Source organism: Panicum virgatum, chromosome 9K (genome assembly GCF_016808335.1).
Source record: "Panicum virgatum strain AP13 chromosome 9K, P.virgatum_v5, whole genome shotgun sequence".
NCBI classification, from domain to species: Eukaryota; Viridiplantae; Streptophyta; class Magnoliopsida; order Poales; family Poaceae; genus Panicum; species Panicum virgatum.
The window spans coordinates 14,410,825-14,521,320 of record NC_053144.1 but is presented as its reverse complement, the minus strand read 5'-3'; the positions used below and the strand labels follow the sequence as shown (position 1 = coordinate 14,521,320).

Below are 110,496 nucleotides of genomic sequence, written 5' to 3'. Positions count from 1 at the left end.
CCAGGACGGCGGAAGTAAGCCACAGGCTCGCATTCGCGGAGCAGTGCGAAGACAGGCCTGCTGGTGCACGGGTAGCCACAGCCTCTGGGCTGTAAGGCTCCCAGACAACGTCCTCGGGCGTCAGCATGTCGAGCTCTGAAACAAACTCAGGATATGCGCGTCTAACCTGCGCATGCGCCCAGGACCTCTGCATTCGGAATAAGTAACATTAAAAGTGCGCTAATGCATCATGTAACAATGAATAACAAAATTAGATGTATAAGAACGCACCTGACGCCAGATCCAGATAGTTCCCATAGTGGGCCTCTCGTCCTCCTCTTCGCCGTACATGCCCCCGTGGTAAGGCTCGTGGCTGACCAGGGGCCGACCAACGGCTAGCCTCTCGTACGACCAAAGCTGTAGCAGTAATGGGCACCCTGCCAAGATAGCATTCCCATGTGTCTTCATGCAGCCATCGCAGAGTCCACGGTAAGTGGCTGTAAGTACCGCCTCACCCCAGCTGTAGGGCGGTACGTCCTCGTCCCCATCCGCAATCTCCCGTGCATACGGAAGGAGAATCCTATCGACCGAGTTGCCATGAGTGTTGTTGAACATGATGTAACCAAACAACCAAAGTAAGTACGCCTCCAGCGATCTGGTCACACTGTACTCGTCTGCATCCGCAGCCAACAGGGCAGGCTGCATAAACAATTAAGATTAATGGTTTCAACTGTCAATGGAACATTTGAATTGTAACAATTAAATTTATATATGGAATGAATACGTACTGTAAACTGTAGGAACCAGGTCTTCGAAGGACCTGCTGCTCGCGGGTGTGGGTTGATCGGACATGCTTCCTCCACGCGGTCAACCAGGGCAAAACGGGCCTCCAGCTCATCCTTCCACGAGGCCGCCACCACACGCGGACCTACAGCCTCCCCGACGATAGGGAGGCCGAGGAGGTAGGCCACGTCCTGCAGCGTAGGAGTCATCTCCCCACACGGGAGGTGGAACGTGTGTCTCCGGCCTCCATCTGTCAACGAGCGCCGTCATGAGGGATCGGTCGAGCTGAATAGGCCCAACCTCGACAAGACTGCTCAGAGTCAGTAGACCGGCCTCACGTAACCTGAAAATAAACAAAATTATCGAAACAAAGGAATACCGACGAATACATAAGTGATAAACAATAATATTTCATTACATACCGGTCACACCAATCGTGGTGTATAGAGATCGCCTCCCCGGGTGGACGAGGACGTAGCACCTCTAGGGCTCGGTGCTCAACAGCTGCAAAGTAAGACCTGTGGCTCGAGTCGATCACTGGGTCTAGCAAGGAGTCCATCTCCATACCTGCATTCAAAAATATATGAGAACACATAGGTAAATATATATTTCATACAAACTGGACACATACGTACAATAATAGTTCATTACATACCTGTAATATTTCATTACTACAAATTAGAAATAATGAAATAAAATTGTGGATCATGACACCGAATGCCTTCCACGAGCAATTCTCGCCGATGCTCGTCTGAACGTAGGAGGTGCTCCATCTCTGGGATTTCCGGAAGGACCGACGTCAGCAGCATCGTGAAGTGCATTCTGAGGACACTTCTTGTAGTTGTGACCCAATGCTCCACATTGGCTACAACGCTTTTGTGCCTTGCTCGCTTCCGACTCGTCCATACCATTCCGAATACGACATGTCTGACGGCGGCCTTTGCCTTTCTTAGTGGCTGGATCAGGAATAAACATCTTATTCTCATTATCCTGAGTGAAAGGCCCCACAATTCCAATCCCGTATACCTCATGTCCCCAGGTGGATACAGCTGCTTCCTTGCTGAAGTACGGTGAAACAAATACTCCCGGCTGCAACGCAGACTCAGCACATGCCGCAATGAGATGGGAGCATGGCAAATGCAATAACTTAGGCTTCATGCAGGAGCAGAAGGGTTGGCCATCAACTGTAATCAAACTCTCCTGTACCACCCTATCTCTACGGATACCACGACCAGTTCTATCCTTGCATAGAACCTCAAATCTATGTTCCATTGTACCTGTCGATATGACGCGGTGCAGTTTGGCCTTTTCAATCTTCTCTTGCATATATTGTGTCACTCTTTTGCAAAACTGAATTTGGGGGTTGCTGATGTTTATGCTTGCAGCCGTGTAACGCTCTCTGAAATACTTCATGCACCCATACATGATGAACTCAACAATTCCCACAAGAGGAAAGGCACGACAAGAACACATAATCATATTGAAACACTCTGCATGGTTCGTTGTCTGAATACCATACCGTGTTCCGTTGGTATCATAAAGGAATGACCATTTCTCCTTAGGTGCACCTCGAATCCAGTGTGAAAATGGCTTCTCAATTGAATCCCTAGTCTCTGCAGCCTGACTCGTGCCTGCTCCTGATGCCCTTGCCTTCACTAGCTCTGCAGTCAACTGATCAAGCATCTGCCATAATGCATTGAATTTTCTCTGTTGGTTTTGGGTGCACAACCTCTTAAACAGGTTCTTAAGATCCTTGTTCTTGAAGTGCTCATAGAAGTTTGCACCCATATGCCTAATGCACCACCTGTTTTGGACATCGGGCCACAATGGAGGCGTTGTCGCAGTTCCACGTTGCAATTTCAGTATTGATTGCAGCATACCTGCATGCCTATCACTAATAAGTCACACATCTGGGCGTGCAGCAACAACATGAATCTTCACTCGTTCAAGGAACCAATACCAACTGTCTATGTTCTCATTCTCAACAAATACAAATGCGAGCGGAACTATTTAGTTGTTGCAATCTACACCGATTGCGGTGAGTATCTGACCTTTATACCTTCCAGTCAAAAATGTGCCATCAATGCAGATCACCGGAAGACAAAACTGAAATGCTCTAACACAAGCACCTATGCAAAAGAAGGCTCGTTGCATAATTCTTTGTCCCCTAGTCACGGCTGGTACGAGGTATGTGTCATAAAAGCTTCCAGGATTTTTAGCAGCAACCTGGGATAACATACGAGGTAGGTTATCATATGAAGCCTCGTATGTGCCGAACCGCATCTCCAACACCCTTTGTTTAGCCCTCCATGCCTTCAAATAACTGATGGTGTACTGGTAAGTCTGCTCAATGTGTCGAACAATCATTTTTGGCTCATAATTAAGGTTGTCCATAATAAACCCATACATTTGCTTTGCAACAAAGTCGCATGATATATTCCGATGCGAGGGAAGAACTTCTGACAGCAAACAAGTGTGCTCTGTGACAATGGAACATTTCCAGTTGGACTTCCATTTTCCCTTGAATGCATGTACTCGCCATGGACATCCATCATTCACACACTTCACCTCATATTCTTTACTGCCAGACTTTACGACTCTGAATTCTCGTTTCAATGATATTGCCCATAGTCTCACAGCATCTTTTACGGCTTCAATGTTTGGATATGTTGCACCTTGCACTACCTCATTCCCTCTGTACTCCCACTCCTGATTTCGTACATCTTCTGCGACATGACTGCCAAAACCATGCTCCTTCCACTCTTTTGGCAATGAGTACTGCTCGTCAGCAGATGAGCCCTCATATTCTTCCATCTCTATTGCGGTTTGATCTTCTGCCTCCATCTCGTCCACAATGCTATGTATCCTCTCTCCCTCATCAGCAAGGCCCTGTGGTCCCATGTTTTGGTTCTCTGACTCATTTTGCTCAACATAATTGGTCTCTCTTCGAATACTCGGAGTTCCTTGATCTGCACAATGTTGGATTTCATTTTCTGTCTTCTCCCGGATTTGAACAAGAATGGCCAGAGGCCACCCACGCTCTAGAGCTGCTTGCATGTACTTCTGTCAGTCATCAGTGCTGTGTATCATCATCAATTCCCATAATTCACTTTCTACCTCTCAATTAACAAGAGACTGGACAGTGATCACATGTGTCAACGGATCAACATGGAACCCACGCTGCAGCCACTTACATATGGAACCAAAACTCCTTTCCAGAGGTTTATCTATGCCGCTAGATGTGCGCTTAAAGACAGAAAGATCTACTCCATTTGGCCCATACATAACATTGTATTCACCATAAAATACTTGAAACTGCATCTTGCTCGACATATCTGTATATCACATAATACTTATCGAGTTATACTCTTTACTTCACTAACTTATTCAATAATCCGTAAAAACTAAGTATGAAATTCAACTACAACGTATAAGTATTCATAACTACGTGATGACACTCAAATTCTATACTGCATATGCCAAATTCTATTCTAAATCATAATTAATTTATAAACACGTCTCTAATAGTACTGCAATTGTAATAATAAATGCGTAGAACTAATTTTCTAAACTAATTTACTACTACGTAACTACAAACTAAAGTATCATTGAACTCCTACTTAAATGGTTCTACTATAGCGCTAATTAAATTAAATTACTCACCCCTACTTAAATTACTCACCCCTACTTAAATTACTCATATTTAAATACGTAGTACTTAAATATAACAATATCTAAACTAAATGTACTAACCTGCAGATCACAAGTGCTGAATCCGGCAGGGCTTCGCCGCTTTCCTTCTCCTCACTCCTCTCTTTTTTTTCTGGATTTTTGGTGGAATTTTCGGACTCAAATGAGGAGGGAAGGGGAGGGTTGGAGCTTTTATAGGGGATACCCCGGTCGCCCGAGGGGGGGCGACAGGCCCCCCTGTCGCCCGCAGGGGGGGGCGACTGGCCCCCCTGCCGCGCCCGTGGGCCGGGGCGCGCGCTGGGCCCAGCGGTCGCCAGCGGTCGCCCGAGGCGGGGGCGACAAGCCCCTGTCGCCTGTTGGGGGGGCGACAGGGCATTTTTTTTTCTTCTAGGGACATCATTGCGAATTTGAAAAAAAAATTACACTTAAGGCTTGTCGCCCTATGAGGGGGCGACCGGGGGGTATTTTTGAAATATTTCGAAACGGACATATATATTTTTGAAATTTTTATTTTTAAAAAATATAAAAAAGAAAAAACCGCTTTGTTTCTCACCTGACTTGAGGCCGGAGCCTGACTGGCCCATAACAATTGGCCCACGAAGCTCTCTTAAAGCCCAATCAAGATTAGCACGTAGTACTCCCTTCTATTGGGCCATTTTATGGACCGGCATGTTAAATTCGAGCTCACAAAGATATATATATGGTTCCAATATGATTTTAGTGAAATTCGTTTTTTAAACGATTTTAGCGAAGTTTGATTTTCTTTTTGATCAATGAATAGCTGCTGGATTAGTTTTTTGTATGTAAGAGAGGGTGAGTAATTTGCTGAAGATATTCTTATAATAGCTTTTTATCTTTTTATGTTGCAATCGGAGCTAATGAGCGCATAAAAGCTACTCCCTTCATTCCTAATTATAGATCATTTTAACTTTTATCTAGGTACATAGCCAAGCTATTTAACATAAAAAGACCAAAATAGCCTGTAGTAACCAACTACTAATTTGCTGGAGTCTATTCACGTCTAGCAATACGCATGCAATAAATAAAACCCCTCTCATGCATCTCCAATAATACTCGGATCATCATGATTGAAGTATTGAACAGCAGAAACCCAAGTCTAACCCAGATCTTACGGAACTTGACATGCTCTTAGTGCAAATCAGTGAACAAACTTGCCAAATGCAGCATCAGCCAATCAGTCCAGAGAACAGAAGAATGGAGCATATGCTGAAGCGGTGAAGCCAGAGGAATTGTGTCACAGATCCAATTCAGACCCCTGTAAGGTTTTTCTACCCTCTTGTTTTGAGGTTAACATCAATACAGTTCTTCGAAACGAGCATAGCGCGTGTATACCAGCAAAAAATTATGAACAAGACAGCACAAACTAACAAACAAAGTGTGTACATATGCATGTATAATGAAACTATACTATCAGTCACCTCTACTATCTGATCACACACTGAAGTCTAAAAGAGCTCTTATACACACAAAAGAATCAATAGATTCAAAACACAGCTTTTGACCTTCATGGTTTCCTTGCAAGATACAAGAAACATTTGGTGCATCTTTGGTCAAGGGCGACCATGCAACCAGCCACTCGATAGCACTGTGACCCATAATATTTCCTAGCTTCTGATATAGAACACACAACAATGATGTAGATAGCACATCAGTTTTTCCCAGTTGTGACTCCAACTACAACGTTGCTCACCTGTGTAAAGTGATAAAACGAAGTAAATCAGACCAAAGTTCGACCAGAATGGGAGAAGATGCAACTCAGTAAATCGAGGTAAAAAGGAGCTTACTAGTTTTCCCTTATCATCTACTGTCATAGGGTTCTCAACAACAACAGTTACATTCTGGGGCTGAGATTTAGGCTGCAAGATGAAAACTCGTAAATCACTCACACATCAAGAACGATTTGTTGAACCATTAAATTTTATTGATGTGGGCTTACAGCAGAAGTAGATGAGGTACTATATGAAGATCCATTTGATGCTGGCCTTGCAGACGGTGTGGGTGCCACCGTATTTACCTGAGGTTCAGAACAATGTTATTCAAAATCAGAAAATAGATAACAATCAATTGCACTTGCATTGTAAGAATGCACGGAATGATATCATACTCCAGTGGTAGTGATATGATTGCATATGGCACATTTTACTGAATGTGCTCCATATGGATACATCAAAGTTGTCTGGCAGTGGCCGCAGTTAACATGAGCTATATTATTCACTGCACAACATAGAAAAGGGATAATTTCACAAATGGATGAATATTAAAAAGTAGCTAAGCACAAAGCTTAGAGTGAGAAGAAGAATAGAAAAGGAATCAGCAGTACCTGGTCTAACAAGATTGACTGTATTGCAACATGAACACCTTACGGTGTCTGCACTTCGAGTATACATCAGCAAAGTTCGACAACCACCACATATAAGCTGAGCCATCTCTAGTCCTGCATTACAAATTTAAATTTCTATAAGCACATCAAAAGTGTATCAAGCACTATAAAATGTTTTATGAACCTTGGGCACGCTTCATGCAAAAAAGGCGAAGGGAGGGAGGGAACACAGAAGGTAAAACATTGACAGTGTGGATTTGCCTCATTTAAAAAATGAATAGTGAGCAGAGGCAAGCGCAGATGCAATTTTCCAACAAAAGGAGACAGAAGGGGAGGGTACAGAATTGTAACTTGCTAAGATAGAGCATTTCACAAAAACTGCAACGGATTAGCTTCTAATGTTCAAAATGCAGGTGCTGTAGCTTTTCAATTACCACATTCTACAAAAAACATGTGTAGAAATATGCTGATGAAAGCAATCAAAGCTGGCAGAACAAGTGACCGACTGTGATTATTTTTCCGATGAATGGACATATTGACTCAACAAATTGATTCAGTGATGGTATTGGGGAAAATAAAGGAAGACGGCAAAAGAGGTGTGACAGGCGGAACACTATGGATGGAACATGCTCGTAAGAATGACAGAGACCCACAAAGCAAGTTTAGTGAGAACCTCTGAAGGTGAATAAGAGGAAAATTCTGAGTTCTGTTTGTGCTTCTATGCTAAGAAACAATCATCATTCATGAATAAAAATATATTAAACTAAATGACCACATATAGAGTTATACCAAATGAGTTGTACCAGCATCCTAGAAATATGGGGCATCATGCAGTGCCCACGAGTTATACAGGGCAGACAGATATGGGAGAAGCGTCATTACCCTAAAAAATGGATTTATCCCCTTTTTTATTTAAGATACACCTTCCCTGTTTTTCATCCAGAAGGCCAAAGCCAAAGATAACAAAGCGCAAACTAACAAGATTAGCATGAATAACACTGGAATGCTCCCGATTCAAGCACGAGAAGCATACAGCAAAACTTGGTATGAGCAAGCTTTAAGTAACAATCGATTCTCCCAGCCATAATAAAGTTGACTGTGACATGTAAATTATTGTCCAATCCGTTCATGTGTGTTGCTAAACAGATTCTCTCACAGCATCTACCAGACACCGTGAAACCCCGCATGGCTGCATCTCACTTTGAAAACATTACCGCGCTATAATGTGGGAGTTCAGCACTAGGTTCTCCTCCACCGCCTAGCTGTTTCACGCTGCCAGAGCACGATTGCCTGTAGAGGCGACGGCCGCCGCCGCCGCCGCCTCCCAAGCTCAGACGAGAAAGGAAAGCAAGCACCCAGCACGTACCTGGTGGCGGCACGGTGGTGACGGCCTGGCACACCGCGCAGCAGACGCTGGGCGCCCCCCGCGGGTAGAGCAGAACGGTCCGGCACGCGTGGCACACGATCTGGCTCTGCATACCTGCTGGAACAGGAGAGGAATGCCCGAGTGAGCAGCCGGTTCCGGGAGAGATCGAAACCGCGAAACAAGCAACCCGACCACCGTACGACCCGAGCTACGGCCGCCCGCCCGCCCGGGACCCCCCGCGCTGAATTCGAACGGGGGCGACAGCGAGATCGGTCAGCCGATGGATCGATCAGCCAACCAACCAACGCGTACCCACCGCCAATCCAAACGATCCCACCATTAACCGGGGAACCACCGCGGACGGATCCGAGCCTCCGAGGTCGATCGAGACCGGGCCCAGCATGAGCGGACGAGGAGGTCGGCGAGGCGACTCACCGGCGTTTTTGACCGCCCGCCCGTCTCCGCCTCGGGGAAGTGGTCGGCGCGGGAGGGGCAGACGGACGCGGACGCGGGCGCGGCGTCGCTCGTCCCTCCTCTCCCCGGCGAAGCGAGGGGGGAGTCGGTTCCGGATTGGATTTGTCTGGGGCAGGGACGATGGCGCCGTGCCCGTGCGTTTCAGACTTTTTTTTGGCGCAGAAGACAGGGGAGCGCGGATTTCTTTTTACCCCCTTTTGCCGGCTTTTTAATTACCACGAGCCGCGACGCGGCGTTGTAGTTGTACACACGCGGTCACGCGGGCGTCGGGTCGGGGCGCCTCTTCGTTTCCTTTTCCTCCGGGGCGGGGCGGGGGTTGCTAGATTTAGCAAGGAAAGTCAATAAACAATCACCCACTGACCCACACGCGCCTCTTTGAATTCTCAGCTCGTGTTTTTTTTTTTACTTTACCCACCTGTTTCCAGACGGTCGGACCCAAAGTTTCCAGCGTCGATTCCGCGGGGCCAAACCTTCCGCGTGTTTTAAATTTTAAAATCCGATTATCTTAACATTATTTGATTTTTTTTATTTCGAGGGAAAAAATAAGATGATATACACCGAATTATGCGATATAAACGATTAAACTTTTTTTTAACGAGGAATATAAACGATTAAACTAACACGATCTTTCATACAAAGTCCTCTAGAATTTACTCGCAAAAAGAGTCTCTCTAGTATTCTACGTAATCACTGACGGTGGTTCTAGAATAAGATGGACAAAACGTCTAAGACCTCTTCTCTTGTCTAATCCGTCTGTATAGCTGACGCATAGTATCATCGTTGACATTTTTAGTTTACTCAGTCCTAGCCTTAAGAAGCAAGTAAGGGAAATTGCCAGACTGGCCTTTCCCTTTTATTATTCAACGAAAAATACGTTAGCGCCCCCCCAGAAGAAAAAATGGAAACGCCGAGAGAAAAAAGAGGCTCCTGCTGACACCAAACGGTATAGTAGAAGCAACCAAGATATCAACAGTAAAAAAATCGTAATAATGTGCGCCTGCAAATTTATGGCATTAAATCCCTTCAACACGTTTGAACAAAAAAAACTCTGTTAGGATGTTGTTCAAATCTGAATTATTTTCTACGGCTTATATCCCCAAACCATCCTATAAAAAGTGCCGAAAACCTGCAAGTTAGTTACCCAACTTCTTGTGTGCAGTTTACAGGAGCATACCAGAGCATGTCTTTTGCAGTGCCGAGTGCACTATAATTCTTAAACATATTGGGGATCTCAATTGAGGATTAGAGTTGGAGGATATTCAAGCGGACAAGTAAACACACTGTTTTCAAAGATGAAAGACTATAGCTATTTTTCCGATGCATGTATAAAGGCAGCCGGATAATAATGTAAGTATCAGATTAATGGGTATCTGATGGATCGAAACATAATTATCTTTTACCCTTTTACCTTTCAAATCATAATCTCTTCCAACCTCATTACTTGTTCTTCTTTCATCTCGAAGGCGATTGAAACTCATTCTAGGTGTCCCGACGATTATAGAACAACCTAAGATGCACACTTGTCTTGACGGAGTCCGTCCCAAAAGATTGTTCGTTAGGTTTTCGCCAACCAGAGGACGGTAAAAGGAGCTCCTTCCATGTGTTGTGCGTTCAATGCTCTAAGTATATTACGCGACATGTTTTTGTGCCTACACCTTCTATGTTGCCTAGATATCCAAGGGCTTGTTGACTTTTTTCGAACCATGGGTTCCTAATCATAGCTGTCTATTCATTTTGTTTGTATAATATAATAAATTTAAGAAAAACTAGTTAAAGTATACAATTATGCAGGTAGTATCTATCAATGGATGAAGCTGGGCCGGCCCAGCGCTTAGGGCCTCTTCACAGGCTGATTGGACTTGCTCAGCTGGGCCTCTTTGCTACAGTATTATACAGTGTAGAGAAAATGGGCTACGGCCCTAGGCCTTCCTCCGCCCCTGGTAATATGTATATATGCAAAAATTCGGTGCACTAACTATAGTTATAGTTTATGAACAAATCATTCGTTTTACTGACTGCACATGAAAAAAAATGTAATAAGTAATAAAAGTGTGTTCCCAATAGATCATCATGACCCTGCAAATGGAGAGGGGTTATGGATGTAGTATCGCTCGTTCTATTGTGAAAATTTTTCACCATATAATATATGTAGTAATGTTATATGGAAGATCGAATTATTCCCGAAGCATGACAGATTCGAGTTTTTGAGCGTGGATGGAAACAATAGCGAATTAGCGACAGCAGGTGACCTAGGTAGTCACGTCCATGAAATAACATCCACGATCGCATATCGATCCCATCATCCGACCGTCGCACGAATCTCGAGGCTCGGCGTTCGGCGTTCGGCCACCACTATCTTCGCTTCCCCTTGTGAAACGTTGCTTCTTCGGTCGGCTGTTCATTTCTTTCCACTCTTCCCGCTGACACACCAGGGCGCTCGCCGCCGCCCCGCGCCGCGCATGCCAATGGCCGCCGCCGCCGCCGCTTTCTCCTCATCCCGTATCTCTCCCTCTATCTCAACCCGTATCCGCCGGAGACGCCCCGCGCCGCGCGCCTCCGCAGGCGGCGTCACGGCGCGCGCCCGGCGGCTGCGCTGCGACTTCGTCGCCGGCGGAGGGAACGGAGCTCTCTCCGGAGAGGACGACCCTCGCCTCATCGACCGAGTAAGAGTCTCTCTCTCTCTCTCTCCGCCTACTCCGCTGCTGCTCCACTTGCCCTTCGTCTCTTCCTCTTTCCTCTCGGTGGCATTTGGTCGAACATGTGAGGCGCGGCCCGCGAGAACGCTCCGTGTCGTGTTCCGCGCTGACGCGTCTCGGAGCGCGGTGCTGCTGCGGGGGGAAGAAAGTAAAGGCTGGCGACAATGTTCGCTGCGGTGGATTGGTTTGCCGTTGTGTCGAGCATATCGTGTACGAAGTGGCACTGCGCTTACTGAACTTCTGTTGCTGGTTCTTGTGTCGTGTGCTGTCATTACGAACAAGAGGCATCGGATAAACCATGCGTCTGACGATTATATCAAATGAAATGCATCCGATGGATTAACAAGCTTGACCCTGTATATGTATGAGCTCACCGTACATGGGGAATAGAGGCATAGAGCAGCATGTCTAGGTTTGGGTAAGATAGAGATATAGACTGGGTTATATTTGATTTTATTATGGGACGAGTCCCTCAATGGATACACCACATTGGAGTAGAAGAAGCTAAGTTATATTTGATTTTATTATGGGACGAGTCCCTCAATGGATACACCACATTGGAGTAGAAGAAGCTAAGCTAAGTCCACATCAACACTGTGAACCAGTTTTTTGAGTTTGTTCTGCCACTGTATACTCAAAGTAGATAAAATCATTTACTGTAATATTGCCACTCAGCAGTCAGGACCCATAGACCTGCTGGAGCTGTGATGACATAATGTGAATCAAGTGAGACGCTGCAACCCATAGGTTTTGGTTTGATTTGGAACTATAGTATTTTCATCATTGATGAGGCAACTCTATGCTGCAATCCACATTTAGTTAAAAAAAAGTTCAAACAGTACTTGCAGTCAGATATACTGTGTTCTCCATTGATGTCCTATGGTTTGGATGTTTGTCCTGCTTTCCTTGAGTACAGATGTTTTAGAGAGCATCATTTATTTTATCTATCTTGAATCGTGAAGGCATTTAGGCATCTCATTCAACTTGACCTTTTTTTTAACGGATGACTTTTTTGCGTGAAATACTATTCTACCTTTTGAATGTGATGCATTACTCTTTTGCCTTGGTTTCTCATTAACATTGATTCATGATTTCATCTGCAGCAAAAAGCTCTTGATGCAGCCATGAGTGACATAAACAACTCTTTTGGAAAAGGAAGCGTTACAAGATTAGGCAGTGCCGGTGGTGCTTTTGTGTACGTCTCCAATTTCTTGAATCCTTCACTTAAAAGTTCTTTTTATATCTATACTGATTAATACTGTCACCATCCCAGTGAGACGTTTCCAAGTGGTTGTCTAACACTAGATTTTGCTCTGGGTGGTGGCCTTCCAAAAGGAAGAGTAGTGGAGGTATTTTTCTCATCCTATACTTTCTCCAATCTCAACTAACACCCACATGGTGTAGTTCATTCTTGCTTTGATCTAGGCATATCTGGGTCGCACCTGTGCGGATTTCTGCAAAAAGTTGTGATGTTACCTGTGTTTAGGGTTCCAACCTCCTGTCTTTAAATGATTTGATTTGTAAAAGTTTGCAGGTATATGGTCCAGAAAGCAGTGGAAAAACAACCCTAGCTCTGCATGCAATTGCTGAAGTACAGGTTTGTGTTTTGTGATATTACATTAATGAAAAATGTTTTATGATATATCATTAAACAATTATGACAATAAAAGATATTCAATATTCAATATGCAGAAGCTAGGAGGAAATGCCATGCTTGTCGATGCAGAGCATGCTTTTGACCCTGCTTATTCAAAAGCTCTTGGGGTAGATATTGAAAATCTGATTGTCTGCCAACCTGACAATGGAGAGATGGCACTAGAAAGTAATCATTTTGCACATATGGAGTTCAATACTTCTTTTTATCTAATATCCATCCTTCTACTTTAATATTACACTACAATTCTTACTCTTATTCATCCTCTGAGTCTTCTTCTCATATATACTCTTCATCTCGGTCCGATATTATTTCCTTAGGGTCCTATATCTACATTTTAACATGTGAGAATCTTGATGATATGGTTTGATAGTGAAATAATTTGTTGTTGCTAACTTTTTAAAAAATAAGCCCATGTTTAGTTGAGGTCTGTATGAACTTTTACCAGATCTCTGCAATGGGACTTTGTTTTGTCATTCTGAGATGAAACAGAACTGTAAGTTAGATTTGAAAACTACCAAAAAAAATACTGTACTCTGATATGCGCATATATCAGTAGAATATGTTCAGTGTTTCGGTCACCTGGTAGGCTGAGAGATTTATATGTTGGTATGTAGCTCTAAGAAATATGTGTGCAGCACATGCTTTTATATTCACAAATAATTTATTATTTCGTATCCCTGTTTGGATACAAAGTCTTTTTGGAGTTTTCGAAAAATAGTATGGTTTTGCAGAATACTCTGGTTTTGGAAAGCTAAGAGGTGTTTGGATGCAACAAATTCTGTAATTTTGAAAACTATGGTATTGCTAAAATTGTAGTCTTTTTGGAGTTTTACCAACTCCACTCGGGACTTCTTTCTTTTTTTTTCTCTAAACCTTGGATTTGTGCATCTCTGTTATATAAGACCACAGTTTTTGATACGATGAGTTTTCAGAACTACAACATCCAAATAGTATGTGTTGAAATTTTCAGGAATATCTATTTCTTCTCGAATGAAAAGGCAGTGCGTATTGGATTTTGAGAATTATAGGCCTCTATATGTTGTGTTCCTTTGTTTTGTTTGTGGATTTTTATGTCACTATGACTTTGTTGCTTCATTTGTTAACCTTGAAGGTCACTGTGGATCTGGATGTTTGTTTACATAAAAAATTGCTAATATATTCTTACTCTATGTCAGTTGCGGACCGTATGTGCAGATCTGGAGCAATAGATCTCATCTGTATTGATTCAGTGTCAGCGCTCACTCCACGGGCAGAAATTGAAGTATCCCTCCCTCCCTCTCCCATGTTTCTTTGTCTGGTTCTATATGAAATGTTGCATCAGTAATGTAATAAATATATTTTTTAGGGTGAGATAGGAATGCAGCAGATGGGTCTACAAGCTCGTCTGATGAGTCAAGCGTTGCGAAAGATGTCAGGCAATGCCTCAAAGGCTGGCTGTACTCTTATATTCTTGAATCAAATAAGATACAAGGTGTGATACTGATACAGTTGCATTGATTTTCGGCTAATCGCTTAATTCCGTTTTATTCTTTCATTTGATGAATTTGGTATTCAATAGATTGGAGTATTCTATGGCAATCCTGAAGTCACTAGTGGAGGGATAGCTTTGAAATTTTTTGCATCTGTTCGCCTTGAGATACGGCCCATTGGGAAGATAAAATCTGTGAGATCAATAATGTATATTTAATCTTTCCTGAAAGTTAATGTGGGAATGGTTCTTATGCTTGTTTTTCTTTTTAACAAGGCCAAGGGAGATGAAGACATTGGTGTGAAGGTTCGTGTCAGAGTGCAGAAAAGCAAAGTATGTGAAAACTATGTCCAGTTCTTGCTGTGTATTATCATTGACGCTAAGTAGGCATGATATTAACTTTTTTCCCTTTCTTTGCAAGGTCTCTAGGCCCTACAAGCAAGCTGAATTCGAAATCATTTTTGGGGAGGGTGTTAGTAAATTGGTAAGTTTGTAACTTTTGAGCTTTTTATCACTGTACCTTATGCTAAACGAAAGTGTTGGACAGGGGTGTGTTCTTGATTGTGCTGAGCTGATGGAAGTAGTTGCAAAGAAAGGTTCATGGTACAGCTACAAAGATGTAAGGTATGCCGGGAGCTTTAGAAAAGTTGAATCCTTGGATACATAAGATAGGGATAAAAAATATAGTTCTGATCGGAGCAATCTTTTTATGTCATTTGGTTTTGAAGGAAAAATTACTTAGATTTTCCTCCGTCCCATTTCAATGTGATTTCACATATTTAGTCTGCTATATGAGACCCTCGGAAAGACCTCCATGTCCTTTAGTAGTCCTTGTTTTCTTGCGACTTGTAATATAATAAGATAACATAAGATCTGAGTTTTCACATGGTACCTCACTGTGTGTAAATGTGTGTGGTGAACAGTGGCCAATGAGGATACTTTGTGGTGTGCTGCTTTAAGTTATATTCTACTGTGAAATTATCATCATTTATTTTGGTCAAAAGCAAATTATCTCACTGTATAGTTGTAGCTTTGATATGTGATGTCTTTGCTTAAAAATTATTCAGACTGGGCCAAGGCAGGGAAAAGGCACTACAGTATCTCCGAGAGAACCCAACCATCAGTGATGAGATAGAAAAGGTTTGCTGGATTATACCTGTTTTTTTTTTGCATGAATCTGCTACAATTGAAAAAAAAAAATTAATCCACAGTTTTCACTGATTTAGAATTTCGAACTGAAGGCTTCAACTATTGTTGGTCTGATGATATAGTAACTTCCAATCATATATATGTTATCTGTATGATTGCACTAAATGAAATTAATGTCTTGATAGGGCATGTATTTTGAATAGGACTTCTTAGCTCCAAAACTAGAACCAAACCCACTTTTATTGTTTCCTTGATGTCACTATAATTAGGTAATAGGGCAAATTAGTTAGTACATGGATAAATTACCTGATGAACAAGTAGTTTTCTTTCTAGAGTAATAGGGCGTGGGTCTTTGTCCAAATCCTATTCCTTAGACATGCTTGATGAACATGCAGGTGGTTAGAGCTATGATACCAGAAGGAACCAGACATATGAGCCTACTAGCTTTTGGGCAGTCATCATCAAGTGAAGACGAACAAGTGTATGATGAGCAATAGCCAATAGCAGTGCATGAGGTTCTGAAGATGAACAACCGTGAAGCCATCGGGCACCACAATTCTGGGCTTTTGTCCCTATGCGATGGCGGAAAAGACCAGAGGTGATCAAACAGCGTGCGGTGGTGCATGCACTGTTGTAGGGGAGTTTGGCTGATGAGTTGTGCCATCACTGAGAATGATATAACTCGTGGGGGCATTTAGTGTATGACGAAGGAACTGATATTTCAAATTAATGAAGCTAATTTCTATTTGCACATTGTCGCGGGCTTTCTTGGGTACCCACAGCCGGGTGGCGGAACGCACCCGTCTATTCCCAGAGAGGGAGTGCTCGGGAAGGTACTAGGCGATTGGCTGATCTTGTTCTGAGATAGGCACACAAGAACACACGATCTAGAGTGGTTCGGGCCGCCGGAGCGTAATACCCTACGTCCACTGGAAGAGGTTTTGATCTTTGTTGTGTATGAATCTATCCTCTGCCGGGTCTTAGCTCTCACCCAGCCTGAGTTTTTCTTCTAGCGGGCGCCCCCTTTTATAGACCAAGGGGGTGCGGATACATAGGACGTTGGGGCCCCGACAAGTGGGCCCAACGTGACTGTGCAGCATACTGCGCAGAGTAGTCAAATGGCTACAGTGGTTACGAATCTTTCCTCTGATACGCTTCCATGCCCTGCTAGCCCTCTGACGAAGGGTGGTCTTCTCTTGTCCTGTCAGCAAGGTGCCCGTTGGGGAACGTAGCTTGCGGTGTGACCTATTGAGGCTATTATGTAGGCGTCATAATGGGTGAAGCCGAGCCGTCGTATCCACCTGTTATAGCAGACTGACAGGCGCGGCGTGGGCGGCGCCAGCGGCGTGGGCGGCACCAGTAGCCCCACTATGCATCTTGGTAATACGCGATCAATAGTGTCCCCTGGTCAAAGAATCGCCTCAGCTTCTGCTACATCAATGTGGACGTCCTCCTACCGCAATGAATACAGCGGTAGGTGAACTTTAATATGGAGACCAAGCAGCTTTATATACGAGTTCTGCGCTTGCAGACACGTGGCGGCCCCGGACCACCCCGAGGCGGGGTGCCGATTCCTTCCCTTGGCGAGGGGTCCGGTTACTATACCGGGGGTCCGAGACCCCAAAGGGGGTCCGGGATTCCGCGGGGACCCGGACCTCCACGGGAGGTCCGGGGCCTCCGGCTGTTCGGGCTGAGCGTCTGCTTCTTCCGGAACACGTGGTGCTCCCGGACCTTTCCCAACCAGAGGACGGGTCCGGGGCCGTTGACGGATGAACAGGGCTTCCGGACAGCAGGGGTTCGGCTGCTGGACATAGTTAATGATAACTACAAAGCTCTTCTTGCCTAGACACAGCAAGAGGGGATACCCCAGTCCTGGGGTACCGACAGTGGCCCCCGGGCCCACCTCGGGAGAGGTACGAACCCGCGGGTGGGGCCTACTATCGTGATGTGTTTCCACGCAAACTTGATTGCGTCGGTGTGCTTATGTCAAGAACGGGTGCTCCGGACCCCTTGGAGGCCGGAACACCGGTTGCCAGGTCCAGGTACTAGAGTGCTCTCCACAGGGTGTCGAAGGTGTAGGCTTAGGGTGCGGAACCAAGCTAAGCAGCTACACAGACTTCGGATCGCTCAGGGAGCGAGCACCATCCTCCGGACCCGGCTCTTGGCGACCGTGGCGAGCGGTCTCCGCCGGAGCGGGCCACCGGAGTGGACTTGAGTCGACCGTGGCGAGCGGTCTCCGCCGGAGCGGGCCACCGGAGTGGACTTGAGTCGACCGTGGCGAGCGGTCTCCGCCGGAGCGGGCCACCGGAGTGGACTTGAGTCGACCGTGGCGAGCGGTCTCCGCCGGAGCGGGCCACCGGAGTGGACTTGAGTCGTTGCTGACGATCCGACGAAATATATCACCGGATCTGAGAGTAAGGTGCGAGAAACCAAGCCTTATACTAGAAGGGAGCTCGGGACCTCTAAAGACAGCAATTCTCGGATACTAGAGTACTTGTAACAGGGTAGTGAAGTACGTAAACTTAGGGTACATTACCAGGCTAAGCTACGCGGAGCTTCTCTACCCTAGGATACGAGTACTAATTCTCCGGACCAGGTCCTTAGGGGTCCGAACTGCCTTCCAGCTTGAAGGGGTGTCCCTACCTGGCCACAAGCCAGCAACTTATCTTGGATTGTTAGCAATAATAGGAAGATTCCGTTTCAGAGGAAAGAATAGCTAAACCAAGGCGAATAAACGTAATTAAGGTGGAGCCTAGATAAAACTGAGAAAGAAAATCTCCTTTATTATTGTGGTAGTCACGGTATACATCAGAGGTCGGGATTACGAGGTCGGACCTCTACCGCTCCGGACCGTAGCTTGCCTGTTTGTGCGATAGGGCCAGAGGTCGGGTTTACAAGGTCGGGCCTTGACCGCTCTGGACTCACACGTAGGCGCCACGTTATCACAAAGGAGGAATTTTCTCGGTCCTATTTTAAGAGTAACCTTCGGCTGCATTCTATACAGCATGTCCTTCTCTGATTGGAAGTGGCACCACTACTCCTGGGTTCTTCATGGTCGTCGGAGGTGAAGGCGCCCTGGATGTGCCTGAACTGCATCATCCAGCATCACCTCGGGAGCTCGGGGGGCTACTCCTTGCCTAAGAGCTGTTATATGCTTAGGTAGCATGAGACAAATTCTCTGGCTTTGAATGGGAGAGGCCCCCCTGCCGTCGTCGTCTGCCGATGGAAGCCAGACGCCCTTGCGCAGCAGAAGGACCGGTGCGAAGCGCGGAGAGGTGCGGTCGTTCGCCGGCTTGTCCTTGGTGCTAGCGCCAGGGGCCCCCGCGCCTGGCGGCGGGGCCCTGTCTGCAGCAGCACCAAGCTCCTCGGGCGGTGCTGGCGACGGCAGGACGACACGGCCAACTTCCTCCGGGATGGCCGTCGGCTCCAGGCTCCATGTTGAGAGAAAGCCTTGAGCCGACGTCATGCCGCCGGAGAGGAAGCATGGCCGTTGCTTGAGAGAAAACCTTGGGATGACGTAGGGGCGGCAGCGCCCAGCGGCGCCTCCGCTGTGTGTTGCCGCGCCGGCTCTGAGGCGTCGTAGTGGCGACGCACAACAAACGCCGCTGCCGTGCGCCGCCACACCGTGGGCGTTGACGCCCCAGTGCCACGGTATGTGGCGTGGGTGACGCCCTGCGTTCCTTCATCTTCTCGTTCGCCGTTGCAGAGGATGAACACAGCCCTAGAAGTCTGAAGATCCAGCCAGCGCCTGACTCTCCCCACGGACGGCGCCAAATGTCGCGGGCTTTCTTGGGTACCCACAGCCGGGTGGCGGAACGCACCCGTCTATTCCCAGAGAGGGAGTGCTCGGGAAGGTACTAGGCGATTGGCTGATCTTGTTCTGAGATAGGCACACAAGAACACACGATCTAGAGTGGTTCGGGCCGCCGGAGCGTAATACCCTACGTCCACTGGAAGAGGTTTTGATCTCTGTTGTGTATGAATCTATCCTCTGCCGGGTCTTAGCTCTCACCCAGCCTGAGTTTTTCTTCTAGCGGGCGCCCCCTTTTATAGACCAAGGGGGTGCGGATACATAGGACGTTGGGGCCCCGACAAGTGGGCCCAACGTGACTGTGCAGCATACTGCGCAGAGTAGTCAAATGGCTACAGTGGTTACGAATCTTTCCTCTGATACGCTTCCATGCCCTGCTAGCCCTCTGACGAAGGGTGGTCTTCTCTTGTCCTGTCAGCAAGGTGCCCGTTGGGGGAACGTAGCTTGCGGCGTGACCTGTTGAGGCTATTATGTAGGCGTCATAATGGGTGAAGCCGAGCCGTCGTATCCACCTGTTATAGCAGACTGACAGGCGCGGCGTGGGCGGCGCCAGCGGCGTGGGCGGCACCAGCAGCCCCACTATGCATCTTGGTAATACGCGATCAATAGTGCCCCCTGGTCAAAGAATCGTCTCAGCTTCTGCTACATCAATGTGGACGTCCTCCTACCGCAATGAATACAGCGGTAGGTGAACTTTAATATGGAGACCAAGCAGCTTTATATACGAGTTCTGCGCTTGCAGACACGTGGCGGCCCCGGACCACCCCGAGGCGGGGTGTCGATTCCTTCCCTTGGCGAGGGGTCCGGTTACTATACCGGGGGTCCGAGACCCCAAAGGGGGTCCGGGATTCCGCGGGGACCCGGACCTCCACGGGAGGTCCGGGGCCTCCGGCTGTTCGGGCTAAGCGTCTGCTTCTTCCGGAACACGTGGTGCTCCCGGACCTTTCCCAACCAGAGGACGGGTCCGGGGCCGTTGACGGATGAACAGGGCTTCCGGACCGCAGGGGTTCGGCTGCTGGACATAGTTAATGATAACTACAAAGCTATTCTTGCCTAGACACAGCAAGAGGGGGTACCCCAGTCTTGGGGTACCGACACACATCTATCAACTGTTCAGCAATTTGGGGCGAGCTACGAAACTTAAGTTTTGATGTCATTCTTACTTGGTAATTGTACTATGATTCTGGCAGGAGCTCTGTGGAGGGCAGGGGTCATTTGGTTTTTGCCTTGTAGCTCATCCTCTTTTTAGCAGATTTCCAATGACCAATTGACCCGTACCTTATTATGCAGTCATGGTTCATTTCTTGGGAGAAAAGAGAATGCATCTGATTGTTACATACTGTTATATATGAAGTTGAAAACTATGTTAGTGCTGCGAAAACCATCTCAATATTCCCATGCAATCCAGCCTTTTGTTACGCAGCACCTAGTTTTGGTTATTTGTATTTTTTTCCGAAAGATTGGTTATTTGAATTTCTATTTCTAATTTAGGTGTAACAGGGTCTGTCAGGTCAGCTAGTCAGAGCTTTTCGGCTGGTGATGAGAGGGCATGAAGTTTTTTCCCCCTGCGAACACGAACACTGCATCCCCCAACACTTGCAAAACCGAGCATAAGCAACGACGTGGAGCCGCCGAGCACCTTGCACTCATGTGTGCCTTGCTCAGTTGCTCTGCAATCCTTGTCAAATGTCAACCATGGTAGTTGGCAGTTGCCCCGGTGCTTAGCTCTGGTGCTTATAACAACAAAAACTGTCGCTGCTGTTGACTACAGTCCTATGTTTCCCTAACGGAAACTGATCTATGCTATGATCTCTTCTTCATTTTTTTTTTTGATAAAATGCTATGCTATGCAGTTTGCACTCTGCCAAATAATCGACTTGACCCAAATAATCGACTACAGCTGCAGTCCGGTGGTCGGAACACCTAGGTATGTTCAATGCGCAGACTCATAAAGACAGAAAAGACTAGGTAGGTTCAATTCATGTGCAGTTTGATATTTCCCTACAACATAGCAGGCAATCATGTCATCGCTAAACAACTTCACATATATAGATGAACGGCTACTATTACAAGTTCTTCCTTCAGCAGCTCCGGGCTCAGATGCGGCGGAGAGACGCCAATCGCCGCTCCAGATCGTCAACTTCATCGGAGGATTCTGGCGGTGCTGCCACATTTCTTGCAGGAGCCGCAGCATTTCTGCAGTACAACAATTAGTTTAGGAAGGTTAAAAGGTAAAGGTTAGCACGCAAGACCAGAATTTGAACGGTATGGTGTTGTCAGTTGTAACATCATTTGCATACCGTGCTTGGCTGTTGTCAACTTTCTTGTTAGTTGCTCCGATGCGACCTTTAGGAGCTGAAGAAAGCTGCATTTTCACGAACGAATTGGAAACAGTAGGGTCAGAATTAAGACTCAGTATCTGCAACCCATGTGTTGAAAGAAAGCATACCTGAGAAGCCACATCGACACCGATCTCGTCAAGGACCTGCATACCCGACAGAGGGTGGATGATAAGATAAGTCGGTATACAGCTGATGAATTTTCATGGTCAAGTGGAAATCAAAGCAGAATTCCTCACAAGCTGGTGTCTGAAAACTTTGGGTTACCTGGTTTGTAAGCTCTTCTGTTTCCTCTTCCGCCTCATCTTTGTCGAGTGTTTCATCAATGGCATCGGACATCATTTCAAGCTGCATGGAAACAGACATTTCAATGCGAGACAGCTATAAGCCTACAAACATTCTTTAAACATGCCAGACCAAACATCTGATATTGCGTATTCAGAACTCAGTTAGCTCTGAGAAAAGCTTAACCACTTGCTATCATATTTTATATTAATTTAGCACACTAGCAAGTTCCAATATTGTAAATGACATGAAGGAAATGTTTTTAGGATGCTAAGAGGTTCTGCTAGCTTGTGAACAGCTAACTGTTTTACATCAGGGATCACGAGCTTGCAAACGTGCTGAGACATATCAGTCAGGATGCAGGACCAAAACCCCATTACATAGAATTGGATATGTTTTACAATGCTTTTGCAGTGCTCTAGTTCATCCATATACGTATAGCAAATAAGTAGGCTGAGCATGAATTATATGACATAAGACTTCCAGCTTTGAACTTTGAAGTAAAACAAACAATCCAGCATAGTGTCAATGTTAATACCGTCATGTCCAACTGAGTTGATTGCTTCTGGAATTCTTTCATGACCTTTATCTGTTTCACCGGCTCCATTTGCTGAAATGTGCAGTGAAATACAGAAGTTCACTTAGAAGATAGTCTAACAATTGTTCACAAGCAGAATTTCTTAAGAGGATGATAATGAACAACAGCTAACATGGCTGTCTTTCATCATACCTTATTCATTGCTGCCATCGCTTTGCTTGCACCTTTCATTCCAGCAGAGATTGAGGTACCTGCATACATTGCCTGGAATGGATGTGTTAATCTCAAGTTAGTCTTGTCCACAAGCAGAACAACTTTTTCTAAAGAAAAAAAAAACATAAGGTAGCCATGCCTGTGTGTGAGTAGCTACTCCACGAATCTGTGCCCGTGTGCCTTGCAAATTGAGGATTTGTTGCCTCAGCCTGACAAGTTGCCGAGCTAATATTTTGGTTGCCGCCTTCAGAAATCCAGGTCATCAATTGTCAGAACATAGGACGGAGAAAATAGGGGTTCAAAGATTTCCCACAACTTCAGACTCACCTCATTTCCGGTCTTGGCAGTCTTTTTTATCTCTGCAACCAGCTTCTTCTCCTGCATGATTACCATTATGACATCAACAAACCGGACAATATGATTTGCACATAGATAGTTGGTATGGCCTTCTGCTGGGCCTGAATTGACAATAAACAAATATCCTACCATTGTATCATCCAAACTGATAAACAAATTTCCTATATTAGGGGAAGTTGAAATGAACTAATAACAAACAGATGCCCAAGACAGCTACATTGTATAACACATTCACACTCCTCTAGACCAGAGAGATTTGTTTTGCACTCTCAGCTCATGAGGAGGCTAGCATAATGGCACAAGGAAGTCGGGCTTCTGCTTCTAGATTGTGGCTAGAGCTTGGTAGGCATGGGCCATTATATTGTGTCAAATAATCGGACCTACCAGCAAGACTCATTCAAAGAACACAGCACTGAGTAGTAAAAATTTCATCTTGAAGTAACAGACAACGGCAGATTTAATACAACAATACTCCTGCCTCTGCTCATATTGTACTAGTTATATTTATATGTTTCAGAACAGCGTACTGCATACCTCCATTTGCAGGGAGCCAATCTCTCGCTCAACTCCTAAAATATGTAAATAGAGAATCGATGTCAGAAAAATTGGCACATTGCCAACAGTATTCTGGATTCTGTAACCTAATTTGAAAAATGAAACTTAAAACAAGAGAAACTATCAAAATATCCACCAATGTCCCAAATTCATGAACTTGTACCGGTCTGATCCAATATAACACAGGACCAATAGCCAATGTGGCAACAACTGCTGATCTTTTAGCATCAGTGGAGAGCAATACGAACTAAATAGCTGCTGCCTAAGCTCCACTCTATTTGAAACTGAATGACAGGACAGCTGTATCAAATTTGTGCTGTAAGAAGTAGTTATGAAATGCCCACCTATGTCCCAAATTCGTGTAATTGTGGAAATGTGTCTGATTCAGTAAAACACAGGTCGTGTGGCAAATGTGTCATAACAATTCACAAAAAGCTTTCAACCCCTTGATTCGAAAGTACACAGAGAGGGAAAATTGTTCTCACCCCTTGTGGCGACCGCCATTTCACGTTTGCTGGTCCTGAGAGCCTCTGCAAGTGACAAACAAACATCACATCAGCAGCAGTTAAATTCAGCGCACCGAGCTTGTGATCCGCATTCCCCGCCACGAATTTTGGGAGAAGAACCTCCACAACGCCCCCCAAACGAAACCTTGGTTCCTCCCTCCCCAGCAAAAATGCACAAGCTACCCGCCCACCCTAAAACCCTAACCCCCACGAGGCTACCCAAATCACCAACAAAAACCCTCCCCTCCCTCCTTCCGCCGGAAATCCGTCGAGGACCTCGCCTCCGAACTGCAGGAACGGCCACTTGCAGCCCGAATCACCGAAGCTCAACCGCAGATCGCGCCAAATCGACGGGTAAACATTCCCCAAATTCGCCGAGTATCAAGCTAGAACCCCCACCCGCCCCCTTCAACACCCGCGAGGCCGCGACAAGGAATCAAGCGCACCTTTGGGGTCGACCTTCTTCTTGAAGATGTTCATGGCTGCGGGATCGCCGGGGAGACCACCGAGCGCTCGCAGACGGGTACCCGAGCAGGAGGAGGGCCGCCCTCAGTCCCTCCCTCGCGGCCGCAGATTTGGTCGCAGGGGAGGGGTGGGGAAGTCGGCGCCGCGCGAGCCCAACGGGTAGTGTCAGTCGCCTGCCGACCCAACCCATCTTTTAGGTCACTCCAGCCTCCAGGCAGGCTTTTAGTAGCCGTTGCGAACGGGATAACGACGCGCCGCGCTAGGCGCACGCGGACCCGTTCTCGCCCCGGACATGTCGTGTGGGGTCCAAGGAAAGGTGGGACCCTTGTGTCATGTGAGTGACCATGGAGGAGTAGTGTAAGGGTTTTCTGGAGCGGGAGACCCGTGCGCAGCGCCTTGGCCCTTGGGATTGGACGAACTACCCCCCACTTAGGGATGCAAGCGGGGCGGTTTGCTGCTGCCCGCCCCGCGTCCCCACGAGCCGCAAGCTCCATCGCGGGTGTATGCGGCGGCCCGCATACCGCCGCATGCTTTTTGCGGCGTTTGCGGCAGCCCGCATTGCCATCTTCCCCGTGCTCTCCTCCGTCCCGTCCAGACAAGAACAACAGCAGCAGCCTCCACCCCACCGAGGCTCGCGTCGCTACTTCGTCTTCCTGCACCCGCTGGAGCCCAGCCAGCTTGCCGTCGCCCACGCAGTGCTCCTCGGCCTCCTGTGTCCTATATGCTGCATTCTGTTGGTTTCCAGGCAGCATCAACTGCGGAGCAACATCCGCTGGCGGAATTCTTCTTCACCGTTGTTGATGTCAAGCGAGACTACGCCTACAGCTCCTTTTATACCCATCGAACTCCGCGAGCTAGTGGAATCTAAACGATTGAACAGAAGAACCAGCTCATTAGTAACTGAATAGATCCTCAAAGGACCATCTCGCCAGCCCGCACGCGCGGTGCGTGAAGAAATTTCAGATCAAAAGAACAGATTCCTGAAGTAAGCTACGGCCTACGGCGCCGGTCAGATCCGCGAGGCAGTGATCCACAGGTACCTCGCGCCTCCGTGCGCAGCAGTCCGCCGGACCCTCCTCTGAGAGGCCAAGACAAATTGTGCTCTATATCACTGGAGTAAGATGGCGACGCCATGTGCGCGACCTGCGACGCACGCGAGGCCGCTCGCGCACGGGCGCCCCTCTTCTGGATCTCAGCTTGAATGGCCGATGGCGACTGCTGTGGCGCCGGTGCATGCGAGCTCGAATGGCAACTGCCGTGGCGGGGCGGCACACGCGAGGTTGATTGGCGACTGCGGCGGGGTCGCATGCGAGCAGCGCAGGGAGCCAAAGCTTTTTGCGGGCTGTGCGGCGCCGCTGGCCCCGCCGGCAGGCCGCATAACTCCGCTTCACTCACGCGGGCTAAATCGCGGCGATATGCGGGCTTGCGGCGCGGGTGAGTCCAGCGGGTTTGCGGCAAAGCCCGCCCCGCTTGCATCCCTACCCCCACTCCTCCCTGTTTTCTCTCTTTTTTTCTATATTTTTTATTAGGAATTGTTTTTTCTTCGAAATTATTATACAAATTGATTTTCTTCCTTGTATGCTGGGGGAGGTAATTTAGCTGACCAGTGAGGCAGTGGCCCATACCATCAATATTTTTTTAGGGAAACCATACCATCAATTTGTTCCCTTAATTTTGTGGGTAGAAGAAAGTAGAATATCATTACCTTTTGTTAGTTACCTATTTCGGTTTCCTCAACTATTGCAGCTTGGTCATAAAACTCACAATATCATCTCATCATGGAATAACGATCCATAAAAAAATGTCGTATTTTTAAAAAAAATTACACTATGCACCTCGTAATGCCCGCACACTCATTTTTATGAACATGTACGTAAACTCTAAATTTATAACCATCTTCGAACTCAGATCTGAGATGCTACAAAGGCTACTGTTATCACTAGCCTACGGCCCTTTTGCTGATGAGTACGTAAATGAAAAAAAAAATCATACCATGGCCAGAAAGTCCTTGGACGGAAAGGATGGCCTACTTGTTCTGTTCCAAAGGCCCATGAAAAATAAATGGGCTGCCATGAATGGGAAACTACATGGCCCAAATTTAGTATTTTGCATACTGAACATGGTCGACATACATCGGTATGGCATATAGTAATCAGATTTTGCAGTTATAAAAAACTAAGCACTGATTGGAACGAAACAAGCGGTGCTCTGTTCGCCCAAGGGCAGCAGCAATCAACGCGGGTGATCATTGGATTGGGTCAGGTTCTGCCGTGCAGTTCCGGATGGGGATGTGGGATCGCGTTGTTGGTAGCATATCCTGCTGTGCAGGGCCGCTTTTTTGCTTTTTGGCCCTTTGCGCGAAAGAAATTCACAAATAAACCTCGGCGAAACGTTTCCCTTTTTTGACCCTAGATGTCGGCGCCAGAGCTCGTGGCGCCGAGCTTTAACGTCTCGGCGCCGTGACCCATGGCGCCGAGCTGGGCGGTCTAATGCCACGCAAGCGATGCCGTGGCTGCCGACGTGGACAGGGTTGGAGCCAAAGATCATGGCGCCGAGCTCAGCGCCACAGATCTGGGCGCCGACCTCGGCGCCACAGATCTCGACGCCGAGCTCGGCCACACATATCGCCGCTAGCAGCCGCTCCCGCCTCATTCTTCCCCGCGTCGTACTCCCGCCGCCGTGTGCCCCGCCCGGCGCCGCCCGCCCCCGCCCTCCGGCCCGGGTCACTGCGCCGCCTGGGGCCACGCCTGGCGTGGTCCTCCCCCAGGGTCTAGACCGGATCGGCGCAGCGGCCGGCCCAGCTCCGCCCCGTCGCATCCCGACCGCCGCCATCGGCCCGCCCCCGCCGTCGACTCCCGCTCCCGGCGCCGCCCGCCCCCGTCCTCCGGACCGGCTAGCTGCGCCGCCTGGGGCACCCGGCGTGGTCCTCCCCCGGGTTCGGTCCCGGCTCGGCGCGGCGGCCGGCCCAAGTCCGCCTCGTCGCGTCCCTGCCAGGCTCGGTGTTGGCGGTCATTTTCAGTGATTTGTACCGCCAACATTCATTCGGATTTCAGGCTCTCAAGATCAAATTGCATCAAATTTCACTAACATTAATGAGTTCCACGAGTTTTGGTGCACTTGTGATTTCAGGAACACGATGTACAAAATCGAGCCAAAACGGGAGAAATCCCAGGCCGGCCTATCACTGTGCCATTTCATTGTGCGACTCCTCAGAGATGGTCCTGAGCAAGATACCAAGCAAAGATCAAGTATTCAACACGATCACAGTCAATCAAGATCAAAAGGCATGAACCAAGCCTATTCGGGTCCACAATCAGTGACAAACTATTCAACCAAAGCCGAACCGATTTGAGAACAAATATGCAACACGTGACCAACATGACAGAGCAACGGACGGCCGAGGCGAGCCAGAGCCAGGCCGGCCGGCCTAGATGAGGCCGGGCGGCCCTTAACTGTCATCGTTGGCGCCACGCAACCTTTGCCGACTTCAGGAGGGAATCAGAAGCGTCCACGAGAAGGCGGTGCAGGATCAGAACCACTCCTAGGCCGGCCGGCCTAGGGGAGGCCGGCCGGCCCTACTTGTCATCCTCTGAAGCTCCCCCTTGGCGTGGAAGTTAAGCACAATCTTCTTACCGGCTTACAACCAACGCCACCCGCTGAACCGACCTCGGAGCACTATAAATAGAGCTCACTCCCCCACTTGTAACACACACCATCCACTTGAGAGAAGTGTTCACTCTTGAATCCTCTTTGTATTAGAATAGGGAGAGAGAGTGAGGTGAGAAGCTTTGGTGCAAACAGCTTAAAGGAGCGGGCTCGAGTTCTCTCGGGTCTTACTCTATCTTTTGTATTCACCTCAGAGGAAAATATCTTTGAGTAAGTTCCTCGTCTCAACTTCAATTTCTCGCTAGCTTTACTTTCTGCATTAGTTACTTGTTTAATTACTTTCTTTGATCCGCGAGATCCTGAGTCTGCGTAAGTAGCAAGTTCTACTTATCTGAGGTTGCTTTCTTTCTAAGTACACGGTAGGAGCAAGTAGCTCGATAGTTGTGGGCGTGGTGCCCAGACTTGATTAGCTATCTCAGGTTATGTTCCACCCCCATGGTACCATTGTGGTAGGCGGCTGGTGGTGACAGCCATGTCCGTCCCTCGTAGTCCACCACGTTCGGGTGTTTTCATAGCAGTTGTGCCGACTGCCGTTGGACTCCCTTCTCACCCCAATCTGAGTCTTTCCCTGAGGCCGCCGAAGCAGATCGAGTTAGTAGTTAGCTTGTCGCTAGGTAGAATAGTAAGTTATCTGGAGTTAGACCCTCTTCCCTCTTACCTTTTCTCTTTTGGTGTGTCCGGTTGAGTAGTTCTAGATTTGGTCGAAGCTTTACCTTTCCTTGGATTCGATATCCCAGGTATACTCCCTGGTGAAGGCTACATCGGTCTCTGTACGCTTGCGGAGTAATTTGTTTAGTCTAAGGAGTGCCAACACTCGGCGCGTCTGCCGCCGAAGGCTCGGCGCGGCACCCGGCGGAGGGTAGGCGCTGCAGCCGTCGAGGCTTGGCGCGGCGCCCGTCGAGCCTCTGCGCCCCCTGCTGGCGCAGCGGCGATGCTTGGCTTGGCCTAGCGTGGCCGCGGTGCCCCACCGCACAGGCCGGCCGTGTAAGCCCGCCTCGGCTCCCCTTGCGTCAAGGTATAATTTTGTTTCTAAATTTCCATTTGCTCTTTTAGCTAGTGATTACAAGTTAGTTACAAAATAGTAAGCAAAATTCGATATTGCAGTTTAGTTCGCAATTTAGATAGTAGTGTACCAAAACTTGCAATTGTTACCAATTTAGTTGGCAATGTGTTTGTTACATTTATATTCAGTTTAGTACATATTACTAGGTTTGTGCATACAATGAATTTAGTTAGACAATAGTGAAACAATAAATTTAGCTTGAAATTAAATAGAAATTAGATAGGAACTCTTCATACATGAACAATTCAAGTTTCGGTCATTGAACCCGTAATTATTACCGTCTTGTGCATACAATTAGATGGACAATGTAGTGACCGTTTATCATGCGGAAAGTGTGGAGGAAGATGATTTTAGAAATATTAGATTTGTTGGAATGCAAAGGCCCCTATGTTGTTTGTTGGGAGACCGTTGTTTGCTGAGGTGGTTGCAAGGGCTCGTGATCAGATTTATTGCAATTCAAATGAGGATGAACTCAAATTTGAAGGGGTACTTCACTACGATAAATCGGGCTTAACTTATCCTAGACGGTTGCTCCCAATAGCATACCTGGATGATTGGGAGAATTACGTAAATGATGTCATGAAGAATGAAATTCCATTAATTGATTTGCTTGTGAGCAAGTTGTCACATAATTCAAGCCCTCATATGCATTCTCCTCACTCCGGGTATCAGACATTTGTACACTTATAAATACTCCCTAGTTGGTGAACTCCCAGCAGCACTCAAACACCGAAGCTCATTGTATACCCAATGTCTGCAGGAGGGTCTAGCGGGAAGGGTGTTGACGCTCTTTAGCGCCCCCGATTTATATACCGCAAGCGCACGGTTTCGTGTAGCTTTTCCCTCAGAGTATTCCCCCAAGGTTTATCAATCCACGGAACCAAAGAGATAAGAAACAATCTACTAGCATAGAGATTCCTTTATGTGAGATGGTGAAAACGAATCTAATCTACTAAAAACACGACAAACACCGAAGGTAGCAAGAGAAAGTTAGAGATAACCAATCTAGATCACCTAGATCATGCATATGTTGTAGTTCCAGCTAGATAAAGTGAAGTAAGATAGATGTGAATCTCAATGAAAAGCCTCTTTAAACCCAAAATCTCCAATCCGATCCCTCGATACCCAACCTACTTTGTGGAGATGGCCTGTCACGACGCCCCCCTTTTCAACGGGATATCCTGAAGCAAGTCGAACTCACTTTGGTAGTTCCGCCATGAACCTCTAGCCACCATGACTACAAGATCATGCTAAGTGATCTATCTCGATAATAGATCTAAGATGAAGCGAACCCAAAGAAAAGAACGAAATCGAAAGAGGAGAACATGGTCGCTAAACATTCGGAAACACAAATAACTTCACCATGAATGATAGTACATCACAAGATCACAACCGGGGCCCTACCTTGATCTTGATGATCCTAGCTCCAGAACTCCGACGTGGTCTTCCTTTCAAGGTTCCCACGTCGGCTACGGCAAACCCTAGACAACTAGCACAACCCTCGGCTCTCCGAGAGGTGTCCCTCTATCTTCTCTGCTCCTTGGCGTCGTCTCCCGAATTGCTCTCCACGTGAACCTTGGGAAGGGGACTTTAAATAGCCTCAGGGAACCCTCGGTCAAAGAGGAGGTCGAACCGACCTAAAAAGGGCCTGGGCCGGCCGGCCCAATGAGCCTAGGCCGGCCGGCCTGGCACTTTCTTTCGCCGGCTCGTGCTCAACTTTGTCCCCAAGCCTCCTGGAATCTTCTAGAGTTTATGTCTTTCACGATTGCACCCCTTTAGACGTCGTTATCTTCGAGATTTCTTCGAGGAGAAGGATAGGATGGAAAATCCTTCCTTAAATATCTCTTTGCTTTGCTTAGCCCCGAAGTATCTCGATCTTATCTTGTGGGCTTTGTCTTTTGGGCTTCATTGGAGGGTGGATGTGCATGAATGGGCCTCTAACCATCATGGCCTTCGATCCTTTGTTCGGGCTTTGGCCTTCGTCATTCTTCGTGTCATCGCGTGATCGTGGGCCTCGCCATTTCATGCTCCAAAATTGGTCAAAAACCTGCAAAAACGAAGTACCTCCAAAATATATGTGCAAACGTGAAAACGACCAATAATTGGGCCGAGGTTAGGATGGTTAGTGATTTTGATATTAAATTCATGCCATTATCAAAGTTAAACAGGGGATAAAATGGATACTTAAGGAGCGCAAACAAAGGGTTACTACGGTTTTGGGAAAGAAAAAGAGGGAAGAAAGGAAGATTCCATAATTTGGGACGGTCCTCTTGGACCTGATTCTTTTCCGGAACCGGTGTTTGAGTTTCCACCACAACACAAGAGTGAATTCAGCAACGAAACTCCTCTTAGATGATACGATGACCGTAGAGAACCGTGGCCAAAATGCAGACATGGTGAGAACTGCTTAGTGCAGATGTGCACCGACGGGATGGATGGCGGTCGGCGTTTCTTCAAATGCCCCCACGCATGGGTAATACTCGATTGTTTTATTTCTTTATCTTCATTGAGACACCTTACATGAAATTTATTTTGCAGTCTTCTGATGCTCCAGAAAACTGTGGTTTTACTAGGTGGGTCGATTCTGCACCAATTGATTCAGTTCAGGAGTTCATCGAGTACCTCCAGATAAAGATTTTTGATCTGGAATGCAAGGTGAACCATTATGAGGAAGTGAGCGAGGGTAACAAAGACGACGAAGATGATGATACCAGCAATGCTACCGTTTCATATGATGAACCATGTACTATTTTTTACTGCAACTGTCCTTGTCACAAGAAGAAGGGTCCTACGCCTCCGCCACCACCGCCGGCACCACTTGCAATGGGTGGATACTGCGGAGAAGACTCAACGCAGTTTGCTATGTGGGGGTACGGCTACTAGGACTACCCTAGTACTAGTGACATGCTGTATCGTTGTGTTTGTTGTGTTTTCTTAAATTACCTAAGACATATTAGGTTAGTTCAGAATCTGTTTATCGTAGTTTGCAATGGGTTCTGCCATGCCACTACATGTGTGATATGTGTTCCATTATCGTTGTATTATGATGTAATCCTGATGGTTCACATTATGTAATGCAGTTCTTAGTTCTTAATTCTTACCGTTATATTTAATATGTGGTTCACAATATTCTAGTGACCTAAAAAGGTCCGAAAAATTAAAAACAATTTCAAAGGTTTCATAGATTCCCGGCTAGCACTGCAAATTAATAGTACAAGTTACAACAGACAGAGTCAAACTCTCAACTGAAAACATAAACAACTAACTGCAGTGGCATGTGCATGCGACAATGTAATTCCTTGTTGCATCTAAAACTAACATGCCTTAGGGAATGTAAAATACCGGAATTATATGGTACTACTCTACTGAGTGCACCGAGGATATTTGCTCTTCCTAATTGCTTCGGACCCGGCTTCCTTCGCACGGCGTGCCCTCTCTCGCTTTCTCTCCCTGTCAGCTTCACGTTCCGCCACCGCCTTACGATCCACCTCCTCCATCCTCTTGCGGATCTCTTCTTGCTCTTTCTTGCGCTTCTCCTCTTGCTGTTCCTCGTGCTTCATTCGGTGCCAACGTTCCGCAGCCCACCTTGCTTGTTGCTCCACAAAGTCCTTTGCTTGCTACGACTTCTCGGTGTCGAACCACTGCACAAAATCACAAAGAGGCGGAGGAGACTTTGACCAACAAAAATTAGAATCAGAACACAATGTTAGGTCACAAAGAAAAAGAGCGACTGTTGTCCTGCTACCTTAGCCCGGTCTTTGCCGTATCGTTTAGGTGGATCATATTCGTAATTCTCACACATAAAGAACCTCATGCTGTAGTCATCTTCTAAAACATCTGATTGCATGAACTTGCACAACGAACCGCAGAAGCACATTGACACATCAATTCCTTCGGGTACGGTGGCTTTACACTTGTTCCATGGAATGTAGATTGCTTCTGACGAAGACATTGGTGCTATAGTGTGGTGCGCCAAATGACGAACAATGATTTCAATAATGCACCTACCGTATACCAAATCGATGCGTGAAAATATAGGAGGGGATAGAGGATACCTTGCTCTTGCAAATATGCGGTTCCAATCAGAGTTTCCAAGGTCCAATTTCTCGATTTTGATGGTTTCGCGAGTGGGAGTTGAGAAAAAAACCGAGAAGATGGTGAAATAATGGATGGAAGCTCGAGGAAGAAAGGTGAGGGCTATATAAATATTTACCCTCGGCGCCAAGATCTATGGCGCCGAGATCTATGGCACCAAGATCGGCGTCGTGGTCTTTGGCGCCGAGGTATTGGGCCACGTCGGCAGCCACGTCGAAGCTGCCGACACGCTGGCAGCAACCTCGGCGCCGAGACGTTAAAGCTCGGCGCCATGGTATGTAGCACCGACCCTCGGGTCCAGAAACGGAAAACGTTTCGCCGGGGATTTATTTGTGAATTTCTTTCGCGAGAAAGGCCAAAAAGCAACAAAAAAAAAACGGCTGTGCAAGGCGGTAGCAACCTTAATTCCATCAGCTTTTTTTCTCGCGCGGACACACGCAAGGCCACAAAAACTGCGCTGCCTAAGCGGCATGGACAACCGCGCTCGTTGACGAATCTGTGTGTACACGACTTGCCATCTTGTGTGTTGACAATGTCGGACGAAAGTTCATGTCGGGCACATACTAGTAGAACCGACGACAATGGCTTCATTTCAGACGGGCAAGATGCCTGCTGCCGTCTGCTGCCTTGACATGTCCAACAACAGCATCAGGCTGTTTAACTATACATAGATCAATTGCTAACAATTTTCTGGTAGTTAAGACTTCTCTGCAACACTTGTCCTCCCTTGCTATCTACAAATATTCTAACGGCTGGGCACATTATTCAGCAAATATCCCAACTAACACGAACGACTGGCATATGCATACGTGCACCACGATGCTAACTGATTCTAATCATAAGCAAATGACAATATAGTGCCGGCCGGTTCCAATTAGTTCGCACAGCACCGACTTTTTCAGGGAGGTAGAGCTCCCAACTCGGAGCTGAGAGTCCAGAACTGCAAACAGGGGCTCAAGCCAGCCCCGTACCAGCTCCCAAGATCAATGGATACCTCTAAATCCCCTCTCCATTTTTGGAAGAAAGAACGAAGAAGGGGAGGAGGAAGAAGAGAAGGGGGATGAGGTCCTTTCGTTCTGCTGGCTGCGGCTGGTGGCTGGTGCTTGTTTGTTGTGAGAGAATATTACTATTGGCTGGCTGGTGGTTTGATGTCAGAGAAAAATACTATTAGTTAGCTGGAGAAGCAGCCAGCGGAACAGAGAATATGGTCGCTGGGTTCGCCACTCAGTGCCAACCATGCTGTCCAAAAGGTAATTAAGCAATCGTCCACAAAGACACATGTAGCATGTCACTGATGCGATTAGAGCACGTGTAAACAGTGCCGACAAGAGTATTGTAGTAATTAAGCAATCGTACTATCATGTCGGGGACAGGATAAGCTATTTTGTGAGTTTAGGATAATCTCAGTGGAAGTGTTATAAGAGTGTTATCATATTAAATTTGCTAACATGTACTAATAGTATGAGGAGAGAGAAAAGAGGAGTATCATGAAATGTGAGAGGAGTGTCATGGTGATGACCCTCTACTGGCGTAGTTTTTAAAATTTCAGTCTAGATAACTATGTCGATGACACTCCCACTAAGACTGGTCTTAGTGAAACGTGCAGCTAGCTTGCTAGTTGGGCGTAACCTTTACGCTGACAGCTCAAGAACACTTTTAATTCCTTTTTAGCGCCTTTGCGATGGAACACGAACTCGCCTACTAGCTACCCGACCTGCAGGAAATTTGAAATTGATGTGAACTTGAGAAGCACCCGTTGATGTAGAAAACACGGATGTATAATTTCATACGGTTGTGCTTGCACGCGTGCGCGCCATTATCTGCTTTTCGTGTTGACGAAAGCCGCCCGTGGCAACTGGCAAGAGCCGACGACAACCGAACCATGCAGGAGAGACGACGCGACACGGAAGAGATCCGGGCAAGACCTAGCAGCTGGCTTCAACCGCTGCAGTACGTAGTTCTTGGGTTCAACTCATATCCGGGCAAGAGCCACATATGCGGTTTTTTTCCATTCCATCGTAGAGACTGTTTATCTTCTTCCTCCCCCCGTGTCCTCCGCCCCACCCACTCGTCCTCCACCCTGGCCGGCGGCTCCCACCGCCGCGCCGCGCCGCCCACCCACCACCCACTGCCGCGTTACCCGCCCGTCCACCACGCACCGCCGCGCCGACGCCCTTCTCGCCCCCGCCGCCGGCCACTGCCCACCGGGAGTCCGTCCTTGCCCGGCCAGCGGCCAACCCGCCTCCACCGCCGCCACCCCCACCCCCTCCTCTAGATTCGGTGGATCTTGGTATCCCAGCAACCCGGAACCTAAAGGCCGCCGCCCGCCACCACCCCGGCCGCCGGCCGCTCCTCCTCGTCCTCCCCTAGCTCGCCGGCGGGCGGGGTCGAGTGGAGGAAGATCCTCCCGGCCCTGTGCGACGCAATGCGTCGGCGCCGCATATGCGGCGAATAGATTTTCGGAACACGCGTGAGAATGAGAATCTACCGACTTGCCTCCCGCTTCCACTTGGTAATGCTTACCACCGCTATGGCGACGACAAGAGCCTGATGTTTCCTCACGTGCGGAAAACCGCACGAGCATCGCGCGCCAGATCCGGCGCCGACGCAGCCGGCCCCAAATGCATTCACCAACGGCGCATTTACCGGCAAGCGCCAGCAAGAAGGTGCGGCGGCGACGCCGATGCATGCGCGGGGGCCGGCCGTGATCAGCCACAGCCCACAGGCCATCATCACATCATCAGGCCCTCACGCGATCGCCTCAGGTCCGCCGCTGTCTCGCCATCCGGGGACACCACCCTGATCCCGATCCCGGCGGCGATCCGCCCGGCCCCACGGCGAGCGACGTGCCAATACAGACCGGCCCGATCTCAGGCAGTATCTCACGCTGACTGGTGGAGCCCGCGCCGCAGCGGCGCCTCCCGGCTTGCGGGGAAGCTTCCCCGGCACCGTCGATCGGGTGCGGCGACCCACCCAGCGGGGCAGGGCGTTGGATTCGACGCTTCCTGCCACCTTCGCTAGGCGCCGTCTCAACAGCCACGGCCCGTCCGTACGCCAGCTGTCGGGCGTGGCGCTAGCTGGCCTGTGCTGCGCCCCGCCGCTATAAAAGGCTCGAGCTAGAGTGGACTAGGACGCGTCGATCGCGGCACTCCCAGTCTCTCGCATCTAACGAGCTAGCTATCCCAAGCTCCATTCCATCCGCCAGCTAGCTCGCTGTGCTCTCTAGTTCTGGACTCCTGACCTTGTTGCCGCGGACCTGTGAGATCGATGGAAGCGTACGCAGCAGCGATGCCTTCACCGCCAGCAATAGCCATGGGCGTCGACAAGCTCAGCTACGAGATCTTCTCCCTGCTTGAGACCAAGTTCCTCTTCGGCGCCGCCGGGGGGTGCCTGTCCTCCGGCTCCGGCACGCCGGCAAAAGCGAGTTTTGACGGTGGACGCGTGCGGGTGCTGGCCCTCGACGGCTGCGGCGCGGGCGCCGAGGACGCGCTCCTGGCCGCCGCGGCGCTCACCAGGCTCGAGGCCGGGCTGCGGGAGCAAGCCGGGGACCCCGATGCGCGCGTGGCCGACTTCTTCGATGTCGCGGCGGGCGCCGGCGCGGGAGGCGTGCTCGCGGCGATGCTGTTCCTGAGAGGCCCCGACGGGCGGCCGCGGTACTCGGCCCAGGAGGCGCTCGAGTTCGTCGCCGGCAGCGTGGGGAGGAAGGACGGTTGGGGTGGTCGCCGCGGGAGGTGGGCGAAGATATTCCGCGGCTCCCGGAATGGCGACGCCATGTTCCAGCGCCTGTTTGGCGAGGCGACGCTCAGGGACACCGTGGCGCCGCTGCTCGTGCCCTGCTACGACCTCGCCACGGCCGCGCCCTTCGTTTTCTCGCGCGCCGATGCCGTCGAGAGCGACGCATTCGACTTCCACCTCCGCGACGTCTGCGCCGCCACCTGCGCCGCGGGCCGCGCGGTTGCGTCTGTCAGGTCGGTGGATGGTCTCACGGCCATCGCCGCGGCGTCCGGAGGCGCGGCGGCCATGGGCAACCCGGCCGCCGCCGCCATCACGCACGTGCTGCACAACAAGCAGGAGTTCCCCTTGGCCACCGGCGTCGAGGACATCCTCGTCCTCTCCATCGGCGCCGGCGCGTCCTCCGCCACCGTCTCCTGCGGGTCGAGCGCGCCAATGCCCACACGCTCGCCCTCGCCGCGCAATCTGGCGCGCGCAACCGCCGAGGGCGTCGCGGACATGGTGGACGAATCCGTGGCCATGGCGTTCGGGCCCGCGCGCGGAAGCAACTACGTGCGCATCCAGGCCGGCAGGGCGCCGGCCCCGCTCCGCGCGGGGACGGCGGCCGCTGCCGTGGGAGCGATGCTGGCGCAGCGGAGCGTGGAGTCCGTGCTGTTCCGCGGGCGGCGGCTGTCGGAGCGGACCAACGCCGAGAAGGTCGACGCGCTGGCGGCGGAGCTGGTGAAGGAGCAGGAGCGGCGGAGGCGCAGCCCGCTCCCGAACGTGGCCATCAAGCAGCTCGCCACGCCGCGGCTGTCGTCGGCGACCACCGCGTCGTCAGGCACCACGACGGCGAGGACTGTGTCGTCGATGCCGTCACCGGCGTCGTGGGATTCACGCCGGTAGCGAACTACCGAGGCCGCCTCCGTGGCGCGATGAGGATCTACTGATCTATAGCGTACATAGTAGACATGCCATTGAGGAACTGACAACGCTATGTTGTCTCCGATAACGAGCCACTGACATGCGGGATGCCGGTTGGGACTTTGAAAATGAGACTTTCTTGCGACAATCTATCCCGCGAGCACACTGTGGTTTAAATTCAGTTGTAGCTTTCCTATATTTTCTTTAAACTTAAAATACCCTCTCCTCTTGCGGCATAAACAATGTAATGTAGTGCAGCTGAGGTGTGCTGGCTCTAGCCCCACATGTCAGTGACCATGCACTGTGGGCTTGGGGTTGACCCACCTTGCTGGTTGACCCACCTTGCTGTCGCCGAGAGGAGTATGTCAGAGGAATGGCGTGCGCTCCAACCTTAGGCCTCCTTGAAAGGTAGAACATAGCGCCAAGCACAGTAAGAGACATCCCTTCCAATGATCTGGCTCATGGCATGAGCGATCCTGCACGCCATCCACTTGTGATCTCAAAGTTTGTATATAACAGTATAAGACTATCTCTTGAATAGGAGATAGCTCTTCACTTTTGGTACTGTTATGGATTGAGTTAGCTTTTGGAGGAGGCCTTTGCTGCTGCCGAGAGCAGTATGTTTGATGGGTCGATACAACATTACTGTGCTAATTACCAGATTTTAGGAAAGACACAACTTGACATGGGTTTCCATTGTGATTACTCGAACATATCGGTGGGTGGAAATGCTAGCCTGATCAACGCGCGAGCAGGGGCCCCACGATGTGAGTAGTGCGGTCGACTGGGGAATTGCATCACGGGCCCGACGCCACGAACGCAAGTACTGTACGCAACAATTAGCGCAAATCATTGGATCAGCAGCCCAAGCGACAGCAATATATACTCCCACCACGTACCCGCGATCCGTATGATTCAGTGCTGATCGGAGATCAAATCAGGAAGAAAAAAAAAGGGTTGGGCCGGCGACATGCATGCATCCGGCGGCAACGCGACAGGTGTACAGAGTACAGTAGGTGCTGCGCATACCGGCCGTGTCGGGTGCGGCCACGTAGCGCGGCCCCGAGGACGCCATGTGCCGCCGCGCGCAGGTGCCGACGAAGTGTCGGCTACAATATGGCGCATCGCAGCCGCGCCGGACGGACGGGCGCTAGCTGGAGCTGCGCGCCGCTTGGCGCCGGTAGCCGCGGGGCCGGGCCGGGGCACGCGTCCGCGCGGCGATTTCGTCGCGACCCCCGCGGCCCAGATCACGGCGGAAAGTGTAGCAGCAGCGGCCGCTGGCACAGGACTGGAGCCCGCGTCCGGCGTCCGGCGTCAGCCCCCGTCACCCGTGCGCGCGTGCAGCACACAATTCCTGAACAAAAAATCTTACATGTATGAAGTATCTTTTCACGGATGGGTGTAACTTTTCACGACGAATCTAATGATAGTAATTAATCGATGATTGGCTACAGTTATGCTACAGTAACCATCCTCTAATCGTGCGGTCAAAGACCTCATTAAGTTCGTCTTGCGAAGTAGAACAAGACTGTGGAGTTAGTTTTATAAATTACCTTTATTTAGTATCCTTAATTATTGGTCAAATTTTTATAATACTTATGCTACTCTCGTGCTGTGTGGAATCTGGGACGGGATCGGAATACATGCTAAAACATGCATGCACCACGGCCGCACCGCAATATGCAGACGACGCACCTTTTTTTTTTCTTTTCTTGTATTCTAAGACGACGATTGTACAGTCCCCGTTGACGAATGACGATCGAACTGCACTAATTGTTGCCCACCTACACATACATGCAATCGTACCATCTGCTGGCTCTGCATTGCCGCTGTAGGTATGGACGATGACTCCGTGTCACACGGAGTAAGGGGCATGAGTCTTTGCTGCCGGCAGCTGGATGCTATTTTGATGTGACTAGTTATGTCAGCTTAGGCCGTGTTTAGTTCTCTAAAAAATTTGGATTTTGGTACTGTAACATATTTTGTTGTTATTTTACAATTAATATCTAGTCATGAACTAATTAGGTTTAAAAGATTCATCTCGTATGAAACAGTTATACTATGTAATTAGTTTAACATTTAACTTTTAACTTTTTTTCTGGAGCAATTGACACTTGTCCTCCCTGTCTAAAAGATACTGTCAGACATGCACATTGTTCTTGCCCATATAACTGACACGGACTATTGGTGTTTATATTTATATACGTGTGTGATGCCTCGGAAATGATATATACAACTATATAATTCAGGTAATCATCAGTATGTGTACAGTGTTACGACGTGTAGTGCAGGCTTATTCCGCGTTTGCAAACGTACACATTCCCAACAAGATTAGGCATCTTCGGATAATATATGAAAAAGTTTAGGACATGGTTACTCCAATTAAACTAGTAACCACTACTGTTGCATGCAGCATCTCTTGGTTTCTTCAATTCGCTAGCTGTTGGGTGTACCGTCGTGTACGACCTGCTGGGAGATGCGTCTGCTGGGCACTGCAGTTTAATTTGATGGGTTAGCAGGTGTCCGAGATCAGTTCATCAGTTGGTCTAGGGGTGAGCTAGCTTAGGTGGCATGATGAAAGCCCGTAGAAAGTGCAGACGGCAACCACCAAGGCACAATGCACAGCCCCTGTACAAGGGCAGGACAGGAACACGACACAAATACAAAGCACGCACAACTGTACGCTGAATCTTTAATCTTTGATTAGCAGAGTCCGACTTTTTTCTTCTTCTTAATTTTGGCCATCCAGAGTTTAGATTCTATATAGATTGGCAATACGAGACTAACATGCATTGGAAGATTTCTCATAAAAACTTGTAAACAAAGCACGTTTACGAAGCAGTTTAGCGTGTAAAATCCACGGTGTGTCACTGTTACGCTAAGCCAGTAAGCCTCACGGGTCACGGCACGGACACCAGCTACCAGGCTTTGCTGCCAAGTGGATCGAGCGATAGACTGAAAATCCCAGCACACGAGCACATGATTATCTACTGTACCAACTCTACTACTGCGGTCGGCCTGTTCCAGTACAGTGAAGCGCGCGGACACGGAAAGGGGTCCGCGGGCGTACGCCATTACCTACGGCGCGCTGCACGGACGCCGCCGCCTCCGGCACCGGGCAGCGCCAGCGCGCGCGGTCGCCGCAGGTCCGCCGCTGTCCCGGCATCCCGATCGCGTCGGTGATCCGGCCCCACGGCGCGCCTGATTCCGCCGACGACTGGTGGCTGGCCGTATCAAGGCCGGTCGGGCCCATGCGCCGGCGTCGCGCTGCAGGCCGCGCGGCTCGATCGGGCAGCAGGAAGCTTCGCCGTCGGGTGCGCGTGCGCACGGCGCGGCCCATCCGTCCAGCAAAGAGGAGTGGACGACGACGCTTCCTGCCACCTTCGCCTTCGCGTGGCCCCCCCTCGCGCCGTCGATCCCAGCTCCGACGGCCACCGCACGTCCGTACGCTAGCTGTCCGGTCAAGCCAGCGGGAGTGAGCGCGCGCGGCCGCAGTCTCTATAAAAGGCCCCGGTCGGAACGCGTCCACCATCGCGGTCGGTCTCACTCGCATTCCCGAGCTCCCGTTACTCCTCTGTCGAGCTAGCGATACGTCCACTTCCCCTCGTGCGGCTTGCCTTTGCCTGCCAGCGTGCTACGCAGCGAATGGAAGCCTACGCGGCGGCAGCGGCGTCGCCACGGACGACGGCCATGATGGGCGCGGACAAGCTCAGCTACCAGCTCTTCTCCCTGCTCGAGAGCAAGTTCCTCTTCGGCGCCGGCGCCGGGTGCCTGTCCTCCGGCCCCGGGACCCCGGCGCGGGCGTTCCTCGACGGCGGGCGCGTGCGGGTGCTGGCCATCGACGGCTGCGGCGGCGCGGGCGCCGAGGACGCGCTCCTGGCCGCTGCGGCGCTCGCCAGGCTCGAGGCCCGGCTGCGGGAGCAAGCCGAGGACCCCGACGCGCGCGTCGCCGACTTCTTCGACGTGGCCGCCGGCGCGGGCGCGGGAGGCGTGCTGGCCGCGATGCTGTTCCTGAGGGGCCCCGACGGGCGGCCGCGGTACTCGGCGCAGGAGGCGCTCGCGTTCGTGGCCGGCGGCGTCGGGAGGAAGGGCTGGGGCGGCCGGCGCGGGCGGTGGGCGAAGATATGCCGCGGCTCCAGGGGCGGCGACCGCGTGTTCCAGCGCGTGTTCGGCGACGCGACGCTCAGGGACACCGTGGCGCCGCTGCTCGTGCCGTGCTACGACCTCGCCACGGCCGCGCCCTTCGTGTTCTCGCGCGCCGACGCCGTCGAGAGCGACGCGTTCGACTTCCGCCTCCGCGACGTCTGCGCCGCCACCTGCGCCGCTGGCCGCGACCCCGTCGCCGTGAGATCCGTCGACGGTCTCACGGCCATAGCCGCGGCGTCCGCGGGAGTGGCGGCCATGGGCAACCCGGCCGCCGCCGCCATCACGCACGTGCTCCACAATAAGCAGGAGTTCCCTCTCGCCACCGGCGTCGAGGACATCCTCGTCCTCTCCATCGGCGCCGGCGCCTCCGCGACGACGTGCGACGGGTCGAGCATGCCGATGCCCGCACGCTCTCCTTCGCCGCGCGAGCTGGCGCGCGTCACGGCCCAGGGCGTCGCGGACATGGTCGACGAATCAGTGGCCATGGCGTTCGGGTACACGTGCGGAAGCAACTACGTCCGCATCCAGGCCGGCAAGGCGCCGGCACCTCTGCACGCTGACAACGCGGCCTCGGCCGCCGGAGCGATGCTGGCGCAGCGGAACGTGGAGTCGGTGCTGTTCCGCGGGCGGAGGCTGTCGGAGCGGACCAACGCCGAGAAGGTGGACGCGCTGGCGGCGGAGCTGGTTAAGGAGCAGGAGCGGAGGCGGCGCAGTCCCCTCCCGAACGTGGCCATCAAGCAGGTCGGCACCCCGCGGCTGTCGTCGGCGACCACGTCGTCGTCGGGCACCGCGACGGCGAGGACAGCGTCGACGATGCCGTCGCCGGCGCCGTGGGATTCTCGCCGGTAGGCGTATTGGGTTAATTTAGGCCGTGACGGGATGACGATCCTGTGTAATGTGTACATTGCATGTCTCTGACAAATGCTAGGCGTGACGTGTGTTGTTTTGTTCTTTGCAAGAATTAGACACTGGCGTGCGGGTTGCAAAGTTTGGGAATGAAATATATTATCTTATTATTTGGCCAACAAACAGAATCTCGACGTTGGCTCTTAACGTCTAGAAATTTTCACGTTAATCAGAAAAAAAAATAAAAATTAACCACCATTTCTATTACGATAAAAATTAGCCTATAATACCTCTGTATTTAATTAAAAATCACCCACCAATACCATTATGAAAAATTAAATATAAAATATCATTTAGCTATGTATCAGTTACAAATATATACTATTAATAAAACAAAATAAAATGAAAATAAAAATAATTATCTACATAATATTATTGAAGCTCAACAAATTAAATTATTATTATAGTTAGATCATAGTTGAATTATTTTAATCAACAATAAGACATAATTTACGATAATGAACAGGATGATATATGGTAAAAAAATAGTATAACCTTTAAGTAAAGATACAACGACATAAAAATTTTAGAATTTTCAATACTAGCCACGCAAATGCGCGGGCTATATGCCTAGTTTGGTTACTAGAATTCACGAGCACGACTATTATTCTCCAATTATTAAACCTAATTGAGGAATTTCTTCTCTCCTCTTTAGTATCTTCTCCATCTTCAGTGGGTCGTCACTCATCAGAGATGATCCATTGAGACGTCCGTGGCGGCACTCAAGCATGGACCATGGCTGTGGAGAGACTGAGAGACGCACAGTGGTCTTCGAGACAAAGAGCATTTAACTAGAGATAGGAAAAGTTTGGTTTATATCCTTAAACTATCATAAAAATTCGATTTTCAATTTTTAATTACAAAATCAAATAACAAATGTCATTCAATTGTTAAAACCGGGCAATGGCAGAGCTTGTGACTGCATCCACGGGCTGCTATCTCTAACACTAAAAAGCAGCAAAGGAAGGTCTCCACTCCAATGGTGTGTACGGAAATGAGTCCGGTGGATATTTAATTTTTTTCCCGTTGTTATGAGTGGATATTCTCTTATCGCGATATTTACAAATACTCCCACATATTTATCGCAAGAGAGAAAAAAAAACCTAATCTACCTTGACTGCCAGCATGGAAGAAGGATGCGAAAGAATATAAAATTTTCCTGATATAGCGTGGTACTCCCTTCGTTTTAAATTACAATTCATTTTACTTTTTTTTTACCTTCAAGTTTGATAAAAAAAAAGCCAAATGAATTATAATTTATAACAAAGGAAGTAGCTCATGCATCTAGCGTGGCAAATATTTTGCCGACGTGGTTATGATTTTCTTATGGCTCCGTGCAAGTTTTCATGTAGTTATGATCTCATTGCTACAAATAGTGTAGCATAAGAGAAAATTGAGAGCTGAAGTTTGTAGATTTTGCAGCGGTGGGAGTGTGCTGGTCCAAAATTCCAGCGATGAGATTCCGCCCAGCTGGAGCCCGTCGCCTAGGCCTAGCGACGACCCTCTAGTTTGACCACTCAGCACGCTCGCGCGCACGGGTGCCCTGGTGGCCTGGTGGGTGGGTGGTGGTCATGGAAAAAAATTTCGACCGGTAAATCCGGTTTACCGGAAAATTTACCGTTACCGGTAGTGTCCGAGAAATGGATTTCGGTGATATTTCGCATTTACCGTTTTCAAATTTGAAAATTTCAAAAAAATTATATAAAATAGGGTAAAAATCTGATAAAAAACTAGACATTTTTATGAGCATTTTGGACTAATATTTTTTGTTGAAATGTAACCTCATATGTTGTGTAAAAAAAAAAGAAAATGAGCTTTTACTGTTGAACGACTCACCTTATCCATTCGCACGCCCCGAGCAGCCGTCCACCCTCCCCATTTCTCCTCCTCCAGTCCTCCGACACCCGAGCTGCTCCCTCCTTGGCTCCCGGCGATTTCCGACCGGATCCCACCGGTTTCCGCGCTCGTGGAGGCGGTTTCCGACCGGCAAGAAGAGGTTTCCGGGCGGGCGCGGGCGCCGGTGCCGCTGCCGGCCGCTCCCGTCATTTCCCGAGCGGAAATCGGGGTGTTTCGGCCGGATTTCGTCGCCGGTCGCGCGTAGCTTCCGCTTGCTCCGGGTTTTGCGGTTTTCGGAAGTTCCGGCCGGTAAATCTTTGATTCCGACCGGTTTTTCTCCCTACCGACCGGATCCGGCTGCTGTGGGTAAGGTTTTTTTTGTTTGAATTTTTTTATGGTAGCAAGTAGTGTAATATAAGTATTAGTAGAAGTATACAATGTTTTTATGGATTAGAAAACGAGAATGTGCATGTATTTGTTATTCATGTTTTGTTATGTATGTGTATGAGTACAAATGTGAAAATTAATATGCATGTGTTATGACAAATTGAGAATGTGCATGTTTTTTTGGTATGTGAATATGCATGTGCATGTGTATGAATGTTGCACCGTTGCAGGTAAATGGTTGACCCTGTTTGGGAGCATGGAGAAAAAAGGGGATCGGGTTTCAAGTGCAAGTATTGTGGCACATCAAAGAGCGGTGGAGGGGCAACACGGTTCAAGGACCACTTGGCACATAGAGGTCATGATGTTATTGATTGCCCTTCGGTTCCCCCCGCGGTGAAGAACTTTTTCATTAGTGAGTTGGACAAGATAAAGGCGAAGAAGTATGAAAGACAGCAAGATAGACGTAGGAGAGATGCTGCAGCTCGAAGTACTCAATATGTTGACTTTGAAGGTGAGGAAGAAGAAGAAGAAGAGCAGGATGATGAGTTGCAGCAAGCTTTGAGACATTCACGGGAAGAGTATGAGTTTAGGCAAAGGGCTGGTCCAAGGTATGAGAGGGGTGGTGGTTCTGGATCAGGCCAGGCACGGGATCCAGGTGGTGGCTCTAGACCAATTGGGAGGATGTTTTCTAGGAGTCGGTCACATATCCCCGAGCGGGCAAGGGACTATAACCTTGCTACTGCTTCATTTGTATTTTTCTAATGGATCATGACATTTGTAAGAATTTGTAGTTTTCTAATGGATTCCAACAACTTGCAGGAGATAACAATTGTTCTGAACGATATAGGGCCAGAAGATGTGATTCAGATAGTCACTGATAATGGCAGCAACTTTAAGAAGGCTTGCAAGCTGTTGGCAGAGGAGTACCCTCACATTGTGTGGCAGCCATGTCTTGCCCACACGATCAACCTCATTCTTAAAGATATTGGAAAGTGGGATGATCACAAGGCCATGATTCAGAGTGCCCAATATATTTGTCAATGGTTATACAATTCTAATAGTGTGCACTCCATGTTTAAGAGTGCCACTGGTGGGGAGCTAGTTAAATGGAATGCAACAAGATTTGGCACTAACTATATGTTTCTGGAGAGTTTTATGAAGAAGAAAGATCAATTTATGATATGGATGATGTCAACTGAATATAGATCATCACGCCACTACAAGACTGAAGCAGGCAAGTATGCATTCGAATGCATGACCTCTGTTCAATGGTGGGCAAACATGCAGTATGTTATTAATGATGTGGAGCCTCTCTATTCTTTTTTGCGATTTGCTGATCAAGACAAGACTCCAACTTTGGGTGAAGTTCTTATGGAGTACGGCAGCCTCAAGCGTACATATCATACCCGGTTCCATTCAGATATGGCAAGGTGTGACAGGATCATGGAAATTGTTGACAGAAGGTTGGCTAGTGTGTTCGAAGGTACGTATGCGCACACTGCTTGTGCCGTACACCCATATGCTTGTTATGCGTTTGGAATATCAGAAAATGTCTTTGGAGACCTTCGGAAAGGGCTGGAGAAACTTTTTGACATCGACAGAGCAGCACGTGCACTACAAGAGTATGAGCTCTTTCGTCGAAAACTTGGAGAATTCTCATCTGACCTTGCTGCGAGGATGGCAAAAGATAGAGGCACTTCTCCAGCTAGTTGGTGGGCTATGTTTGGTTCAGAAACACCACATCTTCAGATAGCAGCTAAGCGACTACTCTCTCAATGCGCATCATCAAGTGGATGTGAAAGGAATTGGAGTTCCTTTGCCTTTATTCACACAAAGCTTCGCAACAGGTTAAGCAGCATGAAGCTCCATAATTTGGTATATGTGCACTACAACCTTCGGCTTCGTATTCAGCGTGCAACAGCTACAGTTGAGGCAAGTGATTTCGATCCTGCTACTAGCTTCATGGATCTCTCATTGTATCGGCAGACCAGGCCAATTGAAGAATGGATGCAGCATGGTAGATCAAATAGAGCACCAACCTTAGATGAAGATTCTGATTTTGCCGACCCTCCTGTGCCTGCTCAGATCTTGACTGACCTCGCACGTAGGGTGGGTGAGCCAGTAAATGTTGATGATTGGGCCAGAGAGAATATTGGTGACACCCACCTAGGGAAAAGAAAGACCAAAATTCCTCCAAATCAGTCTAAACGAAAAAAACAAAGAAAGGGTGACGTTGAGGAGGAAAGCATTGGCACTGACGATACCACACCAGAGCCTAGTGATGATGGACATGGTGGTAGTGGTGGTGATGATGATGACGACGACGACGATGACGATGATGGTGATGGCAATGAGGGTGGTGATGACAATGACGATGATGATGGGGATGATCGTGGTGGTGCTTCTACTAGTGGTGCTCCAACTGGTGCTATGAGATTTACGGGAGAGACTGCCTTCACTCATGCCACACAAGATCAAGATCATGGAGCACCCAGCTCTCAACGTCGCACAAGAAGCAATACTCGTCCATTAGGCCCGTACGACGGTGAGGATGATGGTAGCTCTACCTCTGTCAGTTCCACCTACAGCTACCCGTCGGCACCCTCCTTTGTGTGGCCACCACAACCACATCCGATGGCTGTCCCTCCGCGTCCTCTATATGGATATCCCCATATGTACTATCAAGGATATCTCCCATATGGAAATCCTCACATGTACTATCAGGAATATCCCCCAGAGCAAGATCCCTCCGAATGAGTACCTAAATATGTAGGTAACACATCTTATTTTCTCACTTGCATTCATTTCTTTTACATCTTCTCACCCATTTTATTTATTCCTTTTTATAGGATTCGACGTTACAATGGGAGTCATCAACAATTTCCGGTCGGTCGTAAGGTTTTCCTATGGGAAAACACCGAAATAAAAATTTTAGAGTATATTATGTGTTAACTATTTGAGACTTGTATTATTTGAACCTATATTTTATTTGAACCTATAAATTGTGTTAACAAGTTGAACCTATATTTTATTGCATTTGGATTGTGGTTTGTATTGATATACATATGTTTTACGTCAATTCTATTAATATTTGCTTTGTAAGAAAATCATTATGCATATTGAACTATTATATATAAGAATTAGATATAATTCTCTGAAAATATTACACTTCTCTTAACACAATTTGTTGTTTTCTACCGTGGTCAACATTTTTCGGTAATTATGCAGCCTATTCCACCGAAATTACAACGGAAACCGGTCGAAAAATACGAAATTCGGTGGTTTCAAATTTGAATTGGTTTACCGACCGGTAAATCCGGTAAACCGCCGGTTTTCGGTATTTTTCCGTTACCGGTGCGGTCCGGTAAATGACTTACCGCCGGTAAGTTTATCCTTGGTGGTGGTCTGGTGGAGCATTGGGTGCGGCCGGCACTTCGTTTCGGCCCGTGATTTGCGCCGCGAGGAGACGCGCTGCGGCTCTGCCGGCGCCGAGCGGCTTTTTTTTTTTTGAAAACTGCGCCGAGCGGCTTGGCTGCCGGCAGCGACCACCACTTGGTCCGCACTTGTACGTGCCACATGGCAGGGCGCGGCGCTTGTACGAGTACCACCACTCCAGTGTACACGCGCCCAACCCACGGGCGTCGCGTACCGTCGCTTTTTTGCGTCCGCACGACCGCATGTTCCCCGGTTCCGATCCAATCATCGCCGCGCGCGGATGTGTCGGGGCATCCTTGTCGCTGCTGTGCTGAGCTCCAAATCTCCAATGATTCCCCAGCCGGTGGCGCGCTGATGATTTCCCACACATCGCTGCCTGCCATGGCCTTGTTGGTCAAACCGGTGCTCCGTCAGTTGATCCTTTCGGCTTGATTGGTGCCCTGATGATTGGCAAGTTGATCATTATCTTATCTGCTTCAACCATGTGTCCATAATAGCCATTTCCTGAAGGGGAAAAAACTTATGACAAATAACGGAATTGTTGAGATTTTCTTTGCTGCGGGTTAATTTAGTTGGTCAGGGACTTTCTTATGACAATAATTTGTCAGTTATTGTACACAAATATACAAGAACAGACACAAACGGTGGAACTAGCTAGGTTCTAGCGTATTGCTACGACATTCATGTTTATATACGTTTGACAAATTGATACTAGAAACAGATTTTGTAATCTTCAAGTTTGTTTCTCTCAACAACTGTAATCATTACAAAAAAAAAACTCGAGACCAAACTATCAAACTACAGTACGCCCGAACAATCATTTGCTTCGTACCATAGCACCAGCTAGCACTGAATTGCACGTACGTACACGCCAAAGGTTCGTGTCAAACTGTCAATTGGACAGAATAATAATGCTAGCATAAAAAAATGGTGGCCACTTCAACTTTAGGGAGGGAGGACAAATGCCAGACTCGATTATCAGAAAACTGCTGTAGTACAAAATCCACACGAGTGACCCATATCATCTATTGTAATCTATGGTTCGGTGGATTTGTCATTCGTCACACCAGTAGGCGGCATAAGGCACCGGGGCATCATGCCCGTTTGAATTGAATTCATTGTCGCTTACTTTACTACTACCTAGTATGAGTCCGACACAGCATGTCCAAGCTTTTCAGTTAAAATGGCAGAAGTCGTGTATGGAGCAATTAGTCAACCACTGCATTCTAACACTCATGCTTTCTTCACTTATAAAAGTCGAAGTCCGTCTCAGGCTTCTTCACATTGGTCCGGTAGCCCTTCTCGAAGTCCTTTTGGAGGATGACATACCGGTTCTTGCGGACAGCATGCATCCCAGCTTCTTGACATATAGCAGCAATCTAAAAAGACATTGATCAAGTGTTAAAAAACACGTTAAATACCAAATGTATGTCTAAATTACATTATCAGATGAATAACTTTCCATCAGAACATTTCATATCTATGTGCATGGCATAAGGAGGAAAGCAGTATAGCATTGCCTATCAAGAGTAAAAAATGAGAAGATATTTGCACGAATCCAGCCATCAGCAGAAGTTTTCCACTCATACTAAAGAATGAAAAGAGACACATAATTTGCAAACAGAACTGCATGATTACTATAAATAATATGAGCAATAAATTAAAAAAATCAACATGCAAACTGCTGCATCACACATATTTATCCATTTAGAACATAGTTTTGCTCATGTAAGTGTAGTTCTCCAAATTTACCGATTTAAAATGAAAAACATAACCGTAGTACTTAATGATTAAATTGAAAGTCCAGATGAAAGAAGCCTCACATCTGCAGCACTGATCTTATCCGGTCTGGATATAAAATCTTCCAAATCAACCTCATCACTCAAGTTCATCTTGGCAGTACAGACCTGAAGTGGAAGAACAGTCAACTACAACAGGGGGAAACAATCTAGCAATGGAGAAATTCCACACAGAACACTCTGGGGATTACAGATGGATATGGAAAGCAAAATTGCAACAAAGAAAAAAAAACTTTAACTGAAACCAATATGCAAACCATAGTACCATTCCACAAACATATGACCTGTATATATATATATATATATATATATATATATATATATATATATATTAACAGTTACTTTATGCTGTAAGAAATGCAGACAGCCTAAAGATGAGCATCTGCATCTGTGCAGCACAAATTGGCAGTTGGCATGACATGATTCTAAAGGCTCATTGATCCCAAACAAAGAAAACCATGTGCGGTTTAATAGCTATTTGCACAATACTCTTGATTGAAATGCTAAGAATTGGTAGATATGCGTTGTGCTTTGCTCCGCTAAAGAAATCCATTTGAAGTGTGATAATGACACCAAGTGAAAGAACAAGAACTGATATCGCACTCGCTATAAAATCCTTCAAACTAACACACAAGCTGTGGCACTTTACATACTAAAAGCTTTCAGAAAACAAAACTTACTTGGAACACAAGCCTCTTCTGCCGTCGGTCAGGAACAGGGAACTCAATTTTTCTATCAAGTCTACCTGGACGCAGCAGAGCAGGATCTAGAGTATCTGCCCGGTTAGTTGCCATTATAACCTTCACATTTACTGTTTGATCAAATCCATCCATCTGAAACAGGCACGGGCAAATTATTAGAAGAGAGCATGGAATTTGTATCTTAGCATTTTCCCAAGTTGGCCCTTAAAGATGACAAATAATTTCAGACATTATAGTTTGTCATTTTTCCTCTTTTATCAGACCATAGAAGAACTTCACAAATTAGAATGAAGATAGCTGAGATTTTCAAATTTAACTTAGATGCAACTTTCATAGATTTCTCAGTTGAAAAAGGTTTGCTTGACCAATACAAGGTTTTCAAGATAAATGGACAAATTTATTCAAATTTCTAAGATCAAATTGATATCATAACAACAAGATTTACCTGATTGAGGAGCTCCATAAGAATACGCTGAACTTCTCGATCAGCACCAGTCTGAGCATCAAAGCGTGCAGTGGCTATTGCGTCAACCTCATCAATGAATATGATAGCAGGGGCATTCTCCTTAGCCAAACGGAATACATCTCGAACCATCCTAGGGCCCTAAAAAAGAGTTGGATAATAAATCAGAACAAAAGCGATAAATCTGGAACCACAAGAATATCTAAGATCATCAAACATACACATACAACTTGAAAGTAGTTGCTACCAGTTATTTGGTAACAAATGGGAAGGGTACAAGTTCATATAATAATTGTGCCAACTTACCTCACCCAAGTACTTCTGTACAAATTCCGAACCAACTACTCGGATAAAAGCAGCAGTTGTGTGATGTGCCACAGCTTTGGCAAGCATGGTTTTGCCAGTACCTGGAGGACCAAACAATAGCACACCTCTTGGAGGATCAATACCAATTTGGGTGTACAATTCATGGTGTGTCAAGGGTAGCTCAACAGCTTCCCTGATCTCTTGCTTCTGGATATCACATCCTCCAATATCCTGAACAGAGTAAGAGAGCAGTGAGTTGTTAAATATTCCATTTAGAATAAGTGACAACACTACAGGTTCGAGAATATGTCATGTTTTACAAAACCCAGCATGCAGGTCTCAGTCCAAGATAAATTGAAATAAACTAGCAAAAATTAAGCTCTTAGCTAATTTAAAATGTCTCATGTCCAATTTTAAATATTTTATCAAATATTCTTTTTAGTAAGTTATGATCATGATGTAAATAGCTTGTTGTAATAAATTGGCACAAGATAAAGAAAAAAGTAGCACCTCATTGAGAGTTTCTTCATATTAAAAGCATATAATATAAAAATTCAGCCCATCTTTATCCAATGTTTTGATTATTTTTCAAATCATAAGATTATGTGATTAAAATCACTCTATTGGTGGTGCATCAAGTGGAAAAGAAGAATACTATGTTTGGGGTAGCACTTTATGAACTATAACAGAATTGCTTCGGTAAGTACTCACTATTACAAATCTTAATTTCTAACAGAAACAAAGTTCGAAGATTTATTCCAGCATCATAGACACACTAACCACTATGCAGCAAGACAGTAAATAATTATCTACCTATCTGAAGCATCTATATATCAATGTTAAGTTGGTGTTTGGCTCATGTGGTTTGTCAAATACTCAAATCATGTTAGGAAAATTTGATTAGTCCTGTGGGCACAAATAGGATTGTCACACTTTGCCACAACTAGCCAGCCAAAGCTTGCACTGAAAGTCTGAAACTACTACGAATTTTACTGCTATCAATGGCATCCCGAAGCCGGAGTCCAAACAGATGAATAATAATAGCATGGATGTCTAGGATTCGAAACAAACAGCAAAGCAGCCACAAATAAAACAAGGGTTTGATGCAGATGAGAGAAATTCCAGCAGCAGGAACTCACATTGTAGGTGACGTTGGGCTTCTCCGACGAGCCGAGCAGCGAAATGCTGGAATCGGCCTCGGGTGGCAGCACGTCGACGAGCGCGTGGGAGTGGCGGTCGAGCGCGACGGACGCCGAGGGCTTGAGCTCCTCGCGGTCGATGGTGCTGAGGACCCGCACGTAGTAGGAGCCGCCGCTGGTGGGCCCCACGATGCCGTGGTCGGCGTCGACCATCTCCATGAACTGGCCGATCTCGAGCGGCGTCGCGCGGCAGCGCTTGACCTCCTCCTTCACGTGCAGCTCCTCGCGCCTGAGGTTCCTGAGCTCGTCCTTGACGCAGTCCTCCTGGATCTCGATGAACTCCAGGGCGCGCTGGAGCGACTTGAGGCGGCCGTACAGGTCCTCGTCGTGGCCCTCGGCGGGCGCGGCGGCGGCGGCGGCGGCCGGGTAGGACGGCGGGGGCGCCACCTGGAAGGCCGCGGGCGGAGGGGTCGGGGCGACGGCGGCGGCCGACATCGCGGGCGGGCGAGGCGAGGCCTAGGGTTTGCGTGTTTCCCGACGCCGCCGGTGAGATCGCCCACGGTGGGAGCGACGGATTTCGTAACGCGAGGGGGGATCCCTAACGTGAGTGGTGAGTCGAAAGAGGGGAACGCGGAGAGAATTTTATGGGGGAGATTTCGGAATTCGATCTTCCGATTGATCGATTTCGGAGTTCTAGTCCGTCACCAACTTGTTCTGCAAGAACGTTGCAGCGCAACTAGGACCTAAAGCACCCCCACGAAGCCTCATATGGGCCACGAAATCTCACGAGGCCCTTTCGGTCCATATAGTGGACCGAGCCCAACCCAGTTGCCTTGATTCATCCTCTTTTCCCTGGCGCGGTCGGAAATCCTATCCATCATCCGAATTCCGAATTCTTTAAAACTCTTAGTATCTTTCCTAGTTTACATAAATAGAGATTTTGGTAAAAAAAAAGCCTTTCAAGAGCCGTTTTAATTGGATATCTAAATATAGACATCCTCTATTTCGGATTTCTCGTTAGCCAAAGATGAAAAATGAAATGACTCTCTAAACTATATATAAGATATATAAAAGCTGTTGAAAAGTACCAATATGTAGAAATAATTTTAGAAAGACTCTTGGATATACTCAGATTCCAACTTTTCTGTGCTCCCAATAGTGGCTCTATCTTGACGCAAATTTACACTTCTTTTTGGGCTCCCAATCCTCTAAAAACCGGAAGTTATGAGGTCCCAAAATCAGGTATTTGGGAGGGGTCTCGCTAATTTACGGTTGACCGTAGGGAGGGGCTCCATACGGTCGATTTCCCGACCGTTTTTTTTCCATTTTTAGTAATTTTTTTGTCGTTTTCCGATTTTGGAATTTTTTTTAAGAGAAATTTTGGAGAGAGAAAATTTTTTGACGAAAAATTTTAGAGACAAAAAAAATTTTCAAGCAAAAAAAAGGAGAAGTAGAAAAAAATTCAAGAAAAAAAATTGGAGAGCTGGAAAATTTCAAGAAATTATTTTTTGTATCATTAAAAAAATATTCATCCGAAAAAATCAAAGGAATTCAAAAAAAAATGTTGAAAATTTTTTGCAAAAAAAAAATCTGGATCTGGCGCAGCGGCGGGCGGCGGCGCCTCCTTCCCACCCCGCCGCCTCCCCATGCGCGGCCCCGGTGCCGGGGGGCGCGGATCCGGAGCCCGCGAGCCGCTGCCGCCGCGGATCCGGGGCTGCCGGAGAGAGGCGGAGGTGCCCGCCGCCGCGGTGCTCCCCTCCGTCCGCTCCGCCGCCGCCGCTCGCGGAGCCCGCCGCGCCGCTCCCCTCCTTCCGCTGCGCCGCCGCCGCGCCGCTCCCCTCCGACCGCTCCACTGCCGCCGCTCGCGGAGCCCGCCGTCGCGCCTCCCGAGAAGCCCGCCTCCGCGTGCGCTCCCTGAGGGGTGGAGCTCGCCGCCGCCGCCTTGGGCGAGATCCCGGGGGGGAGCTCCCCTGCCGCCGCCTCGCCTCGGCGCGCGCTCCCTGAGGGCGCGGAGCTTTCCGAGCTGAAAGAGAAAGAGAGAGAATGGAAGAGGCGAATGGAAGAGAGAGAGGCGGACGGGAAGGATATTTGTTCGGCTGGGGAATGTGAATGATATCACATGGGTGCCGGGGCCCACCACGTGGTTGCTAGCGCGAGTCGGTGGAGTCGACCGTGAGTTTAGAAACTCACGGTTGACTGTAGAATCAGCTTTGCGATTTGGGAGCCTATTTTTTAGTTACTCTTGGAGATGCTTTGCATGCCATGTTCATTAAGATTTTTGCTTGCGTGGATTTTCATTAAGATTTGTTTGTTTTTCCCATCAAAATTATTTTTGCGTGGTTTCTTTCTTTTTTAAGAAAAAGAATATTTGGAGTCGAACGGTATCGTAGACAAAGACACATTCGTGTGCCGACTCCCAAACGAGTTCATTTCAAAACATGCGCCCCACACGTCGGTGGCTCATTATCCAAAAGAACACACGTCACTACTCTACCCTTGTTTGTGACATGCATGTACACAAGGATCCTCATCGCATCACGGCCTAATCAACTCAACGACCGCCGAGAATCCCACGACGCCGGCGACGGCATCGTCGATGCCGTCCTTGCCGTCGCGGTCCCCGACGACGCGGTTGTCGCCGATGACATCCGCGGCGCGGCCACCTCCTTGATGGCCACGTTCGGGAGCGGGCTGCGCCTCCGGCGCTCCCGCTCCTTCACCAACTCCGTCGCCAGCGCGTCCACCTTCTCGGCGTTCGTCCGTTCCGATAGCCTCCGCCCGCAGAAGAGGACCGACTCCACGTTCCGCTGCGCAAGCATAACTCCCGCGGCAGCGGCCGCCGTCTCCGCGTGGAGCGGGACCGGCGCCTTGCCGGCCTGGAGGCGCACGTAGTTGCTTCCGCACGCGTGCCCGAACGCCATGGCCACTGATTCGTCCACCATGTCGGCGACGCCCTCGGCGGTGACGCGCGCCACCTCCCGCGGCGACGGCGACCGTGTCGGCATCGGCGTTCTCGACCCGTCGGAGGCGGCGGCGGAGGCGCCGGAGCCGATGGAGAGGACGAGGAGGTCCTCGACGCCGGTGGCCAGGGGAAACTCCTGCTTGTTGTGGAGCACGTGCGTGATGGCTGCCGCGGCCGGGTTGCCCATGGCCGCCACTCCCGCGGACGCCGCTGCGATGGCCGTGCGGCCGTCCACGGACCTCACGGCGACGGGCTCGCCGTCCGCGGCGCAGGTGGCGGCGCAGACGTCGAGGAGGCGGAAGTCGAAGCCGTCGCTCTCGACGGCGTCGGCGCGCGAGAACACGAACGGCGCGGCCGTGGCGAGGTCGCAGCACGGCACGAGCAGCGGCGCCACGGTGTCCCTGAGCGTCGCGTCGCCGAACACGCGCCGGAGCGCCCGGTCGCCGCTCCGGGAGCCGCGGAGGAGCTTCGCCCACCGCCCGCGCCGGCCGCCCCAGCCGTCCTTCCTCCCGACGCTGCCGGCGACGAACGCGAACGCCTCCTGGGCCGAGTACCGCGGCCGCCCGTCGGGGCCCCTGAGGAACAGCATGGCGGCCAGCACGCCGCCCGCGCCGGCGCCCGCGGCCAGGTCGAAGAAGTCGGCGACGCGCGCGTCGGGGTCCCCGGCTTGCTCCCGCAGCCCGGCCTCGAGCCTGGCGAGCGCCGCGGCGGCCAGGAGCGCGTCCTCGGCGCCCGCGCCGCAGCCGTCGATGGCCAGCACCCGCACGCGCCCGCCGTCGAGGAACGCCCGCGCCGGCGTCCCGGTGCCGGAGGACAGGCACCCATTGGCGGCGCCGAAGAGGAACTTGGTCTCGAGCAGGGAGAAGATCTCGCAGCTGAGCTTGTCCACGGCAATCGCTTTGGTGGGCGGCGACCCCATCATCGCCGAGTACGCTTCCATCCCCGTAGTCCCCTCCCGGATAGCGCTGGTTCAAGCAGCAAGATGAAGGATAGAGTGGCAGGCCTCTAGCTGGCGGATTAATTGGAGGTGGAGGTAGCTCGTGATGCGAGAGACTGCGAGTGCTGCGAGGTCGACGCGTCCTAGTCCACTCTAGGTGCGGCCTTTTTATAGGGCCCGGGGCGCGACGACGTGGCCGCGGCGCGCACGCTCTGCCGTGACTGGATGCGGCGCGGTAGCTGCGGCCGCAGGACAGCTAGCGTACGGACGTGCCCCGGGCGTGGGAGCCTGGATCGGCGGGTGGGGGTGGGACGGCGCCAAGCGAAGGTGGTAGGAAGCGACGAGCGCGCTGCGGTGCCCCGCTTGATCGGATTCGGGTGGGCATGGGTCGCCTGTCGCCTCGCCTCGCTCGCCGCGCGCGCGCACCCGGGTGGCGAAGCTTCCGCGGCCGCGGGCACGAAGCCGCGAGGCGCCATTATTCAAAAAAAAAGCCGCGAGGCGCACACGTGAGCCGCGCGCGCGCGGCGTGGCGTGCCCCGCCGAGACGCGGTCGCTTGGGGCTCAGCTCCCGGCCGGCTCCAGTGCCTGAGGAGGACCACCTTGTCATGGAGCGCCAGCGTGCCAGCGCGCGATGGGGCCGGGATGGCGAGGCCGCGGCGGACCAGCTGCGATTACCAGTGGCCCCCCGATCGCGCCGCGTCGCGACGTGCACGCCCGCAGGCGTCGGAGGCTCCCCCCCCCCCCCCCCCACCTTTCTCTGGGCGCAGCGCGCTCGCAGGCGTCGGAGGCTCCCCACCTTCTCTGGGCGCAGCGCGGCGTCCGTACAGGCCCCGCGGTTAATGCCGCCCGTCCTTGCTGTCGGCCGGGCGCGCCGCGCACGTCGCCGGCCCCCCGCCGTGCGCTGCCCGGCGGAGGAGGAGGCCGTCGGCGCCGGATCTGGGAGCACACTGTGCACGTGGTTCCGGCACGTGAGGAAACCGAGCGGTACGCTGCAACCACGTGCCCGTGCTCGTAAAAGCACAGTAACACTTTGGGGCTCCGTACGTGGAATCCCCCCGTACGTCGGCGGCGTACGAATAGTCGTACAGGTTTTGCTAGGGTTTTCGAGCGTAACTGCTGGGCCCGAACTGGTACAGGATGACCACGCGCAGATGTGTTCACGGTGGGGCAGCACGTACACGAGCAAACAGAGCATGGGATTTACTGCCGGCGAGCCGCCGGCGAGAGGCCGGCCAGTCCGACTTTGGTATAAGCACGCGGCTCTCCTCATCGGTTTACAAAGATGGCAATGATGACTGATGGTTGGAAAGAAAAGGGTACCAAGAGATCGAGGCAAAGGAAATAGAGGAATTTCAGCTGAGTACGGTCCATCACACTGATAAACCGTGTTGAAACAGCAGTACTGCTGAAATGCTGCAGGTTTTGCAGCTGTCTCGAAGTTGAACAGCTGAAAAAAGTAGTGCTGAAATTGAGGTGTTAGGGGAGTACGGCCCTTCTCACTGATAAACCGTGTTGAAACAGCAGTACTAGCACTGCTGAAAATGCTGCAGGTTTTGCAGGTCTCGAGGTTGAACCAAGAACAGCTGAAAAATCGGTCCAGGGCTTTGGATCTCTCTCTTTGCCTGTCTGGCTTGGCTGTCACCGACTGTGCAGGTTGTTGCGATTTTCTCCTTCCACGGGCTTTCTCGCCAACAGAAAATACAAAACGGCGCACACACGCGTACGCATTGAATATTTGTATTGTACACATTTGAAAATGATCCGTATTAAGCTAAGCCCAACTGCTGAACTGCCAACTGGCTTGCTTTGCTTGCCATCGTCGATTCCACTCAACTAAAGTGCCGGGTAGCTAGGCGGGTGGCTGGTCCGTTCTCTCGAAGGTCTCCAATTAATCCGCCAGAACGAATAGAAGAAGAAAAAAGGTATCGTCAAAGGCGTTAGACTGTCTCCAACAGACACAAGGCAAAAACGAGACATATTTGATGTTTGGGTGGCGTACAGGGAAAGCGCAAAACTACCTGGTCTCCAACAGCGGTAACACAAAAACGAGACCTATTTGATGTTTGGGTGGCGTACAGGGAGGAGCCGCGCCCTGGGTCCACCACTACCGGCGCCAGAGGTTTGCGTCTCTCGTCCTGAACGACATAGTTTTGCCTTGCCTTTGGTCCAGTACCCAAAATGCGTCACCTGTTTAGGTCAACTGTTGGGGAGTGTTTTTGGCAGGCAAATACACTGTGAATGACTCAAATTTGGGTATAGGTCATGTGTTGGAGATAGTCTTAGCTACCTGCTGGCGTCGAGCCTAACGAACAAGCTTTTGGACGCGTGTGTGTACGTTGGTTTAATTAAGCTCATAATACTAATTAACTTATCCTGGCCATTATGCGTGCTTAATCTTGTCGGGACTGTTGTCTAGGCATTTGCAGACACATGTATCGTGAGATCAGGACATATGCGTGCTTAATCTTGTCGGTATATACTGAGAAAGGTATGATCAGTAAAGCTGCAATCGTGACGATCGACTGCTTCGCACTTCAGCTTAAATCCCCCCCCCCCCCCCGGGTGCGACATGGATCCTGAAGGGATCTTGAGATTGTAGGATTGACAAGATGATGTAATCACCAATCTGTTCCTGTCAGAATGATGGCGACTTCTCGAAACCGTTATTACAAAATATAAGCACGAATGGATTACTATTCGCCCTGTCACCTGTAATCAGGCAGTCAGCTACCGCTTAAATCCAGTTATGCATGTGCCAACCGTTCGTGTCAGTTGGACAGAAATGGTTGGCATAAAAGAAGTATCCCCTTGAAATTTGTTCGAGGGAGGACAAGTGTCTCAGAAGACCCAATTATCAGAAAATCGTCGCCAACCTCCTGTTGTTGGGCGTGTCAGACTAGCAGCCGGCAGCAAGCATCAAGGCGTCACGCCCGTTTGAAACGAAGCTCATTGTCGCTCCCCAGTATGATTCCGACATGATGGTTGACGGTCTTGTTTGGCTGTGCTAGAATTCTAGCACGCACACATTCCGAAAAAAGAATCTCGCATGCATGAAATACTAAATGAAATCTATTTGCAAAACCTTTTTTAGAAATGGGTGTAACTTTTCGCGGCGAATCTAATGACGGTAATTAATCAATGATTTGCTACAGTATTGCTACAGTAACCTTCCTCTAATAGCACGGTCAAAAACCTCATTAGATTCTTCAGGATCACTAGCACGGGGGTTCTGAAGTTTGTTTTGTAAACAAACTTTGTTTTACACCGTATTTAATGGTCAAAGTTGTTACTATTCACTAGCGCTACACAACCAACACAACCAAACAAGGCCGATATGTCCGGGATTTTCAATGCAAATGGCATTTGTCTCGTGATACTAGCACAGAGCACAATAGAAAGCAGGAAAAAAAAAAGTAAAGGCATGCAGCCACGAGTCCCAGCACGCAGCCGTCACATGCCCGCCAGCAACGGCCCACTTGTACCCTCCACGGTCTCCCCCCTCGTTTCAAATTATCAAAGGCCGCCGAGCCCGCTCCTAGACGTCTACATTCCCAGCCCCCAGCAAATCAAACACCAACAGGCACGATTACGATATATGGCTAAAACAAGAACCAACTGCGACAACAGATCTTGTCAACTGGCATATGTATAACGCTAAGGTTCGACTAACAACATACAAACAGTCGAAGGAATGGCCAACCCGGCCAGCATGCTGTTACGACCACCGAAGCACCTATGATCAACAGTTAAAATCTTCCTGGCCAACACAGCCAGCAGGGTCCCCCGATCAAGAGAGCACCTACAGTCGAAGGAGTCAAGATTCCGTTTGCCTCATCAGGCTTCAAGATGTCTTTGGTGGCTCATCGCTTATCGGCAGGTCATCTTCATCATGGTAGATGTTCTCAGCCATCTGCCATATCTGGAGGATATTGTCTTCAGCGACGCTAGCAAGCACCCAATCCTCGCAGGGGTTCCAGGAGAAATCAGAGATCTTGCTGGTATGGCCTCCATGAATGAACATGAGCTCAGGAGGGCCGTCTTCTGCATCCTCTGGTGTTTGTTCTTGATCAATCCTGTGATATAACAAAGCAAGGAACAACCTACAGTTAGTGTCTCAACCATTCTGTGTCAATTTAACAAAATATAGGAAGCAAAAAGACAACACAAAAAAATCACAAGATGTATATCATATTACAAAACAGCATCAATTTGGTTATCGAATGCAACTAATGCTCAGCAGAACAAAAAAAAAATGCCAGAACTACGTGACCTCCAAAAGAAGAAATAGCGCGCCAATGGAAAGGAAAACTAACAGTAATAATGTGAGAGTTTCTTTAATGCTGTACTGTTTACCTGCTTAGGTCCCAGACCATGAGTCTTCTGCCCAAGCAACATGATGCAAGTATAGTCTCATTCTTTGGACTCCATCCAACTTGAAATACTTCCTCTCTGATCACAAGGTGTTTGAGGGATCAAGAACATTAATAACTAGGGACACAACATTAATAGAAACATTTGATACAGAAAGTTATTTAGCCAGTTAAACAACCAGCAGCGTTGAACAGCACAATGACAGTGGAAACATACTTGTGACAGTCAAAGGTATGCAGAGACTTATCAATCTTCCTAAGATCAAATAATTTGACAGTCTTGTCAGTAGAACCAGTTGCAACAACCCATTCATTGAACGGGTTGAAAGCCAGGCAGTTCACCTGTAAATAAAGAAGTAAGCATCAGTTAACAATACTTTCCGCACCATTCTTTAAGGAATCATGACCTTAGAGCAATTTCCAATAAACTCCCCTTCACCCCTGGCTTTCAGAGACACTGGTGGGTAAGACCTCACTCCCCTAAAACTAGGGACTGTGTGGTTTCCTAAACCATGGCTTACAGCCATATTGAAATTACATTACAAAGACAAATACAAGCCTAAACATTAGCACTCACTAATACAAAGTGCAGAATATGACATAAGATCTGGAAAACCACAGTAAAAAAAAATTGGCATTGAGATCCGTGTTTTCCTCAGGCTGGGGTTTTCATGCCGAACATTTCTTTTAAAAGAATTGAGAGTGAAGTTTCATGCCTAACTGAAAAAGAATGACTGTCAAGTCTATAATGCTCTTGGATCATTTTGTTTGCAAGTAATCTATCTTGAAACATCTACTTCTCATTGCATACTATACTTTTCTTTCATTAATAAGGATCATTTTGGTGCTCAATTCACATCTAATCTAAATCTAAAAATCAATAAAGAAACCTTGAAAAATTTGTAACCATGAAATAGAACATAAATACCAGCAAATGGTATCAATATTTTTCTCAAGAGAATGACAATTAAAACTCACAAAAACTGCTTACCTCGCCCTGGTGTGCCACCACTGACTGAACAGGCTTAGTAGGGGCGGGAGACCGCAGGTCCCAAATCAGAAGATGATGATCATCACCAACTGACCCAAATAAGTATTCATGCCTCAAATGCCAAGCAACATCTTCAACAACGCCATCATGATGCTAGCCATTATACAATCAAAGTATTATTAGCATTTCAATGAATCTTAAATCACTGTTGATAAGAAAACCAAACAGACGAGAAATTGAAATTCATAATTTACAAAGTAGAGCTTCCAGATCTGAGTGAGCGATACAGTCAGTTTTTCTACTCATAGTTGTCAAACAATGAACATTTCGTTTACCCATCTGCTATTTAGCATGAACATATTCTGTCATAATTCTTAATCACAATTGAAAACAAAAATCTATGCTTACTACTCCAAGTCTTCAAACATATTATTCAGAACTTTCAAATAAACACCAGAATGTTATAGGATGAAGAAGGCTTTCAACATTGTTCCACGTGAAGCTCCAAATATTAACATGCTATATAAAACCAGGCACATGAGCCATACCTTAAAAATCTGCAAGGCGTCAAGACTTTTGTTTTTACTATTTGCTTTAATGTCCCATAAGCAAATTTGAGCATCATCAGAGCCACTCAACAAATGTCCCTCTTTAAAAATACTCCAGGATAAGCCATATCCTTCAGAGTTATGTCCCTTCAGCCGTAAATCAGGGTTGCATGCACCATCTAGTGGAGGCTTTGATGGGTGCTTGCTATAGTCGAACACATATACTTCTGCACTAACTGTCTTGGTAGCAATTATAAATGAATTTTGGGGCATGTACCGAGCTCGATTGACCTCTCCATCATGATTTATCTGCTGAACAATTTGCACCTACAAAAAGAAGGGAATAGATGCTTTAAAATTTGTATATGTTTGTTCTAGCAGTAGAATTTACAAGAGAAGAAATGCAAGAATGAGACATTCTCCTAATTAGCAATCCCCCACCCAACCAGCGGGTGTGTGCGAAAATCTGTGCCAAAATTCCCAGCACACATGAGGTCAAAACAACGAACAATCTGTTCCACCCTGTATTTGTAACATGTCACACATTACTCTGATACAGAGTGCAATCACAATTGCATAATAGTGCACTACTTTCGATAAGGTACATGGCAAGCAGTTCCAAAATATTGATCGATTATTGTCCTTTTTCAGTAATGGCAAGCAGTTCCCAAGCGTTCATACTAGCTAACAAAGTAAAATCTAAATACACAGCACATGAGGAGTGCAGAATTAAAAACCAACTTCATGAATACTCATTGCATAAACTAAGCAACCAAGGATCAAACAGAATGGCTATTACTATTCAAAGAAGGGACCATTAGATTGGTATGGAATAAAATCAAAAGATTCATGAGAAATAAGAAAAATCAGCATTAACATAAAACAGGGTGATGAAACACTTCAATCGTTTCTTAATTAGCAAAAGCCATAAAACCCTTTGAAGTGACACTTTATGGAAAATCATGCACCAAGAACCACCCAAAATGGCAACTTGGCAAGAAGACATAATCAAATGTTCCATAAAAAGGCTTTCTCAAAATGGCAGACAAGCAATGGAAAGACCATCCAATATTTCAGAACAGGGTATTCCTTTGTGCAAAGGGCAATCCAAACATGGGAAGCGCATATCATTCAAGTGCAAAAGTGTCCATGCAACTGTTCCCGTCAAGTAAACCATCTGCAACAACTAGAAACAGCTCACAACAAAATTTACTGTAAATGCAATTGAAAATAAGAATACAGAACCTATCAAGTGGCGCAGATTCAACCAAACATTAAGAACTCAGCTATTAAATTGGTATTGTGTTAGGATAAAAAAATTTCCTACAGAGTATAGAAAAAGCACAACTCTAACATGATGAAAGCCTACAGTTATCCACTTCCTACTTCGTGCCAAATAAAAAACATCTAGTTTTGGATATTAGAGACATAGGAAAGTTATAATGCAGTAGCACAATCAATTAGTTTGGGAGCGACGAGAAAATTATAGCATGAATGATAATAATCATCTAATGTTAACAACTATTCTGGAAGACTCAAATCCTAACAGAAGTCCTAACAAAACCACCAAAGCCAGAGGAAAAAACAACCAAACCCAACCCAAATACCCTGTAAATCAGCAAGAAAACACACACACACAGAGGCCACAGCCACAGGGTACCTTCTTGGATTTGTCGCAATGCTCAACAAAGGAACCCTCGCAGGGCACATACACTTCTGCTATCATCAGAAAGTTAGGGTAGTCCTTGCACGTATGCGTGCCAAGGACAACCTTCTGGACAGAATGATCCTTTCCGGGGGCCTCGGCTCGTCCAGGGAGCCACTGCACGGTCAGGGACGGCCAATCCAGAGAATGATTAATAACAAGGTCATAAATCAATGGCATGTTCTCCTTCCACATATGGTAGTCTTCCATGATCTGCGCATTCATGGCCGCTTCTGTGTCCTCCGTGGTCTTCATGCCATCCAATCCCCCCTCAAAATTTTCCGGCAAACCCCCCATCATCGCCTCTAGCAGAATCTTTCACCCTTCCCAAGCGAGGAGTGAGGGATTAAGGTTTCCAGGGATTGGATCTAGAGAGTTTTGTTGGGGAAAGGTGGGGGCGGCGGCAGCAGTGGCAGGTTATCCTTTCGACTAATCGGGCGGCGGACAAGGTCGAGAAGTAGGGTTGGAAAGGTTTATAGGTTCACTACATCATTGGGCTTACACTCAGCTGTGATTGACATGGGTTATGCTGTAGAGGCCCAAGGCCCATATTTGAAGAGGTAGTAAAAAAAATTTATGCCAGCAGAGCAACAAATTGCACAATTCCCCAAGCACCATACATAGCAAAATCCAAATACTGGCACAAAATGGAATTTATTTTATAAGGGCCATACTCTTTACAACAGGGCAGGTGATCCAGATAAAAAAAAATTGTTGCAACCTCCACACTGGAGGCTGCAACTACAGTGGAAAAAATCAATCAGATCCCAACAGTCACCAAAGTCCCCGGGACAACGGATGGAGGAACGGGGAACGAGGAACAACATTTTGGATGGATTTTTACACTGCAGGGATGAAAATGTTCCCTCGTTCCCGTCCTCGGAACGGCATTCCCGGCGGTGACTATGAGCCCAACATGCACGACCAAACATTAAAATACAAAGAAAATAAGGATAAACTGGACAAGTCAGAAGCTCTAACAGCAGATTCACCTAATAAAGACAGATCTCCAGAAGGATAAACTCATTCACACAGATAAATGCTTTCTGAAGTTGAGCTTTCTCAAGAAAGGATAGCACATTACTAGTTCACCGGTTCTTCTAAAGAGCATGAACATCGTGATCCTTAGCTGCATGATTCAGACATCTAAAGCCACTTTCTACATTTTGCAGGGCACCATATTCATTATTACACCATCAGGAGCAGTATGATTCAGACATGGCATACTTCAACGCATTCATAACAAGGAAATACAAAAGGATAAGAAACTACCTAACATAGACAGCATACTTCAACGCATTCTAAGTATTTATGCTTAGAGGAAATGTAATCATCACATAAATGGCAAATCCCCAATATCACTAGTTTCACAGGTAACGACAAATTTCAACCATCAAATGAATCAGACCACGTCATGTCTAGACACTAATATGGAAAATTAAATGGAGATAACCACCTGCACAACCAACACTAAGCAGATACGTATTTACAGAGCAAACTATGGAAAGTTCCTCAGTGTACGACTCTTTCCTTCTAAAAAACAACTCACCCAATAAATGAACTGAGACCATAATGAAGGAGGAACGCACGGACCCAGCAACTGCAATTGAACGCTGGATCCCACCGAGTAGCGTGCTCACAATACATCTACCGCTTTACCACCCCTTGGTACAAGAGTTCACAATACAATGGAAACCAGGCTAACTAGAATTATGTACCGTAGCATGAATCCCAGATTGAAGCCTAAGGGACACACTACGTACCAAATTCACACCAATCCCTCCTGTTTCCTCATAACATTGCAGCTACCCGCCCACATAGCAGCCATATCACACCCGATTACCAAACTAAGAACACAGAATCCCTAACCCCTGACCACAGGGTGAGGGTGGTGAGAAGAACAAAATTCCGACACGTCACTCAACAGTACAACAGCATCGACCATCACTTCGCATCGGAGATAGAGTAAAACGCAAAGGAGAGTTTAAGGGAAGGGGAAGGGGGGCGCAAGCAAAGGAAAAAGGGAAATCCACCTTGCCGGATGCGGCGCCGAACCCTCCGATGTCGGCGTGGTCGTCGTCGTAGTGGCGCGCGTCGGCCTCAGCGTCGTCGAGGGGCAGCTGGACCTGCGCGAGCATGAGGTAGTTGGGCTCGTTGTCGGAGGTGTGCGTCCCCAGGATCATCTTCTGGACGGAGTGGTCCTTCCCCGGCGGCTCGGTGCGGTCGGGGAGCCACTGGACGGTGAGGGAGGGCCATTCGAGCGCGTGCGTGATGACGAGGTCGTAGAGGAAGGGTGTGTTCTTCTTCCAGATCTTGTACTCCTCGTTGATGAGGCGCTCCTCGACCTCGGCGCGGAACTCCTCCTCGTCCGCCGCGCCGCCGCCGGCCTTCGGCATCGTCGGTCCGACGGGGCGCCGGCTAGGGTTAGGGTTTGGGAGCGGAGGGGGGGTTTGGGTCGGGGAGCGGGGAGTGAAATGGCGGGAGGGGGGGCGCGGGGTGTGGAGGACCGGGAGGGAGAGAAATTGAGCGAAGGGGAGAACCGAGGTGGGGGATAGCGGGCAGCGCCGCTATAAAAGAGGTGCCGAACCGCCGAAGAAACGAAAGGGAAAAGAGGGGTTTATTGGTCGGGGTGGGCTGGATGCTAAAAGCAGGCCCATTGGAGGCCCAAGCTCAGGCTTTGATGAGAATGAGAGCCTGTGTGCTTTATTCCTAAAACAAAACTTTTTTTTTGAGCAGATTCATAAAACAAAACTGTGCTTTCTGCTTTCTGCTTTTGCGCGAGCAAGACACAATGTTCCTAAAAAAACTGTTCTTTATGTTCAAAAAAAAAAACTGTGCTTTGTGCTTGCTTTGAAATGAGGCAAATTCTACGACACTATAGGTCCTAGTTCAGTCGAATGAATCCACTGTCGTGTTGAGCTCCTCAAGCTTCTTCATCCGCATCCTCTCGCTCTCGCTCACCCAGCTGCTCGTCCTGGCGATGCAGAGTAAGAGCAAGAGCAAGTTTTCAGTGTTTGAGTAGTCCTCGAACAACTGGCTAATGTCCAGTGCCAAGGACTTCCTCAAGCTTCCTCACTACAAGGCTACACTGTCCGCATGACGACAACACGGGGTTCATCTAACTCGCAGAGGCTGCCTTTGCCCAAGTGCAGCGTGACTAATCTCCTAGCATCATCGCCGGACGGGAGGGTACGGTGATGAGTTTCCTCATCGCCGAATCAAGGTAGAGTTCGCGAGCTCCCTGGTGCTAATGACATGGTGGAAGACAGGAAGAAGGTGAAGAAAAGGCTTATAGAATAATAGATAAATTCGACTTGAATTTTTGTTGATCCGAGTGCAATAAATTTTATTGATTGAAAATAACCATATTGCATGTCATAGCGTGACAGCAAATAGCATTCGACAGTAGTGATTTCGCAACACACCCTGTATTGCAAGCGTAGTTCACATGATGTGCCACTGGTATATACTGCATCTAGGAGCTAAAATCACAGCTCTCACATAGCAGATCCATCTCCATACCTTACAACTGAGGTCCATTGGGTAAGCTATGGGAGACGAATGACACTCTAAATAGGTTGTTAAAAGTCAGCACATCCAAATAGTTAATTTACATACCATTGCCAAATTTCACAAAATTGATACATGAGGTTACGTACTCAACTACCCTCTTTGGAGTGTGATAAAATCGTTAGTATTATGTATGGACTTATCAACAGGCTACTGAACCGAACTTGAGCAGAAGAGAACTTGATAGTCAGGGACCAGCAATGCAACAGTGTCAGATGGGGCAGACTAATCCATAGTGGTTCTGGTCCATCACACCATCAGGTTAAACGTCTAGACAAATCCCTCTGCTCCCTAAGAATGAAAACAGAAAAAAAATGCTTAGCTGGAAATCTATTATAGACATGATTTTTGTATGCACACTTGGTGATAAAAAGAAACACCCAGGACAAACACTACACCACTAGAAAACTAATGAGATGGACAAGGCATTTCATGCCTCTCGAGAGCATTGTTTGTAATAGTTGTTGGAACATGTGAAAAATCATTTACTATCATGCCAACGCCCCAATCTGCACAGTAAAGGGGAAATATAATCCATATGAGCTACCAGAGGATGCAAAGGAAGACAAAAATTTAAACAACTTCCAAACAATTGATACGAATTATCAGCAACTAGTGTTGCTAACATGTTTAACAACATATGTACCATCCGACATGTTCCGCTAACTTGCCCTCAGAATAAGAATGGGAAGCATTTTCATTGATTTTACTACCAAATGCATCATTTCCAAGAAAAGCTATGATAATCTAAATTGGAGTAACTCACGGGAAGAGCAACCTGCAAAATTTCACAAAAGTTTATTTCAACGAGTAGACAATATTTGTTCTTTTGAGAATATTTCTATTATTCAGTACATAACATATAAATTTGTAAATACCCATAATCTTCCCATTAGAATAATCAGAAATATTATTATGTGGTTATATCTCGAGTGACTCCAGAAACCAAGCCATCATCAAATGCTTCTGTAGCAGCTGTAGTATCGCGTAAATTTCATAGAGATGTGAAATATAGCCGAGTTACCCAGCTAACCAATATAACAATAAGGACAACTAAATTAAAAGAGCTAATATTCTCTCTTAATGCAAAGATACGCAGCTCTCCTGCATGTTATAAAAAAAATATCAACACAAATCAGAAGAAGAATCATTTCATGGAAAAGGATGGATTCCCTAATGCTTAAACACAGAAAAGAAAAGCGCACTAAAAACCTCTTCAAAGCAGCAATCATCTCTATTCGTGCAGATTAGGACATAATTTTTCATTTCAAAATGAAAGGACACAGCTACAATCATTTAGTTATATCCATATTTGACTTTAGCACTTAAAGCACAGTTTTGAAATGGTAAAAACCCCTATACCCATTGGATTACTAGACTGTTCAAGCCAGTGAGCATTGACTGCTGAGTAGCTGTGGTACATTACAGGAAAATCATTGGAAAACTAGTATTGTTATATGAACTAAAGAGAGCCAGACGGATCCTCTTAGGTTCATCAATTTGCACCCATAATCTCGAGGGCCGTAGTAGGGGTTTTCTAGAAGATTTGGCTGAGAAAATGTAAGATACATAGAATACACACAGGAGATCTGGATAAACAGATCAAGAAGGATTGTCATCACCTAGATGAAGAACATGTGTACAACCCCATCATCCACACTAAAGATCAGCCCTCGCAGATGCTCAGCCCCTGAATAATATCAATTTACACAGAAGAAAGTTCTTGGCACACATGCGCAAGGATTGTCCCAACTATCAAATAATTCTAAAAGTTCATGTACCCTGGTCCTGGTAGTCAAACAAGGTTTATTCCCCTCCATGACACTAACATGATGTGATGTACCTATGGGCTAACTGAAACCAAAAGCAAACCCAACCCTGATCCTAGAGCAAATCAGCCACAAAGGCACAAACTAAAAACTCTGTTAGCCCATAGGTATATCATGTTATTAAGTGTCATAGAGGTGATAAAGGGTTGTTGGATTCATAGCACTAGGGTACATAAACTTTTGAATTATAAAATAGCTCAAACAACCCTCATTTATTGGAAGTATGTATGCAAGCTCAATATGTCGAAAATCTGATCCTGTCCAAGGGCTCAACATGGTCAAGTAGCCAGTCCACAGTTAATGACCACATGGCTGATGAGATTATACAAAAATGGCATGCTCTTTTATATGTAATGTAATCCTCCTTGATCTGTTGATCCAGATTCTCCACTATGTTCTCTATGCATCCTCTATCTCCTAAATCAAACCTTCCAAAAAATGCCCACTATCATCTTAACACAGGTGGCATTGATGAACCTAATGGTATCCACCAAGACATAAGTCCCTTTTACTTAATACAATGGTATACTACGAGATGACCCACAATTTGGAAAGTAGAATCATTGATTGAACTAAAGAGAGTCAATGGCTTCTATTACCGGCCTTTCCAAACGCGACTCAGGAAGGACTTACACATTTATTTATGAACTGGATGTGTTTGAAGGAAGTATGAGTTTGGGCTCCAATATGGGGTGCACAAAGGCAGGCACCTCCATTGATGGGCTACAGCCAAGTCAACCCAATGTGGAGCCTCAGCCAATACAGTGACATTGATCTAGCAGAGGGGGCAATGTCAACGAACATAACCACAAGGGTTTTGAGATTACTTTCACTCTATCATTTGGGCATCCAACCTCTATATTGGAGGTTGCAATTATAGAAAAAAAATATCAATAAAAAATACAAAACACACAACCCAACAGTAGAACGAAAAGAAAATGAGGATTATTTGGAATGCCAAATTAAGGTGGCAAACTAACTAAAACCTTTCAATATATTTTTTATGGCATCATCTTCACTATTACAGTTTTACACCATCCGTGCATTCAATAGCATGGGGAAAAACAAAAGGCAACTACTTAACATAGCTAACTTTCAACTATGCTTCAAAAAATGAACCCACACACGAACTTCAGATGTAATGAATAAGATCTTTTAACCATCAAATGAACCAGACTGCATCATCTCTGGACATTAATATGGAAAACAATATAATCTAGACCAGTACAAGACACAATTTAAAAGGAAAATTATAGAAATTTCCATAGCACACCATATAATCTCCTTCCCATAGCCCTAATGAATGACACAACAACATAATTACGGCCGTGCATGAACCCGCCGGCCCAGTTTGAAACTCAAGATAGATCCCGCCAAATAGCATGTAAGATACTTTGAAGCGCTCCTACAACTCCAACACCCCTTGTACTCGTGAGTCCACGTCTCCACGATTCAACATACAAATCAACCAACACTAAATGACATATTGTACCAAGCACTGCAACTTGAAACGTAAGATAACGTGAAAACAAATCACGATCCTCTAGCCGAAGTACTCCCGCTTACTGAAGTATCACACATAAATACTAAGTCCCTGACCGACCGCAAACACACGAATCTATATATAGGGAAGTAAATTCCACGACCCCCACCAAGGCAAACCAAATCGCATCACAGAGCAGCATAGCAACATCGGCACTTCATACGAAGGACATAGCGACACGGAGCACTTCATATCAAGGAGATAAGGAGGACTACGGAAGAGAAGGTGGGCAAGCAAAGGAGCGCAAACCGGCCGAACCATCCCCGGACGCGTCGCCGGGTCCCCCGAGGTCAGCGTGCTCGTGTCGTCGTAGTAGATCGCGTCAGCCTACGCGCCGTCGAGGCGCGTGGTGGATCTGCACTGCACGGAGCGGCGGCTCTCGAGGACGCCAGGAGTCGGGGAGCCATCGCACGATGGCGACTCGAGAGCGTGGCGGGTGAGGACGAGGCCGTCGAGGAACGCCGTGCTCTTCTTCTTCCAGATCTCGCGATCCTCGATCGTCGATGAGGCGCTCCTCCAAGCCCACCTCGTCGCGGCACTCCGCCGCTGCCGCCATCGCCCTTCGGCACCTTCGTCGGCTAGGGTTAGGGTTTCGGCGAGCGGGGCTGCGCTTTGGGATGGGGAATTGTGGAGAGGCGGTGAAACGACCGGAGGCCGTCGGGGTGAGAACGGTGGGCGCAGGAAACAAACGAGGATGGGGACTGGGGACTTGGGGAGGGAGAGGGAGAGGGAGAGGGAGAGGGTTGATATAGCGGGCGGGGGACTCAGATCGCACCAAGTACTGGAAGACGTCCATCGCGGGATCTTGGCGAACAGTATATTCGGTACAGTAACAAACGGTACCCGAGCAACAGTAAATGTTACCTAGCTATTGGTCCCGCGATGGACGCCTTCCAGAGGGGTGAATGTTGAATGTTACAGCTACAAGATACAGTACTCGGTGACATTGAGCGACGAGGGGTCTGCTTCCGTGCTTCGGCCCTTTTGCTAAACGGATCATCATCACACGTCCGATCCGCGTGACTGCTAAACAAACCGTTCGTCCGGACACGCGAGCGATGCCGGGTGGGGTCCACTAGCTAGCGCGTGAATGCTGCTACGGGTAGCGGCGACTGAAGAGGCATCCCGTACTGTTCTTCTTCTTTTAGCTTCCTCATCTTTTTCTCTTTCCTCTTTCTTTTTTCTTCTTCACACAACCGCCGCCACCACCGCCACCCGCGGTCGGCGACGACTCGCTGCCGCACCGCTCCGACCGCCACCCGCCTCTGCCGGCCTCCCCACCGCCCACGGCCGCCAGATCCCGCCGCCCCCGCCGCCGGCACAGGCCCACCGGCTGTCCTGCCCCGCCTCGGCCGGTGGCGCTCCCGCGCCGCCACGCCCTCCGCCGGCCGAACCGCCGCCACCGCCTGGCCGTCGCCCGCCCCGACCTTCCCTCTATGGCCAGTGACCATGGAGCCGCCCCCACCCCGGCAACCCGGAAACCTAAAGGCCGCCGCCTCCCGCCACCACCCCGGCCGCCGGCGACCTCGCCGGCAGCCACTCCACCCACCTCCCACCCTCCCTGGCCGCCCCTCCCCCAACCCCCAGCTCGCCCGGCCGGCAGCTACAGAGACGAGTCGTGCGCTGCTACAGGTAGCAGCGCACGCGTGCCGTCTAAGGAATTCGGCGATGCCGCGCGCGAGCGTCGCCGTCGGTGTATGTCCCATGGCCTGGCGTCTTCCGGAGGCCAAGCCGGCACGAACGAGAAAATTTGATATTTGACACAAAATTCGCATGCCTAACGCGATATGACATCTGTGGCGGAACCGTCCAATTTATTCCGGCTTAAGAGCGCCCGATCATCATTTAAAGGAATAATCCAGTTAACGCTCTTAAAACGGAATAAATCCGGTAGTCCGTCGGGTTTAACCCGAATCATCCACCGTACAACTATGTCTCAGATATGCGTACAGAATCGATTTGCATTGGAGCATCAGATATCACACACGGACGTTGAAAGTTTATATAAATAAAAAAGATGAGATTTATTACACAATAAGAACAAACCTTAGTGCAAACCATTTCTATAGAGTTTGAATGCGTAGACCTACAGCCGTAGGGTTGGTTAACATACAGGCCTTATCTCATAAGTGTTTATAATTCATTCAGAGATTTATGGACTCAACATACTCTCTGAGTCTTGGTGCTTCACTCCTGCGGCTCCTCCGGCTGCGCTGCTAAAAATATTTAAGCACAAACACTGAGTACAAAAAGGTACTCAGTAAGACTGACCCCACTAACTGAAAATAAATGTAAAGGATCAAGGAGTATGCAAGGCTATTTAGAGTGGGCGGGTGTTTTGGTTCAATAATTTGGACTCAAAACAGAAATTTTTAAACTGAGACTCATATACAGACATTAGACTTAAGAATAAACCTAATTCATAAACATCACGTTAACTCTAGGTTCACAAACAACAACTTTTATACTGGTTGCATCATAATTAGATACGATGTTTAAGCGAGATCAAACGGCATTCATATCCGAGAATTGCGGCGATTCGAATCGATTTACATCCTGCAGGAGATAACTGGGCACACGTCACGCACAGCTTCTGGTAAACTGCACATGGCAACCTTTCACAAGTAGGATACTAAACCCGGAACCAAGCTTACCCAGACCCGGGTTCGCACCCCCGTGAAGGACCCCCCGTCGGGGCCTGATCAAGACACGGGTTTTAGGCTACGCCCCCGCCAACTTCCCACGCCAGGTGGGGTAACACTCGGTTCAAGTATTTAGGTCAACCAAGCTACCGGGCTTACTGGTTCCATATGTCAGCATATGACCAGTTTGTTCCGACGATCCTCCAATTGTCAGCGTCGGTTTAACCGATGAGTGTAAACTGCCCCTTTTGGAAACTAGCCGTTACAACTCGGGCAGATTAACCGACGTATCATCGATTTAACCGGTGAGTGTAGTTGTCCACTGATCAACTGAAAAACCAAGTCTCTGGACAACTGCACCGACGTTAACTCAAATCTATCGTCGGTTCAACCGGTGAGTATAACTTCTGAAATCCCTGGAAAAAACCAACTCACTGGACAAATGCACCGACGTCAATTTCAAATATCGTCGGTTTAACCGGTGTGTATAGCCTTGAAACACCCTGGAAAACCAACCTTCTGGACAACTGCACCGACGTCAATTTTAAACATCGTCGGTTTAACCGGTGTATAGACTTGTCCAGACTTTGCTAACTGCGTTTAACCGACGTATAGAAAAATGAAAGCGTCGGTTAGACCGATGTATAGACTTTTTCTGATTTTGACTTTTCTGATTTGAGTCTTGAGTGAAATCCAAATATTCTTGAGATATAAGTTGAAAACCACTTATTTGAACTTCTTTAGAACCTGAGTGACCATAGTGTGCATCCATTTTTGATTGATCATGTACACGCTCAACTTACTTGACCTTAACCCCTCTTAATAGTGCGATCACTACAAAACTATAAAACTTATACTAACCTAAGTGTCCTTCTCAACCTTACGACACTTAGGACTAGAAAGATCCTTAGTCTTGATATATATTTGAGTTGAAAACTGAGATCGCCTTTTTGAATAATGAAATTTAGGGGCCTCTTTTGACATATGACCAAATGAGCGATAATGTTTCATTAAGCTGCACAAACTCATTAGTCACAATAATGGTTGTCATTAATCACCGAAACATACCTAGAGGGCCTAGATGCTTACAGAACCTTCGAGTAATATTTGGACCTTTGGTTGCTTTTAGTGTGAGTTTCTTTTAGACACCTTGGTTTGATCTATCTAGTTGAGAAGGTGGCAAAGATGTCCTTAAAACAAGGAAGTTGAACATGCATCAAATGGGTTTCAAGCAACTCTTAGACTTAAGCATTCATATGCGATAACATGAAATAATAATATTAAAAAAATTAGTAGGCGTAGATGCTCCGGTGCTTGCCTTGCTCCGATTCGGAAGGTGAAGTTCAACTTGAAGTTCTCGTACGAGCTTTATCCTGATCAACTTCCTTCCTCTGCTTCTGAAGCCTCAGATGACGGCTCGACGAGCTTGACTTAGATGACCTCGACTTCAGGTTCTAGTCGCAATGGGATGCAAAGTTAGTGCATGAATGCAAGGCGTTTGGAAGATATGAATTACAACTTTACATCTCCTATAAATTTGTAATCCAACACTCTAACACACTTATAAACTCTACCCACATGAAGCTTAAACCACCATTTTCTTAGTTACTAACCTATCCTAAGCATTTTCTTTTTTTAAACAAAAGGGTTTCATAATTAATTTCTAACTCAAAACCTAGTTCCTATGAATTATAAAGCATTTGTGATTAAATAAAGTATTTTTCAACTTTTATACCTTTTATAAATTATTAAGTACTTATTTAAATACCTTACATAAAAGGCATAGAAATAAATACTCAATACTATTATTATTTTTCCTAGGGTTTAAAACTTTTAATGCATACAAGAAAATAAAACAAACCTAATAAAATTGGTTTAAGTATTTTTAGACATTTCTACAACTTATAAGCAATTTTGAAAGAAAACAGAATTTAAATCTAATTTCTAATAAAATCTAAACATTTTTACAGTAAACCCCTCTAACTTCTCCTCCTTCTCTACTTAACTCTTCTTTCTTTCACTTAACCCCCTCACTTTTCTTTTCTTTTTTTCCTTCACCTTCTCTCCTTTTTCCCCTCACGGAAGGCCTCCTCCCCTGCTTCTGCCGCCCAGGCGCACGCACGGCAGGGGAGCAGCAGCTCCGGCGACCTGCCGGCGGCGGCCACGCCGGTGGCCGGATCCGGGCGCGCGGACCTTCACCCTCTCTCCTCGCGCTACCCGCGCCCCCAAACCCCCAAATCCCAGCGCCCCCGGCGAGGAACACCATGGGCGGCGGCAGCCCGCCATGGCCATCGCCAGCCAGCCAAGGCGGCGTCTCCCCGCGCTGGGAGAGGGATCCAGGAGCACCACCTCCACCTCCACCTCCAGAACCCACTCCAGCCCTCAATCGGTCCTCGGGAAGGCCGGAGCATAGAGCTCCGCGGCGCCTCCCGGCGACCGCGCCGGCCACGGCGGCGCACGCGCGTTCCGGCCGCCTGTGCCCGCGAACCGGCCAGCAAGCACCTGCTACTCCTTCCTAGCCCCTCACTCTCTCTCTTAGACACGCTACAACTCGACCCAAAACCCCGGGCACTCAACCTCATCGGCGGCCTCACCTTCAGCACGACAGCGGACAGGAACAGGATGGCGACGGCGCTGTAGCGGCGGTGGTCGATGGAAGGGGTTAAAAACTCTTCGAATCGGCCGAGGGAGGGCTGCTGGTGATGTGTGTACGAGGAATCGAACCAAGAACGTGCGAGGGCGACGAAATCGGCGAGGAACAGAGAGCTTGGTTTGGGGAAAAAGATGGCGGGAGGATGACGATGAACTGCCTTGGAGCGGTATATATTTGAAAGTTTCACCGTGATCCCCTCACCACGTCATGGCTGCCTGCTTGCTCGTGGATCCCTTGCATACTCGACGCGTGGATGCTTTAAATTTTTCCCGCGAGTTCATCTGCTCGACGTCGGTTAGGAGGATAAGGATGGTCGGGTACTGTAGCAGTCTGATTCAGGCTGAAACTGAACGAAATACCCATATTTAGACCTCTTTTTATCCAAATTCCACTACTAAACATTGAAATCGTCCAAAATTAAAGTTCTAGACCTAACATTTGGCTACACTTTTCATTTCAGGAACATCCTCGAATTTGTCCTTTAACATCACATAAAATTGCTCTGAACCTTGCTGCATTCATTGGGCTCAGTCAGACTCAGCGACTCAGCTCCTTTTGCCATGAATGTCACAGCTCCTTGAACTTCCAATTCCAAATGCTAACTTGCAAATTGTACAAAAGAAAGTGGCAGATAATACTTCCTTATACAATTTCCACTACACGCACTTTGTTTGAATTAGGCTCTAACCTGTTCAAAATTGGTTCTGAACTGGTAGATTTAAACTGAAATTCAGTATTTCAGTTCTCAAAACTGCCAGTCTTGAATCCAAGTTTTCTCCAAAACTTGTCGTTGAACACCAATTTCGTTCAAAACTGAAGTTATAGAAAGACCATTTATCTATAACATTTATAACAGGCACATCTCTTGATGTAGCTTCTAACCCATTCAAAAATAGATCTGCATCTTGATGCATATATCAAACGTAATCTGAAATCAGAGTTTCAGTCTCCCTATTTTACAACAGCAAGGTTTTGATTCTAATTTGCAATCCTGCCAAGTGTTTTCAAGTAGACAAATGGTATTCCTCTATATCCCAAACATCCTTCTGCATAGTTAAGCCTCTTTTATCTCACTCATACCTGAGTATCTCTGTTTAAGCCTCATTCAGAGATATTCAGACTTTCAGTTTGTTTACTCAAACCAGCCATTTCTAGATCTCTTTTTAGATGCCTTATTGACCTTTTCCTAAAAATGAAATGGCACATTTCAAGTGTCCAAATGTCTAGCTACACAATGATACTCTTGTTGTCCAACACTTTCACCATAATTCTCACTTTGTTTGGCCCCAAAGTCCAGCACTTTTCACTGAAATTTCTGGGCTTAAACATTTTCTCTCTTTTTTTGCAAGTCTTGAGCTGATTCTTATTTTCTCCAAATTTTGAATCCTTTAAATAAATTCTAATCATCTTCGAAACACTTGAACCATGGTTCTATTGCAAAGTAGACACTTTATTCTCATACTAACCACTGGTTGACTTTCTTAGCAACATTTCCAATTATAAGCTGTTAAGTATGGTCAAATAGCCATTTTGTCCTTATCAGGTAACTCCCCAAATTGTACCCCCTTCTTATGGAAATTTGGATTCCATAATTCAAATCTCAGTGTCATTTGTTGAAATATGCCGCTTGACACTCTTCAAAGAAGTTGACATTCAAACATTCCAAGCTTTTCAAATTTGGATGAAGTATGATCGGACTTGATCCAATTTGACTTTTCGTTACTCTTTTCCTCTGTTTCTCTTGTCTCTCCTCCTTTTCATTCTCTTAACCCCAATCACGTAGGGTTAATGCATGCTCTTAAAAAGTGGGGTGTTACAACATTCAATTTGCATGTCTTTTGAAATATGACATCCTGCATGAGAATTCTTTTGATTAGGGGGTTTTCTTCCTGTTTTCGATACTTTTTTCATTTTGCTGCTCATTTTTATTTTACAAATACCTGAAGAGACGATTTTACCCCTGCTCTTATCCAAGCACCGTGAGATCCACGGGCGCCCCTCTCTCTCTCGTAACTCTCTCTACTCTCGTTCATCTTCCTGAAGAAGAGGGGCGCCGTCACCTGCACCGGCCGCCGCCGCCGGCACTGGCCGGCCGCCGCCGCCGGCGGCACCGGCCGCCGCTCGGCCATCCATGAATCGCAAGGCTCCCTGTCTCCTCTGCGCCGCCTGCGCGATGTTGCAAGGCTCCCTGTCTTCTGCGCGTACTTCCCAGCAGAAGATTAGGATCTGGGACCATGAACAATCAATTACCCAAGCAGCAGATGAACCATGAGTGCGTAAAGATCTCAAGATAGCTAGGACGAAGATGCAAAAAACAAAAAAGATTTGATCGTTCAGAGAGTCAGACGGCAGAATCGTTCTCGAGACTAGGGAGAGGGGGAAGAGGGCCGCTCCAGGATGCCGGCGTGGATGAGCAGCGCCCACAGATGGGTTATGAACTCCCCGCCGGTCGCGAGCTTCTCGGCATGGACGTCGGCTTTGCTTGACGGCGCGAGGAAGAGGACGAGCTCCGCCCAGAAGTCAGCCAGCACCTTCCACCGCCGCGCCCTGTCGTGAACTCTGTACCTGAGCTCACTCCCAAACTTTGCCCCCATCCCCAGTATAGTCAGCTCGCTGCACTGCAGCTCCATCAGCTTGACGCACCTGGCTCTCATGGTGCCACACCCGGCGAGGTACTCCCGGGCCTCCATGACCACCGCGTTGAAGATCCGCCTCGTGTCGTAGCCGTGCCCCGGCAGCATGTGTCCGGCACGAACGCCACCAGGTAGGCGCTGTAGTCCGACAGGCACTTGGCCACCAGGCGGTCGCCCGTGAGCAGCGCCTGCTGCTGCGGTGTCGTGACCTCGCAGATTCGTCAGTCCACTCTGGCGGCGGCGGCGTGCGGCGGCGGCGCCCTGTTCTTGCGAGAGAGAGGCGCACGGGTGGAGGGAATCGATCTCACGGTGTAAAGATAAGATCAGGGGCAGTTTGGTCTCTTCATGTCTTTGTTTAATGAAAATGAGAAGGGAAATCTCAGAAATATAGAAAATAAGAAAACCCCAAAATCAAAAAGAATTCACGTGCAGGATGTCATATTTCAAAAGGCATGCGAATTGGATGTCAAATTGCGTTAGGCGTGCAAATTCAGTGTCAAATATCGAAATTTCTCGACACGAACACTCCCGACGTCCGGCCTTCAGCGTTCGGCCAGGACGGTGATGTCTCGACGATCCATGGCTAGCAAACGGCACCTTCCTTCCCGGACTTTTTCCCATGTATATGTTAATATTCCTCTGGTGCAAGGGGCACAACTGTACAAGTGATCTCCCTCTACCTTACAACTGGCGTCCATTGGGCAACAACCCATGCGAGATGAATGGCATATTTTTACATACGTTTTTGAAAGCAAGCGTATCCAAGTATGTGCCACCTAGTTAATTTTCATTTCTTTTAGATTAAGAAATTGTTCCGGCCTTGAACATCCATGAGTGAATGGCTACAGTCAAAATCTTACAAATGATGACCACAAACACAACATTAAGCTACCAGTATATGCTGAACAATGGCACCCACACGAGTCCAACACAAAACAAGGAAAAAGGAACTAAAAAGATCTAAGAAACTGAAGCACTTGAGGCACCAATTATGTTCCTGAAGTTCCAACCACACTTGTTGTAAAACTCCATGATAGTATTCTCCAAAAATGCAGCTCCTCCTCTTCCAAGACACCTTCTCTTCCTCTTTAGAAAACTGTGACCAGCACCGTGCCCAATATGTCCCCTAAAAATTACCTGCAAATAAGAGTTAGAAACTGTCCTTTGCGAAACGACATCATTTGTACTCAACCATATAGCCCAACAAAGAGCCGATACCCCCAAAGAATCTGATTTTGAAGCTTTTTAGAAAAATTTCTAAGCCAAGAACCCAACATAGAGGAAATACTTGTGGGTGGTTGAATACCGAAAAAGATATGGACCGTATTCTAAATGAACCTTGCCACATGACATTCAAAAAATAAATGTTGTATCGTCTCAACAGAGTTAAAAAAACAACATTTAGAACACCCTCCCAAATTTCTTTTGACCAGATTATTTTTGCTAGGATGCATGACTCCTAGTTAACTAGGTGACTCCCCGCGCGTTGCTACGGGATTTGAGAAAGCTTTTTGATAAATTATATTAAAAATATAATAATTTTTTAAATAAAACTCTATGGATAAGTGAGAGCTCTCTTGCCGGTTTATAAAAAATATAATAGTAAATCTTCAGGTAAGAAAAAAATATAATAGTAAATCTCGAGATCATCCATGCATTTTAAGGTATCAGGAATTTGACAGCATGGTGCTCCTTGTCATTGTCACTTGTCAACGTGTTGAGTTGTGAATCACAAAGCTACTCCATCCGTTATAAATCATAACCAATAACTTTATCCAGAGTCAAGTTGTTGTAGCTTTGATCAAGTTTCTAAGAAAATATTATAATCTTTATAGTACCAAATAAGTGCATTATTATCAAGACATACTTCATGGTTGAACAAATGATATCAATAGGTGATGCCCTGCGCGTTACTGCGAGATTTTTTAAACAAAATTTTAAGGTGAAATTTGAATGTAGAAACATTAAGGTAATTGCATGGCAACATTCACAGAAAATCAGTGAAAAACATAGTGGGTTTTAATTGCATGTGATAGTGCATTGCTGAGGTGGATAGCTTGCATGTTAAGAGAAATCTCTAGTGGGGACCAACTATATAGGTTTTATAGATTTACATGATATGATGTTACTCAACTACCTCTTTGGAGTGTATTGAAATCGCTAGTATTATGGTCTTGTACTCAATAGCGGGCGGAATAGCCAATTTGGCCCCCGAACTATCGCTGAAGGCTCAAATTGACCCCTGAACTATTAAAACGTCCAAATTGGCTCTTAAACTTCTGATTTCCAACTCAATCTCGTCCATCCTCATGGATTGTTGGACACGTGGACAACTCAAGATGCAAAAAGACTCTCCACTCCTCCGTAATTTCTTTACCTGGCGCCCCTTCACGTCAATACTATAACATAAGAAAGACCAATGTTTTCCTAAATTGGCTTTGCTATTTTGCAGTCTGGTCATAAAGAGGAGGCTAATATCCTTTGGAGAGAGTGCTTAGAAATCTGCCAAGTCAGGTGCTCAGAAATTTGTCAAGTCAAGTGCTCAAGCATAAGCAAAGGCATCAGCTCAAGGTAATGCATCTGTTGTTATTGAGACCAATGCTGGTACTACTTCCTCGTATGAAAAAGCAACAGTCAATGTACAAGGTGGACGAGCTTCTGCAAAAATTGAATCCAATTCACTTGGTCGTGGATTAGCATCCGGCCAAGCTCATCCTAGAGGAAAAAGGAAGCCCGCTGCATTCAAAGAACAGGATGAAGTAGTTTCAGGTGCCTTTTTTGAAGGCATATATGCATTTGTATCGCATAATCATGATGCTCTAAACACTTGCATTTAATTTTCATGGACATCAAACATGTTTTTGCTTCTGGACATGAGATATGATAGACCCAAAACAATTTGAATGCAGCAGCTAAAGGGGCAACACAAGAAACGCCGTGAAGGGGCGCCAGGTAAAAGAATTAGGGAGGGGTAGGAGAGTCTTTTTGCATCTTGAGTTGTCCACGAGTCCAGCAATCCATGAGGCTGGACAGAATTGAGTTGGAAATTAGAAGTTTAAGGGTCAAATTGGACATTTTGATAGTTCAGGGGTCAATTTGAGCCTTCGGTAATAGTTCGGAGGCCAAATTGGCTATTCCGCCTCAATAGAGTACTGAACCCAACTTGATATGATGCCGGCCAATACTCACGATCAAGATGGCATGCTTCCCCTCTTGAGCAGAAATGATACAAGATTGTGTGCAGCAGGGAGAACAGCCATGCACAGTCAGACGTGGCGGCACCAGTATGCAAGATTTAGGTGCTCGACTGTCATCCAGGGAGGTCGATCCGTTCTGGTCTTTGACCCATTTCTTTGCCAAAAGCATCAGGATAAGTGGCTACTAGCCCCACTTTCATTCTCCTCTATAAGATTGAAAGCACAGAAAGTTTGTTTAATGGAAAATCTATCATAGAAGTAAATGCTGAATGTACATCTTGGTCATAAAAAGACAAGGGGCATGTTTGGATCCAAGGGATTATTTCTAGCCCATCCTTTTCTTGTCCAAAATAGCTCAAAAACTCCAAACATGAGGGCTAGTTTTTTGCTATTTGCAAATAGTCCACCTCAAAAAACTATCTCACCCAAGAGGTGATTATTTGCACTATTTTGGGTGGATCCAACTTATTCTCTCACTCTCTTTCTTGAAAAAGTGACACCCAAATGGTTGAAAAGGTATTTTATATGCCAAATAGCCCTTGGATTCAAATATATGATGAAGGACTATTTCATTGGAGGGCTATTTACTTGAACTAAATAGCTCTGGCCCAAATAGCCAAGGGCTAGTTCTCCAAACACGTCCAAGGGCTCGGTGTCATAAAAGAAGACAATTTGCACCCATAATTCTAAGGCCGGTAGTGGGGGTTTTCTAGAAGATTTAATTTGAAGGAGAAAATGACAGATACATGGAAACGCCGCAAGGTCTCTGACGGCTACTCACGCTCTGTTCGATCCTCCTGGTCCAAACCATGCCATGTCGCCAACGGGCCCCGTCGCCACGCACGCGGCTAGCCGTCGTCGCCGCCGGAACTGTGTCCTGTCTCAGACCGCGCTGCAATCACGTCATCCTCGACGGCTTATTACCAGGCCTTCCCGGCTTCCCGTACGATGTCGACCTCGAGGTTCCGGTTGTCCGCCGCCATGGCGCCATGAAAATAATCTCTAGCATATCTAAATTGGATGGAAGGCCAGGCCCCATCTATGCTAAATTTGATTGCATGTGTAGTTCATGTACGTGATGCGGCAACTAGCTGCTGGTAGTACATACTCAATAATCTCCTATATATCAGCTAGCTAAACATTGCGTTTGCGTAACCAATTGTCATTCCGTGATCGATTGTTCATACTTCAACAACCTTACGACTGCAGGGGTCGTCCAATAATGGGCAAACTATGAGAAATGAATGCGCAATATAGTGATAATCTCAGTATTGTCTAATCATTATAGCAAATCAACTGATTTGGTATTGATTAAGGTAGACAGAATTTGCAAGTCCTACGCTTGACACAAATGGTTAGAACTTTCTACGCCGATGAATTTATTTGTAGCTTTGGGCTCTTTTCAATTGATAATAATTACGTTCTAATTTTTAGCACAATCGTGTCATCTACCATCACCAATGGTTTAGCAACCTACTACGAATCTACAACTAAAAGTCGGTACTGATTGTATGAGCAACACTAAGATATAAATTTTTTCAAAAAAAAATTCAAATTTAGGAAAGAGGATGATCCGCACAAGCCATGTACACCCTATTTGTTTCTGATTATAATCAACTTATCAGTGAAATCAAGTGATAAATCCATCAAACGCAAGACATTTCAGAGATTTGAACTACGAAAAAATTTGAAATCTAAACGTGGCTGAAAAAAACTAAAAACAAAAAGGCCATGGATCTAGAATTTTTCGTGTGAGATATATGCGCGTGTTCGAGCCCGTTACGGGGCCGGCAGCCTCGAGCATCATCAGCATTTCGAGATGTATATGCACCTTTTTTGTTTTTATATTTAAAAAAAAACAAAATTTCAAAAATATATGTCGAATAGGTAAATTTTCAAAAATGGGTGCCTGTCGCTCATCCAGTGGGCGACATGACCTAAATGTAAAAAAAATTTACATTTAGGTCCTGGCGCCCAGGGCGCATTAAACAGTGAACTTGTAAAATCGATATAAAATTGTAGAAAAATCGGAAAAATACAAACTCAATTGTTATGGATTCTATGAAATAATATCTACAACTTTTGTTACATAAAGTTTTTCATTTGATCAATGTATCTAAATCAAGAAAAATAGTTCTTGTACCTAATAAAATCTGAAATAATTCATTTGGTCTAGTTGTGCTTATCTAAAATTTACCAAACTTTTTTTATAGCTCTTAGGAAATAAAATAATGGTACTGTAAAAGTTATGGCTTCTAATACTCAGTATAGCAACATGGATAAATAACCCATTTAAACTAGATATATTGCAAGATCTAATTTAAAAACTTATTCTAAAAATATTTTCTGGGTCTACCAATTTTGTACAAGCCTATGCTCATCATATGAAACACTGTGGCCAAATATGAGATGCATCCAAAGGATGAATCTTGAGATTTAAATAAAAATGCATTAAAATAGTATTTAAAATAGAGCAAGATATATTGATCAAATAAAAAACTTTATGTAACAAAAATTGTAGATCTTGTTTCATAGAATCCAGAACAGTTGAGTTTGTATTTTTTTGATTTTTATAAAATTTTATATCTATTTTACAAGTCCACTGTTTAATGCTCCCTGGGTGCTAGGACCTAAATGTAAATTTTTTTTTACATTGGGCGAAAGGCACACTCATTTTTAAAAATTTTCTTATTCGGCATATATTTTTGAAATTTTGTTTTTTTAAAATATAAAAATGAAAAAAGCGCGATGTACATTGGACTGGCAGTGCACGTAGTAGCCCGTGCCGCTTCGTAAGGCCCATGTTCAGGCCCAGGAGTGAAGCCCAGTATATATTGGGCCTCGCGAATTCGTGGCATACTCGAATCCGCCGCAACAGAACAGCCAGCCAGCGGCAACAGCTACATGTAAATAGGTAAATAGGTAAATACAACTTGTGAGCGCCTTCCGCTACGAAAACACGAAAGCGCTCGCATTGCGAGCCCGGGGCGATATGATGCCGCCGCGCAAGCGCCGTCGCGCGTTCATAGCCCCGCCGTCGCCGGACCAGACCACGGTCACCACGTCACGGCGGCCGCCGGAGGAGGAAGAAGCCGAGCCGCCGGCGCTGGCGCTGGTGACGCTTCCGCCCGACCTCCTGCCCGAGATCGCCGCGCGGTCGGACGTCACGACGCTCGTCTGCCTCGCCGCGTGCGGCAGGGCCCTCCGCCGCGACATCCTCCGCCCGGCCTTCATCCGCCGCGTCTGCCGCGAGCCCGGTCCCGGCAGCGCCGCCGCCGTACCGCCGCGCGTCCTCGGCTTCCTGCACGCCTACGACAAGGCCAGGATGGGCGGGGGCCAGGGCCGGGCGCCGCCCTGAAGCTTCTCCGCGGCGCACTCGGCGACGCCCGGCGTGGCGTCCTTCTTCGAGGAGCACCTCGGGCCGTTCGCGGCTCGCACGGCCGGCAGATCCATTCTCGGCGACTACGAGCCCCTGGCGGCGTCGCGCGACGGCCTCGTCCTGCTCCGCTGCAGGTACCTCGGCCGGGACCGCTCGTCGGACATCTGCGTGTACGACCCCATGAGCGGCGGCCGCACCTTCCTCCCCATCCCGCCGGAGCTCAGGATCAGGGACAGGAAGGTTTCCGAGTACGGCGTCTCCTACACGTACGTCCTGCTCACCGCCGCGGACGGCATCGGTGGCAGCTCCTTCCTTGTGCTCGCCGCCGAGTTTAGCGGGCTCGCGTTTCACTCGGCACGTATCGCGGTGCAGACAGTGTCGTCGGACAACGCCGACGGAGAATGTCCATGGGGCACGGTCACCACGGCTGCAAATCCTCGTTCGTGGCTGTGCTCTCTCCAACCCCAGTGCGGCGCCGTCGTGCTCCGTGGACTCGTCCACTGGCTAGTGTACATGTACGACTACGACGTCGACGAGGACGAGGACGAGGACGAGGAGGATCTCTTCTTCTTCGTCGACCCCCCACAGCAGCACCTCCACATCCACATCCTTACCTACGACGTCCGGACGGCGATGGCAGGGTCGATCGAGTTCCCGAAGCACGCCGTGCCCCAGAACTGCAAAGTCTCCAATCTCCACCTGGCGTCGTCCCCGGACGGGAGGCTGAGCTTGCACGTCGCGAACAAGCTCCAGATATCCGTTTGGCTGCGGATGCGCGCGCCTGCCGGCGACGACGGCTGGTCGCGGCACGCCGTGATCGACATAGAGATGACCGCAAGGTCTCTGACGCCGCCGGACACGCCCTATTATTGGTGGCTTAAGGGGGCGGTCGACTTTGCGAGCTCGGGGGCGAGGAGCGGCGCGATCTTGCTGCGGCCCTTTACCCGCGACTGCTGGCCTAGTGATAACGTGAAGGAAGAGGAAGAGGTTGAAGGAGCGCTCGCCGTCCTCGACATGGAGACGGAGGACCTGCGCAGGGTAATCAAGAGGAAGCACATTACGCTCTTCCCGTATGAAATTGATTTGGAGGCGCGATTGGCAGCCATGAAAACGTTCTAGCTACCAGCAGGAACTTAAAACTTGCTTCATCAGAAAAAAAAACTTAAACTTGCGCTAAATATTGTAATAAGAACTACGGACTATTTTTGCATCGTTGCGCAGTGGAGACCGTACGATTTTTTGCCATACTGCAAAGGTGAAGAGTTTCCCTGAAAACATTGTTGCACTGATAAGGTTAAAGCTAAGTTGACTGTAACTCTTGAATAAACGGTTTTTGCCATACCACACCCGAATTCAGTTTTTTTTTTTAAAGAACACCCGAATTCAGTTTGCAAAGTCACGTGACCAGTCAAAACAATAATCTTAAAGTACCATATGGTAAAAAAAATAAGCGAGAATTTTAAACGGATTTTACCCTAAAAAAAATCCCTAGCACACTTCAGATCTTGTTTGTTTTTTATTATAAACTGATTCTAGATGGAAATAAGCGAGAATTTTACCAAATATCTCACTCTTTTTCAATTATCTTGACTGCTGTTTAGCTGGGAATCCACAACATGAAAGCCGATTCGGGCTAACGCGTCGCAAATATCGCATATTGAATAAGCGTGTGATTGAGAAGAAAAGAAATTTGCTGCTTCTCTCCCCTTCACGTTGATACAGGATAAAAAGGGCGAAAAGCAGGCGGCTGCCGTTTCTGGCGGCGATTCCTTTGATCCCCTTTCTCTGCCGGACGGCACTAGAGATGGAAGTGGATCTGGGAATCGCCATGCGTATCTGTATAGTTTAGGTTTCTGTTTTTCTAGATCTAGGGATCGCTCGCCGTCGGTAGATGGTGGAGCTAGGGTCAGCTTAGGGGCGGCGGTCCTCTGCGGCTTGTATTTTCGGGCGGCGGCGGCGACGTCATGGAATAATGCTCCAACTCCTCCTCGCCGTAGCACGCTCCCATGCGGCGCCGGCTGGTCCTCCGCCCCCTCCCATGGCGGCGTCGGTGGCGGGATGGCCCTGGATCTGCGTGGACGACCCTCCCATGGCGGGATGCTCGGCGGGCATGGATCTACGCTGGCGGCAGCGCGCGGGGCCAGGGTCCTCGCCCCCGGCGGTGGCGGCGTTTGGAGCCTGAGCCCTCCCTACCGGCGGCGGCAGCACGCGGGGCCCGAGCCCTCCCCCCTCCCGGCGGCGGCGGCGCGCGGGGCCCAGGCCCCTCCCTCCCGGCTGCGGCGCCGCTCGGGGCCCGAGCCCTCCCTCCCGGCGGCGGCACGCGGGGCCTGGGTCGGGGTGGCGAGCTAGGCAGCGGCGGCATAGCAGGGTCCAGATCCAGGCTACTGGGCTGGATCTGGGCCCTGCGCTGGATCTACTTTTTTAATTTTTTATTTCTTTAACCGAGGCGGGCATGAAAACCGTCTCGGTTCATGCCCCATTAACCACGGCGTTGCCTCCGAGGCGGTTGGCTTGCTCGTCTCGGAAAAGCGATTTTGACCGTCTCGGAAAAGGATTTCCGTAGTAGTGGCGGTGCTTTACTCCGGTACCACCGACGAGTTTGGAGTTTGGGAGCTTTTGTATAGGAGTCCAGGCTGGAGCTTCATCGTCTTTCAAGTGATGTTGTTCCTGGCCCTTTTCTTCGAGGATGCGGGGTGTGCTGTAGGTGTTGCAGATGGTAGCCGGTTAGATCTGGATCGTGTTTCCCTCGGCGGTGGCGGTCGTCAACGGCGAGCGAAGATCCAAGAGCTGGAGGCGTTGGGGTGCGACCCCGGTCAATACACGACCGCCGAGGGCTTCTTCTACTTCAACTCCAATAAAAGCCGATGTGCGATGGGACTCCTCCATCTCATGGGGGCGCTCGACTTCTTCGACGGCTGTGGTGACCGGCGACGAGGAGCTCGACCGCAGGTTCGCGAAGGATCTAAGGGTGTCGTTGTAAATTTTCTTTTCTTCAAGGTCCTTTGTGTTGTTTGGTTAGGACAGCTGTCCCTGTATTCTCTACGTGCGTATCTGTACTCATATGTCCATCTGTATGCTTTGTAATACTGATACGTATACGTATTATTATAAAGAAAAGGAATAAGCGAGTGATTCCCCCCCCCCCCCCCCCCCTCTCCCCGATACCCGGAATCGCGTCCTCCTCTGCGCCGCCGCTACTGTCCTGCGCCGCCGCCCCTCCCCTGCTCGGGGTCCGGCTTGACTCCTCCCTGCCGGAATCGCGCCGCCGTCGCCCGGAATCGCGCCACCCCCGCCCCCGAGTCAAGGTGCACCGCCGCCCCTACCCTCCACAACGTCGAGCAGATCCACCGCCGGCCCTTCCGTCCCCCGAGACCAAGCAGCGCCGACGCCCCTGCCTTGTCCCCCAACCTGAGCAACGCCGCGGTAAGTTCGTTGCCTCCCTTAGTTATTGCATGAATGTCTAGCGTAGGATATGCTGTTAACTGGATGAATGTGTGGTTGCTACATGGATGGATTGCTGCAGATTAGTGGTATATGCATAGGAATTAGTTGCTAGTACACTTTTTTTTTGGAATAATAGACCTTATATTTTTAGATGGAAAAATCAGGAAAGGTTGTGACAAAATGGGATTCATTTGCCGCCAAAGTTTTCAATGATATTTGCTGCGAAGAAGTTCTTGCCCACAATCGCCCTCAACAATGTTTGAATAATGTGGGATATGCAAATCTGGTTCGTCGTCCAACTCACGATACCACAGATGATGGGAGTGGTACTGGAGATGATGTCGATATGAATGCATTTCGTGATGCGATTGCTACCGCTATGGTTTCGTGATTTAGTTCTATCCATCATTTATGTACTCATAGTTTAGAAATTTGTGCTGGTACATCTTTTGGTATATTTGTGATATTAATCTATTTGATCTAATAGTAACATAATTATATAGTCAAGATACTAAAAAAATGTGTGAATTATTGAATTCTGCTCATATTCATCAAAAAAATGAGATATCATGAGCCTCAATGGCATTTCAAACATTTTACCACTCAACTTAGAGAATCGACTCAAAATAATCAAGATTGCCAAACACCCAGCTTATCCAGATAGCCGATTCTCCAGACAGCTGGCTCATTTAAGAATCTTGATTCTCAGAAAAGCGAGGTCCGGAAAAGTGAAAACAAACAAGGCCGATGACGCACGGATCCTGCCCCGCAGCCCCCGCCTCTAGACACCCTCCCGTCTGCCCTACTGGCGCCGCAGGTACCTTGCTGCTGCATTCTCCTCCCATCTTCCTCGCTTCAGCCGGTAGTTTGTCTTGGTCCATGTTGCCAAAATCTCGCCCTCATTTTTGAGATTTGACTCTCGCGCAGGTGGATCTCTAGGACTGGTGCGGCCGCAGGTGGTGCTCTTTGGTGATTCCATCACGGAGCAATCCTTCCGCCCCGGCGGCTGGGGCGCTGCAGTCGCTGACACCTACTCCCGCAAAGTATATTCAGCAACCCCTCTTAATACTTGACCATAGGCCGTTTTCTTTAGTTTTCCTCCCAATCATGGGCCTTACCCACTGCTTCTTTGATGAATTGGTAAATAAATCTTACTATATCTTGATTTGGATGCTTGAATATTTTTCTATATTTATGCCGTTACATCTAGTGATTTTCTTTGTACTAGGCTGATGTAGTTGTCAGAGGTTATAGCGGATACAACACAAGGTGGGCTCTTTTTTTGATGCACCGCATCTTTCCGCTGGTAAGACACTTCTTGCAAACAGATTGATGTGCTGCGTAGGACTGGTGTCCGTGCATGTAGTGTTATCAAGCTATTATTTACCAAACAGATTGACGTGCTGCGTAGGATGGTATTGCGCCACCTCTTGCAACCACTATATTCTTCGGAGCTAATGATGCGGCCCTTTTGGGAAGAACTAGTGAGCGGCAGCATGTCCCAGTTTCAGAGTATAAAGAGAATCTCAAAAACATTGTTAATCATTTGAAGGTAATTTCTTTATGATAATAAATGGTTAATGTTTTAACGATGGCTTTTATGATGGTATCATTTTTCTTTACGGGACTCTAGCTAGTATATTTAATGGCTTCTCTTAAATATCTGATCTGGTATTCTTTAATTACGATCAGCATGCTTTGCGCCTATAAGCAATAGCATAGTAAACTTATATGGTTCTCATGTAAAGTGTGAACTGTGAAGGACTATGGAGTGGCGAATCTAGGATCTAAATTTAGGGGGAGGGGGGGTGGGGGGTGCTCATTTTCCTCTTCTTCTTCCTCTCTTCTCTCCTTTTCTTCTTCTTCCACCTTCTTTTCTTCTTCTTCATCTTCATCATCATGGTTCAAAATTGTTTGGGGGGGGGGGGGGGCTCCATGGGAGTAGGGTGGGCTGCAACGGCGGAGCCAGGGGGGCAAGCAGGGGCCACAGCACCCCCCAATTTCGCAAAAAAAATTTAGGACCCCCTCATCCTTCATCCAGCAGCCACGGCAAAGCCCATATAGGCAGTGTCGCACAGGCCCAATAGAAGCACCCCTCCCCCCCGGGAGAGGGTCGTGGAGCCGCGGAGGGCGATTCCCCTCGCCGTCGCCATCGCCCGTCGCTGCCGCCGGCCAGGCGCCGGCCCAGGCCATGGCTATCGGCAGCTCGCCTTCCCTGTCGACGAGCGGAATCACGAGCCTCGACGACGCCGGACAGGAGCGACGCGAGGAGGCGGAAGGGAACCAGCAGGCAGCCCCCACGCCTAAGGTCTGCAAACCTAACTTTTTTCTCCCAATTCTATTCTGTTCTTTGGTGAGGAACGAGCAACGCTGGGAACGAGAATTCACCGATTCAGTATTGCATATTCAGAAGGAAATCCTTGGTATGATGGCTTTTAATGTGCAGAAGGCAATTCGGGATGAAATTGGTGATGCAAAGTTTTGCTTGATAGTAGATGAATCAAGAAGAGAACAGGTGGTACTTGTTCGTTTTGTTGACCAGGAGGGATTCATTCGAGAGCGCTTTCTTGATGTTGTTCATGTTCATGACACAACATCAGCTACTCTTAAACAAGAATTATGCTCTGTGTTATCTAAGCACAAATTGGATGTTCAGAATATTCGGGGGCAAGGATATGATGGTGCCAGTAACATGCGTGGAGAATGGAATGGACTTCAAGCAAAATTTGTTGCAGAGTGTCCTTATGCATACTATGTCCACTGTTTTGCTCACCAACTACTGCGACGACGGAACATGCATTTTCAGCCATGAAACTTCTCAAGACAAGACTTCGAAATAAAATGGAAGATGATTTTCTGAGAGACTGCATGATAATCTATATTGAGAGGGAGATTGCCATGAAGTTCACGACCGATTCAATCATCGATGATCTCTATGCAAAGAAGAACCGCAAAGTTCGACTTAAATGAAAATGTTAGTTTTCATTGACCCTTTTGTAAAGTGCAGCTAGCTTTTGTGAATGGGCTATGGTTCCTGACTACATGCCTACACGAACACCATAAAAATTTGATGTCAAATACACTTAATGGCAATATTATCTAATGTATACATATTGATCTTGGTCTTCCGGCCCCCCCTTGGAATTTTTGCTGGCTCCGCCACTGGTGGGCTGGAGCACCCCCATGGCTCCGCCACTGACTGTGGGTTGTTGAACGAAGTGTTGGTGTTATGTGGGCATAATGTAAGTTGGATAAATCATGATTGTCTAGTCAGTGTAAGAGAAGTAATACTCACCTCACACCTAATATATCATCTTTTATCTGTTTTAGACCCATTTAGTTTTTGTTTTTTTTTGACTTGTGTCTCACCACAACGCAACCATTGTAAAGTTTGTCTAAGTCAGTTACATAATTTTGTATGGATCATTGAAAGAGAAAACATTTATACATTTGATACTGGTATTAATTTATTTTATAGACACTTTGGATCGATATTCAGTTGTCACTCTTTAAAGCTGTTGTGCAAATTTTACTGTAACCTCAATGCAGGAGTGTTCCAATTCCATGATTATTGTACTTATCACGCCACCTCCTATCGATGAAGAAGGAAGGGAAAGATTTGCACGGTTGGTACAGTATCACTTGTTGAACTCTTTTTCATATGTTTGTTCTTGTAATTTAAATAATGACTACGGAAGAAATAAGTAATAAATTAAAAGCAAATACATGGTGTTGATTTTAATTCTTGTTTTGTGACTGGAAGATGATACAAAATATTTCGGTATAACAATAGTTGGGCTATAATTCTAGCTCATGGCAATTGTCTAGACTTGTTCCAGAGTGAGCTAAAATGTATTTACACTAATTATTTTTCAGTCAGTTTCGTTTATATTTCTTGGTTACATGTTTTAGAATTCTCTTTAGGTTTTCTTTGTTAATATACCCAAATAATTGTCCTTAGATAGACGTGCTGGGAAGCAGTAATCTACATGACTAAACTAGGATTTACGTTCGCAACTAATATCACTAATATTAATGCCTTCTTATATTTTTTACTAATTTCACTTTTTGTACTAATATCACTAGTATTAATGGCTTCTTATATTTTTTTTTATTAATTTCTCTTTTTGTTCGTGACTCCTGTGTTTCATCTCTAGCAAACCCCCACTTGCTTGGGACTTAAAGGCTATGTTATTTTTATTGCAATCTGGCTTTCATTTGTTTTGTCTCCACATAGTAACCAATAATGCTTCATTTGCCACAAAGTTTAATTTGCACTAGATGTCTTATTTTTTATTCTGATGATTTACTCTTCAAAGGTCACTGTATGGAGAGAATGCGAGAAAGCTACCTGAAAGGACAAATGAAATGGCTGGTGTCTACGCTGATCAATGCATTGAGCTAGCCAGAGAAATGCATATACCATGCATTAATATTTGGTCAAAGATGCAGGAAACTGAAGGATGGCAAACACTTTACCTAAGGTAATACTTCACGTTCCGAACTTTGCATTTGTTGTACATAGCACTATAGCAGCTGTAACATTATATTCCAAGTATATGTGTAGTGTAACAGATGTTCTATGTAATAATTTCTATTGTCAGAGTCATTTCCGATAATTTGATACATGATAAAATTTCAAATATTAGATGTTTTATTTATATTATATTTTCTTATTGGAATGATACAATAGGTTTATTGATATTGCATCCTTTTCCATCAATTTTAAATGTAAGCTAATTTTGTTTGATGAAATCTAGATTTTTGGCATGGTCTTTAGCCTGCATTGTTGGTAGATCGTTGTTTTATTTGTTTTCGTATTTTTGTTTCACACTGTTGTTTATAGGCTTGACACTGCGGCATATAAGATATCATCATGGGTTTATGGTATTATGGTGCATTTGATGTTATGCATATATTCGTTGGGATTCCAACTATGAAAATTGGCCAATAAATTTAAGAGGTCGATGACTTTGTTTCTATCTGCCAAACTAGTGTTTTCATCTGCAGTATAGACAAGCTTGATTGTATAGTATTGTAAGCAGAAGAGAAGTTTTCCTGAACCCGTACTTTTCTTCCAGAACCTAGTACGTCAATAATCATTGGAAATGTTTTTGTACTGATCTGTCAGTGACGGCCTACATCTGACACCAGAAGGAAATGCAGTTGTCCACAAGGAAGTTGTCAAAACATTGAGAAATGCTGGTCTGAAAGCAGAAGACATGCCGCACGACTTTCCTCATCACTCCAAAATAGATGGCAGTTGTCCTGATGTGGCTTTCAAATGAAGCAATTTCATGTTGTGTTGTGTATGTTTGGAGTTTATACTTTATACTGTCAGCTTCCTTGAAGATTATGGTTTCCTCTTTGCAAAGCAAAATGACTTTCTGAATGTATTTTATTTTACAATTAATCAATCGTGATGGCATGTGCAGATTGAATTTGGAAAATGCAGGATATAGCGACGAAAACAAACTAGTTGAGTGAAAGATCTGAGAGGCTTAGTGCAAGCGTTCCAACTCTCGTAGGAGGCTAGGAGCCACGACCATGTGGTCGTATTTTCATAGTTCGCATCTTTAACGTGTTGCGACAACAGATCCTAATCTGTCTGCAACAGACCACAATCCAAAAACCTTGACGGGTACTGCGAGTACACATCATGATTAGTTTGTTAACGGCTCCATCCACTGGCTCTAAATAGATTTGCCAAGAATACTAGCAAAATTCAATAAGTGCACACAAAAAATACTCATCTATTAAGCCCAGTTCGAAGTTCTAATACAGGGAGCTACAGCTGTATAAACAGAACCACAAGTTCCTCAAAGTTAGAATTTTCTGCAACAACATAATGAGGATATGTTGCTTCAGTCCACGAGTAGATGAACCAAATCTATTAGCTACGCCCATATATCTCGTCACTTCACCAATTTTGGCATTAGAACAACTAATCCAGAGGACTTTCAAGGTCTGGTCTTTGGTCCATCGTCTTTGACATCGCACCATCAGGGAAAGCATCCGGATAAGTGGCTGCTAGCCTTGCTTTCATCCCTCTACAGCAATAGTTGAAGAAGAATGTCACTTAAGTGGAAATTTATCTTAGATGCAGACACTGAACAAAAATTTGGGTATAAGGGAAACATCAAGCACAATGACACAATAACACTAGTAGAAAATTAATAAAGAGAAAAAAGGCAGTTGATAATTGAAACCTAGTGTACGGGATGGTACCTTAGCTTTGTGAAAATATGCTCAAGATCAGCTTTCATGGACTTGAGAAGGCGAGTTTTACTAGCAAAATCACTAGACACTTCTGCAAAGCATTGCTCAGAATACTCATTAAAATGTGTGAGAACTGCATTGCTATCTTGCAATCGCCCCATTCTGCATAAAAAAGGGAAATTAATATTGACAATTTTGAATGACAATTACTGAAGAAATGGAAACAAAGGTGTTATAATCGGCATTACATATGCCAGGCGCCAGCCAAGTGGCTAGGAGGGCCACGCCGGTTAGCAGGCCTAATGGCCCAATAGTATCTATTATTGCTATTTCTTAGATGGAATATTTATTCCTTAATTTTAGAAACTCCTAGAGGAGTATAAAACCTGTGAACATTGGTTATTGGAGATTAAGCAGAAGCAACTAATTATTGCTGGCTTCCCTGCGCCGTGAACAATAACCAATTATTCTCACAGCATCTCGCCGCCGCCCTCACTCCCCTAGCCCTCTACCTCCAACCTCGCACACATACAACCTACGTAGCGGAACCGGGATTCCTATCAAAAGGGAACAAGCCCACCAAACAATTGATGGGAATCACTTCAGCAGCTAGCTTTGCTCATATGTCTAGCAACTTGATGCATGCCATCCTATATGCGTCATTAGCTAACTTGCTCTCACTATAAGAATCAGTAACAATTTAACCAACGATCAGAACAAATGAATCACTTCCAAGGCAAACTGTAATAGTAAGACTCTTTGCAGAAAGGGGGAGATGTCTAAACATGCAAGCTTTGCATTATAGCCTAACCAGGATTGACCCAGTTTGCTGCAGAACACTTACCAAATTTCAAGATTAGGAGCATAAACCAATTATGAAACCACCCATTAACAACAGGTGCAACTCAATTATAGAGTTGATCACAATGAAAATCAGAAGAAGAACCATAGCATGGAAAAGGATGAATAAGATATTTAAAGTTATAACGCTTAATTCAAATTTAATTTCCAACAGATGATTATTGAGTACATATACTGTTAGCAGATGCGATTCTCCAATGGAAACATATCAGGTGCAAACCAACTTCTTCATGCAAACCATGCAAACTTCAATCTGGATCATCGGATCAATTGAACTTCTTCGTGCAAACCATGCAAACTTCAATCTGGATCAAACTTCGCGTAGAGAGCAAGTGCTTCTTTTCTTTCCTATGGGTCGTAGGAGCCTAGGAGGTACATTCTTTCATTGCAAAAGGAAAGTTTGTACATGGCTAAATACATTATGTACATATGAGGAATACTGAAATTAACAGCAAGATTTAGAAACACCCAAACCCTATGCCTTTTGGACTCTCAGGCTGTTTGAGCCAACAAGGTAAATTATTGAGTAATGATTAATGATTAACAGTATACAGAAATTCCTGAAAGACAATATTCTGCCCACCAAATAATCAGGAAAACTTCAAGTTTCTTATGCTAAAAACACCACTTAAAAGCATATCAAGTAATAAAAAAATCGTAGATCAAAATGGTCATATCTTATTTACAATAGCAGAAATTTCAGTATGTATATTCTACTTCTACTTCCAGGATTTCTAAACAGGTAATATTTCAGCTGCCCTTTATGACAACCTGATCTCAAGCAACCCTTCTATAGAATGTACAAAATCTAGTTTGAAGTCAAAGTTCCTATCATAGCTAAGGTTGATGCTAATATGTTGGTGCAAGACAACGCATACCAAGCATTCTAAGTACACAGACATGAAAACAATACCCTAAACTGGAAGAATGTGGGATGGGTGCCTCCTTAGTAGTACAGAGGTTTCAGGTGACAGATCCTACCTTTTCCCATCTACCTGACCTTTTTTTTCCTGGAGCAGGTCCGGGGAAACCAGGAAAGGAAGCAGGATAGAAGGATGTTTAGAAAACAGAGAAAATTGGTAGGACAGGTAGGAGACAGTGAACAGAGAAACTATGGAAATAGAAACATGGCAGAGTAGTGTAGATGCAACTTTCATCAAGACTATTATGTTTAACATGACTGAGAAGATGATGATGATGATGTGTTCATATATGACTGTACGTAACAAATTTGTGCAGAACTTACAATACCCTAGACTTTAACGGCATCACTAACACAAACATCTGCCACCACTTGAATCAATTTACAGCATTAAACCATCTAATGTTCCTTTACATGACAAGAATATGCGTGAACCTAAAATAACGAGGCATCTGTCAATGACAGAAGAAAGTACGACTCCCTTTGCATAAATACAGCACTGAAAGACGATGCTTAAGTACCATGATGAACACACGTTTAACTTTGAGGTCTAGTCTTTCTTCCAAAAAAAAACAACTGTGAGGTCTAGTCTATTCTAGGATCCATGCGCACTTTTAATGAAATTTCGTGCCACTAACAGATTATCAGGCAAAGGAACGAGGGCTACACACGTCAACTCACACATTAGATCACGAATTAACACTTTGGACCTGCGTATGGGAGAAACCATCAGTGCCCTAACGGCTTATGTGGCATCCCCAATAGCCCCTCATCAGGTATGAAAGCAACAAATTGCTATAAGCGAAAACCACTGATGCCTTGCCCCGGAGCCGTCTAAATCTGAATTTCCCCACCAGAAATATCTCACCTGGCATGCTAGGCACATGAAGTGAAGGCAGCGCAGCAGAATTGATGTATCGGAGCGACTGAACTGTCAGAACTGTAAATAAAGCAGGAGAGCTCGACGGGATCGGCGGATGGGAGGTAGGGTGGGGGAGTGGCCGGGGGCTCACATGAGGTGCTGCGTCTGCCTGATGGAGGCGACGTCGTCGGGGTCCACCAGCGACCTGAACCGCGCCGCCACCTCCTCCGCAGCCGCCGCGGGGGCGGGCTCCGGCGGCGGCTTCTCCATCGCTTGACCGCCTCCGCCGTCCGTGTTCCTCGTCGTCCTCACCGGTGGCGGAGGATTCCTCCGGGTGTCCCGTGTGTGAAGCGCTGAGCGATTGGGCCAAAACCCCAAAACAGATCAAAAATTTTCTTTCTTCAGTGTCAGTTTGGCCCGTTCGGTCACCAGCCCTTGTAAAATGGCCCATGGAGTCAAAAGCGAGGCTTCTCCTCTTTCATGTGCACGGCGACCCAAATCATTACTGGGCTGGACTTTTGCAAGACGTCCTCTCTTCTGCTGCTGCAGCAAGAGAGAGGCCGAGAGGGGCGCCAGGAATTGCTCTAGTTATTTCTTTTAGACAATGTTCAGGAATAGCTCTAGTGACAAGTACTAACTCTGTCAAGAAAAAATAAGAAGAAACGGGATCTGTTTGTCATACAAAATATACGGATCTTACTTCTTGATCAAAAAAAGAAAAATCCTGTCAACTCAAACCCCAGAGAGAGAGAGAGAGAGAGAGAGAGAGAGAGAGAGAGAGAGAGAGGTTATTCTGAAGCAAATCCTGAAGCTACGTCAGTACTGATACCGCGGTTCCTCTTGGATCCGCCGTTGGATTTTTTTTTTGAAAGCACTCCGCCGTTGGATTTTAGAGACCACGTTTCACAAAGCATCGAGCAGACTACTAGTATAGCACCGTAGCGAATCGTGCAAATAGATCTTTGATCGACTGGCCGGTCGACTGGAATCTGGATAGAAAACGCAGCCGCGAGCGGTAACATGCAGCAGCAGCAGTAGGAGCTGCAGGTCCTATCTTCTAGGATTTCTACGGCACGTTCGTTCTAGCTGGGCGGCCAGGCTGTTATGGTCCTAACCTCCAAATCACAATAGCAAGAGCATTGATACAATTTTGCAGAAGGATTGGAGGGATCGGATGGGGAATAGCAAGAACTAGGATTAGGGATCAAGAATAACTAGAGATACAAAGAGGGTAGAGTCTGGAGGAGGAAGACGATTGCGTCGCCGTTGTGTTCGATGTCCGTTCCCCGTCCGGTCCTTTGCCTTTTGTTGCTTTACCCGTTCCATTAGCTGGACCCACCTGGCAGCCGCTCCGAGAGCCATGACACAGGCGCCGCCGGCGTGGTCGCCGGCACGCACAGGGGACAGGTCACAAGCCGCATATTCACGGGCCTGGCCGCGCTCCGGTCACATCACATCAGAGGTCAGAATTAAACTGCAAAGCCTTGAAGCTAGCACCAGAGCAGCTAGCGCCGCGTCGCTTCGTCGCGGCTGCCGCTGCACACACCAGGGCCCGTCCCGTCCCGTCGTGTGGGGAATAGAACAGGTCGCGGCCTGCCGGAGGCCGCGCAGTAGTAACGAGCTGGCGCTGCAGAGGCACGCAGGCGGCGCAGCCAATGCGCCATCATGGCCCGCGCCGTGCTGCGACCGCGAGCCAGCCACCCAATGCGCCGTGCTGCGGTCCTAGCTCGCCGGCGGGGCACCAACGACGGCGCGGCGAGGCCAGGCGACGGGGGATGGCAGTCCGACTCCGATCGGCCATTGCGCGTGCCGATAAGCAGGCGTGGTCGTGACCAGCATCAATCTCTATCCACGGCGGACGGGGCTTCACCGTCAGCCGCGTGCACGCCGAATCCGCCGTGTGATCGGCCGGGCCGCGCTTCGCACGCTGCGAGGAGAGAGAGAGAGAGATGCCGCCCGCCGCGTGTCGCGCCCGCTGCCAGCGGCCGGTGGCCGGCGCGGCGCGCGGTTTTATTCCCGACCGGCGGATCTCGGCGGCGCCGGCCCTCCCCTCCCCCCTCGTCACGTCACGTCACAGCACGGGCTCGCGGCATCCAAAAGCATCCTCTTGCTACCGCCAACGGAAGGGAGCAGTAGAAACGAGACGGGGGGTGAGTGAACGCTGCAGCGCTAGCGTAGGAGAGTACTGTGCGGCTGTGCAGTGAATGCGATGGAGCAGCGAGCCAGTGAAAGCCGGGGCTGGGCACGGGCGCACGGCGTGCTGCCTGCGTGCATGCCGGCCGCAGACAAAACGGAGGGAGATCTCTGCTGCTATCGACAAGACTCGGCCTGTGCCTGGTGCCCGCACTCCGCCTCTCCTCTGCCGCGCTGACGGACGACTCGCGTGCCGCGCCGAGGCCGGCCGGCCCTGCCTGCGCTGCGGCTGCCGCGTACAAACCGGACAGCCGCGCAGGCCTACGACTACGACGCCTGCACTTGCGCGTGCTAGACCGCTCTGACCTCTGGCCCCACAGCAGCAGACTCCCAACCTTCTGCATCGTGCATGTACTACTCCTACTCCTACTCCAATCGTATTCGAAATTTTGAATCCCTTTATGACATTTTTTTAAAGAAAAATTACCAGTTGTGAATTGTGATTGCCACCCACCTCGCCTCGCCTCACACCGGGACACGTACAAAGAGTTCATGACCACTCCCCTCGCCATGGTTGCCGTCCCGTTCGTTCGCGGTCCCCATCCGCCCGTCCAGTTCGTTCCCGATCGCGTCACCGCGATCACCCACCCGCCCACCCACGTACACTCTTGACAGCGCCATGGATGCGAGAATGCTCTGCGAGAACGCGGCGGGTTTGGCGCCCACGCCCGACGCCACCCGGCGGGCGGCGGCGACCGGGTCCTCGGGGTTAGGCGGCCCGTCACCGTCCTCAGGTGCCCTCGGGGGTAGTAGCTTTCTCCACCTCTTTCTCCGTCCAGTCCACCGTGGTGGCCAACCGGAAGACCGCACACCTGACCTAATCAGATCAGTTCGGTTCGGCTGCGACTGGCAACCACCACCACCACGACGGCCGCCGCCGCCGGTCGACATCCGGGGGTACATGGTCAGCGCCCGAGGTCGGCAAACAGCCACATCAGGCATTCATCAGGCATCACACACCTGGCGCCTCCACGTTCCAGGCGCCAAAAGACCACCGATCAAACAGTGAATTCAGCAACAGAGACTCGCTACGCCACCCAATTTGGCAATCTCAGGAGATGAAACAAACAACGATCCATCATAGATAGCACAAGCAAGCAAAGCAAAGACGGACAGCTACAAGCAGTTTGTGTCCACAGGATGAACTTGGGAGATGCGTTTCATAGTTTGTCATGACTCATGACACAGGCAAAAGCGACGGTACATGGATACAGACAAGTTCTTGAGAAATGGCAGACTCGACTAGGGTTTTTCTCACACGAAGGACCAGTTCACGAACATGAAGGCAAGGCAGTGCGGGGTGTCGTCGTCGCTCAGGACCTTCCACGCCACCGCTTGCTCGTACGACACAGGCCGACCCATGCTCGACACGCAGACACCGCCAGGGAGGTATGCGAAGCCCTGCAGAATTCACAGATTGGCGTTTTGTATCAGCACCACCAACGGTTGCAGCAAACTGGAACACCAAGGAAGGTGTCTTAAACAAGGATGTTTCTGCATACCTGTTGCATAATCTTGGGGTATTCGGTGCAAAGTGCCTTCCGGCCGTCATCGTCCAGGATCTTCTCCAGTGAGATGTCCTGGAGAGCAATCAGGGTCGTCTCCAGCATGTCAAGGCCGGCTTGGTTGGCGAAGGTAAACACAGGAGCAGCCTGAATTCATAGTTTCACAAAACTATCATCAGCCACAAACAGCATGGTGGATTGAATCGACATCCTAAGCGAGAACGAACACTGACCTTCAGGGAACAGCACATGATAGAGTCCGAGTGTTGCCAGAGTGCTTTCAAGGAAGCATCCGTGCATTGGGTGTCAGCACGAAGTAGTTCAGCTCCAGTGTGGAACCTGAAAGTTTTAGGTGACAGAGATTACTACATTTCACAATTGAACAGAGTAATATGATTCAGACTGAATAAATGGACAGATCGACTGATGCTATCACCTACCAAAATGTTCTGAAAATTGCCAACCCAATTCGGGAAAGAACATTTTACCTGTAGCTCCTGCCGATCCACCTTGCAAGCGTGTGCGCCTCAGGAGATCCAGGAGTTTGCTTCATTTCAAGCTGTCCACCAAGACGAGAGGGAGCTATTGCCATGGCCACCCTCTGGACTGATGCCACCACAGTCCTGACATATTGCCTGGCCATTGCCGCGACGCTTTCTCGAAGATGGTTCTCATATGAGAACTGGAAAGCGATGGTCAGGACTGATCTTGTGTTGCAGGTGCTGGATGCGTCACTGGAAGCACGAGTAGTCCCACCGGATCCAACCTCAAGAGTAGATGCTAGGTCAAGTGTTCGTGTGCCAGACGGTGGATCCTGCAGTTCATTGGTGATGGTACCTATCCATTGTTAGTATAGACCATCATAAAGACAAATGCTACAAGTAAGAAACCTGCTCTACGAACCATCTTGGCATCCAGTGGTATGACACGGAAGCCTGAGGGTAGAAGTGGTGCATCATCAGCAAAAGATTCATCAATGGGTGCAAAGACAAGCTGGGCACATGCACCAGCTGCATTTTCATCCACACCGCTGCACAACTGCCAAAGAACATACAATCCTGTGAGGCCAATGCAACAGCATAACTGAAACTAATCAAAGACTAATGGTGTCTGAAAATATACCTGCAGAAGATACATATCTCTTGATAGAACAACTTCATCATGGCATAGGCTGTGTCCCTCAAGCCTAATGACCTCCAGGAACTGCAGTTTCAAAAGTCAGTTTGATTATCATACATCAGTCAAAAATACTAGTACATGTAAGTAACAAAAAATGATATTAACTATAAATTACCTCTTCATGTTCTAAGGTGTGTGCTAGTGGCAGTATAACCTGACTGCCCATAAAACCGCTAGCTCGCAGGCCAGGAACTGCATATGGACTAGCCCTCAAAGCAGCAGCAGAATAAGCATCAACGCCAGGATCAGCCCATTCAGAGCGATGCTCCCTCAGAAATCGCACTAGTAGAGCAGGTGGCACGTTCTACATTTTGAGAAAATAAGTTCAGAACACCATATTTAAAATCAGTTTATTATAACATCAACATATAGGTACCAAACACTAGATGGATAAGAGTACGAACCTGTAGCAGCATTGATGCCTTTGCACATAAGATGCCACCTCCAATTGCCGAAAACAGCTGGGAGGAGTTGACATGAGATCCAACAAGTTTGTTTGGAGAGGAATTGATAGCAATGGTAACATCCTCAGAACCGTCACTGCTCATCAGTGACCAACCATCATCTGGAAACCCATTGACAGCATCATTGAATCCCCTGTAAATTACATTAGAGATGTTAGACATGGTAGTGTGTTGGTCTGTTAATAAATTACAAAGACATGGGTGCTAAATAAGAACATAGAAAACTGCAACAAACCTGCTGAGCCTCTGACTGAATGTTCTCAGAACTGCTGGCTGGCGGCCACCTCCATAAGGCATTTCCCCACTTGATTCATGTGCAATTTGCCTAATGTGACGCAGTGCCTGTATAAATAAGAAATTGTGACTCAATCATTCATAAATTAGAGCCAAATTAGTTAATGCCAATGAAATCTTGAGGAAAATCACAATAGCAAAACATACAGCAATAGTTGTCTTCTGGGCGAGAATCTTTGGAGATTCATAAAGTGGCCGAAGGACCTCAGGCACGCTCCAAGCCTACAAAAAGAACATAAGATAAGATGCATGCACAAAAGTATTCAAGCCTGGAGATCTTATCAAAGTAACTTGGATAGGGAAATATCAATGCTACTTACATCTAAGTCAACATGATCCACAATGTGAATCATGGAGCCACCTCCCTCACACGGTCGAATTAAATAGCCACTAGGAAGCACCTCGGCTCTGACAAAATTCGGAGTGTTGGGTCCTGATGGGCCTCCAGTCGATTGTGTCAATGACCTCTCACAGATCTACAGAACAAGGCAATGGAACAATATCACAAAGATGGCAATCAAACAGCATTTAACATAAGTAACATCTGTTTGATCTAAACAGAACTAGAAAACACCAATTGATGAGACCAACATAGATGACAACATGATAGCAAACAAAGGAAATAAGCATTACCACAAGACTGCCATCTTCAAGACCACTAGTGTAACGGAGAGTCCAAAAGTCGCGCGGTGCCGCCAAAGTTGTCGGTGCATAAGTCTAAAGAAAAGGATGGAAGCAACAACTATGTTACAAACAACACAAAACAGAAGGACAATGATTTAAGCGAATGTCAAATGTACTACAACTTGCAAGACCATGCACACCTGCATGTAGATAAGCTCGATAGTTCCACCGTTACCCGTAGGGATAACATGGAGGATATCCACACACCGGCAGTCGCGGTACCAAGAGGGGCGATCCTTAAGGATCTCCGCGACCTATGGAGTGGTCTATTAGGACATGTCTGCTGAATGGAAACATAAAGGTATGTGACGATGAAGCGTGAACAAAAAACACACCTTTGTGGGCTCAAGGCTCACTAGGCCGCAAGCTCGGGCTGCTACGCCACTACAATTGTGCGAAACAGCGATGATTCCAATGGAATCCGGACCAGGCTGTAAAGGAATTCATGCTATAAGTAATAGCCAAAACAATATTCAAATAGCAACACATGGCACAATTCATTCTTTTTATCCCAACAACTGCATTACCTTCATCCCAACCATTTGCACCCAATCGACAGCAGTCCCCGTGGCCTTCGACAGGAACTCTGCCAAGGTCTCCTCAGCAATAGCGAGTAGACTGCCACATAGAAAAGGACACCGTCAGATTTACTTACAAGCATGGAAGTACAAAACGGTCTTAAAAATGCTAGGCGCTGAAATTACCCAGCTGGGTTATTCGCATCCCTTTGAGGACGCGGAGCTGCTGCGTTTTGCTGCTGGTGGTGCTGACCACTTGTGACCACAGACTCACAGCTCGTGTCTGTAGTCGCAACAGAAGGCTAAAAACATCATAACACAGAGCATTAGAAAGCACAAGCAGTTGATGAACAGCTGAAATTATTTAAACATTACACAAATAATCTATGGAATATGTGGTGAGATCAGCAAAGGAGATGAATCTCACATTATGGAGCTGCTGCTTCATGTACCCATTCTCGTAAACAAGACGGGACACCTGCTTCTGCAGCCTGTCATTCTCCTCCATCAACAGCTTGTTCATAGCAGTCAACTTCCGGTTCACAGTCTGCAGCCGCGAGGCCTCCTTCCGCTGCTTCTCGCGGCATCTATCAATCACAAGAACCATCAGAGTGGCAGTCACATCGCACAGGAGTTACAAATATGACTTGCATATGAAGAAACCATGCCAACAACTGCTAGCTTACAGAGTATTCCAACGTTATTGCTGATTCTACACATCACATTCCAGCTACATATGCGTATTGCAGAAAGCAGCCAATGGCCGGCACTAACTCAGGGAAGTTAATTGGTCGCCCAACTGAAAATGATGTATCCCTGCTACCCTTTAAATCCGCTCTTAACGTGAACATTGTGAGAAGCACGGGGTATCTGATTAGATCCATTTATTCATTATACGATGGCAACATATCAAGGCCAACAACTTTTTCTAACAAATGCTAATCAAAGGTTGCTACATGTAGAGAAAATAATATATGCGACCAGCAAAAGACGCATCCACTACGCCTAACCGCGGTACAGTACAAACTGCAAAAATTTCAAATATACGTCATTTGCAGTATACCGCAGTACTCGATACCAAGTTCCAGCTGAAACTGAGCAAATACGGACTAGAATAGTTGAAAACTCCAATCAAAATCATGTCCTATAAACTATTGACTCTAAACAAAGACAGACCAACGGAAGAAGCTCATGTGTGCTAGCAGCCAGCCAGTCCAATGCAAGAGATAGAATGGACACCCTTGAAAAATAATCAGAACACAGTACCGAAACCAATTTTTTTCCCTCCTCTCTTTGTACCCACGACGACTTCGATGGCCTACATGAAAACAAACCCACGCGGCAAACAAGGAAGTTCGTTCCTGATTTAAAATTTAATCCAAACCAAGACGGCAAGTAACACAAAAGAGGGGGGCGAATTAAAACGGCAGGGACGCACAATTCCTGAAAAGGAGAAAAAAACGCAGGCAGGCAAGAGCACAGATGGCGGATCGAGAAGCGCGGTGGGCTCCGGGGCGACGCACCTGCGGTTCTGGAACCAGACCTTGATCTGCTTGGGCTCGATGTTGCTGAGTATGGGGCACTCCCTGATGAGCTGCTGCCGGCGCAGCGAGCTGGGCTTGGGGCACTCGCTGTAGACCCGCTCGAGCGCCTCGACCTGCTCGGGGGTGTAGCGCACGTACTTGCCCGTGTCCACCTGCGGCGCCCCGCCGCCGCCAGGCGAGGAGCGGTCCTTGCCGGCCCCGCCCACCACCATCGCCGCCGCCATCTACCGCCGCCCAAGGAGGAGGGGGAGGAACGGGAGGGGTTGTCGTCGCAGGGAGAGGGAGGAGACGGAGAGCCACGGCCACGGGCGGCGCCGAGTCATGGCCTCGGGGCGAGAGCGCGGCCGCCCGACGCCATGGTGGTGGGAGGCGTGGCGGCGGCGGCGGCGGCGGGTCGGTGGGGAGCTGTTGCTTGCCGAGCCGCGGCGGAGGAGGGGCAGGAAGGTGGAGGAGCGCGAGGTGGGAGGGAAGGGAAAGGTAGCGGCGAGGCGGAGATGGGGAGAGAAGTGGGAGGGACGAGTGGGGCTTGGTTTAATAGTAGCGGCAAACGCTCGGCTGCTCAGCTCTTGTAGCCTGGTGTCGTGTGAAACTGAGTCTGAGCGGGTGGAGATGAAACGGATCGGATACTATGGATATAACTTATATTATATTTATTTTTTATTTATATTTGAATACGAAGTCAAATATGAATAGTATTAATTTTTGTCGGATAAAATTGTAATCGATATCGATATTATAAAAATGTAATTTTTGAGCATTCGGATACGAATCGGTTACGGATATTGGATACTCGGAATCGGATATGGACAAATAAAAACCCTTCCAGACCGAATCGAATTCGAATACGGTCGGAAAATATCCATACCATTTACATCCCTAAGTGGGGGGGTCTTGGGGGCGAGAAAGGTGGATACGCAGGGGCCTTTTCGAATAATGTAATCGTATTTCTTTTCTTTCTTTTTCGGTCTTCGTTTTGTTGTTAAAATTCATCTATGTTCCCGATTCTACAATTACAAAGGCGAGGTAGATCTTGGATTTATATTTGTTTCAGTATGTGATCTTCTTGAAAAATGGCGATCCTACACTCGATACGAGTGAAGACAGGTTGCTTAGACCTTTTGTGGGCACCGAAGCTCGCGATCAAGCAAAGGGAGTAAGCACGGAGATGTGTCAAGAAGACTGAAGCTTAAGATGAGAAAATGCTCAACAAAGGCACCATTCGTGGATTTTTTTAAGGGTAGCTCTAGCAGATAGGACCATTCCTAATGTTCTCTTATTTATAATGAAACATGATAAATTCGTTATGAGGACACATTGAACATCCATGGCAGCCGGCAGGAAAGGTTGTTGGTTCACTGAAAATAAGCTTTGATCTACACGGGAGACAGACACTCCCGGAACTAAAGAAGAGGAAAGTTTACTGAAAATCCGCGCAAATTGGCCCGGTGAAAATTTTAAACACCGCGGGCCCACGCCCGGGCCCGTGTGCGCTTCAATTGTTGTCGCGAAATTCGACGGACAAATATTCTCTGCTTTGGAGGACCCCCGTTTTGTTTTGGGGGGCTCGGGAGGCGTGTCGCCGTTGGTGGCGCGCGCTAGCGCTACGCTTTTGATGGCCGGCACATGCCCGTGGCAGGAGCGCAGGAGCGAGCGTGCTCTGCTCGCCCATGGCGCGCCGCGGGTAAATACGGCGGCTAGGGGCGCAGCAGAGCACGGACCCCACACCGTGCCGGGCTTTTCTGAGGTGCTCCCAACCGTGAACGGCAAACACTCGCCCACGGTTTGCCTGTAAATAAGCACATGACAACCAACCAACAGGGTTATAACAAGAACCATGCTGTTTCATAGGGTGATGGAAAACATGCATTTTTTACTCCGACGAGAAGCTCACACGCAACCACTCCTATTGAGCCTAAAAATTAATTAATTCTAAAGATTATATTTTATATAAACTTTTTAGTTAAGAACAGCTAGGATCATGATCAATTACCACTCTTACATCTTGATCGCGGAGGCTCGAAATTTTCGACGACTAAAGCACAGGGTGCGTTCATCTTTTGCACATGCTAAACACAGGAGCTTAATTATCACCGTGTGGTTTGTTTCTCTGGACTAAAGCGGGGAACCTTGTTTCTTAAAAAAAAACACCGGAGCTTAGTTTGCCCGTTTGACGCCGCGACGGGAGATCTAGCTCTCGACCTGATCCACCCGGGACCGTGACACGGCCTGCTTACAGGCCCGCCGTTGGAACCGGTAATAATAAAGCGAGACGAGAAAACGAAGCCAAGACCACACAGACAGACAGGCGAAACAGTGGTCGGAGCACGGGGATAAGCAGGGCTGTAAACTGTTCATATATACTGTTTACACCCACCCGATTCCCGTGTTGTCGGTGTCCGAACCTCGCGGTCTAGCACCAACTAGTGAGTATGCTGCGTGTCCCTGCCTCCAGATGGCTGATGCAAAAAGAAACACAATGATACCGAGTTTATCCTGGTTCGGGCTGACGAGTCCGTACGTCCAACAGAGGGGTATGCCCTGTATTATTTGCACCTAAGTGCTCGTAGTAGGAGTACAAGTTGTGGTAAGAGAGGGAGGAAAGCTCACAAGTCCCTTGGTGCAGGGGTTTGATTGAGGCAAGTACCAATATCGGATAGGGTATGAGTGTGTAGAGATGAGCGTGTGCTCTCGTCCCCCTTAGATCTGTTCCCCCTTCCTCCTTTTGTAGACTCAAGAAAGTAGGATTACATGCATGGGGATCAGTGAGGGCGTCTGCTTCTCCCCCCTGGTCCGGGGGAGAACAGTTGGTCTTCCCTGTCGCCGAGCGATGTGGAGCATGGCGCAAGTCATGCTCATCGTCCTTGCGAATCCTTCCGCCCGTGCCCGGAGCGCGTCCTTGTCCTGTGGCGCCAGTCAACGGCGTGGTGATGGCTGTAGAAGTGCGCAGAATCCCACGTCGGATGAGGTGAGGCGTCGAAGGTGCCGCCGCCCAAATCTTACCCCGGTCAAGAGCCGTATTGCGTTCGAGGGTCGCCGCCCATGCCCTCTGAAAGTCCTGCGGACAGGAAAAGTATAAGGGGTAGGCGGCACAGTGGCAGGGGGTGTCAGGCAAGTCCGCATAGGGCTCCACAGTCCCGCCCCGCGCCGGGAATAGCGGCACAGTGGCGGGTGCAGGCTGATGAGACGCCGGTCACGTCTGCTGTGTGGCATGATGGCCAACGCCAGCTGACGCCGCCTGACACCGTCCGCCACCCGCCCCCCGCCGCGGAGTGGTTGGCGAGTAAATGCGTCCTGTCCGGCGGGGTGGTTGAGCCGCAACTTCCGCCCGCCGAAGGTTGCCTCGAACGAGGCGGAGATTTCCCCCACACCGAGGTCCCGTGAAGGGCTCCGCCGAGGGACCCTCGAGCGAGGCGGAGTCTGTTCTCGCATCGAGGGGCCTCGACGGGCGACCCTCGAGCGAGGCGGAGATCGTCCTCGCACCGAAGGGCCCCGACGGGCGACCCTCGAGCGAGGCGGAGATCGTCCTCGCACCGAGGGGCCCCGACGGGCGACCCTCGAGCGAGGCGGAGATTTCGTCTTTGGTCAGCGAGGCCTTAGAG

General features: G+C 47.8%; 11 protein-coding genes across 16 annotated transcripts; 4 read left to right on the top strand and 7 right to left on the bottom strand.

Moving 5' to 3' along the window:
- Positions 1-5,693: 5,693 nt before the first annotated feature.
- On the bottom strand, positions 5,694-8,805 carry LOC120650279 (protein LOL3-like). Of its 2 annotated transcripts, none has more exons than XM_039927329.1 (7): positions 8,595-8,805; positions 8,160-8,276; positions 6,794-6,907; positions 6,578-6,687; positions 6,410-6,487; positions 6,258-6,329; positions 5,694-6,163 (listed from the first exon to the last, which is right to left on the bottom strand). In XM_039927329.1, exons 2-7 carry the CDS (start codon positions 8,269-8,271, stop codon positions 6,122-6,124), a joined length of 528 nt encoding a protein of 175 aa, XP_039783263.1. In that variant the 5' UTR covers positions 8,272-8,276; positions 8,595-8,805; the 3' UTR covers positions 5,694-6,121. The 2 variants fall into 2 exon arrangements, with proteins under 2 accessions (XP_039783263.1, XP_039783264.1); XM_039927330.1 differs by having other exon boundaries at positions 8,160-8,273; positions 8,595-8,786.
- Positions 8,806-11,030: 2,225 nt separating this feature from the next.
- LOC120650278 (DNA repair protein recA homolog 1, chloroplastic-like) lies at positions 11,031-16,357 on the top strand. The gene is made up of 13 exons (XM_039927328.1): positions 11,031-11,296; positions 12,433-12,524; positions 12,603-12,678; positions 12,864-12,926; positions 13,022-13,151; positions 14,162-14,247; positions 14,332-14,457; positions 14,545-14,649; positions 14,731-14,787; positions 14,876-14,938; positions 15,002-15,078; positions 15,522-15,594; positions 15,999-16,357. The coding sequence occupies exons 1-13, from the start codon at positions 11,093-11,095 to the stop codon at positions 16,098-16,100; spliced, it is 1,254 nt and encodes a 417-aa protein (XP_039783262.1). The 5' UTR covers positions 11,031-11,092; the 3' UTR covers positions 16,101-16,357.
- A 5,006-nt stretch (positions 16,358-21,363) lies between these two features.
- On the bottom strand, positions 21,364-24,860 carry LOC120650277 (vacuolar protein sorting-associated protein 2 homolog 2-like). The gene is made up of 11 exons (XM_039927327.1): positions 24,654-24,860; positions 24,187-24,231; positions 23,681-23,715; positions 23,117-23,167; positions 22,929-23,033; positions 22,769-22,840; positions 22,577-22,648; positions 22,021-22,101; positions 21,864-21,899; positions 21,715-21,779; positions 21,364-21,610 (listed from the first exon to the last, which is right to left on the bottom strand). Exons 1-11 carry the CDS (start codon positions 24,685-24,687, stop codon positions 21,511-21,513), a joined length of 696 nt encoding a protein of 231 aa, XP_039783261.1. The 5' UTR covers positions 24,688-24,860; the 3' UTR covers positions 21,364-21,510.
- An 11,777-nt stretch (positions 24,861-36,637) lies between these two features.
- On the top strand, positions 36,638-38,355 carry LOC120650276 (patatin-like protein 3). The gene has a single exon (XM_039927326.1). It carries the CDS (start codon positions 36,764-36,766, stop codon positions 38,111-38,113), a length of 1,350 nt encoding a protein of 449 aa, XP_039783260.1. The 5' UTR covers positions 36,638-36,763; the 3' UTR covers positions 38,114-38,355.
- A 3,312-nt stretch (positions 38,356-41,667) lies between these two features.
- LOC120650275 (patatin-like protein 3) lies at positions 41,668-43,232 on the top strand. The gene has a single exon (XM_039927324.1). It carries the CDS (start codon positions 41,777-41,779, stop codon positions 43,124-43,126), a length of 1,350 nt encoding a protein of 449 aa, XP_039783258.1. The 5' UTR covers positions 41,668-41,776; the 3' UTR covers positions 43,127-43,232.
- Positions 43,233-49,785: 6,553 nt separating this feature from the next.
- LOC120650274 (26S proteasome regulatory subunit 6B homolog) lies at positions 49,786-53,978 on the bottom strand. The gene is made up of 6 exons (XM_039927323.1): positions 53,250-53,978; positions 52,111-52,341; positions 51,787-51,945; positions 51,321-51,473; positions 50,665-50,748; positions 49,786-50,220 (listed from the first exon to the last, which is right to left on the bottom strand). The coding sequence occupies exons 1-6, from the start codon at positions 53,742-53,744 to the stop codon at positions 50,086-50,088; spliced, it is 1,257 nt and encodes a 418-aa protein (XP_039783257.1). The 5' UTR covers positions 53,745-53,978; the 3' UTR covers positions 49,786-50,085.
- Positions 53,979-55,636: 1,658 nt separating this feature from the next.
- Positions 55,637-57,282, bottom strand: LOC120650273 (patatin-like protein 3). The gene has a single exon (XM_039927322.1). The coding sequence runs from the start codon at positions 57,149-57,151 to the stop codon at positions 55,796-55,798; it is 1,356 nt and encodes a 451-aa protein (XP_039783256.1). The 5' UTR covers positions 57,152-57,282; the 3' UTR covers positions 55,637-55,795.
- A 3,458-nt stretch (positions 57,283-60,740) lies between these two features.
- Positions 60,741-67,303, bottom strand: LOC120650272 (histone-binding protein MSI1 homolog). Its single transcript, XM_039927320.1, has 6 exons — positions 66,796-67,303; positions 63,058-63,384; positions 62,510-62,662; positions 61,736-61,860; positions 61,502-61,597; positions 60,741-61,221 (listed from the first exon to the last, which is right to left on the bottom strand). The coding sequence occupies exons 1-6, from the start codon at positions 67,156-67,158 to the stop codon at positions 60,990-60,992; spliced, it is 1,296 nt and encodes a 431-aa protein (XP_039783254.1). The 5' UTR covers positions 67,159-67,303; the 3' UTR covers positions 60,741-60,989.
- A 22,049-nt stretch (positions 67,304-89,352) lies between these two features.
- Positions 89,353-95,093, top strand: LOC120650270 (GDSL esterase/lipase At5g62930-like). 5 transcript variants are annotated; one of them, XM_039927315.1, is made up of 9 exons: positions 89,353-89,513; positions 89,551-89,631; positions 90,362-90,469; positions 90,580-90,695; positions 90,881-90,958; positions 91,064-91,204; positions 93,202-93,278; positions 93,972-94,136; positions 94,784-95,093. In XM_039927315.1, the coding sequence occupies exons 3-9, from the start codon at positions 90,400-90,402 to the stop codon at positions 94,938-94,940; spliced, it is 804 nt and encodes a 267-aa protein (XP_039783249.1). In that variant the 5' UTR covers positions 89,353-89,513; positions 89,551-89,631; positions 90,362-90,399; the 3' UTR covers positions 94,941-95,093. The 5 variants fall into 5 exon arrangements, 4 of the variants coding, with proteins under 4 accessions (XP_039783249.1, XP_039783248.1, XP_039783251.1 ...); XR_005665554.1 differs by lacking the exon at positions 94,784-95,093 and adding an exon at positions 92,099-92,626 and having other exon boundaries at positions 89,353-89,631; XM_039927314.1 differs by having other exon boundaries at positions 89,353-89,631.
- A 283-nt stretch (positions 95,094-95,376) lies between these two features.
- On the bottom strand, positions 95,377-98,879 carry LOC120650271. The gene is made up of 3 exons (XM_039927319.1): positions 98,668-98,879; positions 95,881-96,033; positions 95,377-95,702 (listed from the first exon to the last, which is right to left on the bottom strand). Exons 1-3 carry the CDS (start codon positions 98,784-98,786, stop codon positions 95,597-95,599), a joined length of 378 nt encoding a protein of 125 aa, XP_039783253.1. The 5' UTR covers positions 98,787-98,879; the 3' UTR covers positions 95,377-95,596.
- Positions 98,880-101,766: 2,887 nt separating this feature from the next.
- Positions 101,767-107,431, bottom strand: LOC120650269 (homeobox-leucine zipper protein HOX32). The gene is made up of 18 exons (XM_039927313.1): positions 106,877-107,431; positions 105,781-105,940; positions 105,540-105,655; positions 105,363-105,453; positions 105,171-105,266; positions 104,976-105,089; positions 104,785-104,868; positions 104,472-104,627; positions 104,299-104,373; positions 104,093-104,199; positions 103,798-103,990; positions 103,509-103,697; positions 103,337-103,417; positions 103,118-103,252; positions 102,703-103,028; positions 102,448-102,553; positions 102,212-102,361; positions 101,767-102,110 (listed from the first exon to the last, which is right to left on the bottom strand). Exons 1-18 carry the CDS (start codon positions 107,119-107,121, stop codon positions 101,964-101,966), a joined length of 2,571 nt encoding a protein of 856 aa, XP_039783247.1. The 5' UTR covers positions 107,122-107,431; the 3' UTR covers positions 101,767-101,963.
- Between the last annotated feature and the right edge of the window lie 3,065 nt (positions 107,432-110,496).

What these genes read in the sequence shown, in the direction of transcription:
- LOC120650279 (XM_039927329.1), bottom strand. Translation starts at nt 8,271, where the DNA reads ATGCAGAGCCAGATCGTGTGCCACGCGTGCCGGACCGTTCTGCTCTAC. An exon ending in ATCATATCACTACCACTGGA is followed by an intron (nt 6,488 to 6,577) that starts GTATGATATCAT and finishes TCTGAACCTCAG; the next exon opens with GTAAATACGGTGGCACCCAC. An exon ending in TAGATGATAAGGGAAAACTA is followed by an intron (nt 6,164 to 6,257) that starts GTAAGCTCCTTT and finishes CACTTTACACAG; the next exon opens with GTGAGCAACGTTGTAGTTGG.
- LOC120650278 (XM_039927328.1), top strand. Translation starts at nt 11,093, where the DNA reads ATGCCAATGGCCGCCGCCGCCGCCGCTTTCTCCTCATCCCGTATCTCT. An exon ending in CCATTGGGAAGATAAAATCT is followed by an intron (nt 14,650 to 14,730) that starts GTGAGATCAATA and finishes CTTTTTAACAAG; the next exon opens with GCCAAGGGAGATGAAGACAT. An exon ending in GGGAGGGTGTTAGTAAATTG is followed by an intron (nt 14,939 to 15,001) that starts GTAAGTTTGTAA and finishes AGTGTTGGACAG; the next exon opens with GGGTGTGTTCTTGATTGTGC.
- LOC120650277 (XM_039927327.1), bottom strand. Translation starts at nt 24,687, where the DNA reads ATGAACATCTTCAAGAAGAAGGTCGACCCCAAAG. An exon ending in CGATGGCAGCAATGAATAAG is followed by an intron (nt 22,649 to 22,768) that starts GTATGATGAAAG and finishes TGCACATTTCAG; the next exon opens with CAAATGGAGCCGGTGAAACA. An exon ending in GTTGACAACAGCCAAGCACG is followed by an intron (nt 21,611 to 21,714) that starts GTATGCAAATGA and finishes GTTGTACTGCAG; the next exon opens with AAATGCTGCGGCTCCTGCAA.
- LOC120650276 (XM_039927326.1), top strand. Translation starts at nt 36,764, where the DNA reads ATGGAAGCGTACGCAGCAGCGATGCCTTCACCGCCAGCAATAGCCATG.
- LOC120650275 (XM_039927324.1), top strand. Translation starts at nt 41,777, where the DNA reads ATGGAAGCCTACGCGGCGGCAGCGGCGTCGCCACGGACGACGGCCATG.
- LOC120650274 (XM_039927323.1), bottom strand. Translation starts at nt 53,744, where the DNA reads ATGTCGGCCGCCGCCGTCGCCCCGACCCCTCCGCCCGCGGCCTTCCAG. An exon ending in TACAGAAGTACTTGGGTGAG is followed by an intron (nt 51,946 to 52,110) that starts GTAAGTTGGCAC and finishes ACTCTTTTTTAG; the next exon opens with GGCCCTAGGATGGTTCGAGA. An exon ending in AGAAGAGGCTTGTGTTCCAA is followed by an intron (nt 50,749 to 51,320) that starts GTAAGTTTTGTT and finishes CTTCCACTTCAG; the next exon opens with GTCTGTACTGCCAAGATGAA.
- LOC120650273 (XM_039927322.1), bottom strand. Translation starts at nt 57,151, where the DNA reads ATGGAAGCGTACTCGGCGATGATGGGGTCGCCGCCCACCAAAGCGATT.
- LOC120650272 (XM_039927320.1), bottom strand. Translation starts at nt 67,158, where the DNA reads ATGCCGAAGGCCGGCGGCGGCGCGGCGGACGAGGAGGAGTTCCGCGCC. An exon ending in ACGCCTTGCAGATTTTTAAG is followed by an intron (nt 62,663 to 63,057) that starts GTATGGCTCATG and finishes TATAATGGCTAG; the next exon opens with CATCATGATGGCGTTGTTGA. An exon ending in CATACCTTTGACTGTCACAA is followed by an intron (nt 61,598 to 61,735) that starts GTATGTTTCCAC and finishes CCTTGTGATCAG; the next exon opens with AGAGGAAGTATTTCAAGTTG.
- LOC120650270 (XM_039927315.1), top strand. Translation starts at nt 90,400, where the DNA reads ATGACGCACGGATCCTGCCCCGCAGCCCCCGCCTCTAGACACCCTCCC. An exon ending in CTGCCCTACTGGCGCCGCAG is followed by an intron (nt 90,470 to 90,579) that starts GTACCTTGCTGC and finishes ACTCTCGCGCAG; the next exon opens with GTGGATCTCTAGGACTGGTG. An exon ending in GGAAGGGAAAGATTTGCACG is followed by an intron (nt 93,279 to 93,971) that starts GTTGGTACAGTA and finishes TACTCTTCAAAG; the next exon opens with GTCACTGTATGGAGAGAATG.
- LOC120650271 (XM_039927319.1), bottom strand. Translation starts at nt 98,786, where the DNA reads ATGGAGAAGCCGCCGCCGGAGCCCGCCCCCGCGGCGGCTGCGGAGGAG. An exon ending in AGGCAGACGCAGCACCTCAT is followed by an intron (nt 96,034 to 98,667) that starts GTGAGCCCCCGG and finishes TTTTTTATGCAG; the next exon opens with AATGGGGCGATTGCAAGATA. An exon ending in CATATTTTCACAAAGCTAAG is followed by an intron (nt 95,703 to 95,880) that starts GTACCATCCCGT and finishes CTATTGCTGTAG; the next exon opens with AGGGATGAAAGCAAGGCTAG.
- LOC120650269 (XM_039927313.1), bottom strand. Translation starts at nt 107,121, where the DNA reads ATGGCGGCGGCGATGGTGGTGGGCGGGGCCGGCAAGGACCGCTCCTCG. An exon ending in TGAAGCAGCAGCTCCATAAT is followed by an intron (nt 105,656 to 105,780) that starts GTGAGATTCATC and finishes TGATGTTTTTAG; the next exon opens with CCTTCTGTTGCGACTACAGA. An exon ending in TGGATCGGCAGGAGCTACAG is followed by an intron (nt 102,554 to 102,702) that starts GTAAAATGTTCT and finishes TAAAACTTTCAG; the next exon opens with GTTCCACACTGGAGCTGAAC.